Source organism: Juglans regia, chromosome 16 (assembly GCF_001411555.2).
Source record: "Juglans regia cultivar Chandler chromosome 16, Walnut 2.0, whole genome shotgun sequence".
NCBI classification, from domain to species: Eukaryota; Viridiplantae; Streptophyta; class Magnoliopsida; order Fagales; family Juglandaceae; genus Juglans; species Juglans regia.
The window spans coordinates 8678378-8822556 of record NC_049916.1 but is presented as its reverse complement, the minus strand read 5'-3'; the positions used below and the strand labels follow the sequence as shown (position 1 = coordinate 8822556).

Here is a 144179-nt window from a genome sequence, read left to right as displayed (position 1 = left end):
ACCTTCCCCCTCAATGTACAAATATTTCCCCAGCCTCTACTGAGGAAAACATCTCTCAGGTTCGTCTGCTGCCAACAGAGTTCATCGAACTCATTAATCAGGACCTCTCGCTCTACCATAACAGTACGAGCTCCGATACGAGCAGTGTCTGACGTGGCTCCTTCCCTCCCTTATTTCCTAGTATACAGTTGAAGAGCCATATCCTAAAAATAGAAAAGGAAAAAAAATTATTTACATTAATGTATTTTTTTGTGTTAATTTTAAGTTGTTCTGCATTAATGTTCGAACAAAGCAAAATAAACGTCCGAACGTTAAAGATAAAACGTTCGGACGTTTATTTATACATTCGCACGTAAAATAATGTAAATAAATTTACGTTCGAACGTAAAACATATACGTTCAAATGTAAAATATAGGCGTTCAAACATAAGCAGTAAATAAATATTGGCTGACGTACGTTCGAACGTTTATTTTATACGTTTGATAGTTTGTAATTTTACGTGTGAACGTAAATATGAACGTCCGAACGTCGAAGCATGAATAAAGTAGAAAATCACTACGTTCGGACGTTATAATTAAACGTCTGACCGTATGTGATTTACATGAGAAAGTAAAATACTCATGTTCGAACGTATGTCGTTTAATAATATTTAACAAGTAGTACATCCGGACGTATACATTAAACATTTAGACGTAAAATTGATGAAAATGATGTCCGAATGTAAGACAATGAACGTTCGAACGTAGAAGCCGTAACGGCTATATAATTTAAACATCGTACATTCGAATGTCTTGGTGAAACATTCGACCGTTACGACACAGGCTGAGTCGACTCAGCCATTATTGAAATCTCGAAAATTTCTTTACAAGGTTCTAAATGTTGAAATGTCACTGTAGAAATGAAGTATACACTTCAAGAAATATTTCTACGGTAACTATTCGGCCAATGGCTGGACGTGGTGGCCGGAAAATGGAGTTGAAAATCCGGCCACCACTTATCCGGTTTTAAGCAAAACTCAATCCAAATATCAATAAAATACATATTATTTGAATAAAAGATGAATGCCTACCTTTTAGTGATGGTTGTGGTGGAGTTTGACGGCTACAGTGACGGAGGCTTGGTGGCGTGCAACAGAGTTGACGATGAATACGTTTTGGAAATGTCGTTTCGACGTTCGGTTTTGGCCTTATATACACAGAACGTTCGAACGTAATTATTATTACGTTCGAACGTTTGTCAATTTAATTTCCAAAATATTATCTATAATATATTATATTATAAATGTTTATGTTATATATTATAATGTTATATAATATTATTGACAATTAGATTAATTGGTTTTTTTTAATTTGTGAGTGTTAGTTATATTTCTAAAGTTTAGCAATATGTTTATACGTGTTGTTGTGATTTTATACTTAGTCTTGAAATAGTTGTGATTATTGTTTGTGAATTTTGTTAATAGTTTGTGAGTTTATGGTGTTCATTAATGAATTAATATGTGTATAAATATTGTTGTGAGAATATTGTGAATATTCTGTGATATGGATTTAAAATATTGTGATTACTATTTTTGAAATTTTATTGAATATGTTTAACAAGAAAATTATAAGTTTATGATCTTAATTTTAAGTAAAGATTAAAAACATTTAATATACAGATAATATGAAATTTAATACATAACATGGAGTAAGTATATATAATATATTTATACTAATTTAGTTAGAATATGATTATTATTCAAATTATAAGTATAATATAAATTATGTTTTAAGAAAATAAAAAAATACAGAACCGACTAGCTTTCTAGCTTGGTGATCACGTTGTAGTTGCCTACCTTCATTTATTGCATTTGTGGCTATGAAGTGGCGTACGTATCTTCAGACATCAAGATAGGTGTCTAAAATACACATTCTGATTGTCTATATATATATATACAATGTAGTATAGTTATAGATATATAAAATGTAGTATATATATTATATTATAAGTTAGTATATAATGCAGAATTTAATAAGTAACAATTTAGTATATATTATTGATTTATATATATGGTATAGTTTATATACTATATTATTATGTTCTTATCTAAAGTATAATGCTATCATATTATACAATGTAGTATATATATAGATATATAAAATGGTGTATATATACTATACTATAATATAGTATATTAGGAATCGTACGTTCGAACGTTTTAAGTTAACGTTTAAACGTTAAACTAAGAGGCGGGAAATTTCCTGCTCAATTAAGGTATCTGTGTGATTATTCAGACGTTCGGACGTTTATACTGTACTTTTGAACGTTAGTTGATGAAAATCACTAAAAAATTATGAATGTCCGAACGCCAAATTTGTTAACGTCCGAACATTAAGAAAATTAATGCGAGAAATTTTTCGCTCAAATATGGTAACACTTTGATGAAATGCACATTCGGATGTTTAAGTTAGGTGTTCGAACGTTAATTTGTAAATCTACAAACGTTCGAACGAAAAATTGTGATACGTTCAAACATATATGAGAAAAGTGCGGGAACTTTACTGCTAGATTTTATGTTAAATCATAAGAAGGGTACGTTCGAACGTGTATTGAAAACGTTCGAACGTTCTGGGCGGGAATAATTTTTGTTTTTCATTACGTACGAACATTATCTAAAAATATAACGTTCGAACATTTGAACTAATAATTTTAGAACTTAATCAGTACGCGCATGGGAGGAAGCGGATCATTTCTTCTTCTCCCGTACGCACAACAGAGAGAGAGAGAGTTGAGAGTTGTTTCGGCGCGAGGCTCTTGCAAAAGAGAGAGAGAGAGAGAGGGTTAGAGTGAGAAAGAGTTGAGTTAGAATGATGTAAGTTAGTTAATACAAGATTTAGAGTTGAGTTTTGGTAAGAGAAAATTTTGATTTCTTGTCTTTTTTTGAATTTTATGATATTTGTATTGTGTTTTTGTTATATAATATTTCTAATAAATTAGTGTTGTATTTTTTTGAAGGATTGATTGTTTTGGCAAGTTGGAATATTTTGATTTGTAAGAGAATATTGTGAGTGCTAGGTATATTTCTAAACTTTATCAATATGTTGTTATGATTTTATGCTTACTCTTGAAATATTGTGATCATTGTCTGTATAGTTTATAAATAGTTTGTGAGTTATTGTAAATATGTTGTGATATGGATTTGAAATATTGTGATTATTATTTGTGAATGACGTTTTGAAGAAACATTATTAGAAATATATTGTCATTAGGTTTTGTTAATACATGTTTATTGCTTACTCAAGTTTAGGAATATGTTAATACATGTGGCATATTATTTTATGCTTACAATTGAAATATTGTGATTATTGTTTGTATATAGTTTGTGAGTTATTGTGAATATATTGTGATATGGACTTGAAATATTTAAATTATTATTTGTGAATGACGTTTGAATATGTTTTATATTTTTAGAAATATATTGTCCTTAAGCTTTATTAATACATGTTTATTGCTTACTCTAGTTTAGGAATATGTTAATGCATGTGGCATGTTATTTTATGCTTACAATTGAAATATTGTGATTATTGTTTGTATAGTTTGTAAATAGTTTGTGAGTTATTGTGAATATGTTGTGATATGGATTTGAAATATTGTGATAATAATATTTCAAAATTAAGTATAACAAATAAAAGTAACTCGTTAAGAATTATAATAATTAAAACTATATTATAACCTTTGAAATTAAGTATGATAATTAAAATTCAACTTTAAGAATAGTAATAATTAAAATGTGATAATAATATTTGAAATTAAGTATAACAAATAAAAGTAACTCGTTAAGAATTATAATAATTAAAACTATATTATAACCTTTGAAATTAAGTATGATAATTAAAATTCAATTTTAAGAATAGTAATAATTAAAATATGATAATAATATTTGAAATTAAGTATAACAAATAAAAGTAACTCTTTAAGAATTATAATAATTAAAATTATATTATAACCTTTGAAATTTAAGTATGTTAATTAAAATTCAACTTTAAGAATAGTAATAAATAAAATGTGATAATAATATTTGAAATTAAGTAATAACAAATAAAAGTAACTTTTTAAGAATTATAATAATTAAAATTATATTATAACCTTTAAAATTTAAGTATGGTAATTAAAATTCAACTTTAAGAATAGTAATAAATAAAATGTGATAATAATATTTGAAATTAAGTAATAACAAATAAAAGTAACTTTTTAAGAATTATAATAATTAAAATTATGGTATAACCTTTGAAATTTAAGTGTGATAATTAAAATTCAACTTTAAGAATAGTAATAATTAAATATTGATAATAATATTTGAAATTAAGTATAAAAAATAAAAGTAACTATTTAAGAATTATATTAATTAAAATTATATTATAACCTTTGAGGATAAGTATGATAATTAAAATTCAACTTTAAGAATAATAATAATTAAAATGTGATAATAATATTTGAAATTAAGTATAACAATTAAAAAAATCCTTTAAGAATTATAATAATTAAAATTATAGATAACCTTTGAAATTAAGTATAACAATTAAAATTATACTTTAAGAATAATGATCTTGTAAATAACGAGGGAGTATGATCTTGAAGAAATGTTGGAATTTTAGTTTAATTGCTTGACTGTCATAGTCTCTTTGGCCTTGAGAGTTGTCAAGGTCGGACAGTTTGTGACGGTTAAGTAATTAGACAAAAATTTAAACATTTCTTCAAGATCATTCTCCCTTGTTGTGTACAAAACACGAAATTTAGGGTCACATAATCTTTCATCTCTCTTTAGTTTAACAATATAACACTACTTGAAGGTGACATTATTAATTTAAACAACATGAAGATATTGTTTGTATGATTTTTTGATAGATGCATGTGACATTGCATAAATGCCCTTAGACCCGTTTGGGAATTAGTGTACATTTATGTGTCCACTGATTCCTGAATTGTCCAGTATGGACAGTTTGAGATTATATTATCTGTATTGCACATTTTTGTTACTCGCTACTTTCCACATTTAATATGAAATTTCGGTGTCTTCCTCTACTGTTCTTCGGGTATACTGCTCGTGATCCCAGATCAATTTCTTCTGAATTGTATGCATTGGCCCGTGGTCCCTCAAATAGAGCACTTCGATACACTGCATGCACGGTTCGAGGTTATAGATTCCATACTTTGGATCGTGAACATAATAGAAAGACTCAAAATTGTGGTGTGTTGGTCGAATGGAGTCATGAAACAGATGATATTGACTATTATGGTGTCATACGTGATATTATCGGATTGAAATATCTAGGTGGGTCTGTAACATATGTCTTTAAATGTGATTGGTGGGATCTAGGTGGTGATCGGGTTTCAATACATAGGGATAATCACTTTACGAGTGTCAATAGTGCATCTAAATGGTACGAAGATGATCCATTCGTATTGGCTTGTCAAGCTACCTAAGTCTATTACTTGATTAATCCAATGAAAAGTGCTGATGAAGATAGGGGAGAGATAACTTGGCGAGTCGTACAAAAACTTGTTCCTCGAAATATATATGAAGTAGGAACGAGAATAGTGGAGATGAAGATGACACTCCGATTGTAGAGGCATACAAGGAAGATGGAGAGGGTATTAACTTGTTTATTGACCTCGGAGCACTCGAGTTGCTCCCCTTGTGTAGAGATGATGTCCCACCCGTCCATCTCGACCCGTCTGTATTAAATGATCATTCAATTCAAATAAGTGAGGAGGAAGAAGAGTCAGAAGATGAAGACGAATCAGAATCCGGGCAGGATGTGGATAAGGACGATGAAGAAGAGGTGCATGATAATGATGAAGATATTATTAATAGAGATTCTGAAACAAACATGAAAAATTCATCTGAAGATGAAGAATAAAAATACTAAATATTTTATTCATATAGGTGACTATAAAATATCTTGAATTTTCATAATTTCTTCTAATTAATTTTCTTTGATATAATTAATTATTTTCAAGAATGCCGCCAAAACGACAACGAAGAAATGTGCCTCCGCCAAGTCCAAGTCCTGAATCTATTGAGGACTCCCCACTCAAGAAATCTGTTCCTGAAGATCAAGCTAACACAGAAGAGAACAACAGCCAGTCGACACCTACCAGTAAGAAAATATTGTCGTTGATAAGTATATATATATATAGTTAATATTTTTGTCTCAATAACTATATAATTATAATTATAGTATATCTATTATCATGTAGTTGATGCATCTGCACGTCGCGGTCATGGCTATACATGTAGAATCTCTCTTGAAAAAAATAGAAGGCACGAAAAACTAAAGATCACAATTCCTGATAATTCCACTGGAGGAGTAGATGATAGTGTAGCAGCGCTTTCCTCCTATATTGGCACAGTAGTTCGAGCTTATGCTCCATTTTATGTGCGCTCATGACAAAATGGTCCGAATGAGATTAAGGATCACATTCGAAGTCGTGTGCTGGTGAGTTTACTTTTCAGTACATTTTTTTCACTTAGATTAGTATATTATATTTTTGACCTGATTTCCGTTTTAGGATGAATTCGACATCGACTTTGGCCGTAGCAAGGATTTGAGAACCGTGAATGAGTTGATGGCTACACTATTCCGACGTCACAAAGGACGATGTTAGGACCACTTCAAGAAGTTTGAGATGTTGGAAGAGGCTGGGCAGTCTCCTTTTCAGCAGATGAAGTTAGATGATTGGAGAAAGTGTTGTGATCTTTTCGCATCTCCAGATTATCAGATATTTTACATCTATATCTTTTAATTATTTACATTCATATTCGTTCTATATATTATATGTATACATATTACAATTAACATTCTTAATATATTTTGTAGCACTTGAGTTCTACAAATGCACAGAATAGATCCGCTCTAACTGTCGACCATCGTGCCGGTTCAATGTCATTCTACCGTCTTGCTGAAAAAATGGTAATTAAAAAATTATAGAATTCATTTATTTTCCTGATATTCTTTTATTTAAGTACTAACATTATCTTTTTAAAATTGCTAATGTCGCTTTGTTAGAAACGTGATGATCCTAAAAACTTTTCCCTCATTCATGTTTATGCTGCTACTCACACTAATAAGCATAGTGAGTGGATGGATCCTGTCCCTGCAGATAATTATGTAAGCAGTGTTAATTTTGTTAAATAAATTATTTATATAACATTTGAATAGTTTATTTCTTATTTCTATTTCTTTTAATACGTTACTAATTATTTACAATCATTACTTTTTAAATTGCAGGGAAAAATGATGGAGACGCAGTCGGCTTCTGAGGAATCCTCTCCTAGTGACATAAACATATTCACGCAAGTGCTCGGGCTGCAGTCTAGTATGGCAAGAGGTTTGGGACGATCTATCAAGCATAGATGTTCATCCTTCTCAACCTCATCGGCTTCACAAATTAATAATCTTACGGTAGATTTAGAAGTTGCACGGCTTGAGAATGAGTATATGAGGTCGAGACAGCAAGAGTTAGAGTCTCTCTTAGAACGATAGTCTCATTTAGAGACGCGTTTGCAGGACCAACAGAGAGACTAGGAGGAAAGAGTACGTAGTGAAGTGCAAGAGCAAGTGCAACGGGAGATGATAGTGCAAATGGAGCGTGTTATGTCGTTGCAACATAATCGCGGTAGGCAAGGGAAAAAGAAGAAATAAATTTTATCAGTATTTCTGGCTAGTTTTGATATCTAATTTTGTATTTTTATAAAACATTGTTACTTGTTAATTGATGGTATGTAATATAATACAATTGATATTATGTTTTTAAATTTTATGAAATTAGTATTTCTGATCTGTACATTCGAATGTAAATAAAAATCGTTCGAACGTTGGTTCACATTCTAACAAACGTTCGAACGTAAATACATAAATTGGATCGTTCGAACGTCAAACTCTACGTTCGAACGTCCTCACACTAAAACAAACAAACCGTTTGAACGATAAAGCAATTAACGTTCGAACAAAGAACTTGCATTCGAACGCTCCTTCGTTTACATTCGAAATAACGTCCGAACTTTAAACGCGTTATGTTTGAACATTTACGTTTACGTTTGAACAAATATTCGAACGTTTATTATAATTAACGTTCGGACGCATTAACATTCGAACGTAAATAGGACACGTTCAAACAAAATAATCAACAAACGTCAAATTCTCTCATTCAAACACCAATCGGTCGGGTTAACGTCCGAACGTTTAATTTTACGTTCGAACGTGACTTTCTGTGACAGTTCTCAACCGTCACAAAAAAAGGAACGTTCGAACGTTATACCGAACGGAACACTTACAACCGTCACTAAAAATATTTTTTGTGATGGTTGAACAATAAACCGTCACTTAATGTTTTCTGTGGCGCACTTTAGGTGACGGTTGTGGTGACGGTTTCAAACCGTCACCAAATATCTTTAGTGACGGTTTGCTATTTTTTTGTAACAGTTTCCTCTATCACAAAAGACACATTCTGTTGTAGTGTAGCTTAGGAATATACTTGCTGAGAATTTATAAAATCTCATTGTGGTTGTCTCAATTATCATTCCCCCAGAATGATGGATGATGTGTTAGGGAATGAAGGAACAACGTACCCCCAACTGGACCATGTTGAATACACCAAGGAGTCTCGGGGAGCTTATTGAGTCAATCCTCTAGTTTTTGGATATTATTTTTTTGAATATTATTTTGGAGTTGATAAATGAGCTGTGCGAGCGGTTTGACATTTAGATTAGATTTTTGTTGTCTGTAACTATGGAGTTCTATCTCCAATACTATGCTATTTTGTTTACAGATTAGTTGAACGAATGATGTGACCTTTGTTTACGCGAATATGGATGGAAATCATTTATGTTTTGGGATTAGCATTCTGGTACAATGTTTATTGTTCAAAACAAAAATTTATCTGCCGCATTTATTGCATATTGTTAGAAGCATGATACGTGCATTGCATTTTAACTATCACAAACGGAAGTATATAATCTTGTGTTGTATGTCCTCGTTCTTCAAGCTTGTCAAATCTCAAAGGAGTTTGGAGTCGTCACACCTAAGAGTAAATTGAGTGTTAAAGAAAAACAAATATTGGGCCACACAAAATTAGGGAACATTTTTTTTTTAAAGAGGACAAAACTCCAATTTTATTGATAAACCTCAATTTATGAAGGAGGAATACCACGATAACAAACTAAATCAACAATGCAATATTGGTAAACCTAGGCTATCAACAATTACAATACCAAAAACTTTTCTAGATATAGTAGAGACCTCGCCACTTCAGCCTTTAGGCCCCTCCTTTACTAAGAGGTCTGCAACTTTATTAACCACCCTAAAGACATGGAAGAAAGAAATAATCGAGTCTCAATCGAGCTGGCATATCCTTTCCCAATCATCTGTTACTGCCTAATAAACATCACCCTTTCCATGCCACCAATTTACAATAATCCTTGAGTTGGATTCAATCATCACCATCAAAAGTTGCAATTTCAAGCCCAGCTTCACACCATCCAAGCATGCTTTGACTTCTGCCCTTATATTAGTTCCATAACTTTGGCATTGTGTTCCTTATGAAAATTTAGGTGAGGATATGTGGTGCAAGTATCCTGGCCAATCAATCAACAACCAAGAGAGAATTGAAGTAGGTGTGTGATTTTCCAGAGAGAAATACATGTGTAATATATTTAACTTATGTAATTACAGTCAAATTTAAGTAGAACACGTTGTGGTGACAACATTAATATTTAAGTACCAGAATGTTGAACTTTACGAAAAAGAGGCAACTTTATGGAAAAAAGGCTTCTCGCCGTTCATTAAAACCTCAAAATATGACATAATCCAGAACACATAAGTTTAGTCACCATAAGGTGGCAGACTAATTACAAATAGTCGCCAGACTTAATATTGTACATCCTAACAGAAGGCACAAGATAGCTACGACAGATACTGGTACTAAGGCAGGTACTAGTCTACATAATCAGTACTCGAGCGGGATTGATTCTTCTTCCTCTTGCGTCATGTCGCATAACATACTGATCATTATTTAGGACATATAAAATAAATATAATCGTTAGTTGTTGTTATTATTATTATTATTATTATTTTATAATATTGGGTATTTAATTATTAAATATTATTATAAATATTTTAATTCAAATTAGTATTAATTTGATCATTTCACTTTTAATAAATAAACGTGATAAAATAATCAGTTAAGACTTGTAGTGTTTGTCGTAACACTACTGACCAAGTCTCACTGATAAATTGTCAAATCTTCTAAGTATGCTAGGTTTGGATACAAATAGTATTTCATTTCATCTCATCTAATCATTACAATTTTTTTAAATTTTCACACAAAATATAATATACAATTCAACTTTTTCAAATCTCAAAACAATAATAATATTAGAAAATAATATTCTAATAATATTTTATTCAAGTTTCAATTTTCATCTCATCTCAACTCATTATTCAAACCAGCTAGGCCCCGTTTAAATGTTGAGCTGAGTTGGGTTCTTTATGAATAGTATTGAGTTGAGATGGTGAAGTAAGTTTTGTAGAGCTGACCTAAGATTAGTTTAGATGTGTTTGAATATTAAGATAAATTTATATGTATTTATGGAAAATTGAAAAAGGTTGTGGGTCTCGTATGTGAAGAGGTGTTAAGTTGAAAAAAGTTATGGGTCTCACATGTAAAAAAGTTTTGAATTGAGATGAATTTAATGATTTGAGAATTGAGTGTTTAGATGTTAGACTCACCTTAAAATTAGACTGAACTAATTCAGTCCAAATTCTAAACGTGGCCTCAATCTTTCAATAAATATTAGATAATGATAGACTTACTATTTCATACCACCTGTTTATTACTCTATAATATATTTGAAATTTTTATTATTTTATTTTAAGTATTTTTTTAATATTCTTAATCATTAAAAAAATATATATTTTTAATAATAGTCACTTCTATAACTTTTAAGAAAAATTAAAAAATTAAAAAAAATAAAATGACTAATGAACGAGTGATAGAAGGCATTAATAAGCCCATCCATAAAAATTTGCGTGTCCTCAAGGTTAAAAAGGAATTTCTTCAAGTTCTGTAAAGCTGTCACCCTACTAACTTTTTGGAATGATGTTATGTTTGGGTTACGTTTAGATGTTGAATTAAATTGAATTAAATTGAGATGATAAAATATTATTATATTATTATTTTTTAATATTATTATTATTTTAAAATTTAAAAAAATTAAATTATTTATTATATTTTATATTAAAATTTAAAAAAATTATAATCATGAATTGAGTATATTGCTGAACTGAACTGTTGTTATTTTCATTGGAGAAATTGGGAATCTCGAATATCCTAAGACATAGCTATTTTCATCTTCTTCATTGTTCATCTCTCACATGATTGTTACATTCATCTAGTATTATCTCTGTCTTGTTCTTGATCTCCTCTATTTTCTATATTAATTGTTCCTTCACGAGAGGGTTCATTACATTTATGCCCTTGTTTTGCAGCGATCAGTGAGTTAAATTCTTTTCCGTCACTCGCCCTCGCCCTCGCCCTTTCGTACCAGTAATGCTTTGTTACAGTTTGGATTGCCTTTGACTCTTCAGAAAGCACACGAAGATTCAACTTTATTACAAATTCACCCTTATTTCCTTTCACTGGAAAGTTGCTTTTATTCTTTTTGGGTTAGGCATGTGCAGACCATTATAAAATGCTATTTATTAACTGCACTGTAACAATACTAGTACCAGTAGTAGTCTTTTTAAGTACAATTATTACGTTATTGCCCTCATAAACTGTAACTAGGACAGATTGTAATCGGTTTCTTTATCTTGCGGTGGACTTACTTTTATGAGTTAAGTTCTATGAAGCTGGTTTTAAGTAGACGATTTTAACTCAGAAACTTAAATTATATAGATAGTAATTATGGAAATAAAATTACATAAAGTTATCCAATAAGAATTACATTAATAAATAATAAGAGATTAATTTTATTGAACACTTTAAATTGTTTAAGCCTAATATACGAGATTTTCCACTGTTTAATTTAATAATTTTAATATAATTTCTTACTAAGTTATAATTTGAAAGGGTAGATATGTTATTAGAATTTAAAAAATATCAATGTTTATTAAGTTTTGATAAAAATGATTAATTATTAATGTTATCTCCCTTAGTAGGTATTTAATTAAATAAAAAATTATTACATGCCTTTCTAGAAAGTTAGTGACATGATACTATGTTTGGAAAATACTACTTGGACTCCTCATTCCTCAAAATTATTGTTTGAGTATTTTTATTTTTTTTACTTAGTGATTAAGAAAGTGACTATTAATGAAATTATATATATTTTTTAATTTTTTCTTGATGATTAAAGATGTTAAAAAAATATTGAAAAGAAAATGAAAAAAAAATAAAACAAATTTCAACCAGCAGTACATCCAGCAGTATAATATCATATTCAAAGACTCATTTGGCACAACATGACTGAATATTTTCATCTTATCATATCATATCAGAGCATCATATCAAAACAGAGATCATGTATAACCCCCATAGTAGGATTGTGCATTTTGCAGAAAGTTAAGCAGAACATAAATCACCATGTTACCAAAGTAATTGCACTCAAAACAGAGACCACTATTACATCTTATGATAGCGCCAGAGATCACTATTATATCCAGTGACAGGGCCAGAGGTCAATATTATGTCCCGTAACAGAGCCAAATGTCACTAATATCACCTGTGAGAGGGCCATATATCAGACCAAAATAGAATCAGAATCACCATATCAGATCAAAATCAAAGTTAGAACAAAATCAGAAAATCATGTCAAAAGTTTTTCAGATGCCACATCATATCAAAACAGAGTACAGAAATTCAGATCATTTCACATTTTTCAAAACAGATTCAGAACATCTTCACGTCATATGCAAAAATTATCAAATTTTCATATTCGCTCATTTTTCTCAATTCAATAACAAAATGCCAAAATAAGCTCATGTCTACACCAATCATGCTAGAAAATATTTTATTCTTATAAAAAATTTCATGAGTAAAACAAAACAAATAACTGAGATCGTTTCAAATTTATTTTCAAAACAAAACATGCATGTTTTCTAAAAGTCAACATCAGCCCATTTTATTTTTATGCAAAGCCTAGTATAGGAACCACACTTACCTGAATTTCTTAACTTTTCAAAATTTTTCCACAATAGTGCCGAACGAATATTAATCGTCACCTATAAGATTGTCACCGAACTTGCTTAAATCTCCACTTGAACACGTACTTCATAGTTAAACCTTAAATACATGAATAACCTTTTTTAATTCCTCAAAATCTAAGATCCTCGAAAACCAATAAATCTTGTTTCTCCAAATATTCTAATTTTCACATCATGCGTTCAAATAATCATATGATTAACCTTCAAAAATATTATCAAGCCTAAGATAAAACCCAGTCCATTGTAAAAACACATCCAATTAATACAGTCACCTTTCTGCCACAATTATATGAGACTAACCGAGACTAATCGTCAATAACTATACATCAAATGATTAAGCTCTCAACTATACGAGTTTTGGTTTTCACAAAGAGGTTAACATGCATTTTTAGTTTGTCAAGGGAATACAAAGACTAACCGAGAGACTAAATAGAGTGAGGACCACTCACCTGAGATGAGAAAATGAAAATTGTCGTGAGATAAAAATCGAGAGGAGTGGAGGGATGGGCACGGTGGTTGTCCTGTGCGAAGCAGTGGTGGAACTTCGTTGGATTATGAAACATGGTTGTGCAATCTACGTGTGATGCTAATTTTTTCCACCCAGTTTGGTTTTCTAGCTCGCAACGTGGGATGGCACTCGGAGAGGTTGGGCATGGGAGGGAGGTCACGATGGCTAAGTGGGGTGTTGGTAAAGGATGAACTATGGAAGGAGAAGGGGATAAGGTACTCTGTTTCGTGGTGTAAAATTAGAGAGTTCTTTTTTTTTTTTTTTTTGTTATTTGCAAGTGGCTCACAATGGTTTCTAACGTGCTTGGCTCTCGATGTAGTTGCGTGGTCATTCATATGTTGGTGGTTCTCATCTAGGTTGCTGAACAACCGCTAGTGGCGAGTGCTACATGTGCTGTGACGTGACATTGCGAGGTGTATGTGTAATGGTTGATAGAGGGCTTCACAGTGGTTTAAACGTGTTCTAGTGTGGTGTAACCGTAATGCATCACAGTGGAGGGGCTAAAAGTGGCTTTGGGCAGTAGTGTGGTTGATGGTAGCTTGCGGTTTAGGTAGTTTCCACGGTGAAGAGGGGGCTACGGTTGCTTGCTGGACATGGACTCACCAGGTGCTTTGGCGTGGGTCTTCGTGGGGTAGGGAGCAAGTGAAAAGCAATAACCATTGTTTGTCGTGAGGAAGACGTGTGACGTGGGGCTGCTGTGAAACTAAAAACCCTAAATTTGATGAGGAAAGAAATTTCGTGCATGGATCTAAATATATAGAAGGTTGTGGGCTTAAAGAATTTTAACCTAAAGGGGACTTTAAAACTGAAACCCTAGAGTGTTTAAAAATTTTGGTTACGATCATGGGCTTGGATTTCAGAAATAATCCTAGCCTTAATCCTCTCAAAAATAAATCCATCATCCAATAATATCTTCAGGCCTTTAGGAGAATTTATTGGGCCAAATTCTAATTATTTCGGCCCCTTGGTCTGTGAATTATTATTTGAGCCTTTATACAAACATTGGGCCCAAAGAAATCCATACTCTGCCGAAATAATTTTTGTGCCCATAACCCACTCTAAAATTATTCGTTAAAACTCAAATGGGATTTTCATACATATAAATCCAAAACAAAAAATTTTAGAAAGCAGCTTGGTGCTGGACCCGGGTGTTACACTCACGATAACGAGTCCTCCCAAAGAAACATGTACTCTCACACCAAGATAAAGGGTTCCCACGCAAGGTTTTATAGTTAGGTTGTAAAACCTGACCCAATATTTCTAAGGTTGGAATATAGATAATCATATTGGGCCTAAATTTGGTTTAATAGGCCAATATTATTGAATGTTGATGGGCTATTATTTATTTAGGTTGGTGTATGTTGAACCTAAATTAGACAATATATTATTTATTTATTTAAATTTTAAAATATTATCAAAAATATTTTATTTTAACATATATTAATTAATATTATGAATTTTATTAAATTATATTAATACCATGTATAAAATTTAATTCAAGTTATCATTATTGTTATTATTAATTTTAATTATATAGAATAAATGTGTTTTAAGCTACTCTCTAGTCTCTACCTCCCTCGTCCCTCCCTCTTCTCAAATAAACCACGTTGTAAGCAATCAATGTTGCACGTTTGTCTCGTTGCCACATAATCATCTTTTACAAATGTATGAGGACTACCATCCCCTCTCATCTAGCCGTGTTATACGTGGAAACCTAGTCCAATGGAAACCGAAGTAGCTCCCGCGTGCAACGGCCTCATTGTTAAAACCCCTAGGAAAGTGGCCTCGGGACAAGCCTCGACACGACCCTTGGAAGGCAAGGACAGCACCAAGGTTTTAGGAATCCTTCCTAAAATCTCTCAACCAATCAATCAGTCCCTTCCTTATTGCCGTCCACTCTAGCCGCCCAACATCTTGCCCTAATTCCATCTTCCTTCATCCAACCCTAATCCTAAACCCTAAGTGGCGCCAACCCTAGATTCCTCTATTGCCGTGTGCCTCCATCAACCATTGCAACTTTCATATGCCAAGCCAAGCCTAAACACCTAACCTCACCCTACCAAAATTGCCACTTTGGCAATCTTTGTTCTTGAACCAAGCAAGAGAGGAACGGGCTCTCGGCCATCACAAGGAGATCCTAGGCAAGGAGGTCATAGTGTTTAGGGACTTGACTGGGGTCCCTAACATTAATAGTGCTTTCATTGAGAGGATTCTTATTTGGTGAATTTTGAGAAGTTCTCACTTCTCCAAGAGGTAAACGATGCGTTAACTCAAAACTTTGTGAATTGGTTGGGGGAGACCCTCGTTGGATCCCATTTATTTCTTGTTGTTGATTGAAAAATTGAAATTTGGGGGTTGAGGTAGAGGACGGAGTAGTATTCTTTCCCTTCAATCGACCACCCTTGAAGGTGGGGGATCCGAGGTTGGAAATTGTGCAAGAGGGGTCGACCACCCTTGAAGGTGGGGGGCCCAAGGTTGGACTTGTGAGCTGTGACCAAGCTCCACCAACTTTAGTGCTACCAAGCCGTGTGGAAGACTCAGTTGCGACCAGTTGCAAGTTGAAGAGACATGAACCGTGAATTACATGAGACCATGGATCAAGGTGGTTCCAACCGGAAACGCATTGAGGCCATGGAGGAGAATGCTGCAAGGCTTACCAATATCCTTAGTGAGGTTAGCGCTACACTAACCGAACTACGGATGACCTTGAATGTTACCACCCGAGAGACCGAAGAGAATAGAAGGGCGATGGACGCCATGAGACGTGATTGTTACATTCATCTAGTACTATCTCCGTCTTGTTCCTGATCTTCTCTATTTTCTATATTAATGTTTCCTTCACGAGAGGGTTCATTACATTTATGCCCTTGTTTTGCAGCGATCAGTGAGTTAAATTCTTTTCCGTCACTCGCCCTTGCCCTTTTCCTTTCGTACCAGTAATGCTTTGTTAAAGTTTGGATTGCCTTTGACTCTTCAGAAAGCACACGAAGATTCAACTTTATTACAAATTCACCCTTATTTCCTTTCACTGGAAAGTTGCTTTTGTTCTTTTTGGGTTAAGCATGTGCAGACCATTATAAAATGCTATTTCTTAACTGCACTGTAACAATACTAGTACTAGTAGTAGTCTTTTTAAGTACTATTATTACGTTATTGCCCTTATAAACTGTAACTATGACAGATTGTAATCGGTTTCTTTATCTTGCTATGGACTTACTTTTATGAGTTAAGTTCTATGAAGCTAGTTTTAAGTAGACGATTTTAAATTATACATATGGTAATTATGGAAATAAAATTATATAAAGTTATCCAATAAGAATTACATTAATAAATAATAAGAAATTAATTTTATTGAACACTTTAAATTGTTTAAGCCTATTATACGAAATTTTCCACGGTTTAATTTAATAATTTAATATGATTTCCTACTAAGTTATAATTTGAAATGGTAGATATGTTATTAGAATTTAAATAATATTAATATTTATTAAGTTTTGATAAAAATGTTTAATTATTAATGTTATCTTCCTTAGTAGGTATTTCATTAAATAAAATATTATTACATGCCTTTCTAGAAAGTTAGTGACATATGATACCATGTATGGAAAATACTACTTAGACTCCTCATTCCTCAAAGTTACTGCTTGAGTATTTTAATTTTTTTTTTAATTTTTTTTTATTTAGTGATTAAGAAAGTGACTATTAGTAAAATTATATATATATTTTTAATTTTTTTCTTAATGATTGAAGATGTTAAAAAAATATTGAAAAAAAAAATAGAACAAATTTCAACTAACGATACGTACAACAGTAAATGTTGGGCGGCCCGCTAGCACTGTCCACTTGGTATAGGTAACAATCTTCGAGACAAGACTTTGGAATTAGCAATACGAGATAAGTAGCTTGATTATGAATTAGGATTAATGCAGTTAGATTATTATTGCTAAAGCCAATTATTGTTAGCCTCTTTTATGTATAACGTATATCATGATTTATGCAAGCATATTATTCATCATAATCCATGATCATGTTAAATTCCACACAACATTTAATTCAATATTTTATAGTTATGTACGTATTATTTATGTTATGCATATCACGTTGCATAAGACACGTAAGATTCTTTATGTTCAAGTGTAAGATAAGATGAGATCAGTTAATAAGATAGTCATTTAATTGCATGGTACCAATGCGATTTTTATGGGTGGATATGCAAGTCATGGACATAAACGTGATCCACCATAGTATGCTAGAATACTATTAGTGGTTCTCCTTGTGGCCACAGGATGTGGGGTCGGTACACAACTCACACACAAGGTTAAGTGTGTTGGCCAGTAAGATAAGTATGAGAAGTTAGATGAGTAAGATAATTTAAAAAAAGTCATGTATGTCATAAGCATATACAAAATGATCATAACTTTAAATTTTCAACATGAAAAATTTTTTTAAAAATCCAATGTTTATTATGTTTAGGTTGTGATAAGTTTCTTATTGAGTTTTTGACTCATTTTAGTTTTATTTAATTTTCTTTAATTACCCAGGTGAGGGTGAGGGTGTGGAACACGAGCAGGCAGACCAGGATTAGATGGAGCAGTCAATTAACTCTCAAACTTCTTAGAATAAATTGATTTTATTACATAAATTTTATTCAATTTATTTCATTTAATATTATTTGGAGACATGTTTTTATTAAATAATTCTTTTTAAAAAATAAATGTTTATTTTATTAAATATGATATCACTTGCCAAATAATTTTTATGAAAACACGTGACATCCCTAACCATAGGGAATAGGGTGTTGTTACATGCAAGGGTATGGACCTACATCAAAGTTTATGGTCTAAAGAACGAAACAATAGGTAGGTTAGGCGGCTATGACAAGATTGTTAATAAAGATAATGTTACCAAAGATCTATGAAAATTTTTAATGAAAATAATGGACGAACATGTATATGCGTGACGAGGAATCACCCTCACTCTTATAACTACATTCATGCCTTTAACATGGTGAGGAATCACCCTCTCAGTTAACACGTATATACACAAGCATGGTGAATATCTAACACCCGGGTCTAGTTACAAGCCGTTTTATAAGAGTTTTGTTTCTAGATTTATACATATGAAGAGCCTAGTTAATGTTTTTCAAGTATTATTTTTTATTAGACCATGAGCCTAAAATCTTTGTTTTGGTGGATTATGATTTTTTGGGCTTGATAATTAGGTTATTTTTTTCTAAAGGGCTGGTGAGATTTGAGCCGAGAATTTTCTAAAACAAGTTGGATTATTTTTAGAAATTGAGTTGAGACCCCTGACTCAAGAAAAAGTCCAAGACCCAAGACCACACCCGTTTGTTTTAAACCATAAAAACAACTATCAGTTTTTGAAATTTCGCCGCCACGCAACTCTCATGCACGTCCTTTTTTTATCTAGGTTTTAGTTGGGGTTCTCAATCGCCTTTTTATAATAAGTTCACCCCCTACATGAAGCAAAAACCCTGAGCCGCACCCCTTTGAAGGCATCCCTTCCATGCATACAGCCCATGCATGACTGTCCAATAGGAAAATCAAACTGTGCACCCCCGTTGTTGTCCAAGACCCTCACGGAAGCCCAAACGAGAGCATCCCTACAGCCTCTGTGTTACAACCCCACCACAATGTTGTCCATGCACCACCACCATGAATGCTCATTTGCTCAACCAACCCACAATCTAGTACGCCACCACCCCCATTTCACAAAAACTCAACACGTTACACCCCTGTTTTTGCAGCTCAAAACAGAGCAAGCTTGTTACATTAGGTGACACCATGGCGCAGTGAACTCAGCAACGTCGTCAGCCCTCCACGCCGTCATTGCCTTTGCATTAAAGTGCCGCCGAGCACCTCTCGTCACCCACGTTGTTGTTCCACTGGGTAAGGCCACGGCCTTTGGTTGCTTCTCCTCTTTGTCTCTCCCCCTTTCTATCACCATGTTCTCTCATCATCTCTCTCACTCTCTCTCCCTCTCGTGCTCAGCCACCCATCTTGCCGACACAACCTCCGCATCCGCCCAACTCCGTCGCAGCTCCACTTCTCTCGATGAGCCTCTGCTTCGCAAATTGCTGTTTCACGAATGGCTTTTCATATAAACAAAGCTTCACGTAAAGCTGGTCTTGCATAAGATAATTTTGTGTTGAAATTTCAATGTTACCCTTTTAATTACAAGTCATGTTAGTCAGTTTTAAATTTTAATATGTATAGGTGAGCATTATTTTTATTTTATAATATTCTAAAAACTCTTAAATATGAATTTTTTTATAAATGATTTAACTTGTTTCTTTCAAGGGTAAGTAAGCGATAATGTTGTATTGCTTTTATTATGATCTAGTTTATTAAAATTTTGATGTATAATTTAAAATATTTTCTTATAATTATATTATTTAGTATTAAATTTTATAATTTGATTTAATAGTAAATAGGTTAGATTTTTATATCACAGTCAGAGAGATTAAATGGATGTTGATGAATTTTGGGAAGTGATGAGATTTTAGGGTTATGAGAAGTTTAGATGTTGAGGAATTAAAATAGGGTATTTCAACATTTCATGCCTAAATATTGAAATACGTGTTCGATTGGAAATTTATGTGTTTATATTATAGGTGACGATTAATATTTCTTCGACATTTTTTAGGAAATTTTTGAAAAATTAAGAAGTCCAGGTAAGCGAGGTTCATATGCTAGACTTTGCATAAAATAAAAATTAACTGAGGTTGAATTATGAAAATGTGCATCATATGTTTTGAAAAGAAATGTGAAAATAATTTCAGTTATTTATTCTTTATTACTCATTGATTTCTGATGAAAGAGAAAGCAGTTTTGTCATAATTGGTGTAGACATGAGTTTATTTTTGACATTCTATTTCTGACCTATGCAAAAAGAGCAAATATGAAAATGTGTGCATGATTATGTAAATATGCTTTGGATCTGCTATGATTATGAAGATGATATGATTTTTTTTCAATACTTTGTTTGGATAAGATGTGATTTCTGAAAACCTTTGGCATGACTCTCTGATTCTGAATTTGATTATGTTTCCGCTCTGTTCAGTTACGATCCTGCCACGGGTGATAATAGTAGCATATAGCTCAACCACGGGTTACAATAGTAGATACGGCCCAACCACGGGTGATAATAGTGGATACGGCTCAACCATGGGTAATAATAGTAGATACAGTCCAACTACGGGTTATAATAGTGGATACAGCCCTGTCACGAGTTATAGTAGTGGTCTCTATTTTGAGTGCACACCTTGGTGACACAGTGATTTATGTTCTGCTTGATTATCTGCAGATGCACAATCCTACCACGAGAGTTATACATGGTCTTTGTTATGATATGATGTTCTGATGATGATGTTATGCCAAATGATATTTTTGAATTAAATTATTTCTAAATCTTCGCTCTGATATTTTGATAACATGTTCTGCTTCTACACTCTGAAAATGAAAATGTTTTGTTCTGCATTCTGATCTCTGTAAATGCTCATGTTTACACACTAGTATATGTTTTCTGTTTACTGAGTTGTTAATAACTCACCCCTTATCTCCAAACATTTTTCAGATAATCTTGATGGTTCTACTGGAGAGCAAGAGCAGGCAGTATTAGAGAGGTTTGATGTTTGCAGAGTAATAAGTGCCCCATGGTACAAGTATTTATTTGAGAGTCTCAGTAAATTGGTTATTTTCAGTTATTTTGATTTGATGAGTTAAAGATATTTTTGAGTCTTTTGGAGAGTTTCAATTTATTTTATTGAGAATTTATTTATTGTCCTTATAAAGGAACATAGATATTTGGTTTGAGTAAATGAATATTTTATAGAATTTCTGGATTATATATAGTTGTGATATTTGAGTTGATATTGAATAATAACAACCAACTCTCTGGACCCCTACGGGATCGGGGCATTAAGATATCACCCTCTCGGAAAGTTGTCGTTTCTTTATGCAAAATACATATATATATATATATATATATATATGTGTATATATTTAAAAAAAAAACACACATACACAGTAGTAATATTATGATGAGCAATAATCCATCCTCAATGCAAGTAGAAATCCTGCATAATCCATTCTCAACCAACTAGAAGAACCCACCACTTGATACGGCAGGAGATCCGACATCCCGACTATCAAGTCATGTGGCCAAATACAATTCCACCGCTCTCCAAGAGGCATTCTCCTTCCCTTTGTGATGAGATTAAACTCACTGTAACACCCCGATCCCAGAGGTCCGGAAAGTTAACTCCTAATACTGAATATTATTTCCAATAGCACAATTATATAACAAATATCAATGTCCCTCCACCAAAACACTAAAGAAAATCCTCAATAAAATAAATTAAAAAATCTCCAAAGACTTGAAAATATCATTAACTCAACACATCAAAATAATTGAAAATAATCAATTTACTAACTATGACTCTCAAATAAGTATTTGTACCATCGGACACTTATTCCTCTACGATCATCACACATTGCTAAGAGCATCCTCATTAGCTTGGCCAAATGAGGAGATTAGCTAAAATTTAGACAATTTGTACCAAAAAGACTCTACATTGGATTGGCCATCTCCAAAATAATTTAAATTTTTACTATAGTGATTAGCCAAATATAGAGAACCACAATTGGTTCACCAAACATTAAAATAATAATTTCTCACTCCAATTAAGTTTAATCTCAATTTTTTTTATTAGCATTAAATGACATTTGAAAATATGATTTTTTTAATATTAATTTAATTAAAATATAATTATTATTAATATTAAATTGGTAGAATTATAAAATGTGATATAAATAAATTAAATAAAAAAATTATTAATTTAATAATATTTTATTATTATAGAGAGAGTGGATGGCTAATCCAATGTGGAGATTGAATTTAAATAGAATAGGCAAATGCAAAAAAGTGTGATATTAGTTAAATTTTGAAAATGAATTTGGCCAATCCAATGAGAATGCTCTAAGACTTCCTATATTATCTGAAAAATATTGTGTAGATAAGGGGTGAGTTATCAACAACTCAGTAAGTAGAGAACATATACTAGTATGTAAACATGACCATTTACAGAATTCAGAATGCAGAAACAAAGCATTTCAATTTCAATATGCAAATCTCAAAAATACATATTATCATAAAATAAGAGCGACACTTCAAATTGTTCATATTTAAAAACCAACTTATCAAATTCAAAGACCTATTTGGCACAACATGACTGAACATCTTCATTTTATCATATCATATCAGAGCATCATATCAGAACAAATACCATGTATAACCGACGTGGTAGGGTTGTGCATTCTGCAGAAAGTTAAGTAGAACATAAATAACCATGTTACCAAAGCAATTACACTCAAAACAGAGACCACACTATTTATCTCGTGGTATGGTCAGATATTACTATTATATCCCGTGACAAGATCAGAGGTCACTATGATATCTCGTAATAGGGTCATGGGTCACTATTATATCCTGTGATAGGGCCAGAAGTCACTATTATATCTTGTGATAGGGCCAAATGTCACTATTATCACCCGTAAAAGGGTCATATATCAGACCAAAACAGAATCAGAATCACCATATCAGAACTAGAATAAGAGTCAGAATAGAATCAGCAAGTCATGCCAAAATTTTTTCAGATGCCACATCATATCAAAACAGAGTATTGAAATTCAGATCATTTCACATTTTCCAAAACAGATTCAAAACATCTTTACGTCATATGCAAAAATTATCAATATTCACTCATTCTTCTTAGTTCAATAACATAATGCTAAAATAAGCTCATGTCTACACCAGTCATGCCAGAAAATACTTTATTCTTATAAAGAATTTCATGAGTAAAACAGAACAAATAACTGAGGTCGTTTCAAATTTATTTTCATAACAAAACATGCATAGTTTCTAAAAATAACCTCAGCCTATTTTATTTTTATGCAAAGTCTAGTATAGGAACTCCGCTTACATGAACTTCTTGACTTTTCAGAATTTTTCCACAATAGTGTCAAACAAATATTAATCGTCACCTATAAGATTTTCACGTAATTTGTTTAAATCTCCACTTGAACGCATACTTTATAGTGAAACCCAAAATACATGAATAACTTATTTTAATTCCTCAAAATTTAAAATTCTCGAAAACCTAGAAATCTTGTTTCTACAAATATTCTAATTTTCACATCATCCTCCAAATAATCATATGATTAACCTTCAAAAATATTATCAAGCCTAAGATAAAACCCAGTCCATTGTAAAAACACGTCCAATTAATACAATCACCTTTCTACCACAACTATACGAGACTAACCGAGACTAACTGTTAATAACTATACGTCAAATGATTAAGCTCTCAACTATACGAGTTTTGGATCTCACAAAGAGGTTAACATGCATTTTCAGTTTGTGAAGGGAATACAGAGACTAATCGAGAGACTGAATTGAGTGAGGACCACTCACCTGAGATGGGAAAATGAAAACTATCGTGAGATAAAAATCGAGAGGAGTGGAGGGATGGGCACTGTGGTTGTCCTGTGGGAAGCAGTGGTGGAACTCCGTTGGATTACGAAACATGGTGGTGCAATCTGCTATTGATGCTGAGTTTGTCCACGTGATCGCATGTGGTTTCCACCCGATTTGGTTTTCTAGCCGGCAGCATGGGGCGGCACTCGGAGAGGTTGAGTGTGGGAGGAGAGGTCACGGTGGTTGAGTGGGGTGTTGGTAAAGGGTGAAACCATGGAAGGAGGAGGGGATAAGGTGCTCTGTTTCGTGGTGTAAGAACAGAGGTCTTTTGTTATTTGCAAGTGGCTCACAATGGTTTCTAGCATGCTTGGCTCTCGATGTAGCTGCGTGGTCATTCATACGCTGGTGGTTCTCATCTTCTCATCTAGGTTTCTGAACAACCGCTGGTGGCAAGTGCTACATGTGCTACGACGTGACATTCCGTGGTGTATGTGTAATGGTTGATAGAGGGCTTCACAGTGGTTTAAACGTGTTCTAGTGTGGTGTAACCGCAATACATCTCAGTGGGGGGGGGCTGAAGGTGGCTTTGGGCGGTAGTCTGGTTGATGGTAGCTTGCGGTTTGGGCGGTTTCCACCAAGTGCTTTGGCATGGGTCTTCGTGGGGTTAGGGAGCAAGTGAAAAGCAATAACCATGGTCTACCGTGGGGAAGAAGTGCGACGTGGGGCTGCTGTGAAACTAAAAAGTAAAAACCCTAAATTTGTTGAGAAAAGAAATTTTGTGCATGGGTCTAAATATATAGAAGGCAGTGGGTTTAAAGAATTCTAACCTAAAGGGGACTCTAAAACTGAAGCCCTAATGTATTTAAAAAAATTGATATGATCATGGGCTTGGATTTCACAAATAATCCCGGCCTTGATCCTCTCCAAAATAAATCCATCATCTAATAATATCTTCGGGCCTTTAGGAGAGTTTATTGGGCCAAATTCTAATTATTTCGACCCCTTGATCCGTGAATTATTATTTGGGCCTTTATCCAAACATTGGGCCCAAAGAAATCCATACTTCGCCAAAATAAATTTTAGGCTCATAACCTACTTTAAAATTACTCATTAAAACTCAAATGGACTTTTTTATAGATATAAATCCAAAACAAGAAATTTTAGAAAGCGACTTGGTGCTGGATACAGGTGTTACACTCACGATAACAACTCCTCACACGGAAACATGCAATCTCACACCGAGATAAGGGGTTCCCATGCAGGGTCTTAGAATTAGGTTGTAACAACTCGATCCAATATTTCTAAGGTTAGAATATAGATAATCTTATTCAACCTAAATTAGGTTTAATGGACCAATGTTATCGAATGTTGATGGACTATTATTTATTTAGGTTGGTGCTTCTTGAACCTAAATTAGACAATATATTATTTATTTATTTAAATTTTAAAATATTATCAAAAATATTTTATTTTAACATATATTAATAATATGAATTTTATTAAATTACATTAATACCATGTATAAATTTTGATTCAAGTTATCAGTATTGCTATTATTAATTTTAATTATATAGAATAAATGTGCTTTGAGCTACTCTCTAGTCTCTGAGTCCCTTGATCACTCTTTCTTCTCGAATAAATCACGTTGTAAGCGATCAACGTTGCACGTTCGTCTCGTTGCCACATAACCATCTTTTACAAATGTCTGACGACTGCCATCCCCTCTCGTCTAGCTGTGTTATATGTGGAAACCCAGTCCAACGGAAACCAAAGTAGCTCTTGTGTGCAACGGCCTCATGCCCACATCTAGCACGCAGCAAACCTCCCACCACGATCGCACAGAGCAAACATATGAAGAAAAGTGTTTGTTTTTCATCCATCAATACCAGAGCACCCCAATCCATGCACAAACCTTTCCCTCTCCACCCCGTGCACTGCAGCAAGGCCTAATGTAATGACCCGATCATATATTTTTAGAAATAAATTATAGATAATTTTATTAGGTTCAATAAATGAGTTAAAACCCATAAAAGAGGTTATTGGATAAGTTATATTTATTTGAACCTAGAGTTAAGACTACATTATTTTTTTTTTAACTCCAAGCTCGTGAGTGTTAGACTCCAAACACTATTAGCATTCTACATTCCTCTTCATAATAAAACCCCTAACTGATTCTCTCTATAAACTACAACCATGCAAGTCTCAAACTCCCACCAAAACTCACTCAATAGAACTCTCACAATACGATTACAATTCCACAACTATCGCGTTATCTGATTACACAAATTTATTAGAGTTCTCCTCGTACATTTCCAGAACAAACCCCTACGTTCGTCACCTTTCCTCTTCTTAGTCATCATGATCGGCTCTTCATCCTACAGAAGTAAGTGGTTGACTTCGATTTGAACACATTCAACAAATTTCTTCCGTCTATATATATCTCCCCACCTTGCATGTCTTTTTTGGTTAGTCACGACTCACAACATGCACGTCCCTATTTATACACTTCATGCACAACCTCTAGTCCATGTCCAGGAAAAACAACTGAGAGCCACCCTATACTAAGAACCACTTCAAGCCCCTCTACCCAGCCATCTCCCATAATGTATAGGCCCAGTTGCACTACTACCCTCCTCCTTCATAAATAACCTCCACCACCTCCCCTCAGCCTTATAGCATACTGGAAACCTCTGATATTTACCTCTCGGGTTTCTTGTTGCTGTAAGTCACAACAGTCCCCCACAAGCCGCCAGCCACCACGGACAGAACCAGCCCCGAAGGAAAACTCCACGTCTAGCCCTTCACGACACCCACACAGTGAACTGCCAATGGAAGCCAGACCAGCGTTACAGCCACGGGAAGGCAGCCCATGTCTCTTCCCTCAGCCACCGTGCAAGGACAAATAGAAATCGACACCACCGCTTGGTCACAAGCCACCGAGTTGCACCATCCTCCACTATTTTAGCCCCTCAAAATAGAGCACGTACGTCCCCAACGTGAGCCCCTGCAAACCACCACCACCGAAAGCTCCTCCACGTCGAGACCCTAGAGAAACCGTTGCCAAGGGCTATTCGGCATCCCTAGTCCGTCACAAGCTTCTCCTGGCCTCACGATGGGTCCTCTCTCTCCCTCATGTCGTGCGTTCTTCCCTCCCGTAATCTCTCCCTCTCTCTCATCACGTTGCTTCTCTCTCTCATCACTCTCTGTCTCAGTCGCACAGTCTCCCACAGTACGTTGCCACTGCGCCCAGCCACCGCTAGTTGTTGATCACGGTATGCCCACTGCCCATTGCCTCTCATGTAAACTCCTTCCCGAATGCATGAAACCAATAGAATCAATTTTAGGTGGGTTAGTTAAATTACAAAAATGCTCCTACCTTTTTAGGATTAACAGTTGAGAATAATGTTAGGAAGATTTGAGGTTTAGGAATTATAGGTTATTAGAAATAAAATCACCAGGTTAGATCTTAAATAAAATCACATGTTTAATTAGAAATTTATGCAAATTACGTGTTTTATAGGCAACTGATTACGAGTCGAAAATAGTGGATTATCGTTGTAAGATAAGTAACATGATCATACCCTTACATGCATGTATGGTTAATGACATGTCTTTTATAAAAATATTATGCATGTACGCCATCCATTGGAAGCCTGTTTTTACATATCCAAGTCATGATAAAATTATTAAAATCCAGGATTTTTCGTGAAGAATTATGCTTAAATTATTTATGAAAATTCATAATTTTATTAAAGGAGTTATGCATCAAAAGATTTATGACAAAACATGATTGTAGATTTATGACAAAACATGATTGTATGTGAGAGTTATGCATTAAAATATTTATGAAAAGTCATGCATGATTTTATGTGAAGATTTATACATCAAAATATTTATGAAAAATCATGATTTTATGTGAGGAAACATGTATCACGGAAATTTACAAAAGAATGCAATTTCATTTAAAATCTATGATATTATATGACAAGTATGCATGCGATTTCTTTTAAAATTTATGATATGACAAATATGCAAGTATGATTATGTTGATGTATGAATCATAAGATTTGTAACGGCCTATGTTATGGGCATATTGCATTGCCAGGTCGTACATGCTAGTAGTACACCCAGAATATCTTCCTTATGCATGGATTTCACAACCCGCGACCACGGGCTGAATCTTAATCTACTTAGATTTGCTAACCCTAACTAACGGGGGTCAACAGTGGGTATCAGCTTATGATAAGTGAAAAATAAGTTCATGTTCATGTTATTTATGTATATATGTATGTATTTATGAGTATGTACATTTTTCAAGAAACCTTAGGTTTATTACATTTACTGTATGATATGTTGCTTATTGAGTATTTGACTCATTTTTGTATATTTTTATATTTTTAAACCACCCCAGGTGATGACATTTATAATGATGAGACTACAGGACAGGACTTAACCCAAGGAGGCGAGGCATAAGCCTAGATAGTTTATGTCATGTTCAATTTATGATTTAAGGTTTAAATAAGTTATTTTAATAAGCACATGAGATTTTAGTATTTTTTCAAACAAGTGTTTCCGCAAACTCTATTTTGAATTTTAAGTGTTTAATAAAGTTTGTTTTATTTATAGAATCTTTTGCATCTGGCGTGTCATTAAAAGAAAAGTTTTTAGTCAAGTTTAGTAACACACTAACTCTCTGAAAATTAAAAAAAAATGTCTTTACTGGGGAGCGGGGTCTTACACCTAAGGACCTCCACCACCTTCCTTTGACACACCGACGTCCAGTAGAGAACCATCACAACATTCAAGAGAAGCCGACAAACCTCCACTCACACCCAGCAAGCCACCAAGTCTCCTCCAGGGGAGAGCAACAAACGACAATCCACAACTCCTCTACAAGCTGTCAACTACCGCGAGCATTTCACCATCCATCCCTCGACACCACTGCCTCGAGCAGACGCCATGCAACCTTCGTGAAACACCACAAGCCCCTCAGTCCATCACGGCAAACAGAATCTACATCTACCATCTTGCCGAAAAAACCACCGTAAGAGAGCCCACATGCGTGAACCCATCCATCCCGCCTTGTCGTCGTTGATCTCTATCCTGCCACCCAGAACGACCGTCGCTTTGTCCCTCTTTGTAAGCTTCCATCACGAGATCTCTCCTTCCCTCCACTGTTTCTTTCTCTAGCTAACAACACCAAACAATCTCTCTCTCACCTCACAGCTCCGCCATAATGCACAGAAACTTCTGCTGCTGATGAATTCATTCCAGCCACCTTTCCATCGCTCTGTACTTCTTTTATGGTGAGCCTGAACACTCTCTGTTGCAGCCTCTGTTGTGTTAAAAGAAATGTGTTGCTACCATAAGTTTATTTATTTTTCCTCATCTTTTTAGTACATGCCATTCAAGGTATAATTTCATAAATTTCCACCTTGCCGTGTAGCTTTTCTTTTTCAAGTCAAAGTTGCTTGCCTTCTGTAAAGCTGCTATGAGATTTAACTTTGTCTTTGTTTTTCTCTTTTCGTACATGCCATTCATTTATGTCACAGAAATTCCATTCATACGAAATGTGTATAAAAGACCTATAACCGTGTAGTCCTTTGGTTATGGGTTTTTTATGATCAAATGGAAATGATATGAATATGTTCAACTCGTGGTTTGATATGATATAGATAAGAAAAACCATTGGCATACTTATATGTTTTGATTCTGATTCTGAATATAGTTCTAATATGATGATAGTAGTTCACGTGATATGGTTGGTACCAATATGATATGATATGATATGAGTGCACCCACTTTAGAAACCAAGTGATCTTTTATGTGTTCTTTCCTGTGTGCACATTAGAGGCTCCAAGATTAAAAAATGGAAAGTTTCACAATATGATAATGCCTGATTTGGCACCGGGGATAGCACAACCTTACCACGGGGGTTAAACATGGTATACAATTTGATATGATATGATACGCTATGATATAATAAGATGAAGATGTTCAGTTAAGTTATGCCAAAGCATTTTAAATATGAAAATGATTTTCGAATATAAAAAAGGGTCTTTGATTATAAAACGGATATTTGAATTTAAATAGTTGGTTTTTGAATATGAAAATAGTCTTTGAACATGAAAGTGCCTTTAAATATGAATAGTTGGTTTTTGAGTATGAAAAGATTGAAAAATCGTTCTGATTTTTTGAAAATACGTTTCTGAGATCTGTATATGAAAATGAAATGTTTTGTTTCTGCATTCTGAACTTTCTTAAAAGGCTCATGTTTACATACTAGTATATGTTCTCTACTTACTGAGTTGTTGATAACTCATCACTTATCTCCATAATATTTTTCAGATATTTTGATGATACAACTGGAGATCAAAACTAAAAATCATGTAAAAGGCTACGTGAGCATAATGGAATAAGTACAAAGATGGTACTTTGGTTATCTGAACATTTTATTCTATAATTCTGTTTTGCTTTTTCAATTAGGTATTTTGGGAAGGTTGAGGTTTATTTTGAGATTTTTGGTGTTTTAGATTATTCATTTTGGATTAATTGATTTGAAACAACGAGTTGTATATGTTATTGAAAACTTTGGAGTCTATGACTATATGGTTGAGACAGGATTTTGAGTGACAAGTAGTAACTCTCCGATCCATCCGGGACCAGGGCGTTACATAAACAATCCTAAATCATTTTCATATCATATGTACACAAATTTACAGATATCATATTTGCTCTTTTGCACATTTCAGAAACATGTCAAATATTACTCATGTCTACTCTATTAATGTCAAAAGCATTTTTTTCTCTTTCATACGTATCTCATGAGTGAATGCAAAACATATACTGATGTTGTTTTTCACATTTTCTTTTTAAAATAATAAGTACATTTTTACAAACCAACCTCAGTTCATTTCTTTTTATGAAAATCTAGCATAGAAATCCCATTTACCTGAAATTTTTAACGTTTCTGAATTTCTCCACAGCAGTACTGAACAAAAATTAATTATCACCTATAAAATAATTACGTAATGCCATAAATTTCCAATCAAACACGTATATAAAAGCTTAAACCTGAAATACTAAGTAACATATTTTTCCTTTAAAACAATTTACAACTCTTGTAACCCTAAAATATAATAAACTCTCAAATACATCGATTTTCACTTGATATCTTCGAAGCATAAACTGTAAATTCTTTAATCTTTATACCAACTAATATAATTAAAAAGAACCTTCAAACTTTGGCTTGTAACTCAAGGGACAAAAACGTAATATTTTAGATTTAATCTTCCCTAACTTTACGTAAAGAGCAAAACCACCTTGGTTTGCAGGGAAGCATAAACACTGGACTCAGATACCCGTACGACGGAAAACTCGCCGTGAGAGCAGCTATGAGGTGGCGGAGACACGGGTGGAGCTGGCGGCTGAGCACTGATGAGAGAGAGAGAGAGAGAGACGGTGAAAGAGAGAGAGAGTAACCGAGAGAGGTGAAGGTGCTGTGATGGTGACTCACGACGGCTCCAGGTTAGGTATGGTGGTTCCGGGTGGTGCAAGGTGCGTGTCCTGGTGCTCTGCTTGGTGATGCATGGTGGTACGTGAGGAGACGCGCAGCAAGCTTGGGGAGGCATTGCTCTGTTCTATGGGCTAAAAACAGAGCAGTTTCGGTTTCTGCTTCCCACGAAAGTTGGTGATGGTTGGTTGGCGCGACGGAGCTCTGGTGCCGTGGGGTTCTCGATGCAAGGTTGAGGCGACGGAAAAGGGCTGACGAAGGCTTGAGTGTACGTTGAGGTGGCTTGTCAGTTGCTTCTTGGACGTGAGGGGCAGCGGTGCAAATCTGTTGGTTGTTGCCGACTGTTGAAGTGCGCGCAGCGGTTGGTCCGTATATGAGGACACGAAGGTGCTGGGCCGTGGAGGCTGTCCCGTGGTGGTTGGACGGTGGCGTTCGTAGGTGCGCCTTGCGACGTGGTGCAGAGAAGTTAGACAGATAGAGAGAGAGGGCGTGAAGGCAGCGATCGACAAGAAAAGGAGCCTACGTTGGCGCTGATAGTAGGTGCTGCACGACGTGAAGAAAGGAACCGAAAAAGCGTGGGGGAATGAAAAAGGAAAAGGGGGATCGACGAGCATGGGCAACGGTTATTGAAATTTTCCTACGTGCAAGCAACAATTGTTGAGCTTTTCCTACTTGCATGGCGGTTGGCTGGAAGAAACGACTTCGAGGGGGGCGAAGGAGATCACGTGGCTTTGGGTCTATTTTGGATAAAAAAAGTTGAACCTACATCTTGATGATAAAAGAACTGAAAATTAAATTAAAGATAATTGAATGGGAGTTTCGTGCTGGGACGGGTTTTACAATAAATATCAGTATGAAGAGTCATAAGTTTAAACTCTCAACATAAAATTTTTTATAAAAATCTTACGTTAATTATTTTTACGTTGTGATAGATTTTTTATTGAGTCTTCGACTCATTTTAATTTATTTTATCTTTTTAAACACTCGGATAAGGATGATTAACACGAGTCAGGATTAAAAAAAGCAATTGTTTTAATTTCAGATTTTCTAGAATAAAATTCATTTTTTTGACAAAAATTTTATTCAATTTATTCATTTAATATTTTTGTAAGACATTTTAATAGACAAATCTTTTATGAAATAAATGTTAATTTCATGTTATTAAAATGATATCTCTTGCCAGGTTATTTTTTATGAAAAACACATGGCACTCCAAGCTTAAGGGAAGAGGGTGTTACATAAGTATTCAAAACATTGAAAATCAATTAGTAAATATAGATATAAACATAATGATTGAAATATTTATTCATAATTGTAGAATGGGGGTGATGTAACCATCCACTGAAAATTTAGTGGATGAATTTCTTTCGACCTTAGGAGCATCGTGAAATCCCGGAAAGATATATTAAAACCATTGTTATATTAAAAAAAATCATTATATTCTCACAATGCTTGTCGACAGCATATCAACATTCCAAACCAATTGTTATATATTGCAGAATCATAAAAAGAAGCAAAACTGGAAATCTATTCAAACACAACAGAAACTAAAACATATATTCTCCAGCCCCAAACATCTGCCTGGAGCATATACAAGTAAATACCAATAACAGTACAAAGCAAAGGTAATATAGTAGTCATATCAAACAGCTGTCACATTCATACAAGTAGTTGAGAGAAATGAAATCATTGACTGAATTGATGCTCCCGCGATGACGGATTTAAAGCCTTTAAGCTCAATTTATCCTTCTTGATTTGAATTAGTTGGTCATAAACGCACCATGCAAAACTAAGGAAATGAGCCCTATTCAATCCCTCGTTGTAGCGACCCCAGTAAGTATAATGATATGTGACATGATACCATGCCGATGCTTTTGCTTTTGCATTACCAGTACTGTCTGCATCACTTCCCTCGTTGAACCAAGTCCTGGCTTCCATTCTTAACGACTTTACAGCATATTTAATTGCATCCAGATCCCTCTTCCCAAAAAAATGTTTTGACATTTTCAAAATATTGCCACTTAGAATTTCAGCTTCAGTTCTGATCCCGTAATAATCCATCAAATTCCCCAACTTGTAATCATACTCACTTTTGTTTCTGAAAGCATCACTGAGAAAGACCTCAAAGCCGTCTACTTCCATGTCATGGTCGTAATGCAGTTTTGCTGATTCCAAAGTGAAGGCTTTCACAAGACTTGTGCGGGGTGCAATGGCTTCCACTTCTTGTAAAAGCTTTCCGATAACAGATCTCGATCTGTAGCTACGTTTATTAGCCTTTTTCATGAAATCGGGATACTCTTTGATGTATAGATGAGGAGGTATTTCGGCTGCAATACCAGTTTCCGGGAAGTCAATGGCAATTGAGTGTAGCTTTGCAAGCTCCATACATTCATGGCTCATTACCCCATGAGGCTCCCTGTCTGCAAAAACACTGTGGACCATTCTGATGATTCCTAAGTTTTCTTTGACCATATAGTTAGGGAAATACTCCGCTACTTCCTGCATGACAACAATTAGAGGCTTTTATATGTTAGCTATGGAAGAAAGTTTGTGGAGAAGGTCATGGAAATGTGAGGTTAGATACCTTTATTGTAACATCATGATCAACTTGTGTGGTCGGTGCTGCAACATATTCCATTGGCTCAACTTGAAGAGGAGGAATAAGATCACGGTCCCAAGAGACAAAGTACATATCTCCGTCCAAATTACTTCCCGAAGATTCATTTGGATGAGGTCTAAACACAATTATTTTCAAATCATGTTAGTAAAGAGTGTATACAGAAATAAAGCGGAATATGACTTTTGAGTAATTGTATATGGCCAAGGCAAGTGACCAAAAAAAAAAAGCAATGGCGAGAGTATGCCAACAAATTTGGATCCTTTTCAAGTCATAAGTATAGGGAGAAATAGCAATGTAAAAACAGAGTTTAGTCTGAATCTAGAATGTTCAGAAATTGCATATTTTACAATACAATTCAAAAAGACAGTTTAACTGTACGGTATTCTGACGTATATATTGCAGATTCTACTCAAGGATAATAGTTTTCATTGTTTTACCGATTGGTTTACATTAGATTTCTCTACAGACATTATAACAATACAAAAAGGCAGTCATGAATATTAATAGGATGTGATGAATTTTATGTTGCTACAGGATTAGGTGTAATCTCTGGTGCAAGTGAGTGCACATATTAATAGGATTCCGTGCTTTAGAACTACCAACTATTGCATTTTAAAAACTTACCTCTTTCCCTTTTGTGGAAAAACAACACAATCCACCATGTGGTGTAGAGCAGGCACATTAACAGCTTTCAGGACTCGCACATCTCCTGGGTGTAGAGAAGGGTTTCGAGCAACAACCACCTCGCCTTCAATGACGTAGTTATTTGGGTTTGAACTTCTGGTAGTAAACATATGGGATGACAGGTTACAAAGCTGTCTACTAAAACGAGAAACTTGTAGAAATACTTGACCATATTCCAATGTTCTGGTTTCATCTAGGCATCCCATCATATATCTTCCATTTGGAACAAAAATCCAAGTTCTAAACCTCAAGTCCATCAACTTGGATGCATGGAATGCTTGAAGCATCATTGAAAGAAATGGTTCTGCATCTGGCTTGTAATCACATAAAAGCATTTCCTTCAAAACTTTTGTGACGTCTTCTGAGAACATCATCTCCAGTGCCTCTTGTGCTCTCAACGGATCTGTTAACATGGCATTCAGTAGATCTATAACCTCCCTTTGCCTTTTTTGAAAAGCTTGATCCTTCACTCCAAGGTTAGACAAAAGAGTGATCATCTGGCGATTCAGAAAACAAGGCTGAAACTTGCTCCATGCCACAACACCGAGTTTTGTGTCAAGTGAGTTGTATCTGAACATGCTCTTTCTCAATGACAACTTTGTCGATGATGTCGGATCAACAGCCACCACACCTCTGTACCCACCATATCGAATCTGATATGCTGATGGAACAAAGTTGCAGCCTAACTTTGTTGCCACTTTGCAAGCCAATTCTTCAGATACCTTCCCAATGCCATCTGAGAAACAATATGTGGCTTCCCCACTATTAACTTCTATATCCGGAATAACTTCAATTTCATCTCTACCAACACTGGAAGTTTCTCTAGAAGAGCAAAAAGATTGGCTGAGTCTGGAAACATACTTTGCCACATCCCTGATATCTTGAAAATCACCCATCCATTCTCTAATATCTGCTGCAGTCAAGCCAGGTCTTGAAGCAAACATCCAAACAGAATTATCCCGTGCATGACTAGATGAAAGGGCAAGAAATTCAAACTTCTTATCACCAATAACTATGCCATTTCTTAAAGTGGATATTATTCTCTCATAAACTCTTGTTCCCTTTCCCTCAATTGAAGAAGATGCTCGTAAAAATAAAGCTATTGATCGAAGTTTATCCAAATCCTCATCAACAAAAGAAACACGCAGAAAATTATCAATATCTTCAGGATAATTGCGCAAGACCCTGTTGGAGAGATTCACCTCTGGACCACAGAAGTAGACTTTGGATGGAGTAATTTGAACCCTGTGTACATATACGAGCCCATCATCCAAAGAAATAGCAGTAGTTCTAGGAAGTCGTGTGGATGTGGCATATCCTTTGTACTGCTCCTTGAGCCATTTCACAGGTTCATAGCAGCAATCTTTCAGATGAAAAAGTTTGTCCAGGGCAAATTCTATGTGCTCAACTTTGATTCTCTTAGAATCGACCAACCGATAAAAATCATCATCAACTGCTGGCCCAGGAACACACCCATGCTGAATTAAGGAATTGATCTTAAATAAGATATTATATGGCAGGTCAAAGCCTGTGGGTGGATTCACAATGGGCACAAGACCTGAACTGCATGAGAAAGGAGAACCTTCCATCAATTCAAGCCGGTCTTCATTTTCTTCATAATGGACAAAATCAAGGTGCAATTTCGGAAGCCGAAGCTTATTTGGAAGCTCCAAACATAGAGCATAAGATTGGCCAATGCAGCTGGATGGAGTGAAATCAACTCCTCGCACCCACTCAAAACGTTGACCATCAGATACATCTTTCTCATAAACCCTTGGAGCTCCGAATAACTAGGAATATAAACAAGAACTCATTTAGTGAAAAAAGTAAAAGTAGCAATTTCAACACAAAAATTATTAATTCCAAGGTATGAACATATGTAATGTTGACATGAAATTATTTGTAACTAGAATGAGATCACAGAATTGTGGAAACAAATATTTTATTCAAGTATGTAAAGACTATACACATGATATCAACCCATAACAAGAAACTGGAAAGGGCTACAAGTTTCTTCTTCCAACTAAAGACCTACTGATCCTGGTGTTATATGGTTGAAAAATATATATTTTTCATTAAATAGATGATATCAATTACTCGAAGAGTGTTGATAAGAAAGAGTAGTAACCTATCCATATAAGAGAGACAAGATGATTAGCTTTGTATGCCTATATGAACTACATAGTACGTAATTGATGAAAGGAAAATTATTTGTATTGTCTTAGGGTGTGCAATATTCATGCACACCCTTTGAAAAAAGTAAACAAATCTGTTACTCACATGAAAAAATCTACTTTAAAATTATGGACTCCACTTCTTTTAGGGAGAGTGCGCAGGATTTGCAATTATATCTAGTATTACTCTTGATGAACTGTTATTTTGAATTAAATTTTTCACCAACTAACCTGGATGAGAAGAAACTTTGTTGCTTGAACACGTGGACGATATAGCTCAATCCTCCTAATGTTCTCATAGGAGATTTCAAACTTGTATTCTACGGAAAGATGGGAAAAAAGGAAATACAATCTTCTCATCTTGAAATCAAATTTCCCAAAGACACCTTCCTGCTTCCAGAGCACAGAAAAATTATCCCTCGAAACCTGATTTCCAAAGCGCAGCACTATATTATCCATGCTGTATAGAAAGATCCTTGGCTCTGGTACAATATCAAAGTTTGAGTCCCAAGCTTCAACTGCAGTTTCAGTATGGACAATAGTAGGGAAAAAAATAACAGAGTTTAGAACTTGAATGCTTCATTACAGAAAATAAAAAAATTCAATGCACTGCCTTGATATTATTACCTACATATTTATATTTAATTTGGAAATGCAGACAAAAATTTACCATAAGAGACATCTCTGTATGATGATCATTGGTGAAAGTGGATCTCTTCTTTGAGATACATTTACCGAGGACAACTTAGTTTAAAGACAAGTAGATCAAGCTTGCGATTAGCATTTTCACTGCTTCTTTATCCATGGAACTCCTCAAAACCATTCTTACAAATTTTACACTTTGTTTTCTGAAAATACTCATTACACAGAGCAAACAGAGTCAACTAAGAAAACTAGAACACATGCATTTGACAATTAGATACATATTACTGCATTTGAAAGAAACTAGCTATCAAAAACACCATAATGCAAAAGCAAAAGGACAATTCAAGCCAATCTGAAACCACCCAACATTCAGTTTTCATAGCAATATATATACTCAAAACCATCAGGCTGACAAAGGCTTCAATGATACATTATCTAGGAGAGGAGAAGAACAGGCGTTGCTGAGAGAAATGAGAGCCTGACCTGAGAGGAAAGCACTGAGTGTAGAATTGCTGGTGTGGAAAAAAACCAAGGCTCGTGAGCAAACTATATATGGACGAGAGCAGTCTGTGGCGCCAAAAGATGACTGTTAACAAACTACCCCCAGCCGAAGTTTTCTTAAGCCTTCTTTGGCAGTTAACGCGTTGGTGGGGCCTATGGAAATGATCTGTTTTGTGGGTATTGTCTGTGTTACTTTGTTACCCATGATTCCTTCTTGCTCCCGAAGGGTAGGACCAAAAAAGAATAATGATGAAACTGAGAAGAAATCTATAGGGAAAAAGTGAAAACTTGGGCAACGAGGAGAGCTGGGGGGTCTTCCTTCTTGCTGCGCAAGGGTTGACTCAAATCAATTGAGCTCGTTGTCTTGAGTAAGCAGCGTTTGGAAAAAAATTAAAAAATTAAAAAAATTAAAAATAAATAAAAAATTAAGGAACCCTCCGAAAACGGAGGTGTTGCCGTCGGGATTAAGATGACAAAGGTCATGCAAGTGATGAAGGCTTATAATCCTTGAGGGAACCAAACTTTTTGGATTTTTTCGAGGGATAGTGCTACTGGGACCGATGGTCCCAACCGATGCAGTGTATTTTTAAAGTTTTTTTTTTTTTTCATTTCTTTTAAATATTTTTTTTACATTTTTAAATACTTTTTTTTAATAAAAAAATACAAAAATGAAATAATATTCACTTTCTTAATTATTAAATAAAAAAATTTTAAAAAATAAAATAAAAAATCATCTGTCAATCCATCGGTAAACCATCGGTTCAATAATCATTCCCTTTTTTAACTCATTTGATCATAATTTAACGAAATGATTTGAGAAAATGTGATGCCTAGTGGTCAACAGTAGGAAAACACGTGGCATAGGAGGACTTGCCACCTCAATGAAAATTGTAACTGGTTCTCATTAACTCGGTTAGATTGGTAAGAAATGGGCCAAAATTTAGTAGAACTTTGAGGTCTAAACTTTTCAAGAAAAGGCCCAAGGTTAGGTCTAACTTAGTAAACATTTTAGTCCAAGATAAGGCCCAACTAAATGAAACTTGAAATCCAGAGTGAGGCCCAACCCAAGGCCCATATTTAGGCCCAACTTGAAGGAAACTTGAGGCCAAAGCTTAGAGAAACTCTTGGAGGACAAGATTGGTTACAACTTAATGGAGTTTAAGGCACAAGTTTGGGTACAACGGCTTGTTTGGAAATAGACCTCATTTCAAAATTCTCATCTCATCTTATTTTATTCTCAAACATAATTTAAATACAAACATTTTCAAACTAATTATTATAACTTTTTCAAATTAATTATTACAAATTTTCCAAACTTTTAAATAAAAAATAATGACAATTCAACTTTTTCAAATCTCAAACAAAAATAATATTATAAAACTATATTCGAACAATATTTTAACTTTAAAATATATTTTTTTCATTTTTTTTTCTCTCATTTCCCAAAACCCAAAAAATATCAAACCCAAACTATCTCACTACTATTCACAAATTATCTTACTACTATTCACAAAATTATCATCTCATCTCACTCTCCAAACGAGCGAACTCGAGGAACAAGTTAGGCTACAACTAAATGAAGCTTGAGGCCCAAGCTTGGCTCATATTCCCACCATGATGATGACACATAATTGTAACTATGACGAGACTTCACTCAAGGAGGGACATGAAGATGCTGAGCACATCAAGCTAGCATTTCTTCACTTATTTTTCTACAAACTCAGCCCCTTTAGCACCAATCAATAACTGGTTTACGAGTCTAAAGAGTAGGAGCAACACCTAACCATTGGATCATATAGCCTTACACATGTCCAAATGATTGGAAAAGCTTATTAAAGGAAGTGGGTCGTTTGTATGTAAGGAGAACCCGGGGGTTCTGCTACACAAATCTACCTGAAGATGGTATGCATTTCTCACAGAAAACCTCTCATTAGTAACTTATCTTCACCAGCTAGAGGGTTGAGGCAATGATTTAAAATCATTTCAACTACATCTGCACTGGTGGATGTATTGAGAAGTTGATAGGTCTTTGAGTCCATCTATCTTTTCAAATACGGATACTCTTTCTATTTCCTACTCTCCACAGCAATCCTTCTATAAACAATTATCGGGCTGAAAAAATACTCTTCCATGCATAAGAAGCATTTTTAGGAAATGCTACCTCAAAAAGTGATGAATGAGGAAAGCATTTGGTTTTGATAATCTTGGCAGGCAGTGATGATGGCCGTATTTGCAGTAGCCTCCAAAATTGTTTTGGTAGAAGAACAATATTAAAATTTTCTAGTTCTCGGAAAAACCCAGGCCTCCTTTTTTCTTTGCTCTACCGATTTTCATATTTCTCCAATAAACCTCTACATCATCTTATTTATGAATAAAGAGTTTTAGGCAATCAAAATATACTCATGCAATATGTTGGAATTGCTTGGATGACTGCTTTGAGAAAAATTACTTTCCCAGTCCAAGATATAAATCTAGATTTCCAACAGCTTATCATCCCCCAAATTCCATCTGTAATACTTTTGAAAGAATTGATTTTATTTCTTCCCATCATAGATGGTAAGCCAAGATACTTTTCAAAGCTGCTAGTAGATCGAATTCCTGAAATATGTTGAGTATTGTCTCTAACTTCTCTGTCTGTGTTTCTGTTGAAATGGATTGAAGTCTTATCACAATTAAATTACTGACCAGATGCCCTTTCAGAACATGCTAAGATGTCATGCAATTTACTCCACTCCAAAGAGTTTGTTTTGATGAAAAGCAAACAGTCAACAGCAAAGAATAGAAGAGGAACCTGGACCATACCTCTTGAAATTGGTCCTTTAAATGAATTAAATGAGATGAAAGTCTTCAAGTGCCCAGAGCCTTTAAGTCATGTTGTTACCCTCCTCCATAGCTAATCAAATCAATCAAATATTGATCTTCATCCTTCAAACCCATCTTGAATGTTTGGCTCTTGCTAAACTCGTCCCAAGTGGATTGCATCAATCCTTCCATTGATTATCTTGGCTCTTGATCTTGTGATTGACCCATTTGGAACTTGCAAAAGATCTTTAAGACAATGCCCACTTTGGTTCCCATCATTCGGACCTATTTTATTAGTTTAGAATAATTGGGTTTATTATGAGAAGCACTTAAGGGGGCCTATACAAGGGCATGTTGAGAAATTTATTATTTTATTGAATTAGGGCTAGGGTTACTGTAGCCGAGTTACTGTAGCGTCGTACTGTAGCTGCGGCACTGTTCACTCAGGGGTACTTTTGGAAGATGGGGCATTCTAGGGTTTCATTTTGAGGAGAGGGGGAATGATGGGAACCAAAGTGGGCCTTGTCTTAAAGATCTTTTGCAAGTTTTAAATGAGTCAATCATAAGATCAAGAGCCAAGAGGATCAATATAACCTTCCTTCTCTTGTAAGCAAGAATTCATGGGAAGTATTGTTTCATATGCAGCTAACACATTGTCAATAATTCGGAAACTCGGAATAAAATCACTTTGATTTTTCGACATAACATGAGGCAAATTATGCTTGAGTCAATTGGCTAAAACTTTGTGTATAATATTATAGAGTATATTACAAATACTTATGGGATGGTAGTCTGTTAAGTTGACAGGCTCTCTGGTTTTTGGGATAAGAGTTATGAAAGTTTCATTGATGGACATGTGGGTTAGTTTGGATCTCAAACCTATCTCAATTTATCGTATCTAATTATTATAACTTTTTTAAATTTCAATACAAATATATAATAAACAATTCAACTTTTTCAAATCCTAAAATAATAACAATATTACAAAATAATATTCTAACAATATGTTATTCAACTTTCATCTTAACTCAACTTAACTCAGTTCAACATCCAAAAGCAACCAATCTCTATCACGAAGAAACTGTAAAACACTCTTGCATGTCTTATCTCCAACAACTTCCCAATCAGCTTGAAAAAATTATGGAGCATAACCATATGGACCAGGTGACTTGTACGGAGACATCTGAAATATAGCCATTATGACTTCTATGCCTTGAAGATTTTGGTCAAAGTATCATTCATATCATAAGTTACTATCTTTTCAAGGACTAATAAGCAAGCATTAATACCCATGGGTTTGGATGAAATAAAAATGTTAGAGAAATACTATGAGAAGTCATTTTGTATGCCACTCTCGTCTTACTACAAAATTTCATTCTCACTTTCAATCTTACAGATGTAGTTAACTTTCTCTACTTGGCACAAGTGTAGTAGTACTTAGTGCTACGATCTCCATACTTTAGCCAATCAACTTTTGCCCTTTGCTTGCATCTCATGTCATCCTTTTCTAGTAGCACATTCATTACAAGTTGTACCTCTTTTAACTCATCCATTAAATCTTGAGTTCTATCATTCTGTAATATCGTCGGCTTTGCCTCCAATACTCGAAATTGTCTCATTTCATCTGCATATTTGTCTCGACTCCAACCTTTCAAAGCTGATCTACAATTACTCAAAGAGATGTTAAGGCTACCAGACTATCAAAGTGTTATGCATCTTGGTCCCCAACAATTTAGAATAACTTCTCTGCATTTTTCATCTAGATTCCAGCATGCCTCATATCTACATAACTTCATTCAATACTGAGAATCACTACTTATTGATTGAACACAAAGCAAGATTTGATTGTGATAAGAAACCGAATTTTAATCCTCTTCTTAAGTTTTTCCAAAAGTAATGATCCAATCTTGATTTACAATAGCTCTATCTAATCACTCCACTGTGAAGGTCTAACACCATGTACCCAGAGGGTCAGAGAGTTATGTCCTATTACCTAAAATCATCTCCCAAACATACAGTCATAAACTCCAAAGTTTCAATGACACATACAACTCCTTGTTTCAAATCAACTACTCCAAAATAACTTACTAGGAATACCACAAAGTCTTAATATAAATGTCAACATCTCAATATACCACATCATTAGAGCACAACAAATTTACTAAATAGAATGCTCCAATAACCATAGCATCCTTTTATGCTAAATCTACTATGCTTAAATAATCTCGCACATGCTCCCTAATCTTGATCCTCAACTGAACCATTCAAATTATATGAAAAATATTGTAGAGATAAGGAGTAAGTTATTAATAACTCAGGAACAAAGCCACACCTCCTACAAGTCAATTGGATCTGGATTGAAGTTTGCACACGAGTTTTTCATAGGAGCAGTCCTCTTCTTTTTTCTTTGTTTTTTTCTCTTTTTTTTTCTTTTCTTTTCTTTTCAATAAAATAAGTGCTAACGAGCCACGTCAGATTTGTGATCATTTTCTTGCACGAAATTACCTGTATACAGAAGAACTGCTACTTTTAATTATGGATCCTATACTTTTTCAAAATGAGTGTGCGGCGTTTGCACACAAAAGGAATAGTTGGCAATCACATACTTCATTAAGTAGATAACAGTTGGCAATCTGTCAGTATAACAGAATTCATACATTGATCAACATAACCGATATCAATGATTTCCTACAATTTTGTGACAGCACCGATCTTTGGCCAAATGGTGAGCCACCATATTAGTCTCTCTCTTAACATGCTTGATTTGCCACTCTACAGTTTGTGCCAAAAGCTTTCTAGCATCTGCAGTAAGGCTACCAAAAGAGCTAGATTCCATTTCACTAGACTGTAAAAGCTTGTATTACTTTGGTAGCATCTCTTTCTAAGATAAACTTATTCGATCCAAGTGCCATACATAGTCTAACAGCTTCAACCATTCTCCTTGCATCAACTACAATTGGAGAAGTGCAATAACTCAAAGTTTTCCTTTTGTTGCAAGAACATCCCCTTGATAATTTCTTATCACCACACCAATCCCAATCTTAGTAGAATCCTCTTGAACAAAAATGTCCCAATTAACTCTGCACCACTCAAGTATAGGTTCCCATCTAACCACAACCATAGGAGCTGTACTACTAACCAAAGCATGGGTTACAACTGCCCTAAGAAATTGGGGTAATAGGCTTAATACCTAGATAGCCCATAAATTGGAATTGGTGGTGATTCCATTGGACCAAAGGATCATTGCCTTCTTATTGAAAGGATAGTGAAACCGATTACTTGATTAGATGGTTTAACGAACTATTTTAACGAGGAATCATTAGAAAAGCTTATTACATCTAGGGTTGCTACAGTGCTACCTGCCATATACGGATGTTATAAGATAGGTAGCAACCCGAGTTTTTTACGGATTCGTTACTATTCATCATTTACACCACACTCTAGAATTTTTTTTTGGGTGCAGCTACTATGCCGCCCCATTTTGACCTCTGGGCTTACCGCCCAGCATAAATTCTTTTTTTTTTCTCTTTTATCTTTTCACATTTTTTTACATATTTAAATACATTTAAAAAATAAAAAAATACACCAATACATTTAAAATCACTTCCTTAATCATTAAGTAAAAAAAAACAAAAGAATTTTGACCATCGATCAATGTCACTTTGGGAAGGCAAAGTGTTTCTCTTTTTTTTTTTTTTTTTTCCCTCCTGAATCAAGCATTTGGAATACTGACTATTTTCGCATTTGAAAGCATCTCGCGTCGCCCTCCCTCCCATCACCCAGCACCTGTGAATCTTCACCCAACACCCGCGAATCGTCGCCGTCCCTCTCGTCGCTCAGAACCCACGACTCGTCGCCACCCAACCTTGTTGCCACCCAACGCCACCCAACCTGAATCTCCCCAGCGCCACTCGTGGGCCTCCTTATGCCCAGCCCTATGTACTTTGTTTTGCGTCCCAGCTGCTCAGCAACAAGAGGTAACTCCCTTTTGTATTTTTACTTCGGTCTTTAAGCTCTATTGCTATTATATCACTCTATTTGGGTTGAAAATGTTGAGAATGTATTTTACAATTGTATCTGCCACCAAAAATGAAAGAAAGAAAGAAAGATATGAGCTTTGTTGCAGAAGGTGAATATATTAATGTTTGAGTGAAAAAAGGGTAAAAAAAATTGGGCTTCGATCCCATTTGTTGTGGCAATAACCAGGAAAGCTGTGATAGACCTAATAAACTGTCTTCCTTGAACTAACTTTCCTTACCCATGCTGCAGATATCAGGGGGAAGAGCCAAACGGGTTTGGGGCTTTGGGATGGGAGCCGAACTCGAAATTGCAGCAGAGGAATTGGGGGGCTTCAGGAACTCAAAATCGCAGCAAAAGGAGGGAGGAGAGGGGCTCGGGACCCAAAGGGATTGGGAGTAGGTGCAAGACCAGTTCACTTTTAGTGAACCTAGTCTGCCACATGGAGTGTGAGGTGCGCCCAACAATCGGCTAATACCCAGATTTTTCCTTCAACTTTTTTAAAACCTTTTCTTTTACAAGGCAAAGGATAGCAGAAGCCATCGTATTAACATATATTTCAGCATGATGTAAAATTTTCCCACTATGAGGGATATGGGTGTGAGCTGACTTAGTCAGACTCTAAATCCGACTCTAATTTTGTCAAAATTCAGATCTTAATTTCGAGTATGATTTGAACTTGTGTAGACTCTGATCCGATTGCAACTTTGACTTGTCGAAGTGGAGTGGGATTTAGGTTTTCAGCTTTAACTTTTTTTTACCTTCATATTTAATCCATTTTAAAATAAATTTTGTGGTGTTTCAAATTTGAATTTTTCCAAAAAATTAAAAACTAAAATTAAATCATTCACTATTAATTAATTTCTATATTAATATCTAACTTATTTTTATACTAGACTTAGGGCTGTTTGGGATTGCGGAAGGAACCTCAAAAAGTGCTTAAATAGTCTTAAAAGTTCTTTAATAGAAAAATTAAATTGTTTGAGTGTTATATATTAAAACACTTTTAATTTCAAATAAGCTAAAAAGTTATATTTTGATGATTTTCCTCAAACATGCTTTTCCAGATAATACGGAACGTGATTCGAATTTTAAAAAGACTATCAATGGACGAAAATATCAATGCAATTTTTAGATAATTACAACTTTCAAACTTTCAAGGATATTATCATAATCTTTAAAAATTCAAATAATTATAATTTCTACATCAAAAATCACTTTTTAAATTTGTTTCCAAACAAACGTAATATGTTTGAAAGTACTTTAAATATATAATTACCAAACAATAAATAACTTTTTAATAGTAGAACTTATTAAGTTATAAGCTATAAGTCCTAAAGCTATAAACTATATTTCCCACCACAATCTCAAACATGCACTTATACTATAATGTTTAATTACATGTTATAATACTATAGTATTACATATTATTTTTAGTGTCTAATTATACATTATTATACTATAATATTACATGTTATTATATTATACTGGTGTCTAACTTATTTATACCTTATTTCTATACTAGACTTTTTAGTGTCTAATTAAATGTTATTATATTTTAATAAATTAGTATTATGTGTTATTAACTTATTATACTAGAATCTATATAGGAGGAGAGAAATATTACTTTCACGTAGATTTTTCTTTAAATAAGAATAAAAAGAAAATAGAATAATTCAAATTTCATACACATAGAATCTATATAAAAAAATTAAAATTAAAATTGAAAAATTAAAAAATTGGAGTAGCTTGAAAAACCCCAGGAAGTTCCTTGCTTGAGAAGGGTAGACACTAGACACCATTCATGGGGTGATTTACGACTGATTTAATTCATTTATTATCTTATAAACATGCTGATGCAGGCATCCATCTCGGAAGAATATTTAGTTACATTGATATTGTGACTGACTAGCCTGCCAGTTTTCATATCAATTTTCCACTAACCTGACTGAAAATACCAAAATCACATGTAAAATTCAATCAAATATCACACTTAACTAACCTACCTTGGTTCCGGCAAAATTCTGGTATTGTAAGTGCAAGGAATTTACAGATTGTGGTAGACAAAATTCACATATTTTAACAACAATTGCATAGTGTTGGAGACCAACACTCATCGCCTACGTATCCAAAGCAACAGTAAGAGATTCCAGGGTATCTCTGATTCTGAAACATAAATTATTACTACAAAATCTTCCCATTAAGGATTGGTCAGGGATATAATTTCAGTTTAAACAGAAAACATCAAGCAACTTAATGAAGCCTACGGTGAACATGATGAACATGATTTAGACATTTAGAGGTTACACTAAACAAGATCACTCATTTTTCTCAACTCAACATGAGGAACAATATCCCTGATATCCGCATCTGAAAACTACATGAAGAAAAACTAAAAGCATCTTATCTCACCATGCTGGTAAATCCATAATTGAAATCTCATCACTCGAAACAATTGGTGGACTATAGCAACATCTCAGCAATCTGAACTGCATTGAGTGCTGCTCCCTTGCGTATTTGATCGCCACAGACAAAAATTTCCAGCCTGCTTGGAAGTATTCCATTAGTATTAAGGTTTGTCAAAGCAGAGAGATAATGATTGAAACAATATCGCCTATAAATTAGTCTCACCCATGGTTCCCCTCCTGAGACACATCGCGGCGGATCCTGCCAACTGCAACATCATCTTTGTTTGACACCTCCAATGGAGTAGGGAATAGATTTGATGCCCGATCATCAATAACCACTACACCAGGAGCATTCTTCAGAATATTCCTGGCTGTGTCCTGGACAACAGAGAAACTCAATGAATTAAGAGTTGGACCTTCAAGTAGAAATTCTTTATAATTCTCCAAAATCTCTTTCCAAAGATCAAATGGGATGATAACCAAAATGACTCTACGATGGGAGGGAGGAGGGAGGGAGGGAGAAAACCCCCACTATTGTGCAGCAATCATAGGACCATCAATGCGTAGGATGCTTAGGATTTTGCATAGGGACCCCATGCAAAGGATTTGGAGTGTGATAAACCGCTTCTTTCTCGACCACCAAACATCGGCAACTTAAAAAGTGAAAAAAGGAACTGCAGAAGGCAACTCAAATTTGCAGCCGACTACTTTGTACATAATAACATGCTGAAAAGTCCAATATTCAGGAAAAGCAATTTTATGAGGGCAACTACTCAATGAGATAGTTTCTTTTATATAAGAAAAGATGCAAAATGCACTACCGAGGTACTAAACTGGATAGTTATAACACCCTTGGTAATTATATCAATTATTTTCCTTTTCAAAGAGAGGAAAAGGAAAGATGCTAATACAGAAAGAACAAAAAATGAAAAATGAAAAACAAACAAGCAGCATACATGCAGGCACCAAATCAAGCAAAACATACCAATCCTTTATTCATGTTTCATGATATCAATACTGACCAAAGAAGAAAAATTGAATTGGTCAGTACATCTAATCGCTCATTTCTTCAAGCTAGTTTGATGTACCATCGGCAGAAATAAGAATCCCCTTGTTATAAAACCAAATAACTCTAAAAAAAAAAAATGCAAGAAACACAAATGACCCATTACAAATGAACCCATCCCTGAAAATGAACACAACAAAGACCTACATTGCATAAAATATATATATATATATATTTAGAACATTGCATAAAATATCATCCACCTCAATTTTTATGTTTTCCCTAGTAATGATATTTAAAAGAGAACAAATCAAATCTGTTCTATCAACAGATATTATCATAAAGAAAAATCAACAAGAATAATGCGGTTTATAATTCAGAGGATCACATCATTACCTCATCAAGGGGGTTCTCAAATTGAAGATTTACACTCTCAGCATGTGCACGCATAACAGGAACTCGTATGCATGTGGCAGTCACTTTAACATTCTTGTCATTCTGAAAAATGTACAAGAATCATTTGGTATAAGACCAGAGAGACTTGTTCTCCCATCCACCAAAGGAAATTGCAGTAACTCAACCTATCACTGATAAGATGATATTAAGAATGAAGTAAAAGATACCATTTCGATACTTACCCATATTTTCCTCGTCTCTTTTACTAATTTCATTTCCTCTTCATTGTATCCATTTGACAGGACAGGTGCATCGTGCGAGAACAAATTAAAAGCATACTGCAGATGGAGAAAGTCTTTCAGAGGTAGGGAAAAGATGGAATAGAATATGAGATCCGTCATAAAAGCAGGTATTCTGCGACAACAAATTGACAGACCTGTTGCTTGAAGATTTGACAAGTTGGTGATTTGCCTTCCAGGACCTTATAAAAAAGGGGAAACAATCCTTTTAGAATAAATAACCCGGGGATGGATTGATCCACTTCCCGTGGAAATAAATGTTAAACTGCAAAACGACAATGAAATGGTGTAAGAGAAAAAAACCTCGCGAGTTTGCAGCTCAAGCTCTTCCATTGCAGCAGCACCAGCACCACTGGCGGCCTGGTACGTACTAACAACCATGCGTTGTACCTGAAATACTCAATGACCAACAAAGTAAGCGGATTTTGAGACGTGGTGAAACATGCAACAGTATGCTGCAGAAACACCACTAAAGGTAACTTGCTTGATGCATTCACTATTTTCTTAAAATCGTGAAAGAAACACAACCCCAACAATGAATCATAATTATAAGAGTAGTGGAAGGGACACAACTCTTTTGCAACTTTTTGTGACTCTTTTAAATGGATGGTATTTTTATAAAATAATGATACTCCAACAACTCAATTTTATAAAAATGCCCTCCATTTAAAATGCAGTTGTAAAATAGTTGTACAAAAAGGTTGCATTTTTATCATCACTCTAATTAGCTCGATTACCACAAGACTCCAAAATTTGAATAAAATTGATACCTGTTAGGAAATATACAATAATAAAATGAAAAATTAGAATAAAAGTGCAACCGCAATAAAAGATCATTTTTCTAAAATTAAACCCTACTCAAGCCAACCGAAATTCTCCTGCGACTCTTATAAAATTACTTTATCACGATATTCGAATAACACCGCATGCCTGTAAGATGTACCTCTTGAGCGTAGAAATAAAAGATCTATCTCCCCAAAAACTAACACTTTCCAAACACTCACAAATTTACGAAATGAAAAGAATAATTGGTTAGAAAGCTGAATCACTAATCCCAGTCAAATAAACAAGATAGTTGAAAATGCGCTTCTTACGCTAAAAACAGAGACTAGATGAATCCCTACAGCAATATCAATACAGAAAAACCTGTTTCAATTCACATGTGCATACAGTGCATCAAAAAGACGAAGCAAATAAACCCAAATGTATAAAGTCTCACCTTGGCTCGTCGATGAAGAGGCGTGGCGGCCATCAAGCAAATGATGGTGGAACAGTTGGGGTTGGCAATAAGTGCCCCCTTCCCCGTTCCGAGCTTGATCCCATCCATGGCCTCTGGATTCACCTCCGGTATCACCAATGGGACCTTCTCCTCCATCCGAAACGCGGAGCTATTGTCCACCACTATGGTTCCCCTCTCCACCGCGACCGGCCCGAACTCCTTGCTGATGGACCCGCCGGCACTGAAGAGAGCAATGTCGACGCCGTCGAAGCTATCTGCAGTGAGTTCCTCGACGGTGTAGTCGCGGCCCTGGAAGGTGAGTTGCTTCCCAGAGGAGCGCTTGGAAGCAAGCATTTTGATGGAGCGGAAGGGGAAGTCGCGGTCAGAGAGCACCGAGAGAAACTCCTGACCCACGGCGCCAGTGACGCCAACGACCGCGAGCGAAGGCGCCGTCTCCTGGAGGGACATGCGCACCGCTGTGGGGCCAATACGGCTGGGATTGGGCTTGGTGGTTAGCCGGAGTTTGGAGGAGAGAAAGGGATGGTGGGTGACGGCTGCCATTATAGCAGAGATGTGTGTGGAGGAGTTGTATGTGTCGGAAACGGAGGAACGGCGGCTGGTGCAGACAGACAATTGTTTTCGAAAGGGTTTTAGTTTTGCGAAGCGTCTGCGGTTGAGTTGATAGGGCTGTCATTATTTGTTCTTCCAATTATAACTATTCAACGGTCAAACTTGTCGCTCCAATAAATTTTATATTTTATTTATTTATTTTAAAATAATTACTTTATGAGTGCTGCTACGGGTCCCGGGACCCAAAACATGTCCCGAAAAGATAAATTTTTTTTTTTTTTTTTCATATATTTTTTAATCATCATAAACATTTTTTAAAAAAATAAAAAATTTATAATATCATTAAAAAATGTTTTTTTATCATTCAATAAAAAAAAAATTTAAAACAAAAAAATCCCATTCAGGACATGTTTTAGGTCCCAAATTCGGGACCCAAAGCATTTCTCTTACTTTATATAATTTATAATTATAAATATCTTTTTATATAAAAAAATTTATAAATTAAAATAATTTTACATAATAGGTTAAATTTATTTTATAATAAAAAATAATTGATAATCTGATATATCGTAACAACGTCTAGTCTATTTTTTAATTTTTTTTTTGTAAATTAAATATTTTTTTTAATTGATAAGTCAAGTGGGTAACTTAGAAAATTTGAGAAAAAAAAAATATAATAAAAATAATAGGTACCATTTTTGTATTTTACTCTTTTTAAGACTTTTTATATCCAACCTATAACGTTATATACGTCTCTTTTTTTTTTCTATTTAATTAGGGATGAATTGTAACTTAAATTTTGAACTGAATGACAAAAATGCCAAATAATAGAAATAAAGACAATTTTTTTATTTTTTAACTAAGGATTTTCATCAAATTTAAAATGAAGAATACAAGAGAATGAGGTAGGGACCTTAAAAGAATTCCATTATAATAGATGCAGTATATGCATGAATGATGAAACACAAAAACATGGGCAAAAGAATCAACACGTTGGATTCGGACATTTTAATTGTAAATGTGGTTAAATTAAAAGCTAACTTTTGGTAAAGCAATGAGTATCTTCCATACTTGATGTTTCAATTTTATGTAAAGTTGGGGTTTCCATCCTTTGTTACCTACTAATAACTTCTCTACCAGGTATTCCAATTGCCATCAACACATTACAACTTCTTCATCTCATCTTAAGAAAGAGTGCAACTACACTCACCGCTCTCAACTAAGACTGTTCAACTGGGCCGAATTTTTTCCCCGCCCGGTCAGGAACCAGGAAAACCGGAACTCGGGTTAAAAAAATTCGGACCTTTCCGGCCCAGATACAGGTTACAAACCCGGGTACCGTAAAACCCGATGCTCGGGTCTTTGTTCGCCTCCAAAGGAAACCACCCCCCTGGGAATCTGTCTCTCGCTCTCTCACTCTCTTGTTACACTTGCAAGAAAGTATAACCCTAAGTTCGTGCCTCCTCGCCGCGACCCCATTGCTGCCGCCGCCTCTTCGTCACCACATCTTCCTCGCCGTATCTTCGTCGCCACATTGGATTTCTATATTTATCTATCCGTGAGTAAAACCCTAAGTCCGTGAGTCTGCTCTCTCTCTCTCTCTCTCTCTCTATCTCTATCTCTCCATTGGATTTCTTGGTTTGACTTTCCAAGAGAGAAAAGTATCGAACAGATCTGGGTTTGGGTTTGGGTTTGGATTTCTGGTTTTCTCCGTGAGTCTGATCCGGGTTTGGGTTGAAAATTATTTGTGTATCTTTTGTTGTCTAATGGATGATGCTTCCTTTAAAATATGAGTTTTAAGTCACTAGGTTGCATACGGTAGATTTAAATAGAAATTATGTCCTCCATTCATTTGATTTTGAGGTCTCTTTTTCTCTGCTTGTTGCATTAGCCTTTAGTGGCTTTAAGCCTTAAACTCTGCTCCCATGCAATGTCATAATACTGTCCCCATGATCATACTTAAAATATATAAAATGTGAAGGAGTTTGTCAAAGGCATAAGCCATAAAGGTTTTGGAACTTTGGCAATGACAAAAATGGGTAAATTTATTCATAAAAAGCTTATATAAATTACACTTCAGTCTGAATTAGAAAACAAAAATCAAATAAGTAGGCTTCATATTTCATACAAATGTAAAACTTTTCAACTTGGGCACCCTTGCTTGAAACTAGCTCAGCATGGAACCACATAGTGGTGAACAAATAAATAGGTTTCAAACAAATGAAGGTCTTGGACTTGGGTTTACAGGCTCTTTGCCATTTTCTATCAATCCATTGTCTCTGTTATGATGTTTCCGAACCTTTTGTTCCGAAACTAGTGCTTTATCATAGTCTACAGAGTTCCTCATCGTTATAATTCAAATGAGACAAATCCATTGACCTAATCATGGAAAGAGAAGAAGCGAAAAAACCAGATTTTTTTTTTTTTTTAACAAGGCAAGCATTCAAAGCTATTCAACAATATAAACTGGAGGAAAAGTTTGCTCTAGCTAAGATTTCTAAATTCTGAAGCTAATGAGAAGATAATAAACTGCATTTAACTACTTTAAATTGTTCAAAAGGTTTTCAAATATAATTCAAAGCTTCAGATTAGGCAGTTTTGTAAGTGACAATACCTCCTCAGCATACAGTTTCCTCAGTTGAAGAATTCATTCATAGGTAACTTAGTCTATTTTCCTTAATAAGTTATACTCATTCTGTATTGTCCATTTGATGTGCTCCACATCATGAGGCGCAACACAGCTGAGTCTAGTCAGATTTGATATGCAAGGAAATTTACTGGAAGGACAGAGCAACTGTACATCACATGGTTATCATTTCCATTCAGTCTAATATGCCATTTTAGAGGTTTCAGGGTACCAAATTGAAAGGAGCAAACAGCCAAAGGAATGGATTATTTGGTGCTGCATTGAAGTAAAAAGTTCCCAATATTTTGAAGCAGGTAGACCTGGTGGCGAACTGGTGTTTTACTGTACTGATGCTACAAAGATGTGAGGTAAAGTAGTAATATATCTAAACGTATGTTCATTCCAGCTTCCAATTATATGTATAAACATATTTTCAGATTGTAGCTGGTTCTGGTTGATATAGCCTTTTTCAGACTGGTTCTGGTTCTGGTTCTGGTTTCCAAGTCAAGTATCTAGTTGGAGGGAAATGGATAAATGTAATTAGTTATTCCCTTCAATGATCTATACAAGAATTTTGTGTTCATGTTCCCTTTGCATACTTATGAGTCTATGACCATATATCTGTGGCTGCACCCAGTTCTCACGACGTGTTCATTATGAAACACAAGTTTGATTATAGCAAGTATATCCTACATGTTTGATTCAACATGTGCAGGTAAAAATATGTTGAATGTGGCAATCTCTTGTGGTTTTAACTTTTTTTTTTCTGTATTCAGATTTGGATCCTAACAAAGAGCCACAGTTGAAATACAAGAATACAAATTGATGATGGAAGAACATGCTACTAATTTATAATTCATTTATTGTAATTTTTTATTTTGTAATGTAATGTGATGTATAAATACTAAATAATGTAATATGTAGTGAATTGCATTGTGTTGCATGCATTTTAAATATTATATTTCTTTTTCTAGGTAATTAGTTGTTTCTAAGTTTAGTAATTTTTTACATAAAATTTAGCTTTCCATTTTCATATATTTTTATTATTGTGGACAATGTTAACATACTTATTGAAAACATTTATTTTATAAGATTAAACAAATAGAGTTTGAATGTTATATCAACATTTATTTTATGAAAAAATGTTCAAAACAAGTAGGCCTTTTTGTTAAAAAAAAAAAAAAAAAACCCCCGGAATCCGGGTTTTTAAAAACCCGGATTCATCCAGGTTTCGGCCTGGGTATGACCCGGGAAGACCCGGCCCGGGTTTGAAACCTTGGGTTCCAGTCCGGGTATACCTGGGTTCCCAGGCCAGAACCCGGATGAACAGTGCTACTCTCAGCTACCGCTGGGAGCTACCATTAGTTATAGGATTTTATTTTTTATTTTTTGTCTTTTCATACATGTATTTTTTAATACTTTTAAATATTTTTAAAAAAAATAAAAAAAATCATAATATTATTAAAAACCACTTTCTTAATCATTAAGTAAAAAAAAAAATTAAAAAAGCAAAGCGGTAGAGTTGAGCGGTAAAATAGAGAGGGAAGAGTTGTATTATTCTTTAAGAAAAGCCATGCAAAGCAGTAAGACTTTCTAATTATACAGACATACTGTAATGCCCCGTACCCGTAGGAATAGGGATTAAGTTCCAATCACCTAGAATCACATCCCAACAATATAGATACGACTCCAAATACCACAAGAAGCAATTCTTTAACACATGAAACTCCTCTAATCAAAGTATATGTTCCTCCATAGAGACATCCAATAATTTCTCCGACATAGACAATAAAGAATATCCCCAAAGTCTCAATAAAAGCCATCAACATTCCAAAAATACTACTAAAAATAATTATAAATTCATAACTGAATAAATCTCTCAACGAATCACTAGTACCTTTTGACACTTATTCCACTACATTCAACTAATCTCATCCATGCTATCTATTCTAAATTCTCAACTGAAACATCCAAATCATCTAAAAAATAATGGAGATAATTGGGTAACTCATCAACAACTCAATAAGCAGTAAGCCTATACTAGTGTGTAAATATAAGTCAATTATAGAATGCAGAAACAGATCATTCTCAAAATATGATAGTGGTATTTTTAAAAGCTTTCATTACAATAATAACATATAAAATGCCATAGGCACAAGCATAATTATCATAAACATAAGCAGAGGCCATGTTTACCCCCTGTGGTAGGATTGTGCATGTCTGCGGTTAACCAAGCTGAATATATCACCGTTTCGTCACCAAGGTGATGAATGCACTTAAAACAGAGGTCACTATTATATCACATGGCAAGGCCGGAGACCACTATTATACTAGATAGAATGGTCGCTCAGGGGATTGTCTAGGAAACCCAATGTTTACTATGCGGCGTCGATGTAGAGAATCATGATCACCTCTTCTTCTAATGCCCATTTTATAATAGAATTTGGCTAACCTTTTTCCCCAGTGTAGGAATTCGTCTTCTTATGCCATTACTATATACCAGACTCTTTTGTGAAATACCTGCAGAATCTCGCTTGGTCATCCACCCAAAGGAATCCTTATACAAAAGCCCTACCGCTTGCATTGGTTAGTAGATCCCCGCATCATCGCTCGGAATCAGAGAAGAAGATAGCAACCCTTGTCCCTCCGAAGTAGCAATTGGAAGCTTTAAGCGAAGGTTAAGTAGACCCCAACATGTCAACCAAATAGTCCACCAATCAAAACAATCGCACATGGTGCCTCGGGTTTATAACGATCTCGACCAAATGCCCAAGATAGTACTTCGCCACTATTTCATCCAACCTCTTTAACCTTTGCTTAACTCCATTACAAATCCAGCATTATAAACACACTCACCAATCTGGCCTGCATATTTAGAACACCAATCCAATCGTTACCCTCGTCCTCAGCTCACGACTTCGCAAATAAGGGCACATATGAACACCAACCAGCCATGAAATCTCTTAATCTACAATTTACATCATACAAATAGAGACAACCCAATTTCCAGTACGCACCACTCGCAATATTCACAAAAGTTAAAGTGTGATTATAAGGTTAACGTTCGAGGTTACCATACCCAAAACTCGTTGCAGTGGATCATTTTGAATTCAAGACTTAGGTTTGTGATGTCTAGAAGTGTTCGAGGTGCCCTTGGTGGCGAGGCAGTGACAATTGGCTTAAGGTGCGAGAATGGAAGCACTCATAGTGGAGAGAGACAAAGACAGAGAGAACGTCTTGGCGGTGTCCAAAGGCCTGCTGCTGTGGTTTTGTGCACAACTGTTATGAACCCCCACAATTTGAATAGAATGAATTGGAATGGATGAATATAAACATATGAAAGCAATAGAAAATGGGAATGAAAGCTACTGCAAATATTCATATATGTTGAAAATACAGAATATTCGAGGTACCCCAAGCTCTAGGAAATCAACAAGATCTTCAAGGTTCCAGAATGATCCACCTTCTACCTCACTTCCCATTTTATAATTCCCTCAGCACACTCAACGTAACCACCCCAAACAGAAAATGCAAAATGATAAAATGAATGTAGGCAACACATAAGAAAATAACAACTCCAAACGCAGCGTCTATTTTATTCTTTCAAACGACATCATCTCTCTTATAGCTTCAAACAGCATCGTACCGTAATGTCTTCATCTTCACTTCAAGTCTACCAGATTTACTTCCATGGAAGGTTATAACACTTCAAGTTCCCTTTCCTCTCACCTCCGAAGCTCATAACAACCTCCTTCCGTTAAAGAACCTTGTCCTCAAGGTTAGAACACTAGTAGAATTAGCCCTTTTCTACTCTGTCTAGAACCGACTTAGGATATGTATTCAATACGTTTGGTTTCAGGCTTGGCTTGTGTGCATCACTTATACTCTAAAACTAAGGTGTACCCTGCCTTGCATAAAACAAAATGTCGGCCTCCTAAGATGGTACAAACTCTTCTTGTACACTAGAAGCCTTTGAATCTTCCAAGTGGTACCATGTCTCTGGAAAGGACTGAATAAGGAGAACTAATGCCCAAAAGTAGATGAGAACCCAATATGTACAATCATTGCATACAAGTATTGCCCCTGAATATTCAATCCTTTCAGTTTCCACCTTAGTAAAATATTCAAGAGCACTTGGGTGTCATTCTCTTGTTTTACTTCTTCCCAATTATTTATATAAAACAAAAATGATAAGTTCTTTCCAACGTCCCTTCCTTGTTTGTAAAGTAGAATTATTACATTCCAAAACCCCACATATCTATGAGGCCTTTTCTCAAACACTTTTCTAGCATCAGCTAAACATCCAAATACTCGACTTAACCCAAAATTCATCCATGGAATCCTCTCTCTCTCTTCTTCTTCACAAATTCAAAAGAAGACACTGCACTTGCATTCTCATCTTTACTAGAAACTTCCTGATTTCCTTGGTCTTGCATTATCTTTGCTAGTGCAAATGCTAATAAAGGGTGATGACAAGAAGAAAAACGGAATTTAAGAGAGAAGAAGGCACTTAGCTTATGTCTAGATGCAACAAAATAAGAATTGTTTTCCATCTCCATTTGCACATGCACTGATCTTAAATTTTCATCTGCTAAAATTCTGAGTTTGGAGGAAAGGTCAATGATCAAACTTGAATTTCATTATTGGGACATAAGCATTGGGAACTGATTGCAGTTCTGTGACTTCTTCCATTTCTGCTAGGATGTTATGTAATTTAAGGAAGAAGTCTTCCTCCCGATTCACATATGATGGCCTCACACAAAAAATGTCTATGTCAGTCCCATAGTCACTCAACTTTGCCACCCAACACTCATTGAATAGAATATTATTCTCAAAAGCCTGAAAGATTTTATCTTCATAAACAGTAATAGACTGGATAGAATGATCCACCCTCTATCTCACTTCCCCTTTTTTGTTACGATCTCACATCGACTAAGTATGGGATTGGTTGGTAATTTATAAGCCCCTAGGCACCCTTCCCTAGCCGGTTTTCAAAGGTGAGTTCTACCTAATGAGTTCATAACAAATTGTATCAGAGCTACCCTATGTCTAAGGCCATGTTGCAACAGTTGCAGTCATGCAGCGCAGGAGTGATGCCGGCATAGCAATGTTCATCCAGGGTTAGGAAAGACTTAGCGCACAGCCAGCCCGTGTGAGCGTTAGGACCGTCGGGACCACCATGGACGTCGGCTGCGAAGGGTGGTGGTTGTTACGATCTCACATTGACTAAATATGGGATTGATTGGTAGTTTATAAGCCCATGGGGACACCCTTCCCTTGTAAGCCAATTTTTAAAGATGAGTTCTACCCAGTGTGTTTATAACAACAACTAAAGAGAGTGAGAAAGACATTTAAAGAGAGAGAATATGTGGCGCCCTCGACCTCCACGTGTTATTTTAGTGGAGTTCGTGACACCGGGATGATGACCACACGGATCACGCACCCCATCGACCAGTGCTCAGAGTGTGTACAACATACAACAAGTGTACAAAATAATATTCGCAGCAGAGAAATAAAAAGTCTTTCTTTATTCAGTACCAAAATTTGTTAAAAAAAAAACAGTAAAATAACTTTATAAAAATTATACAATCATCCGACATATAAATTAAATACATGAAATATCAGAAGGAAAACAAATCCCAAAATGGTGAACAACAAATCAGCAACTTATACTTCTGGCAGAGTCGGCCCCTCAGGTTCAAACTCGGGCTCAGCGTCAGACTCTACGGCACTATAAAACGGAGCCGTAGGATAAAACACCACAATGAGATTATGACATATCAGCAAGTAATTAATCAAAATAACATCTAATAGATAAAATCACTCGTCCCCCATACGGACATAATCCACATAAAACAACAGCTCATGTTCTTTTTCCCAAAATATCATTTTTAAACCACGCACGCCAAAATCCCATTTTGGTCCAATCATAACCATTATTTTATTAAGCATGCGCCACGGTCTCCCCTATGGACCGTCCACACGACCTGGCTCTCTTCGTCACATCACGGGTAACGTCCGTGCATGAGACTTCGTAACAAGCGATGCTCAGTTCCGCGCCCACCGCGTACATGACCAAGCATCCTCTAACCTCGCCAGCCAAAGGTCACGGAATCGGTACGAGAGCGTTACTGTCTCGTCCGTTCCCGTCGTCGCCCTGCGACAACTCAAGGGATGTCACGCCAGTCTGTTGCGCTCCCGAGTGACCAGAGAAGCTCCACCGAGATAATGCCCCATCTCGGCTTGGGGTCGGAAAACACACGCACCCACACAACAGTAACAATTTCCAACAGACAACGTGACATCACCGCATAATTTAATAAAACAATAAATATGCTTTTCAACAGTTTATTGGAATACACATTTAAATAATTCATTTACAAATTCTCAATAAATGCCGAAATACAGTTTCACAACTACACGCATGATCCCAACTTCCAATCCGGCCCAAGGCCCAATTACAACAATTCCAACATAATCAATATTTACAACAAAGATAACAATTTACAAAATATAAATATAACAGTTATAAAGCCAATTAATATCACTTGATGGAAAATTACATACACACGATGGATGAGAAAATCTGAAAGATCAATCGAAATAGACAGTTTATACAAGGCGGTGGCGCAACAGCGGCACATGGCAAGACAGTGCCCAAAAACTTGGTTTTTGTTACACGACAGCAACCAACAAATTCTCACAATTTAGAACAAACACCAAGCACGGTCAAAAGCCTTAAGCTTTCGGATTCCCAACAAAATCGCAGTTAAATCTCAAATACCAACAAATGCGGAAAGCTTTAAGCGAGAGAAGGAAGATGAGGTTTTCGTCTCCAACAATTGTGGAAGCCGTGGCCTATAAATAGAATAAAGTGGCGGTTTGCATGGCACCCGTGTCGCTCAGGCGAAGAAGAGAAATGGTAGCTCAAGCCGTGCGTGGCAGTGGAGAAGGTCTCGCGCGGACACGTGGCGTGGCGGCAAGCGCAGTTCACACGGAAGCCATGCACAACGCCACCGAGGAGCTTGCGGAAGGAGGTGGTGGCCGTGTGGGGTAGGAGCCGGACAGCTAGCACTTCGGGATGCATGCCAAACGACACGAGACGAAGAGGAAAGGTGGAGGTGGCTCACGGCTGGGATCCGCTTTCGGCAGCAGCTGCTTGCTGCGCGCAGGAAGAAGAAAGAAGAAGAAGAAGAAGAAGAAGGAAGGAGAAGGAAATGGTGTTGTGCGGCGCAAGGGAGAAACGCATGAAACCCTAAGGGTTTCAATACCAAACGGCCCCATTCGAATAAAGGGGAGGGGCTGGGCTTCAGAACGCACGGGCCGGGCTTCAACTGGCGCACGGAAAGGGTTGGGGCTACGGGCTGGGCCTTGTTTCGCTCGGGCTGGTCTCTAGCTACTGGGTTTCGGGCCTCACAAACCGGGCTGGATCAATTAAAACACACACACGGCCCAATAAAATTAAAACACAGAATTTGTAACTAAAAAGCCCACAATAAATAAAACCCACTACAAATAAAACACTACAAAAATAACCTCAATAATAAAATAAATAAAAACTCAATTTAAAACAAACCAAAATAATTAAAAATAAATAATTAAAATAGTACAACAAATAAAATAACACACTTAAATAATAAAAATACCAAGAGTATAAACAACATAACACATATAAAATTTACACAACAACTAGCAAAAAATTGAGATCTCACAACCTCCACTCCTTAAAAGAAATTTCATCCTCGAAATTGCTAAGTTCCTTTATTGAATCCAAAACAAGATACAACACAAAGTTTAAAACAAGCTTTGAGAAAGAAAACAAGCATTTAAAACTAGTCGAACAAGTAAAGGTAAAATTTTCTCATGACTGCTTCTCGCTCCCATGAATAATCTTGAGCCAAAGGATCTCCAAAATATTCTGACAAGGCAATATGGTAAGCAATAGGTCCAACCACCTCCAGAATCTGAAAAGGGCTAATATAGCTCGGGCTAAGTTTCCCTTTCTTATCAAAACGCTTAACACCTTCCATTAGGGAAACTTTGAGGTATACCCAATCACCTCCTCACATAATAGATCTCTCCTCCTCGTGGCCAATCGAAGCGGCAAAATGATCAATGAACTCCCGCTCTGCAATCGTAGCAACCTCCACTAGCTACTGAAAGGTCAGAATTTGCAGACAAGCAACCTGTCTACGAATCTCTCGATGTAGACCCTCCTGAAATTGCCCAAAACGCATCTCCTCTGTGGCAATTAAATGCGTAGCAAATTTTCCGAGTTCTATAAACTTCCGAGCATACTGCTCAACCGTCATCTCCCCTTGCACTAAATTATTAAACTCTCGGACCATCTGCTTCCTCATAGTGTTCGGGAAGAAACGATCATTGAATTCCCTTTTAAAACGTACCCAAGACACCGCTGCAATAGATCCTAACTCCATTTCCAAAAGCTCTCGCTTAGTCTCCCACCAAGTAGTTGCATCACCTTGCAGCAGATAACTTGCGTATAAAACTTTCTGAACTTCAGAACACTCACAGATCTCGAACGTCTTTTTGAGATCGCTAATCCACCTCCCAGCACGAAGTGGATCCTCTTGTCCAGAAAAAGCAGGGGTCCTATGAGCTAAAAAACGTTCATACAGACAACCGCTCTGTTGCTCCCTTTCTGGCGGAAAATTCTGTTGAAGAACTTCTGTCATACGAGTTAAGGCTCTAGCCAAAACGAGATTCTCATCAACATGGGACACGTCGTTCTCAAGTTCCGGATGTGGCATTCCTGATCGGTCCATCCTTCTAATAAAACGCGTCTTTTAAATCTCAATATTTAAGACAAATATTTACCCAAAGCCAGACCGCTCTGATACCACCTGTGGCACCCTCGACCTCCACGTGTTATTTTAGTGGAGTTCATGACACCAGGATGATGACCACACGGATCACGCACCCCATCGACCAGTACTCAGATTGTGTACAATATACAACAAGTGTACAAAATAATATTCGCAGCAGAGAAATAAAAAGTCTTTCTTTATTCAGTACCAAAATTTGTTAAAAAAAAACAGTAAAATAACTTTATAAGAATTATACAATCATCCGACATATAAATTAAATACATGAAATATCAGAAGGAAAACAAATCCCAAAATGGTGAACAACAAATCAGCAACTTATACTTCTGGCAGAGTTGGCCCCTCAGGTTCAAACTCGGGCTCTGCGTCAGACTCTACGGCACCATAAAACGGAGCCGTAGGGTAAAACACCACAATGAGATTATGACATCTCAGCAAGTAATTAATCAAAATAACATCTAATAGATAAAATCACTCGTCCCCATACGGACATAATCCACATAAAACAACAGCTCATGTTTTTTTGGTCCAAATCCCATTTTGGTCCAATCATAACCATTATTTTATTAAGCATGCGCCACGGTCTCCCCTATGGACCGTCCACACGACCTGGCTTTCTTCGTCACATCACGGGTAACGTCCGTGCATGAGATTTCGTAACGAGCGATGCCCAGTTCCGCGCCCAGTGCGTACATGACCAAGCATCCTCTAACCTCGCCAGCCAAAGGTCACGGAATCGGTACGAGAGCATTACCGTCTCGTCCGTTCCCGTCGTCGCCCTGCGACAACTCAAGGGATGTCACGCCAGTCTGTTACGCTCCCGAGTGACCAGAGAAGCTCCACCGAGATAATGCCCCATCTCGGCTTGGGGTGGGAAAACACACGCACCCACACAACAGTAACAATTTCCAACAGACAACGTGACATCACCGCATAATTTAATAAAACAATAAATATGCTTTTCAACAATTTATTGGAATACACATTTAAATAATTCATTTACAAATTCTCAATAAACGCTGAAATACAGTTTCACAACTACACGCATAATCCCAACTTCCAATCCGGCCCAAGGCCCAATTACAACAATTCCAACATAATCAGTATTTACAACAAAGATAACAATTTGCAAAATATAAATATAACAGTTATAAAGCCAATTAATATCACTTGATGGAAAATTACATACACACGATGGATGAGAAAATCTGAAAGATCAATCGAAATAGACAGTTTATACAAGGCGGCGGCGCAACAGCGGCACACGGCAAGACAGTGCCCAAAAACTTGGTTTTTGTTACACGGCAGCAACCAATAAATTCTCACAATTTAGAACAAGCACCAAGCACGGTCAAAAGCCTTAAGCTTTCGGATTCCCAACAAAATCACAGTTAAATCTCAAATACCAACAAATGCGGAAAGCTTTAAGCGAGAGAAGGAAGATGAGGTTTTCGTCTCCAACAATTGTGGAAGCCGTGGCCTATAAATAGAACAAAGTGGCGGTTTGCATGGCACCCGTGTCGCTCGGGCGAAGAAGAGAAATGGTAGCTCAAGCCGTGCGTGGCAGTGGAGAAGGTCTCGCGCGGACACGTGGCGTGGCGGCAAGCACAGTTCACACGGAAGCCATGCACAACGCCACCGAGGAGCTTGCAGAAAGAGGTGGTGGCCGCGTGGGGTAAGAGCCGGACAGCTAGCACTTCGAGATGCATGCCGAACGACACGAGACGAAGAGGAAAGGTGGAGGTGGCTCACGGCTGGGATCCGCTTTCGACAGCAGCTGTGTGCTGCGCGCCGGAAGAAGAAAGAAGAAGAAGAAGAAGAAGAAGAAGAAGGAAGGAGAAGGAAATGGTGCTGTGCGGCGCAAGGGAGAAACGCATGAAACCCTAAGGGTTTCAATTCCAAACGGCGCCGTTCGAATAAAGGGGAGGGGCTGGGCTTCAGAACGCACGGGCCGGGCTTCAACTGGCGCACGGAAAGGGCTGGGGCTACGGGCTGGGCCCTGTTTCGCTCGGGCTGGTCTCTAGCTGCTGCGTTTCGGGCCTCACAAACTGGGCTGGATCAATTAAAACACACACATGGCCCAGTAAAATTAAAACACAGAATTTGTAACTAAAAAGCCCACAATAAATAAAACCCACTACAAATAAAACACTACAAAAATAACCTCAATAATAAAAGAAATAAAAACTCAATTTAAAACAGACCAAAATAATTAAAAATAAATAATTAAAATAGTACAACAAATAAAATAACACACTTAAATAATAAAAATACCAAGAGTATAAACAACATAACACATATAAAATTTACACAACAACTAGCAAAAAATTGAGATCTCACAGAATATATAGAGGGATAAATCGGAGAGGGAGACGTATCGGCTTGGTGGCACACGAAAACTGCAAGGAATGGGGATGTGAGAGAGAGAGAGAGAGAGAGAGAGATGGGATGGAGAGCTTACTGGCGATTTCATGCAATGTCGTGAATGGCAAGAGGGTTGAGCGGCGTGGAGGGGCACGGTGGCTCCAATGGTCTTCGTTGGTCCCCGCGATCAGCCTAACACCGAGACCCTGCTGGTGTCGAAAATGGAGAGGGAGGCAGTAGCTCTGGACAGTGCACAATGAGTAGAGTGTAGAAGGAGAGTGAGAGTCGCGGCCTGGGGGGGGGGGCATAAAGGGTTTGGGAAGTAGGGAAAAAAGAAAAAAAAAATTGTTTGGATTGATAACCTCCCAACTCATCTAATTATTATAATTTTTTCAAACTCTCACATAACTTTCTCAAACTCTCACACAAAATACAATAAACAATTCAACATTTTTAAATCTTAAAATAAAAATAATATAATTTTAATAATATTTTATTCAACTTTCAATTTTCATTTCATCTCATTACAACTTAATTCACTATCCAAACCTCTCCTAGAGTTTCTAGGAGGGTTTCTCCATGGACCTAGGCCTTGTTTGGGCCTGGGGTGTTACACAATACACGTACACCATGCTCCATTCTTTCATATGGCCAGTCTCAGGTTCAATGGTGGCCATAGCTGGTTTTTCACATTGCTTACTTTTGTCCATGCATTCCTATGCTCTCGGAAAATCCATCTAATGATAACTTGCCTGAAAAAAACTTAATTTTTCATTCTAAGTTTTATCATTTCAGTTGCAACAGTTGATATATTATATTTTAAGTGGTTATTCATTTAAGTGATTAATTTATAAAATCACTTGAAATTTGTCATATCAACCGAAGTGAATAAAGATGATAAATCAAGAAGAGTAGTATTGTTCTTTATTCGGTACTCGTTTTTTGGTTCCCTGAGCAAAGAGGATGAAATCGTATTTCCATTTCCTCTTAACTTGTTAAGTTCCAAAAGATTCAAAGATTCCCCTCCACCCACCCCAATTGTACGGAGCATGCGAGCAATGTGTAATGGATAATGATGGGTTTATTATTTTTTACTATTAATTTATTATTTTATTTTTTTACTTAATAATTAAGAAATTGATTATTAGTAAAATTGTATATTTTTTTAATTTTTTTTTAATGATTAAGAATGTTAAAAAATTACTTTAAATAAAATAAAAATTTAAATGAATGGTAGGAAGTAATAATATCCATGTGTAATAGATAGGAAATCTTAGTAAGAATAATTAAATATTGATAGCCTGTTTTAAGAAATCCTAGACTCGATCTCTTGATAGAATAATTAGAAAATCTAGCCTTCTATTTATTTATTTATTTATTCTTGAGAAACAAAGTAGTTTTGATTGGAAACCTCCATCAGAGGAGGGAAAGAATACAAAAAGGACAAGAGTCCATTTCATGAGACCAGATTCAATCCCAAAGAGTGTTGAAACATCTCTATTATTTAGCGGATAATTTTCTATTCATTTAGTATTACGCGAAAACGCGTGGCCAAATCACGGCCTACCGTTGTGAACTTTAAATTTTCTTAAAAATTAATTAACATTTCATTAAAAAATATATTTTTTAAGAACCCTTCTACTATGCCGTCCAGCTCTTATCGTTGGGTGTGCCCGTTAGTGCAATCTAGCTTTTTTTTTTTTTTTAAAAAAAAAAATTAATATCTTTAAACATTTTAAAATAAAATATACCAATTCATTAGTGGTAACTTTTTTTAAACATTTAAAAAAATTAAAATGTACTAGCAGTCAAACCAAAGAGACAAACTAACATTTTCCTTTTCTATAACGGAAAGCTATATTTTACTTTTTTTAAAAATAGAATGGCCACCCATGGTGAGTTGCCACTACAATCACCACTAGAGTGGCCATCTTCTGGCCACCCCATGGTGGCCGGGGTGGCCCATACAAACTCAACTGGGTGGCCAAGAACTAGTGACACTGTAAGGTCCTCACCGATACCTTTACCATAATGAGTGTTTAACCAAATTTCCTATCTACCAAACTTGATGAATTAATAATGAGTTGATATAAATGTAATTTTATTTGTTTATACATACATTGCATGGGTTCGTGACTATTCATTCTATATTAGGGCTTATTTGGGAAGTTCGTTTCATCTTATCTCAAAAATTCTTATAATTTCTTTTCCAAACAAGTACTTTTTGAAATCTTTAGGTTTTTCATCTATTCATTATCTAATCCTGATAACTTTTTTAAACTTTTAAACAAAGCACAAAGAAATATTACAATTTTTTTAAATTTCAAAACCAAAGTTATGTTTTAACAATATTTTAACTTTATAATATTTTTCTTTAACTTTTTTTTTCTCATTTTTCAAAACCTAATAATATATCTTAACTCAAACTATTTCACTACTATCTACAAATAATTTCACTAGTATTCACAAAATTCTCATTTCATCTCATGACCCAAACATGCTCTAAAACTTGTGTTTATATGGATTTAAACAGCATTATTCTCATTTCATCTAGGAACATAATTCTCTATTATATTTTTAAATATTTAAGATGTTTTCATTGTATGGTAAACAAGGATACTATAAAACTAATAAATAAGAAGTTATATGAGTCATCGTGCTCATACAAGTTGTTTAGATTATTTACTAGATGAAACTAAGTTATTATAGAGTTTGGTTTGTTTAATAAAGGAGAAACGGAGTACAAACTTTAAGTATCAGAAATAAATTAATTAGGACCTATTTTTTAACATAAATAAATAAGATGCCTCTTATATTGGAAAAACCCTTTACTTTAGACTTCGTTTGACATGGTAATAATCTCTACGTATATAAATTATTTTCCTAGTATGCTATAGTAAGGGAAACTGTTAAATATTTGAGTTTTGTTATATACAAGTAAGTTTGCGGATTAATCTGTGTATTAATATTGTTGCCTTCATATTCTAAATTTAAATTAATATTATTTTTAATAAAATTTACTTTCTGATCAATCATATTGAATAGGTGCACGTATTAGTACACATAATCGCTTTCAATTAAATTTTTTTAAATATATTTAAAATGAATTTATAAAAAATTTATTTCTTCACATATAAATTATTGATATGTTAAAAATTATAAAAATTATAATTCAAAATTTAAATTTTTAAAAGAAAATTAATAAAATGAATCTTGGAAGTAAAATTATAAAGAGAGCTACTATCTGTACAAACCAAATACTCGACTCCCAGCACGCACTGACGTGGCAGTGACGTCATTACTCTTAAAGAAAATGACAAAAGAAAGAAAGAGAGTTCTTTTCCTCTGGCCGATCATTTCCTACAGGGACCAAAACCCTAACGTGTAAACAGATTTCGGTGTGGATGTGGATTTCAACAGGTTGCAAACTAATTTTGTCATCTGGTGTGGATTTCGTCTACTGTGAATAGATATTTCTTCTAATGCAAACAGATTTCTTCTAGTGAGTGCAAATGTTATAATTTCAAGTTTTGTCTGGCATGGATTTGGATGTTCCAGTTTTCATCTACTTTCCTTGTCATTGATGTATGTTTCAGTTAATCCCTTTGTTTCGGTATTTTCTGTTGCAGATGGTCTTTGTTTCATTACTCCCTGTGTTTCAGTGCTCTTTGTTTCAGGCGATCCCTTTGTTTTGGTACCGTCTGTATTTACTTCCTAATATATTTCCTTTTTATGTGCTTTCAGAGAAAAATAATCTAACTTTTTTCAACTAAAAACATGTTGTAGAATAGAGAAAAATAGTATTATATCAACATAGAAGAAATTGTGTTATAATGAGTTAAGGAGTCTTTATGGTATTATAAAGACGTCATTGAGACCTTTTACTATTATAATGAGATGTGCTCAGGATTGACTTGCTAAGCAAACATAATGAAAGAAGCCAAATCTCTATGTTGATGGTGTGAATATTTTAAATCTTTAAAATAGTAAAATCTAAAATCATATATAATATATATATATATATATATATATATATTAGCTTTGCTCTTGCCATTGCCAGTCTAGGTGTGTTAATGGTTCGGTCAATTGCCGATTCAATTTCTAAATTTGTTGGCATGAAGGCTTCGAGTAGTAGAGGTTAGTAGTAGAAGTTGAAATTTGTTATCTCATTTCTTATTTATGCATAGTTGATGATTATGTATTGTAAGATATATGGTATTTATAATATTTGGTTAATTCATATGATCCCTACACCGATGATGAGAGTCGTGGTCTTGATATTGGGACGCAAGAAGTGGTTGAAAAAACAAAGGTCAGAATGACCTTCGCATCGTCTATTCAAACATATCATACAAATTATGCTAAAAATCAAAGGTTTGGTGTGTCAAAAAGAAGTTCTAGACCTGGAGATAAGGAAAAATTAAGGTACATTACTCTCATGTGTGTACGTCAAGGCACAACTAAGACCAATCGAGAGATTCGGATGTAAGGCAAAAATCAATGTGACTTTTTCTCTCTATGGAAGTAGCACTGTTCATCCGGGCCGGGAAAAAATCCGGCCCGGTCCGGAACCTGAAAAATCGGATTCTGGTCGGGTTCCTACCCGGATCATAACGGATCCGAAATCCGAATTGCAAAACCAGAACCAACACGGTCCAGGTACGGGTTAGGGACCCGGATACTGGGTTTAAACTCGGTATCCGGGTCCTTTAAAAAAAAAACCCATTGATTAAACCCACCCCCCGGGCTCACTTCGACTCACCTCTCTCTCTCTCTCTCTCTCTCTAGTCTCTCGCTCTCTCTCGTTTCGCTGCCGAGCAGAAACCCTAATCCCTAGCCGCCGCCATCGTGACCCCGTCGTCGCATCTCCTTCGCCGTCGCTGCATCTCTGTCGCCGTCGACCTTAGGTCGTTATCCCTGCGGTAGAAGTAGAAATCCTAGGTCCCTAGCCGCCGCCATCGTAACCCCATCGCCGCATCTCCTTCACCGTCGCCGCATCTGTTTGCCGTTGAGATGGGTCGTGCGGTGGTGGATGGATGCTTTGACCATCTGTTTGCTGGTGGACATGTATTTTTTGAATGTTTGGAAACTTGTTTTTTTTTTTAATCTGTATTGGGTATCGACTTTCTCTATTTTATCTGTTTGGTTGTTAGGAAAGTTGAAGGAAAAAAGCCCAAATTTATTTACTTCTTCCTTTTCACTCTCTATTTGTATAAATAATGTACTCATCCATGCTTGTTTCAGTCCAAGAGAAATTTCCATAAACACCACAGTTGAGTCCAGTGTATCTGGAATTCTTGATGGTGAAGTCGATGGAGCTTAAAAAGCCTTCTTTCATCTTTGTCTAAAGGATTTTATTAAAAAATAAAAAATCCGGATACGATCCGAAACCCGAATTTCCGGGTTTTAAAAACTCGGATTCACCCGGGCTCTGACCCGGGTCTGACTCGGACCAATCCGGTCCGGGTTTCAGCCCGGGTTTGAAACCTAGGTTTTGGTCCGAGTTTACCCGAGTTCCCGGGTTGGAACCCGGATGAACACCCCTAGATGGAAGGTATACACTTTCTACTGTTTTACTTGAACACACACATGTATTAAGTTTGGGAAAAGCAAGATTTTTTAGATGCAATAGGAAGATGGATTCAGTAAGAGATAGTGCTGGTATAAAGGTACGTAAAAGTTTCAAGTCTTTCGTAGTTAAAGCTAGTGATTATGAAAACCTAACATTTGGATAAAATAATTATCGAAATTATCTTGATAAGGTGAGATAACTACGGCATGGTGAAGGTGGTACCGAAGCTATATGAAAGTATCTTGTTCGAATGTAGCAGAAAAATGATTGCTTTTATTAAATCATGGATTTGGATGGTGAGTCGTTTAAGGAATGTCTTTTGGGCAGATACCTAAAGTTGGGCTACCTGTAATATTTTGGAGATGTGATAACATTCAATACAAACTACTTGACCATCAGGTATAAGATGTTATTTGCTCCTTTTGTAGGGGCGAATCACCTTGGTCAATCAATTCTTTTTAGTTGTGATTTAATATCAAGTGAAAATGTGGACACCTTTCGGTGGTTATTTCAGTCCTAGTTGACTTGCATGGAAGGTCAAGCTCTTTTGGCAATAATAACAGATCAAGATAAGGCAATGCAAATTTCCATCGCTGCGGTCTTTCCGAAATCACAACACAGATTTTGTCTGTGGCACATTCTTAAAACGTTGCCAGAAAAATTTGGATCACATTTTATAAATCAATCAAGAGTAGGATACATAATTGTTTATGCCTATTTGACTACAAAGGACTTCGAAGACAGTTGGGAAACACTGCTAAACACTTACAATTTGCATGATAATGTTTGGCTAAAATGGTTGTACGATAAGAGGTATATGTGGGTACATGCATATGTTAAAGATACATTTTGGACCGGGATGTCAACTACACAAAGAAGCGAGAGTATGAATGCATTTTTCAACAATTAAATTAACTCAAAAATTTCTTTGAAGTAATTTGTTGAGCAGTATGATAATGCACTTAGAAGGAAAGTTGAGAATGAGACTGTAGCCGATTTCAATTCCTTTCATACACAGTTCTCATGCATAACTCATTATGAAATTGGGAAATAATTTCAATCACTTTACACGGATACAAAATTCAAAGAGGTTCAAGACGAGTTTAGGGGATTATATATTGCGTCCAAATTTGGTTAGTTGTGAAGGGGTTGTGCAAACTTACAGAGTATCCGACGAAGTCAAGGTTTGTGATGGATTCATTAAGCAAGTTAATTTCTTGGTTACATACACTAATGATGATGACTTTGCTATTACTTGTAATTGTAAATTGTTTGAATTTAGGGACATATTATGTAGACATGCGTTGTATGTGCTGACCATGTTTGATAAGAGCACATTGCCCTCAAAATACATTGTTAATTGGTGGAGAAAAGATTTGAAATAGAACTCTACTCTTGTCAAGAGTAGTTATGACGATTGAGAGTCGAACCCATTAGCAGAACTATCTTCTGCTAACAAGGGCATTTTGTGATGTAGTAGAAGATGCTTCAGAGATTAAGGAGAATTGCAAGAGGCTAATGGGTCAATTAGCAAAGTTAAGACTCGACCATGTTCGTACAGATAACACACCATGTAGGGGCAATGACCCAACCCATAATTCTATAGATGCTTGTGCCGAGATGTCATGTGGAAGCACTAAAGATGGAAGTAGTAAAGTGCACAGCCCCTTGGTGGTAAGAAGCAAAGAGAGGCCACCATCAAAGCGTAAAGTGTCTATAGCGGAAAAAGCGGTTAATACATGTAAAGCGAGAAATAAAAGAAATCAGGTATCAATTGTGATTATTACTCTCGTTGATGTTTATATTTATATATTTTGTTACACTTATCATATATATATATATTGCAGCAGTCTTTGTCAAAGTCATCTAATGCGACAAACACAGGAGATAGTCTAACCCAATAGTCTCTATTGTCGCAACATGAAACGATTGGTGTTACCAGGGTAATAACACTAAACTAACTCTCAAGAGTCATCTAACTATGCTGTATTTTGTGTTTTGTAAGAGTTGACATTGTTATTTATTGTAAGGTCATCCAACTGTGTTGTGGAGTCAATCCAGTACAAATATTGGGTTCCATTCAACCATATATGATGATGTGAATAGAATCGGTCAAAATGTAGATATTAACATTCGTGAGTGCTAAGTTTTTTAAAATAAATATTTGGGATGTCATGTTTTTCGGTATTTATTATGGTTGGATTCATAATTCTTTTCTTGTTTCATGTTTTGTCTCAGGTTGGCCTCATGATTCCTACGATAGATAGGGTGATGGGCTTCAATAATTGTGATGGAATTTTAGTCACTTGAGTGTTATAGCATTTGTAATTTTTGATGGAAAAGGGACTCTGGTCCCTGGATGTTCAACTAGCAGCAGGCAACGTTCAAGGGAGGTTTGCCTAATTTTCTTTTTTATTTTTTTTTTATCTAGTGAATGACGAAATATTTTTTTAATGATGTTGTAAATTTTTTATTTTTTTAAAAATATTTATAATGATTAAAAAAATACATAAAAAAAAGAAAATAAAAATAAAAAAATGAAATATACATTCAGGACATATTTTTAGACTACTTTTTCGTTAGTTGTAACAGTCTTTTTAGTTAATTAAGAATATTATCATATTTAAATTATATTAAAATTCTAATTATTTATATAGTTATACTTTTTTAAAAATATTTAACAAAATTTGATCATTTATTTAATGATGAAATATTAGTATTTTATAAATTAAATTTGATAATTTATTTATGATATGATATTTATATGTTAATTATCTATTTTAAATTAATTTAAATCAGTATTTAAATTTTTACCATTTGATCAAACTTGATTATTTTGAAATTAGTGGTACTTGTGTAAAATCTTGTATGCCATAAGATTTTCTAATTGATAAAAAAAAATCACGTTTGCCACATCTGTCAAATTGAAGAAAAAAATAAAGTGTAATTTTGAATATTAAAATAGTCTAATATATAAGAATAAAATTATTATTTATTTATGTTCATAATTTATTATAAAATTTAAATTATATTAAAAATTCAAATTAATTAGATAGTTTTTTTCTCATAAAAATATACAGTAAAATTTCATCATTTATTTAATGATAAAAAATTAGTATTTTATAAATTAAAATTGATTTTTAGTGTATGATATAATAAACAGTAATAAATATGCGAAAAAAACATGCGAAGAAAAAAAAAATAGCTTCTTTATTGTTCATTTAAAACTAAAAAATCAACATTTTTTTCCACTTTTTCTTTCTTCCTCTCTCTCATTCCCTACGCACGATTGCGGTATTACGTCGTACAATGGCATTCACACTGACAAAAAAAAAAAAAAAACTATTTACGGTTCATTATTGTTCATCGTATTATTGATGAATAGTAATAGGATATGCGAAAAAAAAATGATTTACTGTTCATTACTGTTGATGAACAGTAATAATAGTACACTTATAGATGCTTTTTAAAAATATTTATGATGATTAAAAAAATATATGAAAAAAAAGAAAATAAAAATAAAAAAATAAAATATACATTCATGACATATTTTCAGACTATTTTTTCGTTAGTTGTAGCAGTTCTTTTTAGTTAATTAAGAATATTATCATATTTAAACTATGTTAAAACTCGAATTATTTATATAGTTATACTTTTTTAAAAATATTTAACAAAATTTGATCATTTATTTAATGATGAAATATTAGTATTTTATAAATTAAATTTGATAATTTATTTATGATATGATATTTATATGTTAATTATCTATTTTAAATTAATTTAAATCAGTATTTAAATTTTTACCATTTGATCAAACTTAGTTACTTTGAAATTAGTGGTACTTGTGTAAAATCCTGTATGGCGTAAGATTTTTTAATTGATAAAAAAAAGCACGTTTGCCACATCTGTCAAATTGAAGAAAAAAATAAAGTGTAATTTCGAATATTAAAATAGTCTAATGTATAAGAATAAAATTATTATTTATTTATGTTCATCATTTATTATGAAATTTAAATTATATTAAAAATTCAAATTAATTAGATAGTTTTTTTATCTTAAAAATGTATAGTAAAATTTCATCATTTATTTAATGATAAAAATTAGTATTTTATAAATTAAAGTTGATTTTTAGTGTATGATATAATAAACAGTAATAAGATATGCGAAAAAAACATGCGAAGAAAAAAAAAACAGCTTCTTTATTGTTCATTTAAAACTCAAAAATCAACATTTTTTCCACTTTTTCTTTCTTCCTTTCTCTCATTCCCTACGCACGATTGCGGTATTACGTCGCACATTGGCATTCACACGGACAAAAAAAAAAAAAATGATTTACTGTTCATTATTATTGATAAACAATAATGAACAGTATACTTATAGATGCTTTTAAGTATAGGCAGGCAGATATATATATACACATGCATGCTGTTTGTATTCATTTAAATTAGGATTAATTATATTTTGTCCCTTCGAATTTTCACTCAATTCACAATGTATCTCCGAAACTAATAATTGCATCAAAGTAGACCCACTTACTTTTAAAACTTATCAATCTCCCATTTCGCCTACAAACAACGTCAAATGTAACGGAAAGTGCCTCCACGTGATGCTCATGTGCATAACATTCATTGTAAAGATGTAATTTTCATCTAATTTATTATCATTGAAAAATATAAAATAATATATGCTATCAATTAATCATAAATCATAAATCATAAATCATTAACCATATATAAAATGTATGATATTATTAATAATTATGCATATTAAAGAGTAAAGTCTAAGTTAGTAAATAGTAACTATCAACATCATAAATATAATTATAGTAAAATATTTTTTTAATGAGTTAGTTACATAATCCACATTAATAATTCACTTAATTTTAATTTAGTAATTTAAATAATTTTTTTATTAATTTATATATGGTTAAAAATATCAAATAATTTCATTGTATACATAGATTATTCATACTTGCTTACAACTTATGTATCAAATAATTTTATATATGGTTATTCATATATGATTTATTATTAATTGATAACATATATTATTTTATATTGTATATAATCAATAATAATAAATTAGATAAAAATTACATCTTTACAGTGAATGTTATGCACGTGAGCAGCACGTAGAAGCACTTTCCATTATATTTGATGCTGCTGGTAGACAGAAGGGGGGATTGATAAGTTTTGAAAGTAAGTAGATCCACTTTGATACAATTATTAATTTCAATAGTACATTATGAATTGAGTAAAAGTTCAAGAAAGAAAAGTGTAATTAGCCCTTTAAATTTTGCGCTCCCTGGGAATTCTGATTGATCATAGGGTGCCTTTAACACTCGAAGAATCACGAGTTTTTTTTTTTTTATTATTATTGAGTGCAGTTTTCTCTCTGCTCAGTACTTACATTAAGTTATTTGTATGACTGCCCAATTTGAGTTCTTCATTCTGCAAAGCTTATTTCTTTATGTTTCTTTTCCACCTAAATTATTGTCCCGAGGGGCAAGTGTTTGTCTGGATAAGAATTTTTGGATAATTGGTTGTTGTGAATGCTCACAAACGTGGCATTCCATGGTGTAAAAAAAAACAAGACAGTATACTAGTAGGTTTGCCTTTCGCCATTACCAAAAGCAAGACATGTTCTGCCTGAGTAAGGGCATAGGAACCAAAGTTAGTTGAGAATGTTTGGTTTTGCCTCTTTTTGGTCACCAAAATCCGAAAAATGGTTCGGAAAACAAATATGTATCAGAGTTTTTCTTTCTAATAACCCAAAATTTGGGTGTTTGTATTTCAAGGAATAAGATTTTTAATTTATATCTGAAACTATATTTTTAGACCATATTGTTCAAATAATTGTTTTGGGACTTCATGTTTAATTGTTTGTACTCTGAAGCTTGGTCTTGCCATCTTGGTTGCAAGGAATTTTACAGGATTTCAACAGGGTATAATCTGGCCCCCGGTAAGTGTCAACAGCAGTATCATTTAGCATGGTATTAGGAAGAGTAAGGATGTCATAGCAGCCATCTGCATCTGTTATTAGTGGAATCAACGGTTCAATGGGGCAAGTTCAACATCCTGAAGTGCTACCTGTTTTGCTTTCCCGCCATATTCTTCTGGCAAGACTTCCTCACCCACTTCGTTCATGAAATATTGCCGTTCCTCTTCATTGGTCACAATCACAATCTGCAGGATTATTCCAGAACTCAGCCAATTTGTAAAGCTGAAAACTAACTAAACCTTAGTAATTTTCTTGCTTTCATAAACTGAAAAACACAGGTCATGATATCCAACTTCATTCGAATTGTAGCCCCATATGAGTTGATGTAAGTTCCTATAATGAATCAGAATTTCTTTTTGTACAATGAAAGTATTGTCCTTTTTTCAATTTATATGAGAAAAACTATTTGCATGAACATTTAGACTTGCACTTGAGCCTCATTGTACAGTAACAGAGCTGGAACATCTATCTTCATGGGCAACGACTGATTTCGTATTAATAAATTAACATATAATTGTGAGAACCAATAAGTGTATCAAACATAAACTCTAGATATGACAAAATTGGCTGAATAGTTTATAAAAATTAAGATAATTAGGCTCACAAATGATCCATAAAACTATGTATCGATTAGATCTAGCATTTGGTCAACAGTATCCCGTCTTTTAGAAAATTTTGGAACATAAGAGAGATTCCAGCAATTTAAAACAAAAGATTTCGATTAAAGTTGAGATAATGTTATCTTTCCATAAGCATGTAAATGATTGGGCAAATCAGACATAAGGAGGATTCTTATATTTTGGGCGTACCTTTTCCTGTGTAGCCTTCTCAAGGAATCTAGAAACCAATCTCCAGACACTAACAAAGAATCCTGGCATGTGTAGAATGAAGCACTTTGCTAAACGTTCAGGGTAGTAAGCCTACAAAATGAGAAATTTATATCAGTACAAATATCAACAAAAAATGCATTGAAGTTGTGTCACAAATTATCTAAATGTGGTTTAATCATTTGAAAGGTAATCCCCTTGCTTATTTAAAAGACGAAAGGTGATGCCCTCAAGGGACCAGGTGCATTTAACCCATACTTCCCATTATGGATGCAACCATTGACCCTTAGATGGCACAAACTAATCTCTTTAGGTAATGCCCTCAGTGGACAGTGATCCATTTTAAAAGCTGCAAGACTTTGTTCACTCCGTCTTTGGATTAAAAACTTGAGGCAGTACATGGCCTAGCACAAGGAGGTCGTAAAAAATTATGGCCAAGATAGTCTACTTTTTGGAGGTGATAAACAAGACATGATAATGTGAAAAGAAAAAAGTGCAAGAAGAGCAACTTCTGGAGAAAAGTAACAGGATATGCCAATATGGTTATGCAGAATGGAAGAATAAAGACATTTTTTTTTTTTTATAAGTAAAAGTGTATTGATCAAAGAATAGGCAAAGTCATGTTCAGTACAAAGATTGCCCTAACTACGTAGGAGCAATAGATACAAGGAAATCATGGAAATCTTGGCCATTAAAATTAACGGCAATAGGCCAAGTACAAGAATAAAGACATATCTACATCTGTGATAGAAAGGTGAAGGTTTAAATGAGAAAGAAAAAAAAAAATCAACAAAAGCTTGAACAAATTCTTTGCAATTTTTCTCTTGCCGCATATAAAAGTTTAAACTCATAAAAGGAATTCCAATCACCTGTAAAAATTGAAATCCGGTGATTAATGCTCTAGCATCAATGTTTCTATAAGTTATATGCTGTAGGTCGAGAATGCCAATCAACTTTTCATTTCCAATTTCTCTATCTTTGAAGGAACTGAAACAAGCAAAAACAGATACCACATGAAGTGCTTCCGTCCTATTTGTGGAAACAGTAAAAGTATACAAAATAATAAGGCTATATAAAAAACAACTGCACTAAGCAAAAATTTATGCCCATTTAAACACAACAAAGCTTAACAAACTACCTAGATATTTTTGGAAGCAAGGATATTAAAATAGTTTTAGATAGATCCAATGTAGGCTCAAAATACAATAGTTATCTACAAGCTACTCTCATCGAAATTTCAGTTTTTCATCAGCCGAGGGAAAGAGATCTCAAGAAAGACAACTCAGGGAGAGAGAAAGATTGGAAGTTCAGGACCAGGAAGATATATAGCTGATGTATTTGAAAAGGAACACACATCAGCAACCTTACATAAAAAATTTCTCACTATCTCCCTTAAAACTAACCTATCTTACATTCTAAGAACAAGATTTTAAAAATATTGAGTAACAGCATGTAAATGGCCTTTTAGATAAAAACTGATCATATAAGTCTCTCTCTCTCTCTCTCTCTCTCTCTCACACACACACACACACCGCATTACACCATTGGAATACTTCGAATAAACCCACACACACAGTTGCACACGCCCATGCACACACATGCAGATTCATTTTAGCTCAATCCTACCCCTGATTTTGACATCTAGAACAATTTGATACCCAGTCAACTCATTCACAAATTTCACTACCATCCTAAGTCTCCCATCCAAAATTTCTTTCCCATACAACTCTAAAGTTTGAAGGACATAAATACTAATAGGAACCTTTTCCCTCTATCTTTGGATTGCAACCCCAACTTTGTCTTCCTAATTTTACTATTCAGGAGTTTTTGAACTCTTTTCCCTCTCATTATATGTATTCAAAGTAAATTCACAGTGTATCTTGATAATGCTTATTATGCTTCTTTTTCTTGATTATCAACAAAATTTATCTTACTTATCCAAAAAAAAACTAACATCAACCTGACTATTTGGACTTGCCAATCCTAAACATTTGGACAGCAAGAATTGGTGCTAGGGGAGAGCCAAAACTTTAAGAAAATATTTTAACTCCGGTAATTAGATCCTCATTCTAGATAGGGGTGGGCAGCGGGGGCCAGTAAGTCCTACATTGCTTAAGTATGACTATTGTATTGCCTTAGCCTCCTACATCAAGGTTGGCCTAGGAGGCCAAGGCAATACAAAATACAACTCTAATGAGTTTAAATTCTTTTTATATTTATAAATTTTAACTTATAATTTAAATTATATTATAATTTGGGTCCAAAAATTTCTTTTAGACCAAAAAATAATTTTTAGACCCAATGGATCATGACTTGGGCGGGGGGCGGTGTGGGGTGTGGTTTTGATCCCACCCCCCAGCACCAGGGCAGGGTGCGGGGAAGGGTCCACCCCAGCCCCCACCATGCAGGTATCACCCCTAATTCTAGATTTCAAAATAATAAATAAATAAAAGATCCTTGTTCTGGGGAGGTTTGGATAGTAAGTTGAGTTGAGATGAGATGAGAATTGAAAGTTGAATAAAATATTGTTAGAATATAATTTTTTAATATTATTTTTGTTTTGGGGTTTGAAAAAATTGAATTGTTTACTATATTATTTTTTAAAGTTTGGAAAAGTTGTAATAATTAAATGAGATGAGATGAAATGAGTTGAGATGGTTTTTTAATCCAAACAAGGTTAATACAAGCTCATAAATTTTCTGCTAAGAAAAAGCACAACCTGTCTTGTGTTGCCCCTTGAGCAAACCTAAAGCTTTTGTCTTAGAGCGTATTCAGACGCATCTAAGACATGCCTAGCTCAATTGACAATGACACTTAAGAGGCTTTTTCTTTTTCTTTTTTATATATAAGTAACAGAAAATTGTAACATTAGAGAACAACAAAGGCATAACCCAAGTACACAAGATGTATATAAGAGGAACACTAATTTGAGATAGAAAAAAAATGAGAAAATCATGAAAACTTCCAATTAAATCTACAACAGTTGCCCAAATAAACCATGTGTTGAATAAGAAACTTTTAAGATCTTTTGTCGTCCTTTCACAATCCTCAAAAGTTAGTGGCATGTCCTCCTCATTAAACAAGCATTTACACCATTTGTAACTCTCTACTTTCTTGTTACCATTACTTTCAATTTAATTGCAAAAAAAGATATGAATACTTTAAACAAGTGGCCTTAAATTGCATTCATGCTCATAAACATTAGCCATGCTATTGCCAACAAACTCTAGCTCAGATGGTACACATCCTAACTCAATGGGTCCAAGATGAAGCTTAGAGTTCGAAGCCCATAGATTGTGTATAACTTATCAATTGAAAAAACCAAGCTACTTAAAATCATATTTCCAAATGGGTCCACTTTCAGATGCTACCCTTTCTGCTGAAATATAAAAATGTATCATTGTGAAAGAAGTGGAGTGGTACCTTGCAATCGTTTTGTCCAGCAGATGAACCACAAATTCTGTACCAAGGGGTAAAAAATAGTGAGTCAAGTATTATCATTTACTGAAGTACAAGTTCATCCCATCAATATTTGAACTGTAAGCAGTTTTCCAACAATCTATTTTTCTTCCTATCACTCGAACGTGTTGTAAACTATACATGTATACAGAGAATACGGGTGGGGAAGCAGAGAAATCTTCAAAATAATGTAAACACAGGAGAATACATTGCTTGTGATGTTCATGACTTCATTCCATGTGGATTAATTTTTAAATTTATTTTATCAACTATTAAATAACTGGATACATCACTAGCAGAGCTGATTTGATCAACTACTAAAGTTATCCTAATTCGTGATTTGCATAGCCAATTTAATAACTTTTTGATCAATATGTCCAAGTTGGTAAACTAAGAATTGGCTATTACTCATTTGATATTGGAGAGAGGGCAGAGGGTCCTGTAATAGACATAGAGAGGAAGTTTCAAAAACTACAACAACAGAAAGACATGGTTATCCCTTTTTACCTAGCCTCACATCATGTGAGGGTTGAATTTGACCCACTTCATAGCAAGTCAATGAAAAACAAATTGTTGTATGTGATACAGGTAATGAAAGAATGCTTATTAAAAGAATTTTACAGGCTATGATTACTTCCTTGAACAATGATAAGTGGTTGATAAATGAAATAGAAGCATCATTCTCAGGAACAAAGTAGAAAATAATTTCTCGTGCACGTAAATTGGAAATTGGAATAACATAGCCTTGTACATTATGCAAATTCAGGTTATTTTCCCTTTTATATAACTACACATTATGCACGTAATCACCCATAACCATATGCAGTGGTAGTTGCAGGATCCAAGACTCCAGTTCTTGAGCTACAGCCTCAGGAGACTGTTCTACCAACACAGGTTATCAAACTCAAGATTCAAAACAAGGTATTGAGATGAATATTCTAGATTATGTCATTGTCGTCTTCAAAAAATATATGGATTTTTTTTTTTTTTAGTGTATACATAGCAATACATTAGTCCTTAAACAAATGAAAAATTATGGTATATGATCTATGTAATAGTATAATACCCTTAGGCACCCTTATCGTAAAAAACTATCCAGAATACTCTTTTTTCAATATTAAATTTCCATCCAAAGTAATCTCAGATAACTGTTACTAAATGGATTGATTATAGGACGAGAAAAAAATAGAAAATAACTCATTTCAATGTAAAAAGCTCGATAGCCATTGTGTGTGTGTGAGAGAGAGAGAGAGAGAGAGAGAGAGAGAGAGCATGATTCCTTGAAGCATGATGTGGAAGACCAAACACAAGAACGAGATAGTTATGAAAAAAGGTGTTTGGAAATGTATAGAAAGTAGTCGTAAACTTATCAACCGTGCTAATAAAAAATTCTTTGATCTGTTGTAGAGCACGGAGGCTTATCAAGCCTCTATTTAAAGAGTGTAGAGAAATCAATACACAAGATCAATTATTTTATTAAATGAAAATATTCTATGTAACTAAGTTAGCATACCTTGAAACAAAATACAATAAACAGCTACTTTGAAAGAGCCTCGATGATAGTATTAGGATTTTTAGAATTTTGGTTGAGCAACTTGATATTATTTCACCTCATTTCCCTTTGATTCTATGTTGATGATGAGAAACCCAACACACTTTGCTTGACTAAGACCCCCATTTGGTTTCACAAATGATCTCAACCCATCTTATCTCATCTCAACATCTAAATCTCACTCAAATACTTTTCAATTTTTTCATCTAATCATTACCTAATCATTATAATTTTCTCAAACTTCCAAATAAAATACACAAAAAAAAAAAAAAAAAAAATTTCAAATTCTAAAAAAAAAATTATATTTTAACAATATTTTAATTTGATTTTTTCTCTCTCCTTTTCCAAAACCTTATAAAATATCTTAACTTAAACTATTTCACTACTATTCACATATTTCTCATCTCATCTGTGTAACCAAATGAGACCTAAAAGTATCACTAAAAGCATAGCATATAAAAGTAAAAGGGAATAAATTGAGAAAGAAAAACGCCTCATTACAAAAACCTAAAAGACTATTAATTTTAAATTGAGAATAGAAACTTGATATATTATTTTTATTTTATAATATTAATTTTAGTCATCTAAGTAGCTATATTATTTTTTATTTTATAAATTTAACTTAATAAAATATGGTGAGATAGTTGACCACGTGGGGATAAATTTATGTCTTTTGAAAATTTCCGGAACCTCGTGGAAGGCTTGTGTAATTGACACATAAATGTGAGTAGTCCACATGAAGATCTTAAATAAATATATAAATAAACAAAGACAATATAAGAATACGAAAGAGAAAGTAACACTTGCAAACTGACAATAAGTCGTATATGCCTATGGAGTGGAATGATTATTCCTCATACCTTTTGGAAGAATTCTTTTCCTTTTATTTATGAATGAGTCATGCTACACCCACCGAGGGTCTAGCCCAACAAATTCTCCCGATTAGGCTATTTGGCTTTTTTTTTTTTTTCCATTCATTTTTTTTATACCCTTAAACATTTAAAAAACAGTTACATCATCGTTAAAAAATATTTCCTTAATTCCTAAGTAAAAAATAAAAAATAAAAAATAAAAAAATTATATCGGAAGGATGTATATCGGGAGCCATCCTCGGGACAAGTAGCATTTCCCTTTATTTATAACATTATGTGGGAAGAGGCTCTAATGACTACGATGACTATGACCACAGAAACAAACTTGAGTTTTGGAGTTTTACTCAGAGCCCACCAGAGCATGAGAACCGCAGGCAGAATTATTTATATATTGAAAGACCAACGCACGCCACAATAAAAATTAAAGGCCAATGTGGTTCCATGAGTCTAGGACGCCAAACCAAGTGCTACAGTCCAATCTGTCCAACTCACATCAAGCTATTCTGCTGGAACCTTTCTCTAATAAAGCATCTATATGATGGCCCATGGATTGGAAAATTTCGACCAAAAGGCATCAATGCAATAGCTAAACAGAAATCAGAGTAATTAAAATAAAATATGAACTAAATTTCAAGAATTATAATGAAGAAAAAAGTACGCTTTAGCTAATTACTCTTAAATTGGACTTGATCTTTAGAAGGGAAATGCTTGCTTCCTTTGACAATCATCACCGGGTATCCATCCTTTGATAAACTCTGTAGATATATCTTTCTGGATTCCAGTTCATCTTGAACTTCGGATTCGGAAATGAAGCCGTTGGGCACCATTGCAGCCCTCCACTTCAGCCACTGAACAAACATCTTCGCCGCTTTGTCTGGATCCATCGACCTTGCAATCAAGAACCTCGTGAGCGTTGGTTCCCCATATCCCTGCAGAAAGAAACGCTTAAAGCGAAACGAATACATGGTGCATTGTGTGGCAAAGATAGAGATCAGTCTACCTCTGTGGATGACCCAAGCTTCTCGACTGATTTCCTCATCTGGGTCAGTGCAATTTCTTGGTTTTTCTCCATGTGGGATCTAGAGAAGATAACAGCTTTCAAACTTTCCCTTGTTTTAAGATTAAAAGACGATTAATTTCGATAAGAATGAGAAGAAGTGAAGGTACTTCGACTCGAAGTTCGAAAATTTGTGGAGCTGGTTCAAGCTTGGAAATTCCGTAGAGAGAGAGAGACAGAGAGAGACAGAGAGAAGGGGACTTTTCCTAGGGGAGGGTTCGAAGCAGGTGGAACATTGGCAGGGAAATTGGAGTTGCGTTGACGAAACGGAACATCGATAGGAGTGAAAGAAGAGACCAAAATAAAGGAGACGACTAGGAAAACTGTAAAAAAAAAAAAAAAAAAAGATAAGAGAAAAAAAAAGTTGGGAGGAGTGACAGAGACAGCAGAGGTGCCCCCACCCCAATTGGAAGTAGCTTCGTCCTGACTCCCGTTGGGATTTTTTTTAATATTTTTTTAATTTAATAATTAAGAAAATATTTTTTAATAATATTTTTTTAAATACTTAAAAATATTAAAAAATTACATATAAAAAAATAAAAACTTACATAAAATGCACTAACTTACTTCTCTCTGTCAACTTGTACTTCCCATTAAATTAAGGAAAATAGTTTATATGCAAATATGACTCATCTTTTTTAAAAGCACCTGCAGGTTGCAAGTACCCAAATCTTGAATTATAATTCTTATTAAATTTTCATTGACTATCATTCTACTGTCTATTTCAACTTATTTATTAGGAATGTAATCAGATGGCCGATCCAAAATTTTGATTCATCATTTTTATCATATCAGATCATTAGCTATAAATTCGATTTGGTATATGAATATTTCTTTTTTTTTATATATAAAAAAATTAATTAAATTAATAAAATTAAAATTAAATAATCTTTTTAACATTTTATATATGTTTAATAAATATTAAATAATTTTATTATATATATGATCAATAGTGGTTCCTTAAATAAAAATTATATAATTAACTTATATAAAATAATAAATAATATATCATTCTTAAAATATATATACATTCAGTCAATTTCAATCCGGTCTGATTAAAAAAACTACACCCGACACTAACCAATATTACGTATGCCCAAAATTCTCATTAAATTAAGAAAAATGATCTAATATTAGAGTCCTTCTAAAAAATATGATCGAAAATATCTATTTTAAAATTCAGAATTTATATATGACATTACTCTTAAACTTACAAACTTATACAAAACTTACAAACGTTAAACTTACATTTAGAGCATTGGCATTGGATTAGCCAAATGCCTTTTTATCTTCAAATTTAACAAATATCATCCATATTTGCTCCATATTGAATTAGCTAAATTGTTTTCATCCAAACTATAAGCTCAGTAAATCTATTTTTCTTTTCAAATATGAAAAGAATTATAGCAAGTCTAAAAATATTTTTTAAGATTATTATATTATAGATATGATATTTTTATTCATATGAGATTTTACTATCTATATATATATGAGATTACTATATTATAGATTGTTATATTGTGAAAATAAAAATGAATATGATTTGTTTGAGGTTATTAAATATTATGAAAATAAAATAAAAATTAATAAAAAAATATAAATAATAAAAAATAATAATATTTTATTATTATAGAGAGTGTGATGACTAATCCAATGTAGACTTCAAGTTTTGAATGATTAGCTAAAGGTGAAAAAGTTACATATTAGTCAAAATTTGAAGAATATGATAACCAATCCAATGCTAATGTTCTTAGCACAACTCTTAAATTAAATGCTTGATTGACTGTCGCTTTATGGTCTATTCTAACGCCAGGGCACCCTGAGTTGTTGAAGAAGGTCACTCTTCAAGTGCATAAATGGGCTGTTAAACCTCAAGTACTGCACATGAAGAACAAAAAGGATCCTATATCTAGCAGGCCCAATAGAATCATATAACTAGTAGGCCCATGAAATCCAAGAAAATAAGGAAAAGCGAAGTCCAAGTCAGAACTGCTTTGGGTTGCAGTTAACAAACAAGTCTCAGAAAAAAAAAACATAATCACTAACAAAGTGATTATTAGTAAATTTGTACATTTTTTTTAAATATTTAAAAAATATCTTTTAAAAAAAGTACAATTATACTAGGGGCACATATGAGAGCACATTGAGGAGACATTGTAGTATTGTCCTTCTATTAATTATCATCTTTCATATTTTACATTCTCGTGCTACAACAATGATTGCTCCATTGTGTTAATATTTGCAGGAGCTAAGTGAAGGGGATAAAATATCTCAGGCTCATACTGAGTTTTCAAGCCCAGCCTAGCCCAATGTGAGAAAGAAAGAGCGAAAGATGAGGGGACAAATAGCTGAATAAGAAAAATGATGATACGAGGAAAAATGGAAATGTGAGAGAAGATGTGACATTAAGTAAAGGAGGAGTAGAGGCTAAAGGGGGCTTCTAGATGACTTTTAGGGGGACTTCTTCAACTTCTTCTTCTTTAGCTTGGGGGAAAACTCACAACAAAGACTGCTACAACGAGATCTCCCTAAAAGAAAGAGTTTCGATCTTCATTGTACAGTGAGGATGAGAGACCATGAGAAACTATAAAATACTCATATTATAATGGATTCGCCTTCTCGAACAACCCGTGGATGTAGACCAATGTTGAATCATGCAAACCTATCTCCCTCTCTTTATCTTTCATGCATTATTTTCTATTCACCACCATGGAAACTGTTAGACCAAATCAGAAAACAAATTCCGTAAGTCAAGCACAAAGTAATGAGACAAATATATCCCTGAAATCAAGCATACATTGATGAGCTCTTCAAAGCATCGGTTACAATTGGAGATTCCAAAAATCAAGGATACATTAACAAATGTTCCTGATATGCAACCCAACTGATTTAGTCTCCTAGTTTTACTTCGTTTTCATAAATTCTCTTGTATATGTTTTTACATTTGATTGCTGTAAATTTATTCTCATTCTTTTGTAAAGCTATAACAAACAAATGTCTTGTGCATTATATATAGAAAGTATAAAATCATAAAAGGTAAGTTGGCCTTCACACATTTTATCCATATATGTTTACATTTTCTTACACGGTGTCGAGGCTCTCAGGCTAACACCAAACACGAATATCATGCAAAAATAGCTTCTGCACATCACTCACAATGGCCTCTTCTCAAACCAATCCTCAATTCCCAAAATTGGATGGCCCTAATTATCTAACATGGAGGATCCAATTTATTGTTTTCCTGAAGAGTCATGACATGGTTGGTCTAGTTGATGGATCAAGCCCTGCTCCAAGTAAGACTCTCCCAGATAACTCCCAAATCCAGAGTACACGCGTTGGTCTAAGCAAGATAATAGTGTCCTCAGTTGGCTATATGCCTCTATTGTGGAAAAATTAGTTTCCACCGTCCTTAATTTGGATACCTTAAAACAAGTCTGGGACTCCCTTCAAGCTCGGTTCTCTTCAACTTCGAGTTCAATGATTGCTTTCCTCAAACGACAACTTCAAACAATTTCTCAAGGAAATCAATCCTGTCTTGCGTATATTGAAAAGCCAAACTCATCTCCGATCAACTCGCTGCTGTCGGTAAACTAGTAGACGAACAAGATTTGATTACATACCTCTTGGTGGACTCAAACTGCATTTTATGCCCTTTGTCACTACTTATACGTTCGCAACAAGGGACAAGGACCTTCCCATTGATGATTTCTAGACCGAGATGCTCAACTATGAAACATTGATGGAGTCACGCAATTCCTCTGCACCTGCTGACACCAACTTTGCATCTGCATCATCACATCCAAAGGTGGGAAACATGAAAACATCAAAAGAATTGCGCTTCTCTCATCAGACCCGCTCACCACGTCGTCCACAACTAAACATGGGCAAACTAGTTTCCACCATCCTTAATTTGGAGACCTCAAAACAAGTATGGGACTCCCTTCAAGCTCGGTTCTCTTCAACTTCGCATTCAAAGATTGATTTCCTTAAACGGCAACTTCAAACAATTTCTCAAGGAAATCAACCCTGTCTTGCATATATTGAAGAGCCAAACTTATCTCCGATCAACTCGTTGCTACCGGTAAACCAGTAGACGAACAAGATTTGATCACATACCTCTTGAGTGGACTGAAACCACATTTTATGTCCTTTGTTACTGCTTATATGTTCGTAACAAGGAACAAGGACCTTCCCATTGATGATTTCTAGATTAAGATGCTCAACTATGAAACATTGATGGAGTCACCCAATTCCTCTGCACCTGCTGAGACCAACTTTGCAGTTGCAGCATCACATCCAAAGGTGGGAAACATAAAAACATCAAAAGAACAACGCTTCTCTCATCAGACCCGCTCACCACGTCATCCACAACAGAACGTGGGATCTTCCACAAATTGGCCCTATATTACACAAGTCAGTGATAATAGGCATGTTTGTCAAATCTGTGAAAATAATGGCCACAAAGCACTTGATCGTTATCACATATTTGATTTCAGTTACCAAGGACGACTCCCACCATCAGACATCGCTGCTATGGCCGCTGATGAAAACAATTCTTATGCTCAACAGGTGTGGTATGCCGATAGTGGAGCAAACGCCCACATCACCAGTAACACAACAAATCTCACAACATCGTAGCCTTATGAAGGAGGAGAAACTATAACGAATGGAAATGGCACAAGTTTGGTAATTAAAAACATGGGTACCTTGTCTCTCAAAACACAAAATTCAAATTTCAACCTAACCAATATTCTTCATTGCCCAAATGCATCATCTAATTTAATTTCCATCAATCGTTTTTGCTTAGATAATGATTGTTATTTCATACTAATTGGAAGTGATTTTTCTACGAAGGAGAACAACACGGGGTAACTTCTACTCCAAGGGCAAGTTGAGAATGGACTCTATCCCATCCCAGGCACCACATTTTCTACGAACAAAATTTCATGTTTTGTGGCCAATATCAGCGTGTCCACCACTCTCGACATGTGGCATGATCGATTAGGCCATCCGTCTCAAGCTAGTTTAAATCATTTGTCTCGCTCAAAATATTTAGACATTTCAGTTTCGAATAAATCTGAATTTTGCTCATCGTGTCCTTTAGGGAAATCAAAACAATTATCCTTTAGTGACTCGACTCGCCAATCTTCTCGACCTTTAGCTCTTATTCGTTCAGATGTATGGACATCTCTTATCTATTCGGTTGGTGGAGCAAAATATTATGTTCTTTTTATTAATGATTTTTTCAGATATATTTGGTTATATCCCATTAAATCAAAACATGAGGTGTTTGCTATTTTCACAAAATTTAAATCACTTGTGGAAAATGTCTTCTCTTGTAAAATTCAACAACTACAAACGAAAAATGGTGGCGAATTTCTTTCCACCTCTTTTAAATATTTTTTACAAGAAAATGTCATTTTTCATCGCTTAACATGTCCTCACACGTTTCAACAAAATGGGATCGCTGAGCGAAAATATTGCCATATTGTCGAGACAGGGCTAACTCTTCTAGCCCGCTCTCACAAACCCAATACATATTGGGCAGATGCTTTTCTTAAATCTGTTTATCTTATTAACTGACTCCCAACAAAAGTGCTAAACAATTTAACCCCTTTATACATGCTTCATAAACAAATCTCAAAATATTGACATTTGAAAATTTTTGGATTTGCATGTTTTCCATTATTGAGACCATATGAAAAACACAAACTCTCTTTTCGCAGTAAAGAGTGCATTTTTATTGGCTATGCTAGCCAACAAAGAGGGTATAGGCATCTTGACTATACATCAGGATGCATGTACATTTCATGAAATGTGATCTTCAATGAAACTCATTTCCCAAGGAAAAGTGGAATCCTGTCACCACATGCCTCAACAAGTGAAGAAACCCCAGGTATGACTCTTCCAAAATTTTCTATTTCAGCCCCATTGCTTCTTGACACTCAAAATCTCAAAAATGAAGCCAACCCATCTGTAATCAATTCAAAACAACCCCAGCCTTATCTCTCGAAAAATCATGAAATCGAAAATCCCCAACCCCACCCAAACCAATCTGTGACAAATCACAACCTAGAATCCCAGATTTCTCTCTTGCAAAACCCAGAAAATCAAAATCCTGAAACCCATTCAAATCCAATTCACGTAGCATCACAAAATCTCCCTAAATCCACTCACACCGAAAATGCAGTCATTGAACCTAGTCGAGTAACCACTCGATCAATGAATGGAAACTCCAAACCCAAAAACTTTCCCAACTTCATTGTCTACTTCACATGATATCCTCTGCAGGTACTCTCAATGACGATCACCGAGCCTGAACCAACAACTTACGCACAAGCAGTGACTTCTTCCAAATGGCGTGCTGCTATGGGTCGTGAGCTTGATGCTTTAATGGTGAATGGGACTTGGTCACTCTGTCTTCGCCCATTTGGTAAGAATATTGTTCAAAATAAATGGGTCTTTAAAATTAAACGACTCTCTGACGGCAATATTGAGCATTATAAAGCGCGTCTGGTTGCAAAAGGAATTAATCAACAATATGAGATTGATTATAGAGAAACCTTTTCTCCAGTGATGAAACACACCACAGTGCGAATGATTATTGATTTAGCCGTGTCCTTTGATTGGAATATTCATCAAATAGATATTTCAAATATTTTTCTACATGGGGTACTAGATGAAGAAGTTTTTATGGAGCAACGTAATGGATTTGTTGATGAAAATTACCCAGACCATGTTTGTCGATTACACAAGTCCCTCTACGGACTTAAACAATGCTGATTATTCTCTTTTTGGAATATGGTTTCATCGAGTCTAATGCTGATTATTCACTTTTTATCTATGCAATGATTTGTGAAATTGTATGTACTGATTTATGTGGACGACATACTTGTAACCGGCTCAAGCAACAGTTCCATTGACTCATTCATTTTGTCACTCAAAGAATCATTTCTTGTTAAAGATTTGTGTGAACTGAGTTTCTTCCTAAGTGTCCAAGGAACTCGTGACAAACACGACCTACACCTATGTCAAACAAGATACATCACTCTCCTGCTGGACAACACTAAAATAGGCGGTGCCAAACCTCTAAATTGTCCAACAACAAAAAGATGAAAACTATCATCTGAAGAAGGGGTTCTCTTGATGGACCCAACTGAGTATCATCATGTAGTTGGAGCCCTTCAGTACTGCACAATATCACAGCCTGGTATTGCCTATGCAGTAAATCAACTGTGTCAATTCATGCACAGTCCCCGTGAGCCACATTGGGTTGTTGCAAAACGTGTGCTCCGATATCTCAAAGGTACAATTGATTATGGTCTTTATTTTTCACTCGATGATATTAACCTACATGCTTATTGTGATTCCGACTGGGCAAGAAATCCAGATGATCGACGAAGCACAACTGGTTATGGCATATTTATTGGCCCTAATCTCATCACTTGGATAGCAAAGAAACAACCCATAGTGTCCAAAAGCCGCACCGAAATAGAATACCGCAACATAGCAATTGTAACGGCTGACTTATATTGGATAATGATGCTAATCAAGGAACTTGGAGTTCAACTTTATCTACACCAATAATTTGGTGCGACAACATTGGAGCCATTGCTTTGGCCTCCAATCCAGTGTTTCATGCAAGAATCAAACACGTTGAAGTCGATTACCACTCCATCCGTGAAAAAGTCATCAACAAAGACATCCAAGTCAACCATATATCAACATTTGATCAAATTGGTGACATTTTTACAAAAGGACACATGGCTCCAAGATTTGCATTCCTTCAGGACAAATTAATGGTAATACTGATTTCCATTAATTTGAGGTGGGTGTTGACCAAATCAGAAAACAGATTCCGTAAGTCAAGCACAAAGTAATGAGACAAATATGATCCCTGAAAGCAAGCATACATTGATGAGCTCTTCAAAGCAGCGGTTACAATTGGAGATTCTAAAAATTAAGGATACGTTAACGAGTGTTCCTGATATGCAGCCCAACTGATTTAGTCTCCTAGTTTTACTTTGTTTTCGTAAATTCTCTTGTATATATTTTTACATTTGATTGCTGTAAATTTAATCTCATTCTTTTGTAAAGTTGTAACTGATAGATGTCTTGTGCTTTATATATAGAAAGAATAAAATTAGAAAATGTAAGTTGGCCTTCACACATTGTATCCATATATGTTTACATTTTCTTACATAAACAAGAACGGATACCGCACAGCCACACCGGACCACCATCGGGGGTTTTATACAACACCGATCAATGCCAAATAGTCTCAACACGTCGGAAATGACTATTTCTCTCATTCAGACCTATTACGTTATTTTTAGACATTAACAGCAAGAGTCAAATAACCTTCCTTTTTATGTTAATTTGGAACCTCAAAGATTATTCAACTGCTCTTTAGGCAATTATTGTAAAAGTTGTTAACTTAGCTAAATCCGTTGGTTTTGCTGTAATAGTATGACAACTTTATTGTTTCATGTGCACAGAATAAGTAATAAAAGAATACGTAGAAATGATTTATACAAATTTTATGTCATACGTTTTCTTTTTCTTTTTCTGTAAAAGATAGACCACACTTAAAAGGCTATAAAAAAATTTATTCTCTTTTAATGAGATCTACTCTTTTTCTAAAACTTTATATAAAATTTATCTATTTAAAACTTGTGCTAACTTCATTTTGCTTTAAAGGAATGGAGCAATAATAACACTACAACCATTTACTACTAATATTGTAATATGTAATATACATAACATGCTATTCTTTTTAAATTTCAACTTCAGATTTGCATAATCTCAATATCACGCACTTGAATTTATCGATTATCGAATACAAGAAATCAAGAAAGTGTCTGCCAAACTAGTGTTTAAAAAATGAGCGATGCTACTTTGCCGCTTAGAGTAGTCCGTTGAAAGTTACTGTTCGGCCAAAATCATCTTTTCATTTTTTAAAATTTTTTATTCATATTTTTTTATCATTTTAAAACATTTTTTAAAAATATAAAAAAAATATATTAATACACTAATAGTCACTTCCTTAACTAATAAATAAAAAAAGCTGTCAAAGTAGCATTATTCTTAAAAAATTAGGGGCTTAAGCCTATATGACAGCCTGGTGTGTGATAATGAGATTTATAAAAGAAAATGACAGGGCTACTGAAAGTTGGGTTCCGACATGGGTCCCTATACTGTTTTTTTAACAATGTTCGAAATTTTAAAAAAAAAATATTTAAGGAAATAAAAAAAATTTATAAAAAAAATCGAAAAAAAAAAAAAGATTTAGCCACCCATCTTCGGGCTAGCACTACACAGTTAGAAAATAAAGATCTCAAATGAAACAAGCTCTTTATGGTTCCATTCAATTCTTTATGCTTGGATTTGAGCACAACATTTGAAGGTAACGCACCTACATCAGTACAGATAATGTAATCATAATTTTTGTTTCTTAGGGAAGTTTTAACGAGCACATAGACCGCAAGATTTATCCACAAACACTAACTATAACAGAAACTTTTTTTCGTCCCAAAAATAGCAACTAGACCCCAAAATAGTTTTTGGAACAAAAAATAAATAGTCCCAAGTCGTCTCATTCCTGTGTTTTCACATTAATTTTATTGTCTATTTCATTATCATTGTTTGTAGGTGTGATGTTTTTCTCAACATAGCAAGATCCTACCACGCCACCTCTAGTGTCAGTTGAGCCTCTAACTCAAGCTGATTTGTCCTCAAATGCTCATTCTCAAACCTCAACTCCTCTAAATCTCTAGAGTGTTGGAGGAATCATTCAAATGATAAGGACGAGCTAGAAGGCTTGTCGCAACGATACAAACTCTCAAATATCTTGAACATAGACCCAGAACTTTTGTAAAAATGTCAACATAACTTAAAGAATTCTAATCAAATGCATATTCAACATTCAGAGCAACCATTTTCCTTCACATAAGAGAAATAATTAATATTGCCACAAACATATAAATATATTTAATTAAAACAGATCATAAATCTTACATAATTTTTATGTGCGTTGGAATCATGAGTCTACTATCCATTATGATTAATATATGATGTAACATATAATTTTTTTGATCGTAATTGCATGTTTCTAGATATAAACTCATTAGAATACGATAAATATCAAACTTGAGCAACCCATTGAAAAAATAGCATTAACAATTTCTTAGAGAGACGATGAAAATATCTTTAACTTGCAGGATGATGAATCTTCAAGTTTGATTTATTTGCTTCGTGTATAGAACTTCGCTCTTGCAAATAATTAGTAAATATTAGTAAGAGAAAATTATAAATATGATATATAAAATAAGTCATTTACCTTATATGCAGGATTTTCAAACATGTCACAAAAATTTTCTCAATCGCAAGGTCGAACATCCTAAAAATGATATTAGCACGCCTTGTCCTTGATCTCAAATTTATTGAAATACTCATGACATCTCGTCTTATATTTGTGAAATGCATTAAACATAAGCTCATTAACAGCCTTATGCTCCTATTTTTGGCCAAAATTTAGTTTGAAATCATCCTTGAAAAAATTATTATACAAAAAAATCATTTGCATATTCTATATTTTGGCTACACATTAAATAATTTGAGAAATAAACTAGGTATTACCAACCAACACTTTTTGATAAGGTCTTTGATATTGTAGGGGACTTTATGCCATGAACTCATAGCCACATTGCTGTCTGAATTACCTCCCCATGGGATATCAGAGGGAAATGTAAGCCAAAAGGTTACCTTATCCCTCTCGCGGCGGAGTGTGAGTCAGTCCTCAACTACTTGAAGAGAAAGACTTACCTTCCTCGTAAGCGTCAATAGGCAGGAGCGGGTCCAGTAGCAAACTGCTCGAACAACTTACCTCCCTGCGGACCAAGGGGATGGGTAGAGCCAAATGCCACCTTGTCTCCCCGTAGCGGCGAGCAAGACCAGCCTAACAGCTACCCAAATAACTTACTCTGACCTCCGCTACAACGAAGTGTGGGATCAGCGCCAGTCTGATCCAAAACTTACCCTTCCCTGCAATGTCAACGGGCAGGAAAGGGTCCAACAACAAACTGCCCAAACAACCTATCTCTCGCAAGGAACAAAGGGACAGGTTGAGCCAAAAGCCGCCTTTTCCCTCTCGCGAAGGAGAGCGGGTCCAGCCCCTAAGCTACCCAAATACTTACTCCGACCCCCATTGCGGTGAAGGAGCATACCAGCCACATCGATGTCCGAATTACTTCCATGGGGGCAATGGGCAGTTTGGCTTAAGGCATTCTGTCCCTTCCTCGATGAAGTGCAAGTAGTCTTCAACTACCCGAAAATGAAGACTTACTTTCCTCATAAGCGTCAACAGGCGGGAGAGGGTCCTGATACAGACGACCCGAACAATCTACCTACCGCGAGGAACAAAGGGACGGGTTGAGCCAAAGGCTACCTTGTGCCTCCTGCAAATGAGAGTGGGTCCAGCCTGAGGTTGCCCGAATTCTTACCCTGACCTCCACTTCAACGAAATGTGGGATTAGCGCCAGCTTGACCCAAACTTACCCTTCCCTGCGGCATCAATGGGCTGGAGCGGGTCCAATAGAAAACTGCCTGAACAACCTACCTCCCGCGAGGAACAAAGGGATGAGTTGAGCCAAAGGCCACCTTGTCCCTCCTACGAAGAAGAGCGGGTCTAGCCTAGAGGCTGCCCGAATATTTACCCCGACGCCCACAAAGGAGCGAACCAACCACAACGCTGTTCGAATTACCTCCTCGTGGGACAAAGAGGTGGTTTGGCTTGAGGCATTCCGAACTCTCCCCAACGGAGTGCAGGCCGAGTCCATCAACCGCTTGAATACTGCACTAAGAAACGCGAACATCAACAACGTGGAAAAAGGCATCAAGCGCATTGCAACATAGGCTAGAGGGCCCAGGTTTGCGAAATCTAACTCCTACAAAGCTAAGGATAAAGTGACGATGGCATTCATATCTTCAAATCAGGGATTACATACACAACTCTAAAGAATGGGAGTAGGTCCAGTTCCAAACTGCCTGGACAACCTACCTCCCTGCGAACCTAGGAGATGGATCGAGCTAGAGGCCTCTTTGTCTCCCCACAGTGGAAAGTAGGATCAGCCGCACGACTACCCAAAAAACTTGTCTAGCCATCAACTCAGGAAAAAGCAACCCGATCTATTTATATTCAACTCCATGGCCATGGTGATACTTGGAGGGGCACAGAGACGGGTTAGCACAACGCTTCCCAGCCTCTCCCCTGAGGAAGCAGCCGGAACTCCCCTGGCACGGCTTAACCCGTAAGGGGGAATTTCATCCCCTGAGGTCGGCGGCAACTGGCGAAGGCCAAACAAACACTGACAACACTTTTCTTCTTTTTTCTTAATTACATGCCAAAATAACGCACAACAGGAAAAAAAAAAAAAAAAAAAAAAAAAAAAGAGGTAACGGTCGTCGAGAATAGGTTAAGCCCTGGCGAGGTGGACCGTAAGCTCCGTGTGATGGTCGTCCCCCCACCAACATCAAGCCCATAATTTCGACAAAACTCCCTAGGCCGGCCATGAAAAGAAAGAAGAAGGAAAAATCACAAAAGGAAACATTGGAGAAGATCAAAATAACAAAAGGAAAACACTGTAAAGACAAGCAGCCCGGCACAGCAAAAATATGAAACAATTTTATTAAAGAACAAGTTACAACGTGAAGCCGCAGAGTTACAAAGAATAAGTTAAAACATGAAGTTACAGAGTTACAGAGAACAAGTTACAACATGAAGCTGCGAAGTTATAGAGAACAAGTTACAACGTAAGGTAGCTAATTACAATGGCATATGACAGAAAGTTGTGAAGGTGCAGCGAACCAAAGCCTGATCAGATCATATTCCAGTAGAAGTGGTAGACAGAGATTCCCATCACTACGACTCATCGATAACGCTCAATGTTACCTATAAGAAAATCAACAAGGATGTAATGAGACAAATAATTGAGTCATACAGTGACAACAACTACCAAAATGCCCGCCTGTCGAGAGAGGCGCGAGGAACTGTTGGAGAAGGTGAAGACAGGTTGGGAAGCAGGACGTGAATCACCTCGAAGATGAGCTCAGATGTAGGATACGAAGAAAAAGAATGCATTTATGTACGAACAAGGCGAGGTTGAGCTTTGAAAGAGGAGGTCCCAAGCCAGAGTCTCAAACATCAGAGAAGAGCAAGACTTGTCAGAGGAGCCATACAATGTGCTGCTGAAAAGAGTCAGCCATCAGCGGGCGTGATCGTTCCTAGCAGAGCTACCACTAAGGGCACTCGGGATTAAATCATTCCCGAGAGGACAACTGCCCGCTCCACGGACACTTCATGTGGAGAAAGCTCCCATACACACAAGGCCCTTAGGTCGCATTGAGGATTCTAGAGGACATGAGTCTTCATCCACTCATGTATTAGGCATCATCACGGACACCGCAGACACCACGGACATATGACAGCTCCTCCCGCAAACCCCCGAATGGTAGCATCACGACCCTCCAAAATGGGCCCTGCTTCAGCCTGATCGGCCTCCAGGCTTTTCCTTCGCTTCATTTCCTCCTCCAGAGTCTTTCTCTTTTCCGCCAGAGACTTGGAAGCCTCCTCGAACCACTCCCTCAACCACTTGCTTGTCCGATCATCGGAGTCCTGCAGCTTGCACAGTTCTCGATTTTTAGCCTGCAGCTGCTCAAGCTCCTACTGATAGTCGTTAAGAGACTTTTGCAGCCCCTAACTCACCTCGGAGGCAAGCAAAGTCTCAAGACATAGAAGGCCAACCTCATCCTAGGACCTTGACAAGTCAACGAGGGCCTCCTCGACTTCTTCTTTCTTCTTTCCCTCCTTCCCTACATTGCCTAAAGCCAGTTGCAAAAGCGAACAAAGTACCCTATTCTCGCTAGCCACCTCATCTTTGCCATCCACAATAAAAGCTGCCAGACGCTGCCCTGCCACATAAATCTGAGTCAAAATCAAATAAGGAAGCAAACAAGAAGTGTGGTAAGTTTGCAAGCAAAGATCTTACCCCATCTAATAGCCTCTTAAGCCGGCTATTCGTCTTGTAGATGCAGTCAGCCAGGCTCATCGAAGCTGTCGGCTGAAAGTTCGCTTGGATCTCATCAACAACCCCATCGTCCTCCTCAGGGGCCATAGGCATTTTGGCTACCTCGGCCAAAGGAGCACCCGTCGTCACCTCCTCGGCTCAAACAACGACCCTTGCCACTTCATCACCGGCTAAGGGAACCTCGACTGTAAGAACGGTTTCAGCAGTAGACCTGAGGACCGGTGGCTCGGGTTGAACATCCACAACAACTACTCGGGCTAGCAGCACGGCATGAGGAAGGTTCGCAATCTTCATCATCCTCTTAGGTGATGACGGCTGGGGCTGGATGACGAGCGCCATCGCTGAAGAACCTCCAGAGGGAGCAGGAAGGTCATTAGAGTCAGATCTCACGGGAGAACTTGTCTGAGGCTTTTTCCCTTTCCCTTCCACTGACAGGCTGGATGAGCAGTTCCTCCCTTATTGGGAAGCCTATGTCAGAGCACAAATTGGCTAGGGGAACAAGGTACTAACGAAGGCTGTCCTCGGCTAGCAGAGCCTCTGAAAAAACATCATTCGGATGGGCCTTCACCCAGGCACAAACGATCTCGATCCTGAGTGTCTTGTCCAAGGTCGCAATAGGGTGACGACCTTTATCACCATCCACGACCCCCATATGGAGAAAATAGGGAATACGAGTTGGTTGGCCGGGCCGATAGGGAACGCCCATCCCTTGCCAGACAGAAAGAAGAACTGATGATTCCACCCCTTCACGGCAGTATACTGCGACTCCAGCCTAGCCAACACATGGACTGGTCTGAAGCCATATATGTGACGGCCTCGCCTCAGGATATTGTGGGTGAGGAAAAACTTGCATGCCGTAATCCAGGTAGTCGGCCCCATCCTCCTCCAACGTGCGACACCAGATGACGCAGCACGACACAAGGATCCTCCACGTGCTAGAAGGAAGCTGAGCGAGTGCCAACTCAAAAAAGCACAACACTTCTCACACTAGTCGACAGAAGGGCAACCTGAGGCCATAGGAGAACATGGCAGAATATACCACAACCTTGGTGGTGTAACCCTCAGAATCTACAACCCTTTCGGTAGGAGGAGGCACCACGAATTCCATCGTTCGAGAAACCCTACAGGTCTACTTCAACGATTCTATTTCAATGGAAGTCACCTTCGAAAGCCATGAGAAACCTGCAAACTCCTTCGGAACAACACTATCCAAACCATTGGCGACACGGGCAGTGTCAGAAGGTCCAACCAACCAAGAAGGATGCAAGGATTTCTTGGGAGTCAATGGTAGCCAAAGGGAAAGAAGAGAAATTAGAGAGAACGATGAAAAGAGAGGCGTTTGAAGGCAGAAAAAGAACACAGAATACCAAGTAGAAGAGGGAATGAGCGAAGTAACCCATCGTTGAGAGGGAAAATGGCTTTATATAGGCAAGATTAATGGTTGATCTCCTGAGGCAATAAAAACTCTCGGTACCAGAATCCCTCAATCATCGTGATTCAAATAGAACATATCCAATGACTCGACATGGGTGTTGAACCCAAGGTTTTAAGTTTCATATAATATCAAATCTACATATGAATTTTGATGATAACAAATGGATTCAAGCATAAAAGAATCTCAAGCTCAAGTTGTCTACACAATGAAGCCAAGCACATCAACAAATCAAGCATGAGCAAGAAATGCAACAAGCTTACAAATAAAGCTCATAGAGTAATTTTGTAAATCTCTTGATAAAATTCGAAATTGGATTAAAGCTAAAAATTAATATTTTCTCATAAAACATCAAATTGCATTGTTCACATGTGCATGACATATTTGATGATTAAAAGTTTGAATTTTGAAACTTTGAAAGATAATTGATTGTCATAATTCATATGGGCATGCTTTTATGTGAATATTTTGAAAAGTGAATGATGTTGTTTTGAAAATTTCAAGAAGGAGAAATTATAATTATTATTTTTATGTATTTTTTATAGGGGTGTGAAAAATTTCAAAAATTTCGACTCCGTCCGACTTCCGCTCCGATGCCGACTTCGACGGAGTTGAAGTTGTCGGAATTCGGAGTCGAAATTCAGAGTAGCTTCGAATAACTATTCGGAGTCGGAGTCGGAATCGGAGCTACAAGGAGCTCCGACTCTGACTCCGAAATTTTTTTTATAAAACCCAGCTGTAAAACGACATCGTTTTACAACTGGGTTTTTTAAAAAAAAATTGAACAACACCGTTCCACTTAATATGGAACGTCATCGTTTCATATTAAAAAGAGGGGTCGAAAACGCGTCACCCCCTTCTTCTTCCTTCTTCAGTTCTACTTTCTTCTTCTTCCTTCTTCTGCTTCCTTCTTCCTTCTCCCTTCTCTCTCGCGTCTCACTGAACCAGTGAAGCAGTCTCGTGCCTCACGTCTCGGGTCTTTCTTGCCAACGTGCCGCCGTTCCTCGTTGCTCCTCTGTTCAGCTTCCACCTACGGTGAGAGTAAGGTTATGAGCCCTAAATTTAATTCAAGCAATTTAATTCAAGCACATCTCTTATGAACTGGAGCCAGCAGTTGTGATTCTTTTGAATTGGTTGTATTGAATATAGTCCCAACAAATCACGGCGCTCAAAACCCTGAATTTTAAATTGTATTGAACACTTGCGCTCGAGAGAGATGTCAAGCGCAAGTCGAGCGCACGTTGTATTGAACATTGGCTCGAGCGATATGTTGAGCGAAAGTCGAACGAACCTCTCTGGAAGAGTTCTGCTCGAGCGCTACGTCGAGCCCACATCGAGCGAACCTCTCTGGATGGGTTCTGCTCAAGCGCCACTTCGAGCGCACGTCGAGCGAACCTCTCTGGATGAGTTCCACTGAGTCGAACGCACGTCAACCGAACCTCGATGTAAAAATGCATCGATACAATAATACATTATGATACAATAATACATGTCCTATACAATAATACAATAGCCTAGTTTATTTGTAAACTAATTTTTTGCTTCTAATTTAATTTTTTCAGCTTCATTGATTGTGATATGGATCCAAGACATAGTGGAGATGATCGTCCATAAGGGGATATGGCGGATGCCAATACTGCAACTCCTACACCGGTGGGTACTTCCACCCCTAGAGCCACATCTAGGGCACCTACATCTAGAGCAGCTACATCTTGTGCGAGTAGTCGACTCCCACTCCCAGTTGATATAGAGGATGAGGATATGTTCAACGAAGAGGAGGAGATGCCCATTGAGCAAGATCAATCACCACGGCCTTCTAAAAAGAGGTCGTGGACATGGGAGCATTTCACCAAAATTCCTGGTGATATTACGAACTCGGTAGCAAGATGTCATTACTGTGGATCACTTTGTGGATGCCATTCGAAGAAGTAAGGTACTAGTGTGTTAATAGCACATCTAAATGATTGACAACGATATAAGATAGCGAAGGGATTGCAAGCCACTGATCAGACCAACCTCTGTTACCAAACTTCTACAGCCACTGATGGTACACAGACTAAGAAATTGGTCATCCCTCAATACAGTGAGAAGATGTTGAGGGACATGCTTGCAGAGATGATAATTACTGATGAGATGCCATTTACCACAGTCGAGAAAAGAGGCTTTCGAAAGTTTTTAAATTTTGTTTGAGCCACAATTTCCCATTCCATCACGGTATACAGTGATGCGAGATTGTATGAAGAGGCATGTGATGGACAAGGAGGAGATGAGGAAGATGTTTATTACCACAGGCCAAAGAGTGTCGTTTACGACTGACACATGGACTTCCATACAAAACGTCTGCTACATGTGTATCACAGCACACTATATTGACAGTGAGTAGATTTTGCATAAAAAAATTATTGGTTTTAAAAAAATTGTGGATCATAAAGGTGTATCCATTGGGGCGAAGATGAATGATTGTTTAAAGGACTGGAGAATTCGAAAAGTGCTGTATATTACAGTTGACAATGCCAGTGAGAATGAAACAGTAATTGATTGGTTTAAGCGGAACACGACGGTGAGAAATGATGTCACTCGGGCCCACGAGTTTATTCACGTTCGATGTTGTGCTCATATCATTAACCTCATAATTGTTGAGGGATTAAAAGAGGTTGATAATTCCATAACCCGAGTCCGCAACATTGTACGATATGTGAGGGGTTCCCCTCAAAGGATTGCCAAGTTTAAGGCAATAGCAGAAGATCTGAAGATTGAATGTTCTAGTATGTTGTGCTTGGACGTTCCGACTCGATGGAATTCTACATACATGATGTTGGATGTGGCACAGAAGTACCAAAAAGCATTCGAGCGGATGGAGGTCGAGGATGGGGGCCTGAGGTATGCTTTGTTGGAGCCAGCAGGATAGGGGCTCGGTACGCCGGACGCACATGATTGGACCAATGTGAGTTATTTTGTTGAATTTTTAAGAACTTTTTATGAGATAATTATGCGGCTATCTGGATCCAAATATACGATTGTGAACTCATTTTTCAGCGAGCTCTCGGAGCTTCACTTCCAGTTGGAAAATAGTTATACTGACTCTGCTGCATTGTTATCTGCTACGGCTACGAGGATGAAGATCAAATATGATAAATATTGGGGGAATATTGAGAAGATAAATAGAGTGTTATTTGTGGCTGTGATCCTTGACCCCTGAGTTAAGTTGGTCGTTCTAGAATTTTGGGTAAATTCCATCCTCAGGGCAGTGAAGGCTGCAGAGTTTATTAGATTGCTAAGAAGTCATGTTGATGACTTATATAATCACTACAGTACTAGTGCTCAGCCTTCATCCGCAGATGGTAGCTCCTCACATTCGAGGCAGACAGGATCGACAGTTTCCTCAGGTGATACTGACCCATCTGTAGGGGTTAGAGGCCATCGTATTATACGGCAGTATCATCAACTCATGTCAACAAGGAATATTATGCATTGTACATCTGAGGTTGAATGATATTTTTTGGAAGCTGTCGAGGCACCTAGTGATGTATTTCAGTTATTAACTTGGTGGAAAGTTAATTCCACCAAGTATCTAGTCATTTCCCGTGTGGCCCGAGATGTGCTAGCCATTCCTGTCACTACAGTTGCCTCAAAGTCGGCATTTAGCACTGGAGATCGCGTGTTGGATGCTTATCGGAGTTCATTGTCACCGTCAACCGTGGAGGCCCTCATTTGCACACAGAATTGGATAAGTGAAACGCCCATTGGACTAGATACCGTTGGCGTTGATGTCGAGAGCTATAGGCTTGAATCGGGTAAGTTTATATGCTTTTAAATGATGATTTAATTATTTTTAATGTTTCTAACTTCTACTTTTTATGATTTTATAGATCTAATTGTGAACCCTAACATAATTACCGATGATTAAGAGTCTGGAACGGACGCCACTTGAGAGTTGGGATGGAGTTGAGAGAACCCCCTTTCTTGGTAAGAATCAAATTATTCTTTTACCGTGTTCAATTTTTTATTATCAATTTTTTTTCATCTATTGATTGCAACTTTCTATCTTCATTTTAGGCATGACCAATGGAACAAAAAGCATTTGAGTGAAATCCGTGTTTAATTTTTATGTAGTTATATTTCAAGACTGAGTCATATTGTTATTACGTTATAAATGAGACTGTTATAACTTATGGCTACATCATACATGTTATTTACTTTTTAAACTATTTATATAGTTATATTTATGTAGTTATATCCCGAGCAAAGAAGTGGGATAAGTACTCTTTATTCTATAATTTATATTAGTACTTATCCATCCTCTCTCAAACGTTTATAATTTATTATCCAACTGAAATTAATCGAATTATGCAAATTCGTACCATCATTCTTGTCTATAAAATTTTAAATTTGTGTAATTTTTGACTCATGAGTCATGAGCACTTTTAATGCTAAATTTCAGGCGGACATAAAACAAATTAAAGATATAATCAAAATTCAGTAACAAAATCAGAATGAATATTTAAATTGTTGAAAACTCTTGAATAAACCAAATATTTGTAGATGGTTCACTTTTAAAAAAAAATATATGTTGCTCACTATCTGAAACGAAATTGAACTACAAAATTTAAATAATAATAATAAAAAAAAGAACAGAAAAAAAACAACTAGAAATTTATTTCTGAACGGAGTTCGGAAATTTAATTCGGAGTCGGAGCTCCGAACTCCGATCGGAATCGAAGTCGGAGGGGCAATTCGGCTCCGACTTTTGTCGGAGTTGGAGGTCAGAAAAGACAACTCCGACTCCGTCAGAGTTGGAGCCCACCCCTAATTTTTTATCACTCTTTTAGTTATGAAAAGTGTCATTTTGTCTTTAATACTATCCATTTTATTTTATTTCTATATATTTTCTTTATTTTTTTGGATTTGAAGGAATGAGAAGACTTAATACAAAATGAGAGCATTTTGGTATAGAAGAAGAGACTATGGATCCAGACCGATGAGAGAAGGCGCAACCAGAACTCGCGACCAGGATTGGCTGTAGGAGTTAAGCAATAAGTGAGAGATTTTACCTCCTGGGCACGAAAACTAGGCGTAAGGCTTTGGGCTACTAGATTGGGCAACCAGTCTAAACGACTAACTTAAGCAATCAACCTAAAAGACATACTGGGCAACAACGAGACAAAAGACGAGCAACTTTACCTCTCGGTCGGTTGGCGAGAGGAGTCTATCATCTCGGTCGTGAGTCTTTCCACTCGGCAGGTGAGGAGACTAGTTATATTCAGCGCACACGACATCTACCCAATGGGATTATTCCTCCCAACCGGGATCAATCTACTACTTACCACCAAATCCGAGTTCCGAGTTCCACAATCAATCTGTTGGCGACCAAATCCTCCCGAGCTCCGCAATTCAAGCCGCATATCACTGAATCTTTCATTTTAGATAATGTCGTTTTTCTTGGGATAATTTCTTTTATGTTAACATTTATCTTTAGAAACTATTTTCCAGATCTTTAGGCTATATTGTAGCCGCATTTATCTTGTTTCCAGATTTGAATTTCGACATCTATTTAATCTCGACTAGTGTAATGAATGGAGGGTCTAAATCTGAGTTCGAGAGTATGAGTTTAGGTTTTGATAGTTTGGAGTTTATTATTTGAGTTTCTTTCAATGAGGCAAATCCGGAGAGTAAAGGCTAGAGCCACATGCTTCATCAACCGACTCTAATAAAGAACATTAGTTTTATTCTTGTTCTTTTCAATTTCATTATGAACTAATTTTTTTTTCTAGAGCTTTGTTGGAGTCTAGTATTGAACACAATTTATATTCCAAATTATTTTATTTTCAATATTTTCATGATTGAGTGTTTAGTTCTTGTTCTTAATGCTTGCAATTTTTTAACTAACTATTGTTCGATATATTGAATCATAATGAGACCGAAAGGTAATTTGTGATTAGAGCACTAGGATTAAGCATCATTAGTTAAGTGAAAGTATATATACTTTACCGCGATTAGTGTGATTTTTAAAAAAAATTCAAAGAACTTAATGAGTCTTCAATTAGTTAAATTCATATAGAGATATTGAGTTATTAGTTCGAGATATTTTTGGTATTGTTTTAGAAAAAATATTGAATAGTTAAGGGATTTTTATCATCAACTTGGGATAGTTGGAATTCTATAATAAGGAATAATAAATTGTGTGGGATTTATTAGGTGAAATCAAACGCTCAAGATATATTCTTATTATCTTTAAAATCTTAATTTTAATATTATTTTCTTCAATTTAATTTAGATAACTCATTCTTCAAATTTCAGTTTTCCAAATAGTAATTAATTTAGTCAATTTCAATACTCAATAGCATAATTATTCCCTGTAGGTTAGATATCTGTTTTCTTTAAAACATTTTACTACTTGTTACGATTCTGTGCACTTAGATATATTTTCAGCACGACAAGAAATTTTGATTTTAATATTTTGAAAAGTGAATGATGTTGTCTTTGACAATTACGAAAAGTAAAACTTTGATTTGAATATTTTGAAAAGTGAATGATGTTGTCTTTGACAATTACGAAAAGTAAAACTTTGATTTAAAATTTTTGAAAGGTGAATGATATTGTTTTTGACATGTGAATCTTTTTAAGTTTTAAAATGAAGTCTCATATGCCTATAAATAGGTCATTTAATATCTTCAAATTTAGAACATATTATTGCAAGTTTTATAACATTCATTCAAAACTTTCAATCTTTCTTCTCTAAACATTGAGCCTTAAATCTTATTCAATTTCAAGAAAGTAAAACTTTGATTTGAAAATTTTGAAAAGTGAATGATATTGTCTTTGACATGTAAATATTTTTAAATTTGAAACTGAAGTCTCATGTGCCCATAAATAGCTCATTTGAGATCTTCAAATTTAGAATATATTATTGCAAGTTTTACAACATTCATTCAAAACTTTCAATCTCTTTTCTCTAAGTATTCAGCCTTAACCCTTGTTCATTTTGACAGATATATAGTTTTGCGCTGTATTCTTCTTATTTCACTCGTTGAGGAGTGTTTTATGATAACTTATCTACTATCAACTATCGTATCAGTAAAATGGTGTGTATAACTATTGTGTGTGTAGAATGTATTCTACACATGGGATAGACGTTGAATCACTATGTGTAATGTGATTGTAAGTCTAGAGGTTGTTCTACACGGATTCTTTGTAGCAGTACTGCTCAAAGGTGTAATAGGTTTCTATATCCACCATAAGGATATTGGATAGTGAATTTGGGAGTCCTCAATGAGTAGTTTGAGGCGAGGACGTAGGCAGTGGGGCTGAACCTCGTTAAAATACTGAGTTTGCTTCCTTTTACCCTTACTCTTTATATTTATTGTTGCTTCGTATTTTGTTTATATTTTATATTGTGTATTTGGTTTATAATTACGGATTTTTAAATACAACCCAATTCACCCCTTCTTGTGTTAGTCATCTGGGCAAAAATTGGTATCAGAGCCAGGGCACTTTTTATAAAATTAACTATCTTCTGAGTTAAGATCTTATGGCTAACATTGCAGTTGCATTTGGTGAAGGCCAATCTATCAGTCGGCCTCTACTATCTTGCGGAGAAAATTACACATTCTTGAAAACTAGAATGATAATTTTCCTTCAATCTCAAGGTCGAGAAATTTGGAGATGCATTATAAATAGACCTTATATTTCAACAAAAGTTGTTGATAGAGTTAAGGTCAAAAAGGAAGAAGAAGAGTTCGATCATGAAGATGATAAAATTACAATATTAAATTCAACGACTATGAATCTCTTATATAATGCTCTCAATGGGAATGAGTTCAAAAGAATAATGACTTGTAAGACGACAAAGAAAATTTGGGATAACTTGAAAATTACTTATGAAGGAACTTCACAAGTCAAGGAATCGGAAATTTATATTCTTACTCAAGAATATGAAATGTTTAAAATGAATAATGATGAATCTATTTCTAGTATGTACATTTGTCTTACTAACATCATAAACAGTTTGACAGCTCTTGACAAAGTCTATTTCAACGTGGAGATAGTAAGAAAGATTTTCAACTCTCTGCCGAAACTTTGGGAATCAAAAGTGACGGTCATTCTTGAAGCTAAAGACATCAAGAAACTTGAAGTAAATGAAATCATCGAGTCACTTACCACCCATGAGTACACATTGAAAAGAGGAGAAGAATAAGGAAAACCAAAGAAGAGCTTGGTACTTAAACTTGTTCCACATGAAAGCGAAAGTGATGAAGATGAGGAAACTGGCGACAAAGATGAAGAACTTACGATGATAATAAGGAGAATTAAGAGATTCTTAAAGAGAAATAAAACTCCTTCAAGGAAATCCTCCAAAACGTTTTCCAAGAAAGATAGAGGTAAATATGATTATTTAACTTGTTACAAATGCAATGAGCTAGGACATATCAAGGCAGATTGTCATATGCTAAAGAAAGATCGAAGCAAGGGTAAGAAAGCAATGAAAGCTACATGGGGTGATGATTCAAACAGCTTAGACAACGAAGCAAGCAATGGAGAATCTGTAAATCTTTGTCTTATGGCTAAAGATGACATTGAGGTAACAAATCTTGACAATATTGAAAATCCTTCATATGAGGAATAGCAAGATGTCTTAAAAGATGTATATGAGAAACTTGAGAAATTGGGTATCAAATATACAACTTTTAAGAAGAAAAATTCTTATTTAACAAACAAAAATGATATTTTAAGAAAAGAAAACATCATTTTGAAATATAAAAATCATCAGTTGAAAAAGAAAGTGACTGATTTAGAAAAGATTGTTGAAGAATTTACAAACGAAGTAATGATGAAAGGACTGAAGGGGTGTCATTTAATACGGAACGGAACCGTCAAAATACAGCCATGAAAGCTGGAGATGAACAATTGCAAGATATATAACAAAGACAAAAAGGCCACTTGAACATAGCTAGGGAACAAGCATGCAACAAACGAGCGCCAAGAAGCCCGCAAACCTCGCCCCGAGCAAGAAAAGGCAGCGGAGTCTCAAGCGCAAAGGCTAGTTAATCAGGGAAGCAAAGGCAGAATTAGCCTTGGACACATCCGAGTGGAATTGGTGGGGTAACTGTAAGGGAATTTTCCCCACTTCACAAGCCCACTGGGCCTCAACCCGATACCCGGCCCCAGGGTCCAAGCTTACCATGAAGAAAGGCACCTACAAGGAAAAGCAAACAGGTGGCTGATGGGATGAACAGGCTTGACATATCTCAGCCACACTCCAATCGTGGGGACTTGTATAGGGCAGAGCGAGAAAGACGGAGAACACCTAGATCCTCTAACATGGGAATATCAACGGACCACCAAAGATAAAAGAGAAATCAGGGAACCACGCCGCATTAATGGCACCACTACCCAACCTACACGCCACAATAATGACGTCATCGCAAAACCAGGCTGCATTAAAAGACTCTAACAAAAGGAGCAGTATGAAAGTATAGGGACCCCATAAGGACAGACACGATCTGTCCCCTTCCTAGACCCCTAGTATAAATAGCAACTCCCAAGTACGAGGAGCTCTTTCTGATCCCTAGACCCTCTTACTTATTTACAAACTTTCAAGAGTCTTTACTGACTTTGGCATTAGAGACTCCCTGGCTCTAAGGCCACCCATTCACAACTGCCTTCTTCTCTATTTTTGCGAGCTAGAGTTCTGAAGACCTGAATTGCTGGAACCCAGCCCAAAGGCGTACGAAATACAACATTAACAACTTCCATTAATTACATCTCAAGGGCCCAACCATAAGAGACAAATGCCTGGCCATATAATGATTAACACTACTCCCACCTATTACATGAAGAGATGAATGCCTCGTGGATCAAGCATCCCTTCAAAACAATTAGTTAGGCTAAGGGAGAACCATACAATCAATTGGAGATTATTATCAATGCGAATCATTAGTGCAATAGATTAGAGAAATGTGATTAAGGCCCAGTTTGGATATAAAAATTTACCAACTCATCTCATCTACTTATTATAATTTTTTCAAGTTTTCACACAAAATATAATAAATAAATCCACTTTTTCAAATTTCAAAACAATAATAATATTAAAAAATAATATTATAATAATATTTCAATAATATTTTATTCAACTTTCATCTCAACTAATCTTATCTCAACTCACTATCCAAACCTATCATAAATCTACAAAAAGGTAACACATTCACAAAGTTTAACGAGAAAACCCACTTCGAGCCTCTAGAAGCTTGGAGAAGAAAGAAGAAGAAAAAAAAATAGAAAGAAGGAAAGAAGAAGAAATATAGAGAGAATAAGACTAAAGAAAGAAAAGAGGAGAAAGAAAATAAAAGAATAGATATTTGAGAAATGATATTTGTAATCGTGGAGTACGTAAACGTCACGCAATTCCTTTGAAAATAGTGAATAAATACGGAACCTACATAAAAAAAAAATTTAATAGTGAACCCCACTCTTTTTCAAAACGATTGGTTTACGCACTTCATAGTTGTATATAGTATTACTTTAAAAAGTTATAGATATACAGTTATTCTTACATCCATGTTTTAAAATAGATGTGTTTTGATAAAATGACGATGATTTTATTATTAATTTTATAAATTGTTTTTCAAGAATGCTCTTCATTTAAAGCATAATTGTGAAAAAGGATTATCTAAAGAATTGTGTTTATAAATTCTCATAAGAGTCTGTGCCAAGTTGGATAAAATCAACCTAGAACCCACCCGCACTTTAACATGTTTTAACTTGATCTGTCTGGCCAGCCTAGGGTAACTGGCAGATTTATAGGCAAGGTGAGTAATGTGTAACTCATTACCCAGCCTTACTTACATTACTTAGGGGTGGGCAGTAGGAGCCCACACCCCACTACTCTGCCCCCGTCCACCTATCCCCCACATGGTGGGGCGCAACTTTGCCCACCCATGTGGGGGCAAGGGGCGAGCTAGCCTTAGCGGGGCCCCACCTCTCTATTTATATATATTTTATATAAATATATATATACATATTTATAAATATTTGTTATTAGTTTTACTATATATATATATATATAGTAATATGTATTAAGTTAGTTTTTACTTAATACTTTGTGCAAGCAAGCCTTAACAATACAAGAGTCTCATATTGCTTAAGTAAAATTCTTGTATTGCATTAGCCTCCGATATAAATGTCACATTAGCATACTTTCTAACTTATACAAAATATGCACTAACAAATTTAAAAGCTATGTTATTAGTTTTTAAATTATAGTCCTATTTAAAAATTTAAATTTACAATTTAAGTCTAAAAATGTATTTTTGATCACTTTTGAGTTCAGAAATAATTTTTGCCTTGTGGGCCATGGGCACTAACATTACCCATAAGATAATTGGGAATGATGTAAGGGAATCTAGATATGATGACGCAGAACTGTCATATTATATGTTGAGGGCACTGCACTACCTTTTTTTTATACAAGGGAGATGGGGGTTTCGAATCCAAGTTTTCCATTTGGAGAACCTGATCATATGCCATCAGACTCTTGGCTCATTGCACTACGTTAAGAAGATAGATTAGTGCAAATATGACGAGAAACATATTTGATTAGGTCAATATCAATCGTTTTCTCCTTAATTAGATTATTAATATATGTTTAATTTTGTCCTTTTATGAAATATTTCTTTCAAGTTTTCGAAGTTATGATTCTAGTTTGACTAGATTTTGGCAAGACTCCTTCTCAATTACATATTTAATTTTCACGCCGTAAGTAGGATTTGTATTTTGAGGCAAAATTCTATAATTTTGAGCTTTGAATTTTGAAGTCATTAATCTAGGCTTATGGGCTTCATAGTGAGATTTGAGTTTTATCAATAAACTATATTTTTCTAAGTTTTCTCGCTATTTTTTCATTTGTTTTCAATCTGAAACAATAGTTTCCTTTCACTACCTAATCGCTAGAATAATCTTAGTTATGTTCGACGTCAATTGATATAAGAGCTTTAGAATTTCTTGTAGTTGTTTTTCTCATTAATTTCATGACTGATGATCAAGGTCGCGGTCGGTGTGAAAAAGTTTTGAATGAGAAAGCCCCTTGCCATGATCACAACTTACAGGTCGTGATGATTTTAGGATTACAATGGCAAACAATTAGCAAAATTAACCCAGCACCTAGAAGCGCAAGACTTCTCTCGTTAGATAGATGTCTGAAATTATCACTTATCCCTAAATTTTAAACTGATCAGAAGAGGTATATTTTATTATTTAATTTATATATTAACACTCTCCCTCAATGAGTGGGCCCCGCATATAGAGTATTTAATTAAATGTGATAGATTATAGAGTATAAAGTCAGGATTAGAACCTTGGACCTCTGCTCTGATACTATATAAAATAATCACTTATCCCAAAAACTTAATCCGATAAGAAAATGTATATTTTATTATTCAATATATATCTTAACAAGATAATCATGATTCTTACTCTCGTTTCAAGAACTTGCATGACAATCATGCTCTATTTTGCAAGCACGACTGGTTGGGAGGAACGATATGAGGACCTAAGCTTTAAAGTTGATCTACTAGGATTTTCTTGTACTTTGCATGCTAAAGGTTTCATTTAGTGATTGCACGAAATTGAGCAGATTTTTTATAACAACGACATTCTCGATCACGTGATGGGGAAACTAGTCACCATCTAGTCGAAGGGTTAGATATCTACTTGGTAGAAGCAATTGAAGCAATTTCAAGGCAAACAAAGAAAATCCAAGAATAACATTACAAGAAATGTTGTCTTTTCCGGTGCCAAGAATCGCCGAAAATAACTCCAAATATCGCCGAAAATACTTTTTCTTTGCAATTTTTACTGCGTCAAATGTTCGTTGCAATTGTTTACTGAATTATATGTTAAACTAGCGAATTGCAAAAATTGTCGCAATAAGTCCTCATTTACAGCAATTTTTTTTCATTGCAAATACCAGAAAATGCGCCGCAAATGAACTTCGGAATTCAGTCGTAAATTGCTAGGAAAAATTATTTGCAGTGTTTTTTGACCGTCACAAATAACGTTATCACTGCAAATAGTATTGTTATTTTCGCAGCGTTTTAGAAAATCGTCGCAATTAATATTTTTTTAAAACGCCGGAAAAAAAGTTTACCAGCATTTTTTGTTCGCCACGAACAATTACACTCCACCTTTCATTTAATTTTTGCAGCTACCTAAATTCGCCACAATATTACTTGTAGCGAATATATTCGCCGCAAAAAAGAGATCAACTTACATCTCTACAGTTTTTGCAGTGAACTATATTCGCCACAAAAATCTATCGTTTATTTTTCGCATCCATCTATATTCGTCGCAAAAACTTTTTTGGACCTAAAACTTATTATCGGCGAATTATAAATCACCTCAAATGGCAAAAATTCCTTGTGCCCAATTTTCAAAATGCATCCTTTTTTTGGGTATCTAATTTCCTGCTCCAACTCACTTACAATATTCCCAAATACCACAATACATCATATCATAAACCAAATAATACTTTAATCCAATACATGATCATATCCAATACTTGGTAATTTTAATAGCATATAATTAAAGATGGATCATCCAATACATGAGAAGTTTCAGATTCTTTAAGTTATCTATACACTGGCATATGGTGCATTAATGGAAGGCAATTAAATATTACAAATCGGAGCAGCTAATGTTTCTTACAAGCATAAAGTATGATATTTGAGCTTTGAAAATCCTCTCAATAAACACATGACATATAATAAATTTGGTTTAGATGCTAGGGAACCCAGTTAATATTATCATGGAACATCCACAACTTCGCTGCAACCATGCGCACATCGTACAAGTGGATAGCCTGGTTTGTTGAGTGGCAAAGATTAAGCTGTCCGGAACAGAGACGCTGCAGGTATACACTGTCTTGCTCATTCAACTGGCAAAAGGAAAATTCCAAAGTGACATCTCCAAAGTGACAATTTTTCACAATATGCCGTTGCACACGAACAATAGTAGAAATTTTCATCATACATATAATTAAAAACATTATTTTTACATTAATAATGTAGAATCTCAGCCCAAACCAAACTTATGATATATATATCAAGAAAAAATATTGGATATGGCATTCTAACTACCCAATTGCTTCCTACTATATATCACTAACATGAAGTCTGAAGAATGCTGCCAAATAGGTATGAATTCTGTTTTTGTGTATTTTATGCCAAACAGTACTGATATCTCGGCCAATATAGGCCTTGTGGCACCTTATTGATCAACAGACAGCATTAATCACAATTTCCAAAAGAATTGCTTGTTTTCATTTGATAAAGTTAATTAATTGAGAACATTTTTGGAAAGTACAATGATATTCATGTGTATGTAAATGTACTCTGGCTATCAAGCGCCATGCATATATATATATATATATATATATATATATACACACACACATATATATATAAATACGTACCAATTAAGCAAATCCTTTAAGACATTTTTCTAATTAGATATAGTAATATACTCCAAGTACTGCATGTAGTAACATGCATTTCAATAATTTACAAGAAAAAGGCTCCGGTCTTGAAAGAATATCACCCACGAATTTTGCATTATGCTAATACCCACAACTTAGACCACCACGTACACAAAAGGCAGATATACAAAAATTAAACCGGAAGGAAGAACATGGGAATCAGATTGACAGGGTAAAAAATTATTGTACAAACAAACAAGCAAGCTTTTTCACCCAAAAGGTTATGCATGAAGGGGGAGTGATAGGAAAATTACCTACCTAAATATACCTTAACGGAATATATTCCCAGGAAAATCAGCCTCGGTCGACGGCAAAATGAAGTTCAATCAGTTAGCCTCCCAGCCGAATATGGAGGTTTTGTTCGCTGATTTTCTAGGGGCAGGAAACGACTCGAAATGAAGCGGGAGGAAAATCAAGGCATACAGCCGCTTGCAGGCGGTGGTATTGAGTTGGGTGGATTTTGCAGGTGGGCTTTCCATGGAGAAACACGAACTAGGGGGAGAAGGGTGTGGGCAAATGGGACTCCGAAAATGGTTGAGCTAATGTGAACGCCGGAATTGACGCAGTGAAGCCATCAAGTGGCGTTCCGTCCGTCGCAAACAGTGGTGACAGTCGGGATTTGCAGGTGGAAGTACAGTGAGTGTTTTGGCTCCGTGGCTTTTGTCGATAGGTTTCGCCGAAGTGGAGGACAGGTACTGTTGGGGGGGAAATAAAGGAGATTTCGCGTTTTGGCGCCTCAACATGTAATCGCGACGTTTATACAGTGTCGCAACAAGTTAAATTTTTTTCCGGCGCACAAAATCGCCGCTAATATGGAATAAATCCCTGCAAAATGACTTAAGTGAAGTTGGAATTCGAAGTTCGGTGTTAAAAACATGCGGCGAGTATACAATCACTGCATTGCGACCATTTGATTTTCAGCGATTCTAAAATCGCCACAAATGAGAGTTTTTCTTGTAGTGAGCTAGATCATAAAGAAAAAGATGAATGGTCACATTTAACCTTTAGTTATTCTGAAACTTTGTTCCAGCAACTTCACATGCTAGGAAAGAGTGAGGTCCATTGATGATTATACAGAGGAATTCTACCACTTGATCATGGCTTGGAATGATCTGTCTAAGACATAAGAACAGTTGGTGGCATAACAACTTTGAAATCGTCAGATATGCCTTACCAAGAAGAGAAATGGAAGGATGGCGACAATGATAGTATTGGTAAAGAACAAGTTGAAGAAGCTTGGGATTATACCCTGACCAATGACGACTACTCAAAGGTAAGATGGGTTTAGTTGGACATCCAAAGATCAAGGTAAGAAAATTAAGAATTCTAGGAAGAATTCCATCCAACTCGGAGAGAATGATCCAAGCCTAAAGTGATGCGGGGAACCGTATTTGATGACGCAAAAGTGCCACATTTTACATAGATGACACTAGATTATCTTGAAAAGGTATATCAACGCAAATATGATATTAGAGGTAATATTAACCATTTGCCTCCTCAAATTAGGGCTGCTACCTGCATGGTGCAAGGCATGGATACCCTGCCCCGCTCCCCACCCCTGACCAATAAATATCCTCGTGATTCTTATTTAGTTACGTATTTAAATTTTCATGCAATAAATAGGATTTTGTATTTTTGGGCAAAACTCTCATAATTTCGAGTTTTGAAACTACTTATAACTGGTTTGTAGGTTTCATTAGGAAATTCGGATATTATTAATAAACCATATTTTTCATTAATTTTCTCACTATTTTGGTCTCTCTTAATCTTAATTCTTAATTTTCATTGATTAGTTAGTTACCAGAATAATTTTAATTCTGTCCAGCATCACAAAGACAATGCAAGTTGACACTGCTGAGTACGAACCTTACTTTATAAAAGGAGAACTGAGACAAATTACAAGCGAATCCTTGTCACAACTGTCACTTTAAAACACAAAGGTCCCCCACACCCAATAATTGCCTAATTAAAAGATGCTCTTCAAACACATACAATGAAAACCATAAAAAAAATAAAACTTTTCCATCTTTTTCTCAAAAGCAAACACAGGGTAACAGGTGTTTGCTCTATTGTGTTATTTATTCACTTTTTCGTAAAGGAAAGTCAAGTTGCTAGATATATTGTTTTAGAGAAAATCTATTTAAAAATCTTATTTTTATTTTTTAGTATTTTTAAACACTCATTACACATTCAATGTAGAAGTTTTTCATATCAATTATGCTAAAAAAAGTAACATTTTGATTTTTTTTAAAATAATAATTAATCCTACTATAAGTGGTGTACTAACACACCGAATTATGTTTAACAAAACTCATTTTTTTAATATTTCTAAGGTATTCTATTCTTTGAATACATTAAAGTTAAAGGTTATTTTTTATGGATCGAATTATTGACACTATAACGGCTCGTTTGGAATCTTGGATAATAAGATGAGATGAAATGAAATGATTTTAATTGAAAATTAAATAAAATATTATTATAATATTATTTTTTTAATATTATTATTGTTTTGAGATTTAAAAAAGTTGAATTGTTTATTATACTTTGTATAAAAATTTGAGAAAATTATAATAATAAGATGAGATAATTTATGTATCTAAACCGGACCTAAACTTAAATTTGATTTTTATTTTTCTCTGATTTAAAATTTATTGGTGGGAATGAGTGGAAGATATTTCATAGAAAGAAAAAGTACTTAAACAAGGAGTCACGCCGGCCACAAATATGCTACTAAAATAATAATAATGTGAACTATTTGATGCTGCAGAAGGGGCAAAAAGGAAAAAAATAAAAACATGTGATTTTCAAATTTCACATGCTCTGAATCAAACTGACAAAGGACTTTTTTGGCATTACATGCAAAGTTAGCTTTCACCCATTTCTCAAGAATAAAAATAACAGCTTTATACTCTGAAAGAGGAAAGGAATTCCGAATTCATTTACAATTTTGATCACATGGAACAGTAAAAAAAGTTTAAGGTGCAAAAAGAGAAGTTTGACCTCTAGACTTGCTAGAAGAAAACAAGTAGAAGTAATGAGAATGAAAATGAAAATGAGAAGTAGAGACGGATTCGCTGTATCTTGAACAAAAGCTCCCACCTCCAAACCACCAAGAGCATTTGAAACCTTCTTTCATCAACACAAGAATGATGAGTTGGTTCGTCCCATTTGCCAACATCTCAAATCACACCAACTTTTGTGAGCTACCAGGGATTGAGCCTTCTAACAAAACCTAGGTTAGATTAGGCTCGAGAGGTCAGCTTGCCTCGTTTGTTTTCGTAAATGAAATAAGATGAGTTGAGATTAAAGTTAAAAGTTAAATAAAATATTATTAAAATATATTTTTTATTTAAATTTGTGAAAATTATAATGATTAGATGAGATGAGACGAGACGAGTTGAATAGAATTGTGAAAACAAACGAGGAATAAAAACTTAATTTATATTTACAACTAGTAGTAAATAAATGGGTATTTCAATATCTTAAAACATAAAAACTACACAATTATGTTGGCAAGATGCCACCATGTTGTACACCTAATTGACACTGTTGTCTGACACAACTTATTGCTCCTAGAGACTAATTAAAAAGATAATCCTACTTCCCTAAACGCACGTGAACCTGTCCGTTGTCCCCAGCATACCAGAGACGTTCACAACAAAGAATACCTTCTAACTTCTAAGAAGCTCCACAGTGCAGGGTTCGGTTCAGGCACTGGCAATCAGATCTATACTAAACATTTGAAAGATTAAGACAAAAATCCCTCTCGAATATTTGACAAGATGACAAGGGATTATCAATCGTACATGTTAATAAGGATCTGCTCTACAAGCTCACCGCACATCGCAAGCTCCCCGCACATCGAAAGCCTGTTGAAATAGAAGTTTTGAATGAGATATTTCACAAACATAAACAATAATCATACATGTTAATAATTATCAGCTTTACAAGCAGGATTGCAAGTCTTATTGATGCATTCCTCTCATATGCAGCAGCCACCCAACAAGAAAATATCATGTTAATTTCTACCCAAATATAAAAATATCATATGTTAATTTCGACCCAAACATACAGATACTAATAACAGACTGTCTCAGGAATCGCTCTCTTTAAGAACCTAATAGTTTATGTAATTGAGACAGATTCCTGATCCGTGCAAAACATCTAATTTCTAAGTACTCGAGCCAGATTAGTTTATAAAATGCTACCATGCCAATGCAGCTGTTACTACTTATGGAATAAACACGACCCACAACCACCTTGCCTTAGCAACTCTCACTAAGATGCTATGCCACCTGCATTCCAATAAACTGCATCTGTAAGAAAAACCATCCACACTCGTATTACAAGAATGGAATGGGAATAAAACTATAAAAGAGTCCCCAACCCGGCCACCCACCTTGATAGAAAGATTATTAAAAGACAACCTAGCGGAATTTGTGCAGATATATAAAGCATAGAGAATTTACATATCCCCAAGTAAAGCAATTTACCTATTCTGTAAAAACACTCGTGACATCATTCGACGAAAAGTGGTGTAATATAGGGATGCCCACTTTTGTGTTCTCCATAAAATCAACATTTGGCTCCAGCTTCACTCTGTTGTTATCCACATATAATTTTCCGTGGCCCAAGTTGCTCATTGGTGATTCAAACTCATCTACTGCAAATCGACTTGGAAAGCATGTCCCTTTACCGACAAATCCAAGATTCTGAAGAGGTCCTTGATCAACCATTTCAACAGTTTTTGCAGTATAAGAACCCTGAATATCATGCCTATTTGGAGCAAAACCTGGCAACTGTCTGGCAGCACTAAATGTAATGGTCAAATTTTGACCTTGCTGACCCATGTTGTTATTGGCATTTACAGAGCAAGAGGACATAGGAGATGAAATGGAACCTGGGCCTAAGTAGCCACCAGGCACACCCGCCGTAGTATTAAGACCCCCATTTGGGAATTGTGCAATATTCAGTGAAGAATTATTTGATCGAGATGAAACAAGACTGTAATCAATAACAGAACTCCGGCTAAAGTGGCAATTCTGACTGACTGAAGCAGGACTATCTCCTGCCTGCAAACTGGCAGATGACTGAGTGGGAACTACTAAGCAAGATGGCTGCACATTGATTAAACAGCCGGGCTCAGAAAGCATAGACTGCGGCTGCAATTCTTGTTGCTGCTGTCGTTGCTGCTGCTGCCACAAATCCATCAACATGTTGGTATTCTGAGCATTCAGCCCAACAAGATTGTTACTAGGTCCCACTGTACTGAGGTTATTGGATGGCCATGCTCCAAATCCAGAGGAAATGTCTTCAACAGAAGAAACTTTTGATTGCTGGAAGTGTTTTGAAATGTCAGATTGGCATTTTACCAAAGGCTGACCATAAGCCACTCCATGTTCAATGGGTATATGCTTGGATCCTTGTAACAATGCTTGTAGGAGAGCTGGCTGGTCCATTGCTGACATCAGGTTACCTGTTGGTCGACCTAAAAGCTCAGCATGCAGGGCTGCGAGTGTCTGTGGAGGAATTTGGCCAGAAGCAGCTAAAGCTTGGATGTCAAATTGTCCAAGTGAACCCAGTTTCACATTTGGATCCACAGGCCCGCAGATGGTATTAGAAACTCCACTTTGTTGCTGAGCTACTCCACTTAATCTCTTCAAGTACAGCCTAAATTTCTGTAAATTCCAACCAGATGTTAGTTAGGAATTAACAAGAATCCATAAGTTAGAAATTATTATCAAAAGGCTTATACTGAAGCAAATTCTGAAATAAATTATTCAGTGTTTAAATAAACTTTATAACTGAAACTCCAAACCCTAGTAAAGACCAAAACAAAAATTTACGAAACAAATAAAAAAAAAAAAACATAACACTGCCAACACACTCTAAATAGACAATATGCGGTGACAATGGTAAACAACTAGCCAATATATACTGAATATAGCACCTAAAATGACGCCTCCTGACTGAAAAGCAGCCTAGAATTTGACAAATAAATGGTTGATTTACAGCAAGCTCTGTGGGATGTTCTTTTGGGCTTTAGCTTGCCAGCCAGCTCAATAAAGCCCAGGGAAAACCGTTCTACATCAGAGTAGAACATACGCCATTTCACTCACAAAAAAGATATGGTTTATTCTGTTATTCATTTGACTTCCATAATTCATGCACAGAGATTATACATGCTCCCTTCTATTTTTTAAATGTCTTACATTCCTCTACCTTTTTTTTTTTTTTTGAATGGTAACATTCCTCTACTTTCTATAGATCGTGCATAGAAGATTAACATGTAGGAAAGAATAAAACCTGCAAATGGCTGGCAACATTTTCTCTAGTTAAACCAGGTACATTCATCAATTCCAAAATTCTCTTTGGTACAGCCTCTGAAACAGAAGTCACAAAGTTCTAATCAGAAATAATCAAAAGAAGTAATAATCATTTATAAAATTACAAATAAGAAAAAGCTCTAGTGAACAGCAGTTCTACCAACATCATCCACAACATACAACAGTAGCAAACCTAAATACAAATCTAAAAGCAGAAAGAAAAGGTAGTTGAAGATCGTACTGTCAAGCCCAAGTTGGTTCACAGCACTGACAAATTGCTGATGGAGTTCTACAGACCACACTACACGTGGTTTCTTTGATGTGGACAGATCATCATTTTCTAATTCGCCATCATCTTCATCTTTAGCATTGCTTCTTTTTTTCTGAGCTTTCAGTATTCCCTCTGTTCCTTCATTAGCAGAGGAAGCATATTCAGCATCATCATTTCCTCGTTTATGCCGGTCATTCTCTTCTAAGCTGCCAGAATGTTCAAGTTCTTTATTTTCATTCCACTTTTTCCTCAAAACATGCTGCCAGATATTTTTAAGCTCTTCCTCTCGTATAGGTTTAATCAAATAATCACAAGCCCCATGTCTGATTCCTTTCATTACAGCACTTGTTCTCCCATCAGCAGACATCACTGCAAAATTTATTGACACGTTAATGTGAATGAGCAAAAGTTGAGCATAATTATGGCAAGAAATTATGATACTCACTAATAACAGGAAGATCCATTTCTAGGCCAACATGCTCTAGAAGCTTATAACCATCCATATCAGGCATATGTACATCGCTCAGTACAACGTCAAAACACCCTTTCCTCTCCCGTAGGAGATTCAGAGCAACAGTAGCCTCAGAGCAAGTTGTAACTGCAACGAATGAAAAAATAGGGTTAGAACACTCATCAAAATCACATCATTTTTTTTTATAAGTAAAAGTAGTGAAGCACATCATATACACCGCTAATGGGTTTATTTGATATCTAGATCCTTAATACTTACTTTGTGTTCAAAACAAGATGACAACATTTTCAAACGCACGCACTATTTAAAAACCACATTTACCCTCTGAACATTCGGAACATGGGTAAACAAAGCACCAAAAAGTTGGCATCCAGCAGAAAAAACTAGTCAATATCTCTGTACTTATAATGTTGCCCATCAGGACAATCTAAAAAATCACATCTAATATCCCCAATTCTCTACGAAAACAAAAATACTGGTCAAAATAAGAAGTAATTGTGTTGCCCCCCATACTTGTCAAAAATAAATAAAAAAATTGTGTTGCCCCCCTCCTTTTACCTTATCCAGAAAAAAAATAAAAGTAATCAAAAAAATTCACAACTTGTTTGCTTACACATAGCATAATAAGGTCAAATGAGATATTGTATGGGGTAAATAAGATAGGTTTCCACCAATGGCCATTTAAAAAAATGGGAGAAGATTGAAGGGGGGGCAGAAGAAATGATAAACCAACCCAAGAACTCGGATTCGTCACTTATCTAAAAAACGAAAGTTTTCTTTAACACAACAACTCGGCACAAATAAAAAAAAAAAAAAAAAAAGCAGAGGAGAAGATTTAAGGGAGGGCAGAAGAGATTATAAAAGCCCAAGAACTAGGGCTAAGAGAGAGAATGATACTACCGAAAAAAAGAAGAGAAAAAGGGCTGGAAAACAAAGCACAGAGCTCTTCAAAGTTTTTCTTCAACACTAATTTGGTACCCCTTTTGATGCCCTTAAAATAGTATTTAAATAGGCTTATTTCCTAGGTATAAGCTTTTTTTTTTTATCGGTAAATAAGATTTTATTGATCGTAGGAATAGGTAAAATCCCAAGTACACGGGACCTAGGTATAAGCATTTAAAAGACCCATAAGCCCAATGCATAGGGTAGGAAAAAAATAACCGTTGAAGACCTCAAATAGCTTGTAAAACAATATTAAAATATTTAATTTTCATAACAATTCAGCACAAAATAAAAGGTTGAAAAAATAGAATTCAAAAGCCCACCTAAAAATAAATCTATACTGGAATATTTATTTTTTATATAAATGGTAGGATTACAGGCAATATTGTGTAGCTCAAATGATTAGCTACCTTAGCTGTAACGCCCCAATAGAAGGCCCAAACCACATGACCTATGCTCCAAAAGGACTAGTCAATAATACAATTAGAACCCCATTGGAATATTATAAAGAGCAAGAACTTCTCATTCCCAAACAATGTAGGATCTCATACATCACCTACCCTTATCCATATCATATGAGGTATCATAATTTGCAGAACTACCATACCCCATATGATATGGATAGGGTAGGTGATGTATGAGATCTCACATTGCTTGGGAATGAGAAGTTCTTGCTCTTTATAATATTTCAATGGGGCTCTAATTGTATCATTGACTAGTCCTTTTGGAGCATAGGCCATGTGGTTTGGGCCTTCCATTGGGGCGTTACAAATGGTATCAGAGCCTATCCCAACCAGAAATGTGGAACTTGAGCCCTGTCACCTACAATGGACAGGCCCGACGAGGACGTCGGGAATTTAAGGGGGGTAGATTATGATACCCCATATGATATGGATAAGGGTAGGTGATGTATGGGATCTCACATTGCTTGGGAATGAGAAGTTCTTGCTCTTTATAATATTCCAATGGGGCTCTAATTGTATCATTGACTAGTCCTTTTAGATTATAGGTCATGTGGTTTGGGCATTCTATTGGGGCGTTACATTAGCGCGGTCTCAATTCAAGTTTCTAAGAAAGCACACTCATTTCAGGACCAGATCAATAGATAATAGTTCACCCTCTCCATGTGCTTACCATTTCACGCTTCTCAGTCAACAGAAAATATATTCCACTATCCAATGCTTTAAGGCAAAATCACATCTCAATCATCTCAACAAGTTTTGTATAAAAGAAAGCACAATTACAACTGAAGATATTCAATTTAAGAATGTCAAGGACCTGAAAAATCCCAAAGGAAAAATTACTGATTTCCTCCTAGTCTTGTAGTAGAGAAAATAGTCTTGCATACATATCCTATTTTTTTCTAATACAAGGAAATACCAAAAGCAAAAGAAGCGACCCCACACCCGCAAGCAGACACCAAAAACACCGAAAAAGCAATCAAATTTGGATTTTATGCCCTGAAACCATTAACCACAAACTATTACTGCCAGCAGAACATTTAATAAAAACCACACCCAAACGCCAAGTAAACGCACCATTAGATTTCTGACCATAACAAATTAACCGAATTAAACCAAGCAAACAATCAAAGTATAACAAAAAAGTAAACAAGCTAGAAGCATTTAAAAAATACACCAAGCATACTCTAGTTTATCACGAAAAAACAAAAACGAATAGAAATCGGTAGAGCACGTACCGTTATACCGGCACCGGTGGAGCATCTGCTCGATAATCCTCAGACAAGTGACGTCGTCGTCGACCACGAGCACCCTAAGGCCCGCCGGGAACTGCTCATACCCCATAACTTCAGGATCAGAACCAGAAGCACCACTGGCCTTACACGAGCTATAGCTGCCCGCAACGCAGGTTGTCACGCTCGACTGGGCCACTCTCTGCATGGCCGCCACAATAGAAAACCACAATCAAACACGCGCACACACTCACGGTCTCTCGCGCACTCAGTAAAAACTAAACCCTAGTTTGCCGCTCTCTGACTTCACTTTGCGCCCCAGAGAGTGCTCGAATTCACCATATAGACGGTCAATCGGAGCCAGATCTGATACAGTGAGCCCTCGAATCCGCCAGAAAGTAAAGGGTAAAGAAACAAACAACAGATCCGTGTAAGAAAAATGGGTGAGCTGATGGCCTGGATTCTAGGATATTTTACAAGGCCGGGGAGAGTCCGGCTGTTTGGTGATTGGGAAAAGGCGGAATTGAACAAAAAGAAACCGAGAGAAAAAGACAAAAACAGGGGAAACGAGAAAACATAACAAACAATCCAACCAACCCATAAACACTTATTACACGTAATATTAAAAAACGCGAAAATCTATTTAGGAATCTTATTTTACGTATCCAGCACACTTCACATATCAGCAGATTCTTGATATAGAAAGTTTTCTTCAAAAATATTTATGTTTTAATTTTTTTAAAGTTTTTAAAAAACTCTACTCACTGTATAGTAAAACTCTTCGAAAATTTAAAAACATTTAAAAATAAGATAAAAGTCTTTTAAAAATTATATTCTCAAATCAATATATAAAACATACATAATAAATTATTTATATGATATAATTTAATTTAAAAGATAAATTTTAGAAATTGAGTTTTACAAATCAAACTTTTACCATTTAAATTACGTGGATGGTGTGCTTTACATACCAATTTGATAATAGAACAACTCAAAATTATCTATAAGCTTATATAAAAAAATTTAAATTATAACCTGAGTTAAAATTTTTGTAGCTTATATATATGAAAATGATTGCACACCTTAAGATTATATCTAGTATTAATATATTTATATTTTTTGTATTAGCACTGGCAAGTAGTTTTCCGTAAGTGCATCTCTAGTAATTTAAAAAAAAAATTATTAATCCGATGGTCCTTAGAGATTATTTGTAAAATTCGAACATTAGACCTTGAAGGCAGCATAATGCCAAGACAAGACCTTTATCACTTGAGTCAACCTCTAATCAATTAAAATCCGAGAAGAAGTAAAATTCTTAGATTATGGTTAATAACCATCCCAAGAATTCAAATATGCTAACAAAATTAAATGGACAAGAAATACAAATAGTAGTTTAATCAATTAAAATCACCCCATTAGAAATCGAACAAGACAATTACACAATTGCTCCTGTTTAAATAATAAGATAAGATGAAATAATTTTAAATAAAAATTGAAAGTTGAATAAAATATTATTATAATATTATTTTTTAATATTATTATTATTTTAAAATTTAAAAAAATTAAACTATATATTATATTTTATGTAAAGATTTAAAAAAATTATAATAATAAAATAAGATGAGATAAAATTATTTCCACATCTAAAAGGTGAGGCGAGTCAAAACCGAAAATACAATTGACGCAAGCCACAAGGAGCAAAATTATGAAAACCAATGATACAATTATCTGGAAAAGAAGTGTTAAATCTATATAAATATGTTGTTGAGTAAGGTCATGCGTTGATATGACTAAAAACCATATGTTATATCTACTTTAAAATAAAATAAAATGTGTTTTATAATTTAACATATCATATCTAATCATGTAAATTTGTAAAAAAACATTATAACATCTATATGTAGACTCAGCATTTCTCTATCTGGAAATATGGTAAGACTAGAAACGAGAGAAAAAATAAATAAAAGCTAATGACAAAATAAACATAACGTTAAAAGGATTTAAAAACTCCTAAGAAAGATGCATCTATATCTAAAAATATAAGAAAAAATCTACACAACTTCTTACTATTCACATAATCTCCACACACTATATTTTTTTAATTTTTTTTTTCTTTTATCAAATATTTAATATATGAATAATAAATAGAAGAATTGAATTAGTTTAAAAAGAATAAACTCAAAAAAAAATTAAAATTTTAAAAAAATATGGTATGTAGAGGTTGGAAGGTTGGGTAGCATTGCTCCAAACATAAAAGTTATAAATCAACAAGAAACAGAATAGACTCAAGAGAAATATGTCTGATTAATCTCATCGAGATGATCTTCACTAGAGCTCGTTTGGATAGTGAGATGAGATAGAGATGATTTTAGATAAGTTAAATAAAATATTATTAGAATATTATTATTATTTTTCGATTTAAAAAAGTTGAATTATTTATTATATTTTATATAAAATTTGAAAAAGTTGTAATGATAAGATAAGATAAGATGAGATGAGATGGGTTAAGAGCAATGTTTTAAATACCGTACTGGAAGCCATACCGGTTAAGGCACTGGAACGAAATATTTCAATACCGATACCATTTTATGTACTGTTTAAGGATAGTCGATATATGACAAATTTTAAGCTACCGAAAATTCAAAGCAAAAGCAAAAATGGGAATCAATGAAGAATTTTTGGACGACAAGGCCAAGCAAATGAGAGATCTATTCTCAAGATTCTCCTTCACCACCATTTGGAAAATTCAAACCCAAGCTTCAAGTAGGGGTGGGCAGCGGGGCCCCGCCCGGCTTCTGCCCCGCCCCGCATAGAGAAGGGATAGGGGGCGGGGGGCGGGATGACCCCAGCGGGGCCCCACCCCGCCCCCGCCCCAGCCCCACATTAAAAAAAAAATTTTATTTATATATATTAAATAAATATATTGTATATAGATATACACAATTTATAAAAGACTTAAAATTATATTCAAGTCATTGGATTGCTTTGGCCTCCTAGGCCAATCTTTATATAGGAGGCCAAGGCAATACAATAGTCATCTTTAAGCAATGTGGGACCAAATTAATCCAAAATCTAACTCTAATGAGTTTAAATTTTTTTTATATTTATAAATTTTAATTTATTATTTAAATTATAGTATAATTTTGGTCTAAAAAAATATTTTTAGACCAAAAAAATTTTTTTTTTTAACATAATGGCGGGGGGGGGGGGGGGGGGGGGTGGCGGGTGCTGGGGGGGGGTGCCTCAAAACCATGTAGCACCCTAGCTTTCAAGCTCAAATTCTCAGATTTGGAATTTTGACCCTGGAGGAGTCACCACCATTTGTTTATTCACAAGCTCCCAACTACGAAAAAGCAACCATTTCGCAAAAATGATAATACCGGCACGATCATTATATTTCATTCCCAAGTCCAATTCCAATTCTATTCCGTTCCAAACAAGGTCGGCGTCTGCGACGCCCAAGTCTACTTCACCTCGGTTAGGAGCGAAGCCATCTGCGAGAGCAACCTCCGCTTGGTCTGTCACAGTCTTCGAATATTCAAGGACATGGGCTTTGAGCCAGTTTCATTTACAATTTCAATTTAGCATGTATTTGGACTACAAGATAGCTAATGGGCCTTGGGCCTTGGTTTTATTTCCCTGTATGTTTTTTGTGTTAGCTTGGGCCCATGTAGGGTCATCTCCTTTATGTATGAGCCAAGGGCTCTAGGGTAGAATCATTCAGAAAAGTTCATGCAAATGTTATTTCTTTTTCTCTTTACCATCTTTTTCTTTTCTTCAATGGAGGTGATCCCCTCGAAGTAAGTAATTTTCTTGTATATTTTCTAGTTAGCCAAACACTTACTATCAGGTGTATTACAAGTGGTATCCAGAGCCAGTCTTTCCTTGGCATCGACTTTATCAATGAGAATGGAAAACATCATCTCAGCCTTGCTAAATATCAAAAAGTTAATGGAAGACAATCTTCAACGCTTTGATGTTGTTCAACAACATCTGAAGGATTTGCGGGAGAGTCACAACAACATGCACCAAGTTTTCAACAATCCCTTGACGAGTTTGCTAGCAACTTTCAGGAAAGCATCAACCAATTAGAGGAACAAACATGTGACATACAAGAGGACGATGCTGTTGCTGTGGACGAAAAAGAAGAAATTAAACCACAAAATTACGAAATACAAGACAAAGAACAACCAGATACAACGAGGGTGGAAGAAAAAAGCAAAGAAGAACGAGCCGCACGATCGATTCTTGTTGGTGAAATTATCAAATGTGAACTCAACATTCCCAGGGATGATGTTCATCGAGATAGAGGTTACCATCGAGCTGTTTATTTAGGGATTTCTCCAAGCTGGAATACAACATTACTGTGGCTACAGCCTCAAATTTCACGCTCAGATTTTTAGATTAGGGAGTTTGATCCTGGTGGTAGCGATTTTCAGTGTCTCCATTCCGAAATTTTTCTGTCCTCACTCTCCTTTTTTTCTTTCCCATGAGCGCCATTTTTTTTCCGCCCCCATCTCTGGATTACACCTTCTCTCCAACATCCCCGAATATCTCAAACCCCCTCTTCAATCAGTCTCGTAGCTCAGAAAAAGAAAAATCATCCCTACCATCTATCGCACCTAGTGAGCTCAGTATCCACTCCATGTTCGAAAGAGGTGGTCAACTCTCCACGAAAATTGGGTCATTGGCTCACACCCCCGTCAAAACATCCCTCTCCACCATCAGAAACCGAGATCTCTCTATGCCCACCAAGCATCTTCAAAGGCCACGCTGAGCAAGCCCGCGGGAACACCGATTTCCGAAGCAGCCCAAGGGTTGTGCCATTTATAGGCTGCAGAGTTTATGCAGTGAAATACATGGTTGATCCTGAGAGCGATGAGGTTTCTGCGAAGATAAGGTCGGTTCTGGTGAAGGCTAATGAGTTGCACTTTGAAGATGATGGAACTGAAGGGATTAATAGCTCCGAAGCACAAGAGGCGTCTTTCATGAAGACATTAACTCAATCAGATGGAGAATCAAACAGGAAGGGGACCATATCACAGTTATTTACACGTCCAGAGACGAGTCGTCAGCAACACCAGTCTGAGCTAGCCGCGAACGTGGAGGGCGAGAGCAAAGAAACAGAGAACCTGCGCCTGATGCTCCGAGACTTTACAATTCTTTAATATGAGATTTCCGTCAGATTGATAGAGGAGGATTTACTCTTGCATGACCTCCATGTATTGGTTGCTTTTGCAGAGCAACAATCGATATCCAAGAGATTAAAGCAGGGCATTACTCAAGTCATCTCTATCATTGATGGTCAGCATCAGCCGTGGTTGAATGGCACTATGTGGGGGCAAATTTCAAGTCTGGGCAACTCTTTGCTTCGGATAATGGATTACCTGAAAACCGTGGTCCCTTCACAACTCGTCGCCAAGCAAGGCTCCAATCACACTCTCATACTAAGATGTAGAGATGAATTTGAGCTTAACATGTTTGATGAAATGCTTGAGAGAAGGGTAAAATCTAGTTATGCAATAACCACTGTTGTCGGCAACAAAGCATATTTGATTGGGGGAGTTAATGATGCACCATCGTTATCAAGTGGAATTCATATTTTTAACCAAACAGTAGGCAAATTGGTGAATCCTATTGTGCCAAGTTCTACCCCAGATAATTGTATAGGGTTTCTTGAGGTGGGCACCCTATGTGTTAGGAAACTGAGAAAAATATTGAGGAATGAAGTTGTTGCTTGGAGCAAGGTTGTGAGGGACAATGCTAATAAATTAGCCATTATTAGTGATCCCTTTGGAATTTGTAAGGGTAGACTAATATCCATGCTCATGAAGGAATTCCCTTCGATGTTTGGAGTCTCTGTGAGACGTAGAACCTAGCCTTCCAAGGGCTGTGGGAGGGATGGAGTACATTACCACTTCACTGAACCAAATGCTATGAAGGAGAGAGAGAGAAATGATGGCAAGGATAAGTCTGCACAAGACTATGTTGTTTCCTTCAAGGCTATTTGCATGGGCTTCGCAAGAGATGGTATAGAAGATGGAAATTTTGATTGGATCACTGATGATGAGCTGGAAGTTAATAATTTCCAGTTACAAAGGAAGAGGGGCAGCCAAACCGCACCTTGTGGACAAGGTGCTTCTATAAACAAACAATTTCCATCAACGAGTCCAACTTCTCCATTTCCAAACAATAAACCCAGCAGTAGAGAGGGAGAGAAACCACCATGTTAGGCTTCTCATTCGGTTCTCAGAACTACAACCCCTGATTTTGTCGGTATGGCTGCTAGGATTTGGGCTAACAGAGGATGGGGAAGATATAAAGAAGGTCATGTCGTTCGGCATTGGAAGGATACACAACATTGCTACTCTCTTGACATGCGAACACAACAAATTTGGGTTTTATCCCTTCAAGCTCTTCCAAAAAATCTGAGAGGTAAAAAGTCTGTCACTCCTCTTGTGCTTGATGTATTGCCGCTGAGGGGTGTTTTAGAGCCTTTTTATAGAGGAAGGGGTGGGCTGGCAATTGTGGTGTCTGTTAGCCATGGTATCACTTTTTCGCCTTGGCATTGGTATTGGCGATTTGTTCCTCCGCAAAAACGAGGCCCACATCAAAGTGCTTAAGCCCACAACATTTTGTTTGACTAATGTTGGAGAATGGGACAAATTTAGAAATATAGATAGGGATATTCTCGTGCTACGAGTTCATGTGAGAATGAATAGTAGTGGCATAGGATTGGGCTTGTACGGGGCATTGAAGGCTCTAAGGTTGATAAAATACATAATGGGAAAATCTGGTGTGGAGTTCAGGAGAAAAATGCAAAGACATTCAGCTGTTGTTCGACAGACGACGATGATCGTTTGCAGTCTAGTGCTTGGCATTTTTTACGGACTGAGTGGAAAGGTGGACTTCACTGTTATGCACCTTCATTCAACCACTACTTCCTTCCCTAGTACGTGGAACTCTTCTAGTAGTCAACAGTGTATTGGAGGTACACACCAGTGCTCTGCATATTCTACAAGTGTTTCTTCACAGAAAACATGGACTATACGCAGCTCTACACTAATTACCCACACCTTGTGGGCAAGGTGTTTTGATGGGGATGACATTTGTAACACGCCGATCTAACAGGAAGAAGAACAAGGCACGTAAGTATGAGTTATGGGAGTTTGGAGTTTGGAGTTAAGAGTGTCGGCAGCAAGGGTTCTTCAAGAAGATACCTTTCTTAGTTATGAGATGGGTTTGCGTGGGCTGAAATAAAAACATGGGCTAGAAGCAGTAAACATGGTCTGAGAAGAGAAGTAGAGATGATGGGCTTCGAATGAACCAAGGGCCCGATCCATATCTTACTTATAGCATTTTATTTCTTCAAGTCTGTAACCGAACCCTCTAAGGGTAATCTTGTCTTTACATATTATTAATATAACTCGAGTAGCAATGGCCGAAGGAATCATCCAGAACCTGTTATTGAATTTGTTAGTCTGTTTCATCTATGGAGGAGCTCCCCTCGAAGAGAGCAATATCTTTTCTTATGAAATACATGTGAATTTCTCATCATATTGATTGCATTCCATTATTCTCCTATTCTAATCTATTACAACAAAAAATCGTAACGAATTCTTGTTGAATCAAGTCATCAAATCGAGTTGCAACAAGAATAAAACAGGCTCTCCAAACCCAACAATATTGGCATGGAAATTGCTGATGGAATACATACTTTTAATCTTCACAATCAAGAGGTATTCTCAGGAACATCAAACAATTTTACTTTAATAATTCGCGATCAACTAAGTAATCTTAAATGTCCTAATCTAAGGGATTTTAAATGGTAAAAAGATATCTTTATGTCAAGAATAACGACAAGAGAAATCTTACAAAATGTCTTCGAGAAAGAAAAAAGGAAATTTGGACAGCAATCCATGTGCTTTACCCTGCTTTTGATTGGGTCATTGTGCAATTGTTTTTTAGGAGCTAAATCTCACCGTTGTTTTCAAATTCAAACTCAATATGTTAAGGGAAATATGTTAAAGCCATAAATGTGTATCTTTTGTTGAGTTTGAAAGAAATGATTGTGGTTTAGCAAAATTTCACCCGTTAGATGACACTAAGATTGATACAATGCCAAACCGTATACCCCACTATACTCTTAGAAGAGAAAAGATATTTGCAACCATAAATTGTATAACCGTCGCGTAATTATTTTGAAAAAAATGAATAAAACATGAGACTCACATGAAGAAAATTTAATTTTTTAATAATAGTCTCCACTCTTTTTCAAATCGATTACGCGACATTTACGTATTTTACGGTTGTATGTAGAATTACTTATTCTAGAATACTAAGGACTTTCTACAATAAATAATGTTAAATATAGTTTTAAGGTGTGCAAGTCTCACACTTTCTTTAAAAAAAGTGAGATCCATCATTAAAAGATAATTTTTTATGTAGCTTTCAGATTTATCCATTTTTTTTAAAGTGAATGCGTGGTGTTTGCACACTCTAAAATTGCAATATCATTTCACCATACTGCATTCATAGCCATATACTTATTTTTTCAAACATCCATTGGATAATAAGATTGTCTATGAGATTGTACATGTAAATCCTATGGCTATTCAAAACATGCATGTTATCGTTTAAAATTCAAAATTCATCTAATAATGCTACAAATCACACTCATATCTCACTTTCCTCATATAATAAGATTGTCTACGATATTGTACACATAATTCCTATGGCACTTAGTGCATGCCTCTTTTGTAGGGATTTGAGTTTGTAAAATGTAATAGGGATGCTCAAGTTGTTAATGCAGTTAATAACTCTGTTGAAAATTTTAGCATGTATGGGCATCTGGTGGAGGAGCTCAAATTGTTTTTACATGGTGCTTCTGCCAAAAAAATTCAACATGTAAAAGGAGGACTGCCAATCAAGTTGCTCACCATTTAGCAAAGCATATTTTGTTATGTAATCATGTAATTATAGATGTGGAAGTTCGTGTATTGCATTAGATCTGTTGTATTGTCTAAACTGATTTCTTATTAAAGGAATACAGTTACTTATTTAAAAATAAAAATTCTACTAATCATTTTTACACACCACAAGTTATATATAATTTTTTATTTTTTTATCGTATCAAATATGTAATGTATGAATTATAAGTAGAATAATTCAATTAATTTAGGAAGAATAATACCAAAATAATTTTAAAAAAATAAGTCTGGTATGTAGTGTGTAGAGATGATGAGTAACAAAACTCTACAAATTATTCTCATATCCTACTTTCATTTTACTATGTAAAATATAACACTTTTGTTAGTACCCTTGGATAATTATTTGCTTTTAAAAGAAGAAAAATAAAAGTTAGTGGGCAATGTCACCTCATCCTAATGAGATCAAAGTGAGGTGAGAGTGTGGTTTATAGAATTTTTTTGATAAAATTTTAAAATTTAAAATTTAAAATCTAAATTAAAAAAATATTAATAAAATGATACTGTAACTTAATATATATAGATATATAATATTGTACATAAAAAATGATAAAAGTCTCCTAAAATTTTAAGAAAAACACTACTCTCACCTATAAAATCCACCGAAAAAACTCACTGATTGAGTTATTTTTTTATTTAATGGTTAAATAAGTGTTTTTAAATGAATTTATAACTTTTATTTATTTTTTTAAAATGTTTAAAGAATTTTTAAAAAACTATTTAAAAAAAATTTTGGCCGGTGGATCCCTCGGTCGGGATCCTCTGTGGGAGTAGCAGCTGCCAAATTTTAATTGGGAACAAGGACAAGCATGTAATAGGATTGCACACGTGTCTCTTATCTTTTAAATCCAGAATCAAAAACAGAAGGCTTCCGGAGAGGGTACTGTACAGTCTGTACTTACGAGACCTGGCCTCTGAAGTCTGAAGCACTAAAAATGCTTCCGAGGACATTGTTGACAAACTTGGGAGGATCTGCAGTGCTATCCGTACCCTCTGTTTTGCCCTTTTTTCTCCAACCAAGCATTTCTATCTGCAGAGTTTGCATTCGGACTGCCATTATTGGGTCTCCAAAACTGAGCAACCAACGAGTTTTGAGCACTCGGTGCGCTGCGAGGAGGAGAGTGAGATATGACGATGACGACGACGACGACGACGAAGGAGATGAAGAATACGGGCACAAAGAGGAAATTGCGATGTTGGAATTATATAGCCAGTCTGCAAGGGGAGAAGCGCTCATTGTTCATGCAATGGTGGATGAGGAGGAAGTGGAGGTGCTCATCTTCAAGGTGCGTTTTCTTATTGTTTCCCTTCTTTTGGGGGTTTTTGAGCCATGGAATTTTGAGTCACGGTTTCACGTGAGGACTTTGATAGTTCGGATTTCAATTGCAAAAGGAGTAGTTGTTCAGGAAGGCTAATCTATGTTCTTTCAATTTTTAGTGCTTCACACGACCTAAAAACAGAATGGGTAGTCTCTGCTGGCTTTTATTGTGATAGATCATAGAGTAATGCCGATTTTGCACTCTGGAGTGTGCAAGTAGTGAATAGTAGTGAGGTAGTGAAAAGTAGTGTAAGGTTTCGTTTGGGCAACGAGGTATTATCTGGAATTTGGTGAATAACAGTAAAAAAAAACTAATGGTAGAATATTAAATAATAATAAATAATAGTGAAAAGTAGATAAAAAATAATAATAAAATAATAAATAATAATGAGATATTATGATAATACCTATTTTCAATATCCAAACTAGTTAAGAATCTATAAGTCTCGCTAATTTTTTTGAAAAAAAGTCGAGTTCACCGTTAAGTGTGTTAGCATTACACACTATTTTAAAAAAAATTAGATTTTACTATGAAAAAATATTTTTTCAATTTACTATTTTTTTTGAAGGTAGTGAGCACTAAATCCTAGGATTATAAATATCATTTCTCAAATATAACTCTATTATTTATCGGTCTTCTACTTTCACACCCAATAACTGGAGAACATAGTTTTAACACCCAATACTGCTCTTTCTTACTCTGAAAACTTTCAATTTTTCTGTCTTTTTTCCTTATGGAATTGTTTTACATTTATGTTTTTATAACTTTTAGCTAGAGAGTCTTAAAAACATACTAGAATGTGTATGCCAAAAGCTAGGGAAAAGATGTGAAGAAGAATGTTTTAGCTCTAATGATGATTAGAAAGCTTGGCCAAACTATGGGATCTTTTTCTACAACTTTCAAAGAACTTTTTCATCAGCCAAAATTGAACTAAGTTATAGTTTTGACATCAATGCACCTTTTTACTCTCTTTCCCATCTCTCTAAGTTTATGGTGATCTACACAATTTAATTATTATCTGTTGAAAGCTATGTTTCATATATGCATGTTTCAGGGATTCTCTTCATGCTTGAGCGGTAGAACCCCACCAGATCCATCAAGAAGTGTTCTTCCTGCTAGGGCAGTGATAAAATCCATAGACATAATTAAAGGACCTTTCGACCCGTCTAATACAGAGTACATTCGGAAAGGTCTAACATGGGAAGCATTTAAGACCAGTCTCCTAGCCACTTAAACAGTTGGAGCATCATAGTGTTCCCATAAATCCCTCCACCCTGTGGAAGGTTCCGAGTATCTTTAAGAAAAACCGATGAGATTCTTCGTCGCAATCCTTACACTTAAACTTCCATTGTCCAATATGAGATGCAGTTGATTATTTTTTATTTTTATTTTTTGCTGTCGGGGAACCTCTCCAAGACAAGACCCTTTGGACCCACCCCTGCAGAGTAAACCCCGGTCCCGTACACCGTATCCGAGAAAATTTTCCTACACGGAATGGGTTAAATCGCTGACTTTTCATCAGGGAGTGTGGCCCCAAAGGATTGTTTGCACCTATTAGCCTTGTGAAATCATTACACTGTTCCTTTGAATCTTATCACCATATTGACATAAAGAAGCAAAAGATGGGAATCTTGCTAAAGCAATTTAAAATTTATTATGTTCTAAACAAGCATGGTTCTTGCTAATCTAAAAGTAGGGAGAAACTAATTTTGACTGCTTGCCACATTTTTTATTGAGTTCCTTAAGAAAAGATGAAAGCTTCTGCTTATGAATTTGGAAAGCAAGAAAGACTAATTCCAGCTATATATAACATGGTTTGCTTAAGTGTGAGAACAAGAGGATCAGATAGTATATATCCATTGGATATTCAATGACATGCATGCGGATTCCAATATCTGAAAACATCTGCCCTCACCCCATGTTGAATCTATACATGTATTCTTCTAACATATTCTACCCTTCAAGGAGAAATGTAAATTAGTGAGGTCGATTTTCTCTTTGGCATAACTTGTTTATGAGTAAAATTTACATAGAAACAAGGATACAAGTGGAGAGCTTTTGATCAAGGTGGTTTGAAGATGGATGTGTGGTTGAAGGTGGAATAGATGGTATGGGAATGTTGCCAAAAATGAAATTGGCAGCAACCCATTTTGCAAGATTGTCCGCAATGAAATTGACACTTCCGTGAATCTCGACAACTTGCCATGATTTGGTGTCTTTGAGGAGCCACAAGATGTCATTTTCTTTCTGGCTCAAGTAAAGGTAGAAACCAAGAACTCAAATTGTAAGCTCAACCTTTTGTGTTTATTATGCATTAATTATGACTTCATCGATGCTTCTTGTGTGGATTGATGACCTAGTTAGAAAGGCCTGACTGATGATTATTTTATTGCCGAACCACAAAGAAGCAGTATTGTGGACAAACCTCAACTTAAGCGTGGGGCTTATCATCTGACCATAGGATAACTAGCTTTTTCACTTCAATGGTTACAGTTCCAAACATAAATAATTCAAGCAAACTCAAATGCGCACAACAAGGAGAAAGGGATTTATTATATATCATTTACTATTCACTTTTACATTCTATACCTATAGCTTTTTCATAGGGTGTTTGAGTGTTTTTCATAAGGTACGAGGGTGTTTTTCATAGGATGTGGGGTGTGGGGTAATGAATAGTAGCTGATGAGAAGAATTTTTCAAATGAGAAAATGCCTAAAATATACGGACTTTTATGGAGTTATAAAAGAGATTTTCAGTTTCATTCTCTAACACAACCTGAAATTCAATTTTTATAAAAAAATGATTCGTTTTATTGTTTCAAATACTTCAGTAGAACTTTCTTTTTTCTACTTACATTTTTTTTTTTTTCTAAAAAAGAGGAACGTTACTTCACTTGTAAACTCATGTGAAATATGAACTCTCTAACGTTAAGATATCATGATTAGATTTAAAATTATTTTACAAATCAAATTATAACATTTAATTGGTGTGAAAAGTGCGTCCTCCACACCGACTTACAAGTATGATTTTTCATTTTTAAATGATACTTCCGTTCTATGAGTTTCTCTGAGGAAAAATTATACTTATCATCCTCACATTATACACACCACACATAATTTTTTTATTTTTTTTAGTTTTTTTCTCTTGCTAAATGTATAGCATATGGATGATGAGTAAAAGAAATCAATTAGTTTAGAAAGAATAAAATCAAAAAAAAAATTGAGTGTAGTGTGTGATGTGTGACTTGTGAGGATGATGAGTAGAAGAGCCCTTCTCTGAGTATATATTTTTCCTTTTGGCACGGCTGCTCACTTTCTTAAGGTTGTACCAATTTAGTACTCCATACTTTCACAAACTTGTGTTTTTGAATAAATTTTCACAACCTCTTCATATTCTACACTCTACATTTTTTTTAATTTTTATTATTTTTTTCTTTTATCAAATATTTATTATATGAATAATGAATAGAAGATTTGAAATAATTTAAAAAAAATTAAAAAATTAAAAAAAAATGTGAAGTGTGGAATGTGGTGAAGGTTGTGTAGCAAAATTCAGTATTTTTATGCATTTGCTCTTTTTTTTTTTTTTCCTCTTTGAACTGTCGGACAATCAGCAATGGACTCATTTAAGTTTTGTTTTTAATTGGGAGTACTATGTTTCTGTACTCGTATCTAATACGTGCAGTGGATACATAAATAAACAAATATTGAATTATATCAAAGAATGGTATCCCATTAGATTATTTCCATTTCGAATTAATTGAATAGCATTTATTTAGCATAGATTATGGAATAGTTTTATCATTTCACTTGTAATATAAAGTGATTATAAGATCTATTATTTTACACTAAATAAATATTATTCATTTAATTCCCATCCTCTAGAAAATTCCCAATTAACCTTAATCAATTCCTTATGTCAGAAATGTAAAGTAGCGTTAATACTTGCCACTAGGGAATTGGGTTCTAATTAGAGTAAATTACACCATTTAGTAGAATTTAGAACATTCTCAATGACTTTTTTATCCTATCATTTAAAATATATAACTAAAATCTATTTTTTCTATTTTACATATTGATTTTTATAATACATCATACATTAATTTTTTTTTTTTCATATCATTTAAATATTATATTTTTTAATCTTTTTTATTTATTTCAAATATTTATATTCTCTACACATCGTATATTTCAAATATTTCTCTATACATCATATATTTGCAATATTTATTTATGTATAATGTAATATTTTAAATTACCTAAAAAATGAGTAAAACGATAAAAAAATACCTGCATTTATTATTAACAGTATCAAAATTTCTGCATGCATAAAAGTCGAAGGAACTATAAACGGATGCGGGGAAGGGGTGCCCCTGCCCCGTAAGGGGCAGGTAGCACCCCTATGTGGTGACCATGAATTAGGTGTGGAGATGTTGGATAGGTTGGATCTAAGAGATTTGAAGCTGTTGATTCCATTGAAATGGTGCTTGTCAATGTAGGACTTTGGAGACACGGCTGCGTGTAAAACTCATACACAGGCTAGGTTGCACATGAGCCTCATGTACCCATCTTTTGGCAACACTTCTCCTATTGTTTGAAGGGTCAGCGGCTGGTGAGTTCAGCGAGGCGATGCGTGCAAGGATTTGGGCCCTAAAAGTAGCATTGTTCATTCGGGCTGGATCTTTTCCCAGCCTAGTTCGGAATTCAGAAAACTGGATTCCGGTTTCAGGTTCCGGCCTGGATCAAAACGCATCTGAAACCCAGATTGCAAAACCCAGACCAACACGGTCTGAGTACGGATTAGGGACCCGGTACCCGGGTCTTTTAAAAAAAATTTCCATTGATTGTAAGCCCCCCGACTCACCTCTCTCTCTCTCTCTCTTTCTCTAGTCTCTCACTCTCTCTCTCGTTGCGTTATCGCTGTGGGAGAAGCAGAAACCCTAGCCACCGCCATCATGACCCCGTCTCCGCATCTCCTTCGCCGTTGCCGCATCTCCGTCACTGTCGACCTTTGCCTCTAGGTCGTTGTTCCGGTAAACCCTCCCTCACCTCTCTCTCTCTCTCTCTCTCTCTATATATATATATATATCCCTTGTAACTATGTTTCTGTGTGTGAGTACAAGGCCATTGGGTGTGTGAACTATTTGCCATTGAGATGGGTTGTGCGGTGGTTGATGGATGCTTTGACCATTTGTTTGCTAGTGGCCGTGTGGTTTTTGGAATGTTTGGAAACTTTTTTTTTTTTTAATCTATATTGGGTATCGACTTGTTTATGGATTTGTTGATTCTCTATTTTAATGAATCTATTTGGTTGTTGGGAAAGTTGAAGGAAAAAAGTCCAAATTTGTTTACTTGGTCATTTTCACTCTCTGTATGTACTCATTCATGCTCAAAGTTTAATTAATCTATTTGGTTGTTGGGAAAGTTGAAGGAAAAAAGTTCAAAGTTGTTTACTTTGTCCTTTTCACTCTTTGTATGTACTCATCCATGCTTAAAGTGTAATGAATTTGTTTGGTTGTTGGAAAAGTTGAAGGAAAAAAGTCCAAAGTTGAATGGAAAAAAAAAATTTCGGATACAACCAATGAACTCGAATTTTCGAGTTTCTAAAACCTTGATCCACCCAGATTTCGTCTCGGGTTTGACCTGGACCAACCCGGTCAGGCTTCCGGCCCGGGTTTGAAACCTGGGTTCCAGTCCCGATATATCCGGATTCCCAAGTTAGAACCTAGATGAACACCCCTACCCAAAAGGCAATAGGTTAGGTATTCCAAGGCTAGGTGTGGAAAAACTTAAAAAAACTACCGAATAAACTTGTATTTACATGGTGGTGAGATGGAGGGAAGCAAAAAGAATGAGGATTGAGTATCGACCATTCAACTTTTTCTAACTTTGACCTCGATTTAGTCAGAATCTAATATCGACCTCCAACTCTGCCCCTGTCAAGTGCAAAATCTGATCCGACTCCGATTTCGGCTTTATTAAAATGGAGTGAAGTTGAATCAGATGCCGAATTTGGGCTACGAAATTGAACCATACATGTTTTGGGATTTTTTTAGTGGGTTATGTTTTAAACTATGATCCAATCGATTTCTTAATCTCAATTTCTGGACTGATACAATGGGCTCCATACAAAGTCCATATTTTGGGCCGAACCGTTGAAAATATCTTAAATGTTTAAAATTTACATAAATTTTAAGCCCTGCATATGGAGTCATGCAATGGACTCTATAAAGCAAAGTTTTAAATTTCGTACCGTATCGGCCGGTACGGCCGAAATTTTTCGTTTTGGCCGTCCGGCCGGTACAGGTATTATATCTATTCCGTACCGGTTAAAATACCGGCCGTAGCGGCCGGTACTGGCCATTTCGGACTGAATTTTGGCCTGTACCGGCCTATATTTCGGCCAATATTTCGGCATGTATGTTTTTTTTTTTTCGTTTTTTCAAACTACAAATTTATTTTTTAACCCCTAATTTAGACTAGACTATTTATAATTTTTATATTTATATATATGTATTTATATATAATTTATTTATATATAGACTATTATTTTGAAATATAATTTTTATATATATTTATATATATAATTTATTTATATATCGACTTTCTCGAAACGTTATCCCGAAACGCTATCCCGAAACGGTACCGGTACCGAAATATTTCGTTCCAGTGCCTTGACCGGTACGACGTCCGGTACGGTATTCAAAACATTGCTATAAAGTCCATAGTTTGGGTTTTAGTCTTAACAAGACTGGAAGTAGTGTAAATTTTGCAAAACATGATGAAGAACATTTTTTGAGTGCAAGTAAACATAAACAATCTGAGAATAAATACTTTTACCATCTTTATTAAAATTCAAACTAAATAATTAGGATTCAAAATACAAATCACCTGTCAAGTTAACAATTGTTAGTATTGATTATTAATAATTACTAGTTTCCTAGTGTATAATTACCTATTATTATACTAGACTATTACATATTACTCACTATTAGCTAGTCAAGTATATTATTTACAAACTTGATTACACATGATAGTAGACTATGATGTGTACATATACTAGACTATTAGTCTATTTATATTATAGTATAAGTATATTGTTCTATAATAATTAATACATATTAGTATAGTATTTAATTTAATTATATAAGTTCTATACTTTTTATACGAGTATATATGATCAATATATAAATAATACATGTTTTTATAATCTATGTATACTAATATTGGAGTTGGAGGTATAAGTCAGGGGCAAATATTGGTGTGAAGTCGGAGGTGGAGGTTGGAGTTGAAGTTGGTCTGAAAACAAATTCGACTTTGACTTTGACTCAAACTAAAAATACAAAAAAAATAAAAAGCCTCGAACTCTGATGGTGCAAGGTCAAAGGCAGATGTTGGATGATAGAGTCATAATTGGGGTTAGAGTCGGAGTTGGGGTTGGAGTCGAAGTTTATAAAAAAATAAATCCAACTCTGACTTCAATTCTAACTAAAACTACAAAAAAACTTCCAATTTCAACGATGCGGAATTAATGCGAAGTCTTCAGTGGAGTCGAACTTTTAAATTTTTGAACAACCCTACTCTCTCTTGCTAGAAAAATGGAGGATTGAAGTTTTTCTTTCTAGAGAGAGCACACTCAATTGCCATTTTTATCTTCTTTCACGACAAATTCCTATCCTTCATTTGAAAAACAAATAAATTTATAGATAAAAAGTGAGTAACATACATCAAAAGAGCTTTATGCAAAATTCTTATAATGCAATAATTAAGTAACCTGAAAATTTTTTACAAAAAAATTTACATCATTAATATTTTCATAAAGTAGGGCTGTGCAAAAATTCGAAAATCCGACTCCAAATCCAACTCCGCTTCGATTTCACACCGTTGAAGTCAGATTATTTTTTTTAATTTTCTAGTTAGAGTCAGAGCTGTGTTCTGACCGGCTTCGCTCTGATACGACTCCGACTTCGAATTGCACATATGTAATAAAAATATGTATTATATATATGTTGATCATATATACTAATATAAAAAGTCCAAAACTTATATAATTAAATTCAATACCATACTGGTATGTGTTAATTATTATAAAATAATATACTTATACTATAATATAAGTAGACTAATAGTTTAGTATATGTAAAGCTCATAGTATTACTACAAGCTACCATACATAATCAAGTATATAAATAAATTAGACAGTAGTATAATAACGTGTAATTAGATACTAGAAATTAGTCTAGTATTGAGGTAAGTTAGAAATAAGTTAAACACTAGTATAATAGCATATAATATTATAGTATAATAATATGTAATTAGATATAATAATTTAACTTTAGTATAGAAATAAGTTAGACACTAGTATAGAAGGAAGTCAAGTATAATAAGTTAATAACACATAATATTATATTATAATAACATGTAATTAAACATTGGTGAATTAGTAATCTTTAATAATCAAAACTAAAAATTAAATTTAGTGCTGCCAAAAATTATAAAAACCATTAATTAAAAAACGATGGCTAAAAAAAAATTTAAAATTAAATTTAGTGATTAAAAATATAGGGTTTGATTAGAATTTATGAAAAAAATAAGCCTAAAACAAGGCGTGGGCCTGGGGTAAAAAAAAAGGAGGGTTTAGAAGCCCAAAGGGCCAAAACCACAGCAGCCCAGCTCTGTTTGATCAAAACGGCGTTGTTTGATCAGAAGAACCTCACATAGAGCCAAAATTTAAGTAAGATGGCGTCGTTCTTAGCTTACAAAACAGGGTCGTTTAGATTAAGTTGTTGACTTTTGAATCGATAATTGAAAAATGTGTAAATTTCATCAATAATTGATTTTTTTTTTAATGAGAATTTTATTTTTTATTTATATATAATAGTGATAAATATTATAATAATTTTATTTTTTATTTATATTTAATAGTGATAAATATTATAATAATTTTATTTTTTATTTATATATAATAGTGATAAATATTATAGAATGTTTGTAAATAGTTATGAGTAAAGATTGAAGTAGGTTTGTGGATCCCATTTAGAGTTTCAAACCCGTGGGCCATCTCTTAGACCCGTTGCTTCTCTCTCTTTCTTCTACCGCCATACGCCCATCACTGCCCCTGCCCCTCGCCTCCAGTAACTACTGTCCCTCGCTGCCGGTTCCTTCTCCTTCTCCTCCAGGCATCTCCCCTCTCGGTATTTTATCTACTATGCTCCCGAGTCCAAGCAAAGTACTCTGTATTGTACTCCGTATTGTATGATATGGTGGGAAATGGTCAAATGTATAAATCATAAAGTACAAGTTTGTAAACAAATTTTAAATTCTAAATTTTCATAAATTATAAGTAGAGTTTCTCAATTCCTAGGGTTGGCTCAAGTGGGTTTGGCCTTGGATTTGGGTTTGGACTTGGGCTTGGGCCTTGGATTTGGGGGTATGCTCCTCTCAAGTTTAAGCTTGAGAGTCCCTTAAGTGCAAATAATCTTTATGGGCCATCTGACTGTCTGATTTTCCTTAAATTATTCAAGGTGTACTTGCGTAAAACTCTTTGATGAGGGCCTATGCACTCGCAGAATTAGTCAGGACGCTGTACTCAAACACTCGGTGCCAATCAAAAATAAAAGAGGATGAGTTTCTCAAAATTTTCAATTAAGAGTGCGTTTGGATGTTGAACTGAGTTGAGTTGAGATGATAAAATATTGTTAGAATATTATTTTTAATATTATTATTATTTTAGGATTTAAAAAAATTAAATTGTTTATTATATTTTGTATTGAAATTTAAAAAAATTATAATGATGAATTGAGATGAGTTGAGATGAATTTACTTACCAAACGAAGCCTTAGTTTTTC

At 35.4% G+C, this 144179-nt stretch overlaps 7 protein-coding genes and 1 long non-coding RNA gene across 20 annotated transcripts; 3 read left to right on the top strand and 5 right to left on the bottom strand.

Annotated features, from left to right (window-relative positions):
• Window positions 1–33273: 33273 nt before the first annotated feature.
• LOC108986463 (RNA-dependent RNA polymerase 1-like) lies at window positions 33274–38765 on the bottom strand. Of its 3 annotated transcripts, none has more exons than XM_018959086.2 (5): window positions 38370–38765; window positions 37473–37759; window positions 35008–36857; window positions 34348–34498; window positions 33274–34262 (listed from the first exon to the last, which is right to left on the bottom strand). In XM_018959086.2, the coding sequence occupies exons 2-5, from the start codon at window positions 37698–37700 to the stop codon at window positions 33450–33452; spliced, it is 3042 nt and encodes a 1013-aa protein (XP_018814631.1). In that variant the 5' UTR covers window positions 37701–37759; window positions 38370–38765; the 3' UTR covers window positions 33274–33449. The 3 variants fall into 3 exon arrangements, with proteins under 3 accessions (XP_018814631.1, XP_035542746.1, XP_035542745.1); XM_035686853.1 differs by having other exon boundaries at window positions 37473–37667; XM_035686852.1 differs by lacking the exon at window positions 38370–38765 and adding an exon at window positions 37912–38057.
• Window positions 38766–47367: 8602 nt separating this feature from the next.
• LOC108986474 (aspartate-semialdehyde dehydrogenase) lies at window positions 47368–51218 on the bottom strand. Its single transcript, XM_018959100.2, has 7 exons — window positions 50535–51218; window positions 49619–49705; window positions 49453–49497; window positions 49259–49354; window positions 49017–49118; window positions 47838–47992; window positions 47368–47751 (listed from the first exon to the last, which is right to left on the bottom strand). The coding sequence occupies exons 1-7, from the start codon at window positions 51093–51095 to the stop codon at window positions 47670–47672; spliced, it is 1128 nt and encodes a 375-aa protein (XP_018814645.2). The 5' UTR covers window positions 51096–51218; the 3' UTR covers window positions 47368–47669.
• A 10665-nt stretch (window positions 51219–61883) lies between these two features.
• Window positions 61884–62516, bottom strand: LOC108986465. The gene has a single exon (XM_018959089.2). It carries the CDS (start codon window positions 62514–62516, stop codon window positions 61884–61886), a length of 633 nt encoding a protein of 210 aa, XP_018814634.2.
• A 5717-nt stretch (window positions 62517–68233) lies between these two features.
• On the top strand, window positions 68234–72947 carry LOC108986471. Of its 5 annotated transcripts, XR_004798538.1 has the most exons (6): window positions 68234–68442; window positions 68570–68634; window positions 71990–72279; window positions 72360–72455; window positions 72543–72647; window positions 72751–72947. It is a non-coding gene; the product is annotated as an uncharacterized LOC108986471 (long non-coding RNA). The 5 variants fall into 5 exon arrangements; XR_004798537.1 differs by lacking the exon at window positions 72543–72647 and having other exon boundaries at window positions 68240–68442; window positions 71993–72279; XR_004798536.1 differs by lacking the exon at window positions 72543–72647 and having other exon boundaries at window positions 68240–68442.
• A 3318-nt stretch (window positions 72948–76265) lies between these two features.
• LOC108986470 (CRAL-TRIO domain-containing protein YKL091C) lies at window positions 76266–84571 on the bottom strand. Its single transcript, XM_018959094.2, has 6 exons — window positions 84223–84571; window positions 83896–84151; window positions 80763–80799; window positions 78209–78326; window positions 77322–77432; window positions 76266–76697 (listed from the first exon to the last, which is right to left on the bottom strand). Exons 1-6 carry the CDS (start codon window positions 84292–84294, stop codon window positions 76560–76562), a joined length of 732 nt encoding a protein of 243 aa, XP_018814639.1. The 5' UTR covers window positions 84295–84571; the 3' UTR covers window positions 76266–76559.
• Window positions 84572–91425: 6854 nt separating this feature from the next.
• LOC109019260 (uncharacterized mitochondrial protein AtMg00810-like) lies at window positions 91426–91866 on the top strand. The gene has a single exon (XM_019001531.1). The coding sequence runs from the start codon at window positions 91426–91428 to the stop codon at window positions 91864–91866; it is 441 nt and encodes a 146-aa protein (XP_018857076.1).
• A 25878-nt stretch (window positions 91867–117744) lies between these two features.
• LOC108986468 (two-component response regulator ORR21-like) lies at window positions 117745–124595 on the bottom strand. Of its 7 annotated transcripts, none has more exons than XR_001995369.2 (7): window positions 124033–124595; window positions 121365–121517; window positions 120890–121288; window positions 120629–120705; window positions 118816–120000; window positions 118531–118638; window positions 117745–118191 (listed from the first exon to the last, which is right to left on the bottom strand). XR_001995369.2 is itself a non-coding variant. In XM_018959092.2 (7 exons), exons 1-5 carry the CDS (start codon window positions 124232–124234, stop codon window positions 118816–118818), a joined length of 2016 nt encoding a protein of 671 aa, XP_018814637.1. In that variant the 5' UTR covers window positions 124235–124595; the 3' UTR covers window positions 117745–118191; window positions 118582–118617. The 7 variants fall into 7 exon arrangements, 3 of the variants coding, with proteins under 3 accessions (XP_018814637.1, XP_018814638.1, XP_018814636.1); XR_001995371.2 differs by having other exon boundaries at window positions 118582–118638; XR_001995372.2 differs by having other exon boundaries at window positions 118587–118638.
• A 9290-nt stretch (window positions 124596–133885) lies between these two features.
• On the top strand, window positions 133886–135714 carry LOC108986466. The gene is made up of 2 exons (XM_035686335.1): window positions 133886–134299; window positions 135387–135714. Exons 1-2 carry the CDS (start codon window positions 133949–133951, stop codon window positions 135564–135566), a joined length of 531 nt encoding a protein of 176 aa, XP_035542228.1. The 5' UTR covers window positions 133886–133948; the 3' UTR covers window positions 135567–135714.
• Window positions 135715–144179: the final 8465 nt, after the last annotated feature.

What these genes read in the sequence shown, in the direction of transcription:
- LOC109019260 (XM_019001531.1), top strand. Translation starts at nt 91,426, where the DNA reads ATGGACCCAACTGAGTATCATCATGTAGTTGGAGCCCTTCAGTACTGC.
- LOC108986465 (XM_018959089.2), bottom strand. Translation starts at nt 62,516, where the DNA reads ATGGACCGATCAGGAATGCCACATCCGGAACTTGAGAACGACGTGTCC.
- LOC108986468 (XM_018959092.2), bottom strand. Translation starts at nt 124,234, where the DNA reads ATGCAGAGAGTGGCCCAGTCGAGCGTGACAACCTGCGTTGCGGGCAGC. An exon ending in CCACCGGTGCCGGTATAACG is followed by an intron (nt 121,518 to 124,032) that starts GTACGTGCTCTA and finishes CATTCGTTGCAG; the next exon opens with TTACAACTTGCTCTGAGGCT. An exon ending in ATGTTGCCAGCCATTTGCAG is followed by an intron (nt 120,001 to 120,628) that starts GTTTTATTCTTT and finishes TGGAATTTACAG; the next exon opens with AAATTTAGGCTGTACTTGAA.
- LOC108986466 (XM_035686335.1), top strand. Translation starts at nt 133,949, where the DNA reads ATGCTTCCGAGGACATTGTTGACAAACTTGGGAGGATCTGCAGTGCTA. An exon ending in TGGAGGTGCTCATCTTCAAG is followed by an intron (nt 134,300 to 135,386) that starts GTGCGTTTTCTT and finishes TGCATGTTTCAG; the next exon opens with GGATTCTCTTCATGCTTGAG.
- LOC108986470 (XM_018959094.2), bottom strand. Translation starts at nt 84,294, where the DNA reads ATGGAGAAAAACCAAGAAATTGCACTGACCCAGATGAGGAAATCAGTC. An exon ending in AGATCAAGTCCAATTTAAGA is followed by an intron (nt 80,800 to 83,895) that starts GTAATTAGCTAA and finishes CCCTTGGTACAG; the next exon opens with AATTTGTGGTTCATCTGCTG. An exon ending in AGAAGGCTACACAGGAAAAG is followed by an intron (nt 76,698 to 77,321) that starts GTACGCCCAAAA and finishes ATAATCCTGCAG; the next exon opens with ATTGTGATTGTGACCAATGA.
- LOC108986474 (XM_018959100.2), bottom strand. Translation starts at nt 51,095, where the DNA reads ATGGCAGCCGTCACCCACCATCCCTTTCTCTCCTCCAAACTCCGGCTA. An exon ending in CTCTTCATCGACGAGCCAAG is followed by an intron (nt 49,706 to 50,534) that starts GTGAGACTTTAT and finishes TGAGTATTTCAG; the next exon opens with GTACAACGCATGGTTGTTAG. An exon ending in GTCAAATCTTCAAGCAACAG is followed by an intron (nt 49,355 to 49,452) that starts GTCTGTCAATTT and finishes CTCCATCTGCAG; the next exon opens with TATGCTTTTAATTTGTTCTC.
- LOC108986463 (XM_018959086.2), bottom strand. Translation starts at nt 37,700, where the DNA reads ATGGATAATATAGTGCTGCGCTTTGGAAATCAGGTTTCGAGGGATAAT. An exon ending in CAAAGTTTCTTCTCATCCAG is followed by an intron (nt 36,858 to 37,472) that starts GTTAGTTGGTGA and finishes TTATATTCCTAG; the next exon opens with TTATTCGGAGCTCCAAGGGT. An exon ending in TTTCCACAAAAGGGAAAGAG is followed by an intron (nt 34,499 to 35,007) that starts GTAAGTTTTTAA and finishes AATTGTGTTTAG; the next exon opens with ACCTCATCCAAATGAATCTT.